Source organism: Meles meles, chromosome 20 (genome assembly GCF_922984935.1).
Source record: "Meles meles chromosome 20, mMelMel3.1 paternal haplotype, whole genome shotgun sequence".
In the NCBI taxonomy this organism is placed as follows: domain Eukaryota; kingdom Metazoa; phylum Chordata; class Mammalia; order Carnivora; family Mustelidae; genus Meles; species Meles meles.
In genome coordinates this window covers 1,103,692-1,232,915 of record NC_060085.1, presented here as the reverse complement: position 1 = coordinate 1,232,915, position 129,224 = coordinate 1,103,692, and the positions used below count along the sequence as shown (strand labels likewise).

Sequence of the window (129,224 nt, the reverse complement as noted above, 5' to 3'; positions counted from 1 at the left end):
CCTTTGGGCTCTTTCTTGGTTCTGGGCCCCTGCTCTCTCTGAAACGTTCCTTTGCAGGACTGAGGGAAGGTCTTTCATAGATCTCAGTCCCCATCCCAGTGGTTCTCTTTCTCTGCCAAGTACAGGGCAACCCCCTGGGGGGCTCCCTGGAGGAGGCAGCTGGGTCTCAAAGTCTTTTGCGGTGCACCAGCAGGACAGCCAGAGCCAGGATCAGGGAGAGGCACCAGGGGGTCATGGCAGCTTGTAGGATCAATCAGGACAGAGCCACAGCACGTTCTGGGATTGGAAAGCTGCAAGACGGAGCCACGTATGTTCTAGGGAAGGAAAGTCGCCCAAAGGAGTCAGTGTATCCCAGGCCCTGGCCGGCTTCCTGGGGGTATTGCCACAGCGCAGAGCGCGGCTCCAGCTCGGCGCCAGGGACCCAGGGGCCTCCCTGGGCCGCAAGCAGCCCCCGCCGGCAACGGTCAGCAACCCTCCCCGATCCTTCCCCCAAGCCCCGCGCACCTCACCGCGCAGGCGCGCGGACACCCCTCACGGCCCGAGTGCGCAGCCGCACTTGGCTCGAAGGGCCCTCCAGCCCCGCCCGCGCTGAGCGCGTGTGGGGGGGCGGGCGGGGGCGGGGCATGCGTGTGGGGCGGGGCGAAGCCTGGCCTATAAAGGCGGCGGCGGGGCGGCGCGCCCGGCTCCTCTCGGCGGCGGCGGTGGCGTCGGCCCAGGCGGAGGAGTCCGCGGTGGTGGCGGCGGTGGCGGCGCTGTTCCCCGCGCGGTCCGCGCAGCGGGCTCCGGGCTGCGTGTCTCGGGCGGCGGCGGCGGCAGTCCGGCCCCGGCCCGAGCCCGACCCCGGTGAGTGCGGCCCAGCGACCCTGGCCGGGCCCCGACCGGGTCTCGGGGATCAGGCCCCGCGGAGCGTCGGCGGCCCGGGCTCCCGGCGCTCTGGCCGCAGCCACTCACGCTCTCCTTTGTCTTCTCCCGCCTGCAGGGTCCCTTCCCCGGCCGCCCCCCGCCCACGGGCCGCCCCCCCGGGCCCGCCGTCCCCTCCCCCGCTGGCGGGGCCCGGACAGAAGATGGTGCAGAAGAAAACAGCCGAACTCCAGGGCTTCCACCGTTCCTTCAAGGTGAGGGCCGGGTGGGCTTGGGGTCGCCTGGGGCTGGACCGGTCCAGTGGCCGGTGGGGGGCGCGTAGCCCACCCACCCCCAGGATCCCCCCAACTCCGGGGCTCGTGCCTGCCCCCCCACCCCCACCCTGCCTCTGGGGCTGCCCCAACCGGGTGTGCACTGGTTGCTGGGGGGCGGTCAGTGGGCCACAGGCCAGGCCCCAGCACCTTGGGGACTGTGGGTCTTTCCTCCAAGAAACCCAAGTGGGGGGGGCCTGCAGCCCCTAGGGCACCGGCTGTTTGTCCCCTGCAAACCCCAGCCAGGGAGCCCAGGAGGCCACAGTCCAGCTCTCTGCGCCCTCAGCCTGTGGGTCTGTGGGGTCTTTCCTCCAGGGATCTGAGGTAGGGCTGCAGGTCCCCAAAAGCCCTCCTAGGTGGTCTACCGAACGGGGGAGTGGATTGGCTGCCCCCCCCAGCCCTGCACCTCCCAGACGCTCCAGGCCCAAGTGCTATTTCCTGTGGGAGCGGGAAGTTTCTGCGGTGGCCCCGCGGCTGCAGCCGAGTCCTGGTCTCAGATGAGCAAGTCTGGGAGGGGGGGCGGGGGGGCGCAGGCAGGTGCTGGGCTGGGGCCCCGCAGGGCTGGCTCAGGGGACGCAGTGATGTCAACGGCCGCCCCACCCCGCCAGCCGCGTTATGTAATGGCTTCCCTGGGCCTCCTTGGGCAGGGACCTGTTGCCCTGTAAAGAAGGCAGGACCTGGGTGTGTGTGTGTGTGTGTGTGTGTGTGTGTGTGTACACACAGGCGTGCGGCGCACGGGGGTGGGAGGAGCAAGCTGAGACTGTGTGGGTTAGAATTCCCAGGCCTGTCCAGCCAGCATCTCAGGCCAGCGTGCCCCACCCCTGCCCACACGCCTGTCATCTGTGCGCTTCCCCCCTACACCCCAGGGCAGCAACAGCCTTGGCACACCCAGGTGTCCGGGGCTGGGTGGAAGTGGGGGCAGATGTCACTGGCAGTGGTCTGTCCCCTCCTGGTGCTGGCCAGTAGCTGAGACAGGGTCAGTGTGAGGGGCCAGCACGGCGGCCAAAGCAAACTGGAACTTTCTGGATGGTTCCAGCTGCCTCCTGCCAAGGCCTGCTGACTGGAGGCCTGAGGCCCGCCCTAGGCCCGGCCCGCCCACATTGCTTGGGACCAGAGGCTTTGCCCAGGTGGGACGGCAGGAGTGCTGAGGGCGTGGGAGGAGCACTGGACGGGGAGCCCCAGCTCTGAGATGGCCTCCCGGCTACTCTGGGACTGTCCTCCCAGCACACTAAGGTTGCTCGCTTGGGCTGGGCCAGCTCCCTGCCCCCCACTGTCCAGCGGCGGCTCAGCAGGGCCAGGCTTCTGCCAGCCATCTCCAACACACTCCTGCCTTGTGAGCTGGGAAATCGCAGGCCGGGAAAGAGCAGGGGTTTGCCCTGGGGCCCCCAGCACATAGTGACGGGGACACGGGAGCTGGCTCTCCCCTGGGGGCGGCCTGGTCACTCCTGCTGTCTCCACGGAAGAGGCCGGGACAGGCACGAGAGGGCGGCCGGGGGACCCAGTAGGCACCCGAGGGTCCTCGCGCTCTCCCTCCCATCTCCCCCACAGATGTTTGTCGGGCCTGGGGCTGAGGTGACTAGCCCAGGGTGAGGTGGCTGGTGGGCGACCGTGTTGGCACACCGTGGGCGTCTCGTCTTATCACCCCTTCGTGTGGTTACCCTGGAGGCCCTCCGCCCAGGTGCGAGGTGTAACCTGGGAGGAGGCTCAGCGGTGAGCGGACTGCGGTGCCTGCTGCCCGCCCGCCTCCCCGCAGGGGTCGGGCAGGTGGACGAGCGCCGAGCAGGCTGGCAGGAGGGCTCCCCTCTCCCCGCTCCCCTGCCCAGCCGCGGCCTCCTAGCAACTATCTGCAGGGCGGGTGGGGAGGCTGGGAGGGCCCCAGAGTGTTTTGCAGCCGCCGCCTCTGACCTCCGCCTGCCCCCTCTGCTGCCCGCCTGGCTTCCGGGCGCCCTGTCGGTGGGAATCTGGCCCAGCTCGGGGCCCCTCGGGGTCTCTCTAGGGCTTTCCTGGAGTTTCTTCTCCGGGTGACCCACCAGCCAGAGCCTGGCCCCGCTTGTCGTGAGGGCCAGGGACTGGGCCCGGGTGGCCCGGCATCAGCAGCGCCACCGCGCACAGAGGCCCCCCACGCCCACCCGAGGCCCTGGCCGCCGAGACTGCTAGGGCTCGGGGAGCCGAATTTGAGGTGGCTCCCGAGGGAACCCGGCCGCGCCGCAGCGCCCCAGCCTCCAAGGCCGCACACCTCATGCCGGGGCTGTCGGTCCTCACCCTGGACCACGTCCTCTGCGGAGCGGTTCACGCGTCCTGCGGGGCACACGGGATGTTCCTCCGACCCCAGCCGCCTGCCTTCCCCGGTCGTGGGGGCCGGTGGGCGGCCTCGAGTGGGCCTCTCTGTCACAGGCCGCTCTCATGGCCGGGCGCCGGGGCCTGTGAGGGTCTCCGTCCGGGGGCGGAACGGGACGGTGTCGGCTGTGGCCTGGGCAGGGCCAGGCTGAGGGCGGCCGGGGTTCACACTCTCCCGAGGCCTCGGAGGCCCATTCTGCGAGCCTGCAGTCTGGGGGAGGGACACTGTGGGACCGATGACAGCGGGACCACAGAGGGAGCAGCATGTGGTCAGGAGGGCAGTGGCTGCCCATTCAGCAGGGGGAACTGACCGGAAAGACCAGGGCTTTACATGGGAGGCCGTGGGAAAGCAGGCAGGGCCGCCCCTGCTGGGAAGCCCGCCTGGAAGCCCGTGACTCAGCCCCTCCCACTGATGGCCTTGCTGCCTTTGATCCCGGGCAGCGCAGGGGGCCAGCCTGGCCACGGAGCTTGTCCCCATTCTGCAGCAGTGAACAGCCAAGGTGTGAGGCGTGGCCTCGGCACCACGGTGACTCACGCCCAGCCCTCTGCCCGCTCACGCGCCCTCCCCACACCGCATCCCCTTCCTGGACGCCCCAAGGGCCCTGGGCTAGGTGGTGGGGGGAGCGGTTTCCTCACTGTGCGGCAAAGCCAGGCTTTGTTCCCCTTGACTTGTGGACACAGGGTGGGCCGGGTCACTGGGGGCGGGGCCCGAGCACTCTCCCCGTCCTTCTCCTACAGGGGCAGAATCCTTTCGAGCTGGCCTTCTCCTTAGACCAGACCCATCACGGGGAGACCGATTTCAGCCTGGAGCGCCCTGCCCGCCCTGGTGAGGCCCCAGGAGGGAGGGGGGCTTCTCCGGGAGCTGCGGGGGGGTCCGCTGCCTGCCGGGCGGGGGGGGCCTCACCTCAGGGTCTCCCAGTACAGATATGCCGGCGAGCCAGCCCATCGACATCCCGGACGCCAAGAAGAGGGGCAAGAAGAAGAAGCGGTGCCGGGCCACCGACAGCTTCTCCGGCAGGTTCGAGGGTGAGTGGGCGCCGGCAGGGGCGGGGCAGGGAGCGAGATGGGGGCGGGCCTGGGGCAGCTCTCACGACCCCCGCCTGCTCCATAGACGTCTACCAGCTACAGGAGGACGTGCTCGGGGAGGGCGCCCACGCCCGAGTGCAGACCTGTGTCAACCTCATTACTAACCAGGAGTATGCGGTCAAGGTGAGCACCAGCGCCCAGGCGGCTCCCCTCACCTCTGCCCGCAGCGCCTGCGACCTGCAGCGGCGGAGGCTGGCGGGAGGAGGGCAGCTGGCACTCAAGCCGCTGGGCCAGCAGCCGGGCAAAACGAGTGTCTAAAAATGGCCGTAGGGCCAGTGAGTCAGGCCACCCCTGGGAATCTAGGTCAGACTGGCCTGAGCCCCCGAGGCCGGGCAGGAAGTGACCACGAGGGCCACAGCTCCCTACCAGGCGGCTGGGGGTTTCGGTCAGAGCTGGCACTTGTCTGCTGGGTGCCCTCGTGCCATTCCTCAGGGGTGACGGGTGGCTCTCCACGCTGGTCATGAGGATGAAAAGGCCACGCTTTACTTGGGGCCCGAGGAGGCTTGGCATATGGGGAAACCAGGGCAGGCCCAGAAGGACCTCTCGGGTATTCCTGTGTGGCCCCGGACCCACGGTGTGGCCAGGTGGTCTGGAAAACTTGGGTTCCTTGGCCAGCTAGTGAGACCCTGTGTTCTGAGAAACCTTCCAGGGTTCCGTGGTGACCCTGCCTCGGGGTGGGGTGGCGTCCGAGGAGGCTGGCGGCCCAGGACGGACCAGGTGCCGCGGCCACTGGATGGTTCGCCTCCAGCACTCTCTGCGCTGGGGGCTTTCTTGCTTGGGACCCTGCTGGGCAGCCTGACTTCCTCACGCTGTTGTGTGACCTCCCGTAAACGTGGGGCCCGCGTTTGCCTCCACGAAGGCGGGGCCCTTGCCAGCCTGCCCAGAGCGGCTCCAGAGGAGGTGGCTGCCGCCGCTGTGTCAGGAGGCCCCGGGCCTGGTGGCTCCGCCTCTCGGCACAGGTGCTTGTCACCAGACAGGCACAGGGCATGGGCTGGGCCCTGGCAGCGAGTGGCCCCACGCTGGCCTGCTGCAGGAATGAGCTGGGGGGACACACCGTGTTCCCCCCCAGGCCGGTGTGCTGGACAGGGAACTCTGGGCCGGGGGGGTGACCTCGCCTGCCTCACCGGCCCAGGGAGAGGGGGCCAAAGATCCAGCCTGGGGAGAGGTCCCGGACCAGTGGGGGCCAGGGCTGCCCAGAAAGAGCCAGCAGGTGCCTTCTGTCCCCACTTCTGGGAGCGAAGATGGCTGGGGCACCCTCCGGTCCTCAGAGCTCCTGGGTGCCTGAGGGGATTGGGGCAGAAGCTGGCTTCCTGCGGCTGAGTCCCAGGGACTGTGCCCGCTCGTTGGCAGGAGGGCCCATCTGGGTGGCCTGAGGGACCCCAGGCAGCTGCCCAGACAGTCGTGAGACGGGAGGTGAGACTTGGCGCTGGGGCAGGCGGGGACAGCATGGCGGGTGGCCGGGCACCCCCAGGCCCCTCCAGTCTCCTGGGTGGGTTGGGAGCCCGTTCAGTGGCCACCAGTGTCCTGGTCAGGGAGGGGAGGCTGCCCAGTTGCAGGGACCCTGACACCCTGACGGGGCATTCTGTAGGAGTCCCAGACCCCAAACCTGCCCCGAGGCCTGTGGAGTCAGGAGTGGAGAAGGCGCAGCTCTTTCTTCTCTCTCTCTGGCTCGTTTGTGCAGCTCGTTTCTCTCCTGGTGCCACTGGGGAAACGTGTTGCCCCCCTCCCCCAAGCTCACGGTGACGCCAGAGTTCTGACTGCTGGCGAATCCTGGGCCCCGGGAGAAGAGCTCAGCTTCTTAGAACTTAAGATTTCAGAGCTAAGGGGGTCCTCGGCATGGCACAGGGTGAATTTCGGGGGAGGGGACCTTGGGGCCTTGGAGGGTCTGCCTGACGCCGCTGCTCCGGCTCCGGCTCCGCCCCTTCCAGATCATCGAGAAGCAGCCGGGCCACATTCGGAGTCGGGTTTTCCGGGAGGTGGAGACGCTGTACCAGTGCCAGGGACACAGGTAATGGGACCCAGCTCGCCACACCGGGCCCAGAGCCGGCTCTCCGTGGATGAATGGGCCTGAATAGCTCGCCGTCCCCTGCAAGCATTTCAGGGGCGTCCAGTGTGTCCCTATGGGCAGGGTCTCCTGTGGGCAGGCGGGGGTGGGGAGGGGTCGGTGCACAGGGGCCTCAGGAAGCCTTTCTCCTCTCCTGCCTCTCCAACCCCCTGTGCCCCAGGAATGTTCTAGAGCTGATAGAGTTCTTTGAGGAGGAGGATCGCTTCTACCTGGTGTTTGAGAAGATGCGGGGCGGTACGTGTGACCCGGGAGACCCTTCCTCTCCCGCTGGGTTGTAACGGGCTGTGGGCTGGGCCACCCGGCAGGACTTCTCAGACCCGCCCCTGCTGTGCGTGGCTTGTGGGGTCTGAACTTGCTGCCCAGGCTTTGGACCCGAGGGCCAGAGTCAGAGTGTCCCTGTGGGGGGGAAGCGGGAGCTGCTGGGCAGTGGCCTGGAGGCGCCCAGGTGACCGTGCGCTCTCCTTCCGCGGCGACCTGGCGGCAGGCTCCATCCTGAGCCACATCCACAAGCGGCGGCACTTCAACGAGCTGGAGGCCAGCGTGGTGGTGCAGGACGTGGCCAGTGCCCTGGACTTCCTGCACAACAAAGGTGTGTGGGGTGGTCCCCGGGGGCGGCCTGCTTGGCGCCCACTCGACCTGCCCCGGGACTCCCGGAAAATGCTCCCGCGGACTCGCCCTGGTTCTCTCTGCAGGCATCGCCCACAGGGACCTAAAGCCGGAAAACATCCTGTGCGAGCACCCCAACCAGGTGAGGGCGCTGGGGAGCGGCCCCCTGCGGCCGGGGCGGGGTGGCCCGGGACCCCCGCCTCAGGGCCTCTGCCCACCCCCCCCCCCAGGTCTCCCCCGTCAAGATCTGCGACTTCGACCTGGGCAGCGGCATCAAACTCAACGGGGACTGCTCCCCCATCTCCACCCCGGAGCTGCTCACCCCGGTGAGCCGCGGGCGCGCCCAGACCCGCTCCGGGGCTGCGGTTGCGTAACCTCGAGGTGCTGCCGGCCCAGCGCCGCCGAGCTGGGGCTTTTTGCTTAGCAACAGCCGCTGATTGGCCCCGCGGAAGGGGGCGGGGCAGGGCTGGCTCCCGGCCGTTGATTGGGTGGTGGGGCGGGGCGAGCACCTGCCACCTGTTGATTGGGTGGAGGGGTGGGGTGGGCGTCGTAGCCCGCCTCTGATTGGCCGGGCGGGGGGGCGGGCGGGGCGTTGGGCGCTGCGGCCCCGGTGACCCTGCGGCGAGGGCCCTCACGTGACGCCGGGAAGTCCAGGCTCGCGGCGCCGCCCCTCCCCCTCGCGGCGCCGCCCCTCCCCCTCGCGGGCTCCTGACGCCCGGTCCCGCCGGCAGTGCGGCTCGGCGGAGTACATGGCCCCCGAGGTCGTGGAGGCCTTCAGTGAGGAAGCCAGCATCTACGACAAGCGCTGCGACCTCTGGAGCCTGGGGGTCATCCTCTACATCCTGCTCAGCGGTTACCCGCCCTTCGTGGGCCACTGCGGCAGCGACTGCGGCTGGGACCGCGGCGAGGCCTGCCCGGCCTGCCAGGTGCGCCCCCTGCGCCCCGCGGGGACCCCGCACCTGCCCTGTGACCCGTGGCGACCCCACACCCACCCCGTGCGGCCCATGTACCTCGTGGGGGCCCCGCACCCACCCTGTGTGCCCCGCGGGGACCCCGCACCCACCCTGTGCACGGCGTGCACCCAGTGGGGGGCCGTACCCGCCGCACCCTGCGGTGTGTCCAGATGGTGGGTTAGGCTGCCTGACCCGGGGCCCCTGGCCGAGCTCACCACTAAGCCGGCGAGCCCAACTCTGGGTCCCGGCTGGTGCGTGTTCCTGTGGGGGCTCTGTTGCCCGCAGCTGACCCTTCGCTCCCTTGCTCCCCTGCTCCGCAGAACATGCTGTTTGAGAGCATCCAGGAGGGCAAGTATGAGTTTCCCGAGAAGGACTGGGCCCACATCTCCTTTGCTGCCAAAGACCTCATCTCAAAGCTGCTTGTCCGCGACGCCAAGCAGAGGCTGAGCGCCGCCCAGGTTCTGCAGCACCCTTGGGTGCAGGGGGTGAGTGAGCCCCATGAGGGCCTCCTGTGCCCCACGGCCTCCCGGGGCGCTGGGGAGTGACTTGGGGGTGGGTGTCCAGGAGACTTGGGGAGGTCGGCGGCGGGGCGATGGAGCAGCTGCCGCCAGCCGGGGCTTGGGATTGCCGGTGCCACTCGGTGAAGCGCTGGGGCCCTTCTGGTCGGGCAGCAGCCCCCAGCCCAGGTCCCTGTCCCCACTCAGCTGTTCTTCTGGTTTTCTGGCCCGTAGTCAGCGAGCCTGGCTGCCAGTCCAGGGCAAGGAGGGCACAAGGGCAAGGGTCTTAACCAGAAATAGAAGTTTCACTGGGACTCCCCAGGGAGCCGAGCCTGGGGCCCTCATCTCGGGGCCAGCCGCTGCAGGGGCACCCGGGCCCTTCTGGGACGTCAGGAGACCCGGGAGTGGACGCGGGAGGGGGCAGGGAGCAGGTCCCGTGGGCCACTGCTGCACCCCCGCCGGCTCCGCTCCCCTTGGCCTGGCTCAGTTCCTGCAGGTGCCTCTTGACCCCGGCCCCAGCCAGCTGGGCGCGGGGGTGCCGCTGGGCGCTGCTCCTGAGCGCTGGCCGCCCTGTCTCCTCACAGTGCGCCCCGGAGAACACTCTGCCCACACCCATGGTCCTGCAGAGGTGAGGCTGCGGGGGCGCCCCGAGTGGGGGCACTGAGTGGGGGGTGGTTGAGGTTGGGCATTCAGGGAGGACAGGAAGTTCTCTGTAAGTGGGTGGGCTGCGAAGCCGTGTAGTGAGTGACGGGTGGAGCCCCGGTGGGGGACTGGTCCCCGTCCCCCAGGGAGGCTGCGGCCCCTCCCCCAGGGTACTGCCCAGGGGATCAGGGCCTGCCTGGCGGCCCCCCGCCAACCTCCACGACCGCCCCCTCCCCAGGAACAGCTGTGCCAAAGAGCTCACGTCGTTTGCGGCCGAGGCCATCGCGGTGAACCGGCAGCTGGCCCAGCGCGAGGAGGACGCGGCGGGGGAGGAGGAGCCGGGGCCCCCCGTGCTCATCCGCGCGGCCTCCCGCTGCCTGCAGCTGTCCCCGCCCGCGCAGAGCAAGCTGGCCCAGCGGCGGCAGCGCGCCAGCCTGTCCGCGGCCCCGGTGGTCCTGGTGGGGGACCACGCGTGACCCCTTGCCCCTGTACATAGGTCACTCCCGCTCCTCCCCCCACCACCCCATCGAATCTGAAGAGGTTTTTTTAAGCTGTTTCCAGCCGGTGACCGGCAGGCTGCCCTCCCCTGTCTGGGCTCTGAGGCGCAGAGCTCAGTCGGGGGTTCTTTTTATATGAGGTTTTTGCTGTTGGGTTTTTTCTCCTTTTTTCTGCCCCACTCCCATTTTTCCCCCCTTTAAAGGTGTTAAAAGCAAAGCAGGCGCCTGGGAGAGGAGAGGGGAGGCCACGTGTGGCTGGGCTTCCCGGTGTCTGCCGCCCGGCCGGCGGCTCACCTGTACTGTGAAAGGTCCCCGCCCGCCTGCCCGCCCGCCCCAATGCGACTCAGGAGAGGAGGGCGACCGTCGTCTTCCAGAGCTGGGGGCCCAGGAACGCGCCCCTCCCCAGCCCGCACAGTATTTCAGGGACGGGCCCGCCCCACACCCCCCCAGTGACCCAACAGCTCCTTACCCTCACCCCGGAGACACCCTGGTGGCTGGGTGGGGCGGGGGTTTCTCAGGTCTCCCTTGTGGCGGGAGGGGCCTGGGTGCGGGCAGGTGGGCTCCATGGCCGCTGGCTGTGCCCCGCCCCCCGCCTTGGACTGACAATCGGGCTCTCTCAAACCTTGACCTTAAGCTGCAGCTGACTCCGGGTGGGCGGTGCACCTGCTGCCCCCCCAGGACGGCGGTGCCGGAGGAAGTGGGAGGGGCTGGACAGGCGCCCGTCAGCCAACGTGGGGGTCCCAGAGACCCCCACCCTGGGCACCCGAGTGCCCCTTCTCAGGGCTCAGTCTGACCATGGCCACGTCCCGCCCCTTGTCGCCCTTGGGGTCTGGTGTGGAAGCTCGTCAGCCCCTTCCTCCTCAGAGTGGGGCCCACCCAGGGGTCCTGTGAAGCTCCTCCACCCCCAAGGGCAGCATTTCGACCCGCCTACCTTCAGGAAAACGGCCGCCTCCCGGGCACCAGGAATCACTGTGCCCGCCTCTGCCCATCTTGGCGCTGGGCTCACATGTCGGGCCTGCCAGGCCTGGGGAGACTGATGCCCCTCCTCGTCCTCGGGAAACACTATGCAATACAGGTCCCCCCTCCTCTACGCACACGTGCTCCTGCCCGCCGGGGAGGGTCCCCTGCGGCCCCCAGCCCGGGCGGCATGGCCCGGCGTCTGGCCTGGTCTCCACAGCGGCCCAGGGCCTGGAAAGCCCTCCGGCGTCTAGTTTGTCCTGTTCTGTTAATTTTTCAAAGACATCAGTTGACTTCCTTCCCTGTTCTTGAATACTTGAATGTTGGGGGGCCCCGTGGGTGAGGGGGGCCCGGATGCCGTTTCTGTGGCAGTCTCCCGTGGCTGGTGGGGACTGCCGCCCCTCCGGCACCCCCGCCCGCCCGGATCTGTGGACTGGCCTTTCCAAAGACCCCGGGGCGCGGGAGGCCGCCCCACCCCGTCTCTTGCCCACCGGTGATCCTACGTTTTGCAACTGGGGATTCTGCCTTTTTGTAAAAAACGAACGGGCCCCCGCCAGCCACAGGCCGTTCTACTCTAGAGCCGAGCCGTGAGGAGCTTTGTTCCTTTTTCCCAAAGGTGGGACAGCCGCTTCTCTGCCCGCCACATGTCACACGGACCGTGGGAGCCGAGGGGCTGTCAGAACCGTTACTGTGAATGCGCCTGGCCCCCAGGCCGCCCCACACTGGGGAAGGGGAACGGCCACGTTCAATGTTAAGATGTGTAAAAAAGACAAAAAAAAAAGTTTTTTAAAAAGTGGGGGAAACATCCGAGCACTTTAACCGCCACAGCAGGTGAACGGACAGATCATGTCCCTGACACCGTCAGGGCCGGAATTTTGTATTGTTTTTAAGGATTTACTAAAAGTCATAAAAACTTGTGTCCTCGTCCTGGTGCTCTGTTCTGTAACAAGTGGCCAACCATTTCTCGCCCCTGGTGAGGCTGTGAGTCGGGGGCGGGAACAGGAGCAGCGGGGTTTGGCTGCTGCTGGGGGGGGGGGGCTGGGCCCCCTGCGGGTGGGAGTGGACCAGGTTTGGTCCTCTGAGGCTGTGACCTGGCCGGGTGTGCCCTGAGCCATCTCCCAGCGTGCTGGATGCCTCCTCCGGCCTCCAGGGAACCGAAGTGGAAGCTCCTGGGGGGGGCCTGGCCTTGGACCCTGGCCCTCACCTCCCCACCTCCCCGGCACTGGGCTGCTACAGATCCGAGCTCGGGGAGGAGGAAGGAGGGCTTCTGGCAGTGCCGCTGACCTGGAAGGCCACAACGAGACAGAAAGTGGGTTTTGAAAAAAGTCCTTCACACCTGGCCAGATTATTGTTCCGTGCGGGCCTCTGTGCGGGAGAGTCCGGGGTTGACTTCATCCTGGCAGGGAGGGAGCAGATCAGGGAGGGCTTCCTGGAGGTGGGAGCCAGCCGGGGGGTGGGGGAGGAGCGGTGAAGTCTGGCCTCCGAGATGGCCTCACCCATCTCACCCGGGAGGCATGAGCAGGTGGTAGGTGCCCGAGCCGCCCAGCGGCCTACGTTCCGTGTGAACGTCTGGGGCTCAAGTCTGTCCCGAGGCAGCAGCATGACAGTGCCTTGCTCCCGCTGCCGGCCGAGGGACGCTCACTCGCGCGTGGCGGACACGTGTATCTGTTCACCCGTCCACGGGTCCTTAGCTTGTCCCCACGTTTTCGGGTGCTGTGAGCGGAGCTGCGGTGAGCAGTCTCCGCTGTCCCTGCGTGGACGGATGCCGCCGACGGGAGCAGGGCACAGGCCCACCTGGATGTCGTTTCTGGAAGGACCATCGTGGCATTCTGTGGAGTGTGGACACAGCCCAAAGGGCCTGGAGAGCTGTTGCCGCCAGCCCAGGGAGAGGCGACAGGCCAGGGCAGGGGGCCGCCAGTAGGCCAGAGAGGGAACCAACAGCGGCCTGTGTCAGTAGGGACCCCGGTGCCCCTGGAGTCCCAGGACGTGGGACAGGGGCGAGAGGGACACTCTCTGGGCTGGTGACAGGCCTACCCAGACAGGCACAGACCGGAGGATCTCCTGGGCAGGAGGGGCCTGCGGTCGCCATGCCATCTTCCCTGGGAAGCAAGGCTCAGCCAGGAGCGCACCCCTACCTGGCACGGGAGGGAAAACCCAACCACCCCCCCAGGCATTTGTCCAGCTGCCCCTAGAGGCGTCTCTGGAGACCCCACAGCCTCCCTGCGCCCTCCAGGGCCCCCACCCCCACCAACAAGTGCCCCCCCCATCCCTCGGGTCCCTCCCTGATCCCTCGCCCAGCCCGGCATGGGCATGCGAGCGCACCGAGCCCTGAGGGCCATGTGCCAAGCTCCCGTCCTCCCGGGTGGCACTGAGCCCCGCCGGGCCCTGCCAGGGCCCACCACTGACCTCTCCCTGTCTCTTCCCGCCCGGCAGGGCCCTACCTCGGGGACGGTTCGGACGCTGCCCCTTCCGCCTCTCCCTCCTCCAGGAGCCGCAGGAAAATCCCGGAGCAGGAGGGACAGGGAGCCTTTCCCAGGCTGGTGACGCCCTGGCCCCGTGGCCACCTGGGTCAATGGAGAGGGTGGCTTGGGGCTCACCCCCTGCCCCGGAGCCGTCCGGCCTTGGGCACCCTGGCTGATGCGGGCCGGTGGGCGCAAGTGGACGGGACTGGGACCGAGCACCCTGGAAATCTCGTCCGTGACACGGGTCTGTGCCCTGCACCCCCTTGGCAAGGCAGGGACCCAAGCTGATGTTCGGGGTTGATGATGGGGAAACGGGCAGGCATACGGAAGCCGTAGTATTGTCACAATTCTGTAGAGCTGAGACTTTTTAAAAATAAATTTTATTAAAAAGTAATAATAGGGGCGCCTGGGTGGCTCAGTGGATTAAGCCTCTGCCTTGGGCTCGGGTCATGATCCCAGGGTCCTGGGATCGAGCCCCGCATCGGGCTCTCTGCTCCGCAGGGAGCCTGCTTCCCTCTCACTCTCTGTCTGCCTCTCTGCCTACTTGTGATCTTTGTCACATAAATAAATAAAATCTTCAAAAAAAAAAAGGTAATAATAAAGTAGGGGCGCCTGGGTGGCTGGGTCCGCTAAGCATGTGACTCTTGATTTTGGCTCAGGTCCTGATCTCAGGGTCGTGAGACGGAGCCCCGGACAGGGGTCCCCGGTCTGCCCCTCCCCCACGCACGCGCACACCCTTGCTCACGCGCTCTCAAATAAATAAAGTAGCAACGCACCCACAGACGGGCAGGGGCCCTGTGGGTGTCGGAGCCCGGCCTGGGGCGCAATGGCTGACGTCCCCTCGTCACCGTAGGACGGCGTTTCCTCTTGGGGTGACGGAACTCTCTGGAGCGAGACGGTTACACAGAACAGTGACGACTACAGGCCGCTGGTGTGAGCTGTGGTCTGCGCCTCGATTAGAGTTACAAGGCGACCAGAGCGCGTCTGTATAGGACCTGCCAGTGTCCAGGTAACGCCCCGAGGGCTAATTTATCAGCCCAAGGCAGGGGACGAGGCTGCGCAGACGTGCACCGCCCCAGGACGGGGGCCTTCTGCGGGGTTGGCTCCTGTCTCTCCCCCGCCCCACGGCAGCTCTCCCGTAGGCCAGCCCAGCCCCACGCCCTCCTCTCCGGCGCTGCCTCCGGAGGGAACGCTGGCCTGCCGCAGCGTCGCACTCACCCCCGACGGAAGGTCGCTGGCGTCCGTGGGGCCGGCATTTCCCTCCTCCCCACGCAGTGTCTGGGATTTGTGGCAACTTCCGGAAGATGCTTCGGGGTTTCTGTGCTGCCCGTTGTTTCCCCATGGAGACTCGGGTTCCCCACGTGGAGTGTGACAACGCCGAGTCCGTTTCCCTCCTGCGACCCCCTGTGAGGCAGCAGGAGGCTGGGACCCAGCAGGGCAGGGGGACAGACGGCTTGCCCGGCCCAGGACACCGAGACACAGAGACACGGGAGGAGCAGGGCGTCCCCAGCGTCGTGTCCACTCGTGCGAGGTGGCCCCTGAAGGTGTCGGGGCCACAGAAGGTTGTGGGACCAAGCCCTGACCCGAGCCCCTCAGCTCAGTGACTCAGCCCTGCCCCGTCTCTGGTCCTGCCATGTCGCTCCCCTTGAGCCTGGTGCCAGGCACGCAGGGCGAGAAACCGGCTCCCGACTGCTGCCGGTGGGAGAGCCAGGACCGAGGGGAGGGGACACGGGCCTCTCCCGGGCTTGGGGTCAGGGGAGTCCACACACTGCGTCCCCGGGGACAGTCCTTGTGCTGGGGATCCGCAGCTGGTTCCCCTCCCCCTCCCCGTTGGTAACATTTTGCAAAACCCTGTTACCAAGTCAGCCCCAGGACACCACATCCCTGCGGTCCAGCCCGGTGGAGAGTGGGGTAGGGGTGTCACGGGCCCAGGAGAGGGCCTCCCTCTCTCCCACACTTTTCCCTCCGCGGGTGCAGTTCATACCCGTGGTGCCCAGTGGCCCCGGGGGGGTGTGTCTCTGGGACCCCCCACCCTGGAGTGAGGCAAGGAGAGAGCCTCGTCCTGCATTTGGGGCCGGAGCGGGGTACTGAGGCCACGGCCAGCGGGGAGGGGGCCGGTGCTCAGACGGGGAAACCGGGCACAGAGCAGCCGCGTGCCCAGCCCACGCACAGAGAAGCGGGGTACGCGGCCTGAGCCATGGGGCTATGAGGAGCGGCCACTTCGTTCCTGGCCTCTCAGAACACTCTCCCGCCTGCCTGTCCGTCTGTCCTTCCCTCCTAACCCCCCTCTCCCTCCCTTCTGCCTTTCTGTCTGGAATTAAAGCGTGTATTTGCTGGAGATCCAGAACAATTTACTTCCCAGAAGGAAAATCCATAAAGGACATTTGTGCTGTGGGTCTTGAAAAATTCACCAGCGAACGAAAGGTTTCCACGCATGGCGTGTGCGCTGGGGGGTGGCGATGACGATGTCGGAGAACTGGGGGGGGCTTCGGCGGGTCCCGTGAGTCCGGCCTCTGGGTCGGGGGGATCCCGGCCCCTCCGTGGGCCCGGATGCAAGGCTCGGGAGTGGGGAGAAATGGAGCTGGAGGCCTGGGTTTCTCTGCGGGGACAGCAGGGACCATCTGGGAGGGGAAGGAGGCAAGGGAGGCCGGGAAGTGGAGGAGGCTGGCGGCCCGCACGGGTCCCCTCTGTCCCCACTTAGCCCAACGGGCACAACCCATCCCCGTGAGGTTTCTCAGGAGAGCTGATGAGGGCTGGGCTTTGCAGCTGGGTCCGTCGGGGGGTGCAGACCAGGCTGGGTGCCCACAGAGGTGCAGCAGCAAGGAGGGGACAGCGTCCCTGCCCATTCCGCTCTGGGGAGCCAAGGGGCGAGCTCCGTGGGGGGTTGCCTGACAAAAAATCCCAAACCCACCAGCTTAATGCCACCTTTGTGTTCTACGCCTGCTTCCGTACACCGGGAATTTGGGGAGGGTTCAGCTGGGTGGTTTGTCCGGGGACAGACCCCAAGCCCAGGATGCGCAGGGAGGGGACCAGACACAGGAGGCCACACGGGGTGTGAGTCCACGCGTGTGACACGCCCAGACCAGGCTCCTCCATGGACGGGAAGGGGCTTGTGGGGGCAGGGATGGGTGGGGCTGGGGAGTCACCTCTCTGGGGAAAGGGATTCCTTGCAGGTGATGGAAGGTTCTGGAATTAGGCCGTAGTGACGGATGCACAACTTGGCGAACATACTGACAACTGAGCGAATGGACCCGAGGACGCGGGGCTCCGCGAAAGCAGCCAGACCCCGAAGGACCCGTCCCGCAGGACCCCACTCCCAGGAGGTCACCGGAGGAGTCCCGTCCGCACAGAGAGGAGGGGTCGGGAGCCGGGGCTGGGGCAGGGCTGGGGAGTCCGTGCTTCGTGGGGACGGAGTCTCCGTGTGGGGGATGGACAGTTCAGGAGACGGAGGGCGGGGGTGTGAGTGCTTCCCGCCCCGGAGCCATGCGCGCAGAGACGGTCCAGGCGGTGAATTCATGTTACGTGCATTTTTATCATAGTAATATTTTTAAAAAGATAAAGCAAAAACCAAAACAAGACAAGGGAACGCACGTGGATGTATTTCTGGCCCTGGGTCTGGGCGGCTGGGCCGCCGCTCATCTCTCCCCACCCCCCGGGCTCGCAGCCACCGTCCCCGTGGGGCAGAAGGGACAGGGACGTCCCTGAGTCCAGCACTCCAGGCCGGCCCAGTCCACGGCTGAGGGGTGACCCGGGCCCCGGCTGTGTCCAGGCCTCTGCCAGGACGGTCCTGGAGCAGGAGTTGGGGCCGGTGCGGGGGGAGCCCTCCAGAGAAGGGGGCTCGGAGGACAAGGGAACCCACCGTGCCTCCTCCGTCACGCTGCACGAGCGGCCAGGGAGGAGTCGGCTCCCCTCTTCGCAGAGGGGACGGGCGAGGCCGCCTTTTGTCCATGACGTTGACTTCACAACCTCGCGCCGGTGTCCCCCCGGCCCCGCTGGAGAGCTGCTCCTCTCAGACACGGCGGAGGACAGAGCGAGACCGACGTCCCTGCCTCCGCAGCAAGGCCGGCTTCCTGCTTGTCCCCGAACCTGGGTCTTGTTCCCTCGCGCAAAGAGACGTTAGGACTCACGGGCCTCGGAGGCCGCCTCCGGGACCAGGGGCAGAGGACGCGAACCTCAAAGCCTGTCTCAGCAATAAAGAAAGGATCTCGTGACTCGGAGGACTTTGGATCCGCCAGGTCCTGGGAGAGATAAGACAAGTGTGAGGAGGGGTGGGTGGAGAGGGGTGGGATTCCAGTCCCTGTGGTTCCTGAGAGCGGCACCAAGTGCTTCCGGAACATTCCAGAATATCCGCGTCTGCTCTAGACTCATCCGTGGATCCTGGAGTAGTCAGGCAGGCTGGGAGCTTGCTGGGCGTTAGACGGCCGGTGTCCGCAGTGGTCTGATGTAGGAACAGAGTTTGCTCTGAGAGTCGAGACACGTCAGTGCGTCAATCTGACCCATCACCCCGAATCCCAGAGGCCCTTCTGCTTCCTCCGGAAACTGGCCCCCGTGGAGTTGTCCCCTTGCTGTCTCTCGGGGACTGGGTCCCCCAGCGGCACACAAGGAGGTTTGTCAGGATTCCCTGGGAAAACCCAGCAGGGCGGGGACTCCCTACGGGGACAACTTCCCCCGGTGGCACGGGCCCACGACTGGGGGTGCCTGGGTTGTCATGCTGCGCTGCCCCTGGCATGGGGGTCTGGGGGTGCTGCTCAGCCCCCACAGCGCCTGGACGCCCCACCGGTGAGGACTACCCGCCTCCGACATCAGAACCCCCCGGGTTGCTGGGGGGGCGCAAAGCCAGACGGCAAGGCAGGTGAGCAAAGGGGGGACGTCACCCAAGGTCCCCTAGGGGCAAGTCTGGAGAGGACAAGGGTCACACATTGGCTGTCCCTCCTGGGGCAGGGGAGCTGGGGGCCCACCCCACACCTGCAAGTCATCAGAGTGGGGCTGCTCCCGTGGGGATGTTACTCCCAGGTCCCCCGGCTCCTTCTGAGTCCTGGCGAAGGGGGCATAGGCTGCCTGAGGGGCCGAGAGCACAAGGTGCTGGCTCGGGTCAGGGGAGCGGCGCCAGCAAAGTCCCGGGACCTGGGGGTGGCCCCTAGGCTCCCGCTAGAAACGGAGGTGCAGGTGCAGCGGACCACGCAGGGGCCCGAGGTCCAGGCCGCCCGCCAGGTGCAGGGCCCGCGGGTCCGCTCCCTTCGCTCCCTGTGGCCACCGCCCCCAGGACGGCTGCCCAGGCTGCACCCGCGGGAGGAGGACGGGCCTGGGGCGCCCCGACAGCTGCGCACACACGCCCGCAGGAGCTGAGACCCCCCGCCCCCCAGCCCTGACTTCCACAGAGACTAAGCCGCTTGTCCTGCGATGGGAGTCCAGGCACCACTTTGGGCTCGAACCCTGGGGCGGTGGCGCCCCCCTGGCCATATCTGGGCATCTGGGGGTCTGGAGGGCTCTGACTCACCCTGGATCGTGGTGCCCGAGCCCCACGGCACAACGAGACCCCAGCACCCTGCGCCCCTCTTCCACTAGTGACCTCGACCCCACGACCGCTCCGACTGGGAGTGAGAGTTTCACGAAGAGATGCTGTTTTTCCCGCAAATGTGTGTCCTTCCTCCCCCCCAAACCTGGTCACGCACTCAGTTTGTGACCTCGGGAGGCCACGTGAACAGTCCGTTCTATGCCCAAACAGATCCTGCCGTCCGGCCGGGCGCAAGACTAAACAAGACTAAAACGTGACCAGATGGGGCCTCCCCTGTTCCGGGTCACTGACCTGCTTGCAGGAGGGGCCTTCCTGGGCCAGGGTGTCAAGGAGAAGGCTGGGCTGGCTGGCTGGAATTATTTCCACCTTCAGCCCAGGCTAATGGAAGCCAAGTGGAACCTGGAAGCCTCGACCCACAGCTGATGTCCCTGGCAAACCTCAGGTGTGTGGGGGAGGGAAGCCTTTTCCTCTACCCTCTTAGGTTCTGTACTGGGGCCTGTCAATTAAACGATGAAAGACATTTTACTAGGAGCCACACAGCTTTGTTTATTTAGAATTTGATATGCTCAGGCATCACAGGAAGAAGTGAAAGTGCAAACGAACGGGGGGGGGGGGGGGGGATCCGACAGCCCGCACACCGTGACGGGGGAAGGGCGGGGAGAAAAGCCACGTATGGGAGAGCAAATGAATTTTGGGAATGATAAACGGCCCTCCGGAGAATAAGTGGGAGCGGTGATAGTTTGTGACAAAGTCTGTCTGGGAGTGGCACCCGCCTCTCTTCCCGGAGAGGAGACCCTGATCCCCGGAAGGGATCTATGACAATTGCATTCTTTTGGGAGGCTCCGTTTTCTGGCAGATAAGGGATTTCAGGAGCTCAGACGCTCGCAGCTCAAAGTCGTTCTCACACCAAAGTGCCATGTTTTCGGGTATCAGGTCCGGGTCCCCGTCAGTTGCTCTCCTGAAATGTTTTTGCCAAACTTTCCTTTTCTTTCCTTGTGTCAGACATTTTTGGTGCGAATGAGTATACCCCTGTGCGACAGCCCCAGGGTCCTAGAGTCGCGCAGTGGCCGGGGCGGGGGAGGGGGGGGAATGACCTCCGACCCTGCCCTCCATCCTCGGTCCCCAGAAACGGCGCCTGTTCCCGGGCTTGGCTGTTTAAGCAGCGCCCTCTAGAGGCGCCGCCAGTGTAGACAGGCCAGGAAGTGGTTCGAAGACCCCCTGCGGCGAAATTCTAGCTCCTTCTCAAGGTCTGGGGCAAGAAGACGAGGCACAGGTGTTGGGTGGGCGCACTGCGCAAAGTGTCAGTCAGACGAGGCGAACGGCCTGCGGACCTTCCCCGGTCACCCCTGGGGCCCGCGTGTCCTCAGCCTCCTGGTTCCGCAGCTCAACTCCGCATCTCCCGGAGGACCGCGGAGCGCGGCAAAAACGTGGCGCGTTAAAAGCCAACACTTACTTCTCACATTTCAGAATATTTCCTTCTGCGTTGCCAAGAGATATATGTACATATTTATATGTATCCTAAATATTTATTTTTATAAATTTTACTTATGTAATATGTGTTTTTATGTATCTATGTGTTACTTATATATATATATTTAACTGCAATAGAGAAGTTACGACAAGGTGAAACATGGTGGGTCAAACATGACCTATTTTATCTTTTTATTTTTATTTTATTAATTTATTTTAGTTTTTTAAAAGATTGTATTTATTATTTGACAGAGAGAGAGACAGCGAGCAAGGGCACACAAGCAGGGGCAGTGGGAGAGGGAGAAGCAGGATTCCCGCGGAGCAGGGAGCCCGATGCGGGGCTCCATCCCAAGACACCGGGATCATGACCTGAGCCGAAGGCAGAGACTTTTTACCCCACTGAGCCACCCAGGCGCCCCAGGATTTTGTTTTTAAGTGATCTCTATACTCAACGTGGGGCTCGAACTCATGACCCTGAAATCGAGAGTCACCCAGTCCATGGACGGAGCAGGCCAGAGACCGCAGCAGTCCCCTGCTTTCATTCCTGCAAAGGTCTGGAGTTTTGCACCCAAACTGAAATGGCTAATACTTTGGAATTCCCTGTATCTGCTTGAATAAAATCTACCAGGGGCACCTGGCCGACTCGGTCCGTGGAGCTTGTGACTACCGATCTCACGGTTGTGAGTTTGAGCCCCAACCTGCGCATACAGATTGTTAAGAATAAAATCTTGAGGAGTGGCTGGGTGGCTCAGTTGTTAAGCGTCTGCCTTCAGCTCAGGTCATGGTCTCAGGGTCCTGGGATGGAGCCCCGGGTATCAGGCTCCCTGCTCAGCGGGCAGCCTGCTTCTCCCTCTCCCACTCCCCCTGCTTGTGCTCCCTCTCTCGCTGTGTCTCTGTCAATTAAATAAGTAAAATCTTTTAAAAAAGATTCTGGCAGGCAGGTGTGGTGCGCTAGACAAGCCTTGGAAGGGAGCTCCCTTGCTCATAAACCCGCCATCTACCCATCGGGAACGGCCCGCCTCTTCCTTCCATTTCTCCTTGTCTGGCATGCACAGGGGCCCGTTGGGAACCGACACTACACCTTGATTTTAGCCCCTGAGGCCACCACAGCCTTCTGACCTCCAGAATTGTCAGACAGAAATGATTTAAGCCGCTGTGGTTGTGGCATGAGTTAACAGCATCCCTGGGAATCTCATACCTACTCACGGACAAGGACTGGTCCTGTGCCCCGTCCCCAAAGCCATCAGCGGGCCCAGTGCTCACGCCCACCCCACAGCTCCTGCCATCTTAGATCTTCATTCCCAACCCTTGGCTGATTGTAGAGACCCTTGATATCACTGCTAGGGGCTGTCCTCGTAGTTTATGCTGACAGGTAAAGTGAACATGAAATCACACAAGCTATGATCAGGACATTCAGAAACTTACATGGTTTGCCAAATGATAAAAGAAAAAGGAAAAATTATATTTTGGGTGAGGGGCTAAAAAATCAAGGTAGGCAGCTACTGAGGACGGTTTGCCAATATTCTCTGTAAAGGGCTTTGTCTGCCCTTTGGTCTCTGTGGTAACTACTCACATCTGCCCTGGAAGCTGGGAAGCAGGCAGAGACAACTTGCAAATGAATGGGCATGTCTCTGTGCCAATAAAACTTTTTTTACAATAAGAAGTGAGGGGCGGGCGCCTGGGTGGCTCAGTGGGTTAAGCCACTGCCTTCGGCTCAGGTCATGATCTCGGGGTCCTGGGATCGAGTCCCGTATCAGGCTCTCTGCTCAGCAGGGAGCCTGCTTCCCTCTCTCTCTCTCTGCCTGCCTCTCTAACTACTTGTGATCTCTCTCTGTCAAATAAATAAAAATAAAATCTTTAAAAAAAAAAAGAAGTGAGGGGCTGGGTCTAGCGCTCAGGCAGGCCATATTCGCTGAGGACACCTGCTTCAGAGGACACCTGCTATCATTGGAGCTAAATTGGAAACAGCAATAGGAACTCACCCTCTTCAAAATCGACCGTTTCTACCTGATCACTTAGGTAGCCATTAAAGGTTCTGCACCAAAAACTAGCGGCAGTCATTGAAGATGTGTCTCCAACACCCACACTGCAGTCACGGATACTCTTCTCCATCCCTAGGGCATGGGGGTGTCTCTGGAGAACAACTGGCCACGTGTTTCGGGGCAGGGAAGATGCACTACGGGCTTGGACTATGTCACTGCAAGAAGGCAGGTGAGCCTCTCCACGGGGCAGTGTTGAAGGCACACAGGAGCCCACACAGACGTATCTGTCATCAATCATGATTACAATGAATTAAAACTACCCGAGTCTGAATGGCACGAATCAAAGGGCAGGAACAAGGATCATACTATATACAGGCCTGATTTATTCCAGTGAAGCATTTCTCAGCACCCCCACATAAAAAATCTGCTATCCTCTTACCACACGGAACAGACTCAGGGGGATCCCAACTATATAAAAATCCTACTCTTTGTAAAAACCAACAAGAAATTTAAAAAAAAAGGGCCAATAAAGAAATACACTAAAAAGCTTACCCTAGTTATTTTCGGATAGTGAGACAATGGGTGATCGTCACATGCTTTTCTGTATTTTTCTGGCATTTCCAAGATTCCCTCCTGTATACTTCTAGAATGATAAATTACCCCCAGGTTGGGACTGCCTGTGTCCATGGTTATAAGCTGGTGCTTTGGCCTTGGGTCAATTTCTCACCCCAAAAGAGCAGAGTGAGCTCGTGCACAGGAGGTGTTTGTTCCATCCCGTGGCCAAGGCCGCGGGCGGCAGCACGGCCGTGAGGGGCTGGCTTCGTCCCCAGGGGCAGGGACTGGCTGTCCGTGGAAGGAAAACCCTGAAGGCTCTGAGCCCCGGATTAAGCTTGGAGGAGACCAGATTCTACAGGGCAAGGAGGGGTACGTGGTGGAGGCTGGGGCTGTCCTGAGAAGCAGGGGCAGGGCAAAGGTAAAGCACGGAGTCCCTCGTTCCGAAATTACTACAAATCTCAAGCCGGTGCAGCATAGCAGTACATCGAGCTTGGGGCCTGGATGACCGCTTGGGCTGGGCGCCGGGGAGCTGGCCGCGCTGGGATCCAGGAACGGGGACCCCATTCAGCGTGTGCTTTGGAGGTAAGGAGCTGATCAAGATTTGGGACTGCGCACTGAGGCGGGGTGTCTTGCCTGTGGCTCTCCTGGGTGTCGCCGGGGCATTCACCCCTGCCCCCAACAAAAATCCCTTCTCCACGGGAACGACCAGGCCGAGACGGGGGTGTGTGTGCGGGGGCGGGGGCGCCCAGACCCTCATCAGACGCTACATTGTCGCAGATGTGCAAGGGTGTCGTGAAGTCCCGTGTTCAGGTAAGGGCCAGAGGAGAGCCTCACGCCCACCTACGGGGATGGGCCTGTGCCGCCGGCCGTGACCCTTCCACCCGGCCTTCTGGCCACCCTGATGTGGCTCCAGGAGCTGGAAGGGAAGACGCTCTTCCTGAGCGCTGGTCAGCGGTCAGCGGCCCTTCCTCCGGGGACCCCGCCCCCAGCGCAGCTCCCGATTTTGCCCCCCCCCGGTGACCCAAGGAGCCCGGACTCATGCTCTCCGACCTCCCCGTGTCCCCTCTGCGGAGCACTGGGGTGCCCGGACGCTACGGCCGCGGCCAGCAGTCCAGGGGGTCAGGCCCCGCCTGCCCTTCCCCTGCGGTGTCCGGCCCCGGGCGCGGCCCGTCTCTCCGCCCCTTCCGCCTGCCCGCCCCTCCTCCCCCTGCCCGCCCCCTCCCCGCCCCTCCGCCAGCCCCTTCCCCTCGCCCCGCCCCTTCATATCCCCTCCCTCTCCCCTCCCCTCCGCTCCCCTCGCCCCGCCCCTCGCCCCGCCCCTCCCTCTCCCCTCCCCTCCCGTCGCCCCGCCCCGCGGCCGCCGCACCGACAAGATGGCGGCGGGTGGGAGCGGCGGGCGCGCGTCGTGCCCGCCGGGGGTCGGCCCGGGCGCGGGGGGCGGCCCCGGGCCCAGCGCCAACGCCGCCCCCGCCCCCGGCAACGCGGCCGCCGCCGCCGCTGCCGCCGCCGCCGCCGCCGCCGCCGCCGCCGCCCCGGCCCCCGCCGCCCCCGGGCCGCCCCCCGCGCCGGGGCCGGGGCCGGGGCCGGGGCCGGGGCCGGGCGCGCAGGCCGCGGCGGGCGCGGAGCGGGCGGCCGAGGAGCCGGGGGCGGCGGCGCTGCTGCGCGAGCCCGCGTACAACTGGCAGGCCACCAAGCCCACGCTGAAGGAGCGCTTCGCCTTCCTCTTCAACAGCGACGTGCTCTGCGACGTGCACTTCCTGGTGGGCAAGGGGCTCGGCGCGCAGCGCATCCCGGCGCACAGGTGGGCCGCCCCGGGCCCGCGCCCGGCCCCGGGATCCCCCCACCGGCCCATCCCCGGGACCCAGCCGCTGCAGGGACCGGCCGCGCCAGCTCCCCTGAGCCCCAGCGCCCCTGGGACCCTGCGGCCCCATCCACCCCTCAGCCCTCCCTGGCCCTGGGACCGCCCCCCCCAGCGGAGTCCTGCCCGCCAGACCCAGCCACCCCCACCGTCCTGCCCCAGGGACTCCTGCACCACGTCCCCCATCCTCCGCCGCTGCGGACCCCCAGGCCCCCCCAGACCCCGCACCTCTTGAACCCGGGAGCCAGATTCCCAAACCGCATAACCCCCTGGGTGATGCCAGTTCTGTGACCGCCCAGCCCATGTCTGCCCCGGCCTCCAGGCCTTGTCTCTGTAAAAGGGGGCATTGTTGGCCCAGGTCCGGCCCCCCTGCCACTCTCCTGGGTGCAGCCCCCAGACCCCCGGCGGGGTGGGCCCGATGTCAGACCCCCGTCCACTCCCGGTCTCGCTGACTCTGCTCCCCTTGGCACTCCAGGGAGCTGGGGCGGGGGTGGGGGGACTTGCTGGGAGGCCTCCATCGGGGGAGGAGGATGGGGGGTGTCTTGCCACTGGCCTGGAATGTTCCACAGCGAGCTTCCTCCCAGCCGTCCTGACATGGGGCCTTTATTGAACCTGTGTCTTTGAGATGTTTCTCTCTGGCTTTCTCTTGGTTATGTACGCGCAGCGGGATTTAGATTTCTGTCTGCAGAAGGTTCCAGGCCTTCCGTTGGGTCCCCGGGACCTCTCTCCCCCGTGTGCGAGCAGCCACATGGGCCTCACCCCTGCCTGGTGTAGGGGGACTGGTGCATGGGCGGGTGCCTCCCAGAACCCCACCCCGCCCCAGGCCTCCCGCATGTCCATCCGATCCGCTCAGCCGTCTGGCCCTTAAAGCTGCTCCCCCCACCCCACCCAGCTTCGGGGAGCTCACCTCATGAGCTCCTGCCCGCCTGACCCACGCCCTTTGGGGATGGGGCCCCGTGGACGCGGCTGGAAACCCCACGGGGTGGGGGGGCCTCGGGGGGAGTGACCGGCCGCCCCGCGTGCCCCTAACCTTAGGACGTGTAGTCGAGGGTGCGTGGCTGTTGGTGGTGGTGAAAGGATGGGGAAGGTGGACATGGGACCCCCAGAGAAGTCCAGGAAGGGTGTGGCACGCTGGGCTCCACAGAAGGGCTGGGAGCGAGGGCTCTGGCAGGAAGGTCAGCCTCGTGTGGTGCTCGGTGAGCTTTTCTGGGAGCAGGAGGGACATGTGGCCCCGGCAGAGGATGGGCGAGGACAGCAGGGATCCTAGCCCTGAGCCAGTGCCAAGCGGGACGTGGGGGCGGGGGGAGGCCTGGGGACCAGAGGGGCTGGGCATGCAGCAGGTGCAGGGGGCACGGTGGGGCAGAGGGACAGCGTCTGCTTTGAAGGGGGGGCCTGGCTGTGGATGCAGCCTGAAGGCGCTTGGTGGGGACCCTAGAGACAGCCGGTGCGGGTCCTCTCCCTGGTGGGCTGGGGTGGCAGCTTGGTGGGGAGGAGAGTGGGGGGCTGCGGTGGTGGGTCCCTGGACCCTGGCTCCAGCATCCTGGGGAAGGACAGGTGTGGCAGGGACGCGTCCAGGGCCGAGACACCTGGCGGGGAGACGGCTGGAGGCCCCGTGGGTCTGGGGTCTGCAGCGCGCGGGGACAGAGCCGTGGGAGGGGACGGGGCGGCCTGGGAGAGGTGTGGGGAGGAGAGTGGGCTGGTGCTGAGGAATGGCTGTGAGGAGCCGCCCGGAGAGTGGGGTCTGGGCACGGGCGGGGCGGCCTCCCGGTGGACATTCACCTCCAGACCAGCCCTCCCGCTGGCCCGTGGCTTCGTGCACCGGCAGCCTCACGAGTCCCGAGTCCCCGGGGAGCCTGGGCCCCCGGCTCGCCTTGCCGGTCCGGGCGGTGTCTGTCGTGCCTGGGCCCCAGAGACTCCGGAGCACGTGAGTTTGATTGCCAGACAGGGTCCGGGTCGGGCTGACGGCACTCTTCTCATCCCCTGTGCCCCGGCATTGGTGCCCCACCCTTTGGCCGCTGCTGATAGAAGGTTCTAGTTCTTTTTCTTTCTTTTCAGCCTCTGGGTTGTGATTTTGGGTGCAGGGTGAAGTTTCCCCGCAGTGATCACGTGGATCACTGCCCGGCGAGTGGCCCGGGGCGTTCTGGGCCTCGGTTTCCCTACCTGTGAACTGGGTCTGACCTCTCAGACGCCTCCAGCCCAGGACTTCCAGGAGGATCGACTTGGTGACCCCACCAAGTGCTTATCGCAAGGGTCCAGGGCGAGCGTAATCCGGGGCATGAGGTCAGCAGGCCAGGGGCACTGTAGGGAGGGGCAGAGGCTCAGTACCCCGGGGCCCCACTGGTGTGTGCCGGTGCTCCCCGCCCGGGCCCAGGTCCTAGGAAGTGATGGTCACCTCACTGTGGGGAAACCCGGCGCACCCCGCTGAGCCAGGGGTCAAGGTCAACTTCAGCGTGATGTTGAGCGCCGTCAGGGGCTCCTGATGGGTCAGGCCGGAAGGGTACCTCGCCTCTGTGTTCTTCCCCAGCGTCGTGGGTTGAATGGTGGCCCCCGGAAAGGCGTGTCCACACCCCGGTGCCTGGTACCTGTGAATGGGGCCATATTTGGAAAAAGGGACTTTGCAGATGGGGTGAAGTTCAGGGTGTCAGAGATCACCCTGGAGTATCTGGTGGGCTTTAAGCCCGGTGACAAGTGTCCTAAGAGACACGGAGGGGAGACAGAGGAGAAGCCCCCGACCACCACAGGAAGCAGGCACGGGAGCGCTGTGGCCACAGGCCAGGGGAGCCCTGGGGCTGTCCTGCGGCTGGAGGAGGCAGGCAGGACCCTCCCCTGCAGCCTCCCAAGGGCCCTGCTGCCCCTGCACCTGGGACTTCTGGCCTCCAGGACTGGGAGAGGGTGGGATTCTGTTGTTGAGAGCCACCCGTGCGTGGGAGACCGGGGTTTCCAGGCTGACCCCAGGATAGCCCCCGACAGACCCAGATCGGGCTCATGCGGCGGGACACCTGGCCAGGCGTCCTGGAGACTGTCAAGGTCACGAGAAGCAAGGAAAGGTGGAGATCTTGCTGTATGCTTGGGGTCCCTAAGGAGGCGGCCAGATGCCGTGTGGGTCCCTGCTGTGTCCTGCCGCAGAGGGGGGTTTGTGCCCCTGCTGAGACCCACGCCAGAAGGCAGATGGGGGGGGGGGGGCTTGTGCGAACGGGAGGAAGTCCCTCGGGCTGGGCCCGCCCCCGCCCCAGGCTCAGGTGGGCATGGGCTGACCTGGGGTGGGGGACAGGAGGGCCCTGGACCCTTGTCCGGAGGCTCTGCTTGGCCTTCACCCTGTCCCCTTCCCCTCACGCGTGTCCTCCTGACCTCGCCACGATGCGTACGGCCTTCGCGCTTGCCAGTGACTCGTTCCTGGCCCTCCCTGCTGCCTTCCAAGCCCCGGGGAAGGCCGGGCGTATAGCAGGTGCTCAGTCACTGCAGGGCCGCTGACCTGCCCGAATCAGAGGTCTCGGCGCTGCGGAAGCCCTGGGTGTCTGACACTCCCGCAGTCGGTGGCTCAGACGCCCGGGTTCCTCCCGTCGCAGAGAACGGAGCCCTGCAGGGAGGGCCCACGGGGAGCGGTGAGAGGGGTCTCGGGTCATCGACTGTTCTGCTCCCAGAACGTGGTGATGACTGGCCGTACCGTCTGTTCGGAGAACTGCCGAGGCCCTAGTTCTTTGTCCAGACTCTGAGCTGGTCGCCCACTGACCCTTCTGTCACTGATCACCTCCCCGCCCCGCCCCTGCCGGCAGACAGTCACGGACACGAAGCGCTGGTGGGATGCACCCCTGGGCCGCCGACACTCCGGCCTGGCGCCGGCAAACTTTGGTAAACGGCCACACAGCCTCCGTCCCAGTGCTTGCTTCTGCCCGGCGGGACAGAGCGGGTGTGGGCAGCGCATCAGTGACCGAGCGCGGCCGTGTTCCGAGAAAACTTTATTTGCAGAAACGAGCGGTGGGCTGGTCTGCCGGCCCCAGGCAGACTCCTGGTTCCTTAGATCTCAGCTGCCGCAGGAGTTTGCCCGGAGGACGGGTCCACCGGTGGTACCAGGCCGGAGAGCGACGGTCGGGGTGGGGAGCGTCTGGCAGCGGGAGCCCTCCGCTTGCTCAGGCCGTTGTCCGGGTTCGCAGGACGGTTGCGGGGTTTTCTACAACGGCTTTTGCACATTTATGGCTGATTTTTGCTCACTTCTTTTTCTCTGTTGTGCATAATCTTCATTATATTTTTCCAGCAGGTTCTTGCTGGGAAGCATGTTTATTTCTGTCTGATTTGAGCGATGTCTGTCCGAGCCCTTGTGCTAGTGATTGTTGGGTGGATTCTGCGGTCCGGCACCGTCCGAAAGGCTTTCCTGTGATGACGGGCACGTTCCAGAGTCACGCTGTCCGGCGCTCGCTGCCCGTGGCCGCTGAGCCTTCGAAATTCAGCTGTTGCGATGGAGGGATTGAATCTTGAATTTCATAGAAAGATGTTATTTGTTTGAGAGAGAGAATGAGCACGAGCAGCAGAAAAGAGAAGCAGGCTCGCCGCCGAGCAGGGAGCCCGACGCGGGGCTGGATCCCAGGACCCCGGGGTCGTGGCCTGAGCTGAAGGCAGAGGCTTCACCCACCAAGCCCGTAGGTGCCCCAGTGAAACCTTCAGATTAAAAAAAAAAAGGTTTTGGGGGGATTTCTCTCTGCTGTTGTTTTCAGTACACTGAACCCTTGAGCCATGGCGGGGCTGGGGCTCTGGCCTCCCCCAGCCAGAAATCCACGTGTAACGGTCCACCCTCCAAACCGCCCCCACTGGTAGCCGAGTGGGGGCCGCAGGCCGTGCAACGCCCGAGCAGACGCTTTGTCTGCCATGAGCCATGTTCTGAGGATCAGGAGGAGAAAGGACGTGGGCAGCCCTGTGCTGGGTTCGCGGAGGAACACCCGCCTGGGTGTGGGCCCCTGTTGGAGGCCCAGCCACTGTTACCTGTTTTCAATTTTAATTTTATTTGTTTATTTATGGACGACAGAGGCAGAGGGAGAGCCCCCAGCAGGCTCCTTACTCCATGTGCAGCCCGAGGCGGGGCCCGATCCCATGACCCGGACGGGAGCCAAAACCAGCCCGAGGCTTAACCGGCGGAGCCCCCCAGTGTCCCCACTCAGTACGGTTATGGCTGGGTAACTCCCGCAGCTGCTGAATTCCGTGCAGGGGCAGACGGCGCTGCGTCCGTGCCGCGGGCTGCGTCCATGCTGCGGGCGTCCAGCTGCCCTGGCTTCTGCGCGGCCGGGCGCGAGTCTGCGGGTGGAGACGCGGGTTCTTTCCTCTGGGGTGGACCTGGGAGCGGACGGCTGGGGTTGGGGGGAGCCCTGACATTAGACGGTTGGAGAAAGCGCTAGCTTGGGGCTCCCCGGAGGTCTCCGTTGTTCCACTCGGGTCATGATCCCCGGGTCCTGGATCCATATCTCCCCCCCCCCCCCCCCCCCCCCCCCCCCCCCCCCCCCCCCCGGTCAGGCTCCCTGCTGGGCGGAGTCTGCTTGTCGGGCTCTCTCTGCCGCTCCCCCTGCTTGTGCGCGCTCTCTCAGATAAATAAAATCTTTTATAAACCGAGAAAGCACCAGCCTGCTTCCCTGCGCGTCTGCACCGTCTGCCCCCGCGATCTTGGCCTCGCGGCTTTGCTGCTCCCTCTGGTCTGCCCAGGGGTCACTGTGCCTTCCCTTCAGGGTGTGCTTCGCAGGGGCTGGTTCCCCTGTGCTTGCGGGTGTCCCCCTCCTCCTCTGTCTGAGCTGCCCTCGCTTGTTGGCGTAAAACCGTTCTGAACTTCTTCATCGTCTTGAGGGTCCGTGGCGACTGCCCACCTGGCCGCTGACCCCGGCGGCTTGCGTCTCCTTCATGGGCGGCTGGCGAGGTCCCGCCGTCCCCTTGCCCGTCTGCTTCTCGCTTGGGGTTGGGTCCGCTCCGTGCTCGCTGGCCGTCGGGATGTGGCTCCCTTCGCCGTGTCCCGGGCTTGGCCTCATGGACTCGTGACACCCGTGGCGGGGGGTGGTCTCCCAGGTGGGCGGGGTTTCCCGTGCTGCTGTTCTCGGCGTCCTGCGGCTCCTTGTTTGCAGAGCGCGCCCTGGCTGCCGTCAGCCCCCGCCGTGGGCCCATCGGGCGACCGTGGCATGTGCGCGTGGAGGCCCCCAGATCTGGTTCGGTCGGGCCAGCCGTCCCGCGGTTTGTGCGCCACTCCGCCAGCCTTCTAGAACGGCCTGAAGGTCCAGCCCTGGTTGTCTGTCCGGTTGTCTCTCCGTCAGCGCTCGGTTTCTGTGTCTGGGGCGCCCGTTGCCAGGGCTGCCGGTCGCCGACGGTGCCCCGTTGCTGGCACCCCTGCCCCCAGAGCCCAGGAAGCGCGGTGTCCGGCGAGAGCCTCATCGGGACAGCTATCGTGCCGGCTTCCCGCCGCTGTGCTTGTGGCCTGTGCCTTCCTCACCCCCGCAGCCGCTCCCGCTGCATCTTTGGACGCACGCCAGTGCCTGCGTCCTTCCCAGGGCTGCTGGCCGGGAGCGCTGTCCCCTCTAGGGGCTCTCCCTGGGGGACACCGAGGCTCCTCACACACCCTGTGTCTTCTCCGTGCTGCCACTGGCTGTCGCGCTGGGGGGCGAGGATGCCCACCGGACGCCGGGCGGTGGTTTTCCGCGTGGGTGAGCTGGACTTCTAAAGGGAGGGCTGCGCCTTCCTCCTGGTACCCGCTCACCGGCTCTGTGCTCGTTCTGCCTTTGTGCAGTGAATACGTATAGTGTCCCACACGCATACTCTGTCGAGGCTCACGGCGCCCCGGCCTTGGCCGTCCCACATCCCCCGTTCTGTGTCCCTGTCCCACCTCCCTCTCCCGCTCGGAGCCTTTCTCTGCTTTGTGTCCCCACGAGACACTCCAAGTGTGTCTCGTGCTTTCCCCGCTCTGGCCCTGGACTCCGCTACGTCCCCAAGGAGCTGGTCCCGTTGGTCCGTGTGGGACGCAGACACTGAGCTCCGGGCGCTGGGCGTCCCCTCGCCGCCAGAGTGTCCGAGCGTGGAGCCCTTCCCAGTGGACGAGCTGCCCCCTGCCCCGCTTTAGTCCTGTGTCTGCGTCCACCTGCCCGAGGCACAGGATGACCCGCTGCCCCCAGGTCAGCACCCCAGAATCCGTCCCCCCACCGCACCTGTTGCCCCTTCGTCCTCGGAGGAGAGCCGGGCGCACCCCTTCCACGACACACCTGCTTTGTGGCACAGCCCCAGGACCCGCGACGCTCCGCTTGGGAGCGAGACAGGACGCGCAGGGGTGCGGCCCCCCGGAGGCGGGCTCCTTGAGCGGCCCCTCGCCTTTGTGCGCGGCTCTCTTGGCCGGCACCCCCTTTCCCAAAACAGTCGGGTGTTCCCGCGCCGTCGGGGGTCTTATCCGTGTTCCGTCGTCTTTAAAGCTTTTCAGTCGGGGTAGAACGTGCACAGGACGAGGGTCACCGCCTCGACCGTCTCTGCGCGCACGGCTCGGCAGCGGGAAGCACTCACACCCCCGCCCTCCGTCTCCAGAACCTTCCATCCCCCACACGGAGACTCCGTCCCCACGAAGCACGGACCCCCCAGCCTTGCCCCAGCCCCGGCCCCCACCCTCTCCTCTCTGTCTGCGTGGACGGGACTCCTCTGGGCCCTCCTGGGAGTGGGGTCCTGCGGGACGGGTCCTTCCGGGTCTGGCCGCGCTCGCTGAGCCCCGTGTCCTCGGGGTCCCTCCGCGTCATGACAGGGGTCAGGGTCCCCCCCTTCCTGAGGCTGGACCGTGTTCCCGCGTGGGGACGGACCACAGCGTGTGTCCTTCACACACTGAGGACACTGGGACGCTTCCCCTTCTGGCCGCGGTGACCCACGCTCTGTGAACACAGGCGTGCGGCGTGTGTGGACACGTGTGCGGCAGGAGTGAGACTGCTGGGTCCCGTGGTAGCTTGTGTCCAGCCCACAGAGGGCCCACCGGACCATCTCCACAGCGACCGTGTGACCCGCGTTCCCGCCAGCTGTGTGGGGGCACGTCCTGCGACAGTATCACATCTCGCCACGGCCCGCGTGGCTCACCCCAGCCGTCTCTGTGGGCCAAGGTGGCGTCCCCCTGGGGGGCGGATTGGCGCTTGGAGAAGGGAGGCCAGCGCGGTGACGAGGGGCTGGAGGCGCGAAGGCGTCTGAGCCCGGGGGCAGGAGACGGGCCGACCCTCCTCAGACCCGGCGACCTCTCTAGGGCGCGGGCTTGGTGGCCCTGCCTGCTGGCGAGGACGCGTGAGGTCCGGGTCCACAGGTGTCTGGCACGCGGCGTGGACACACGAGGTGCCGTCCGTGGCCTCTCGCTGCGGCATCCGACCGTCTCCCGGCCGGGACCGAGGTCCTTGCTCACAGCCGGGACACGGGAGCAGGAAGGCTCTGGTTACAGGACGCAGGAGCGCAGCGAGGGCCGGGGCCACTGCCGTCGTTGGGGACGTGTCCGAGGCCAGCCGCAGCCGAAGCCAAGCCTGCGGGCTGCGGGACCACAGACACGTTTCCTGTCCCCATCCTGGGGGCCAGACATCCGAGGTCAAGGTGTGACGAGGAGGTCCCTCCCGCCTCTCCTCGCTCCCAGAGGCTCCAGGCGCCGCCCGTGTCTGCCTCTCACCACGAGCTTCGCCCAGTGTCTGCGTCCCAAAGTCCCCTCTTACAAGGACACGGGTGTGGGACTAGGGCCACTCTGCCCCCTGTGACCTCACGTGAACCAGTCACATCCACGAAGACGATTTTCAAGGCCCCGTTCTGGCTTTTCGGGGGGATGTGACTTTTAGGGGAGGCTGTTCTCCCCATTAGACTCGGTTTCGTACCTGGTCCTCTGTCTCGGGTCCAGTCTCTGGATGGGCTCAAGCCCCATGCCGCGTGGGGGCCCCTCCAAGGGCCTGGGAGGTATGGCCCAGGATGGAGGGGAAGGTGGGAGCTGGGGAAGGCCGTCCTTCTCCCCGTAAAGAGTCGGGGCTGCCCAGCCTGGGATTCGCGGGGGGGCCGTGGGCAGGCAGAGGCTGGAAGGAGGATGTGGGGGCCACTCTGAGCCCCGCATGCATCACGACGGGGACCCCAGGACTGGGTGTGATGCGGGGGCCTCGTGGACCCGGGGCGGGTGCTCTGCGGCGGATGGGCTGCAGGGTGAGCCCTGGAGGCTGGGGGTGGACAGCACAGAGCGGCGGCCCCGTAGACTGCTCCGGCTGGGGTCACAGCTTGGAGGACGGGGTGGGGGTGCCTCGCTGCTTGTCCTCACCCCCTGGGCCTTCCAGTCTTTATGCTGAGAAGCTGCGGGCAGGTGGGTCCCCCGTGGTCACATCACACTGGATGAACCCTTCAGCCTCACAGCTCCCACCTCCTAACACTGGCCCATGCTCCTGCCGTTCCCTGGGTCCCAATGCTCTTCCCTGCAGCCTCCACTCCACTCCACTCCCATGTCCCTGCAAGCCTTCCTGGACCCTCGCTCCCATCACGGCCTGCGTGCGTCCAGCCCCACAGCCAGGCTGTCTGTGCACCAAACCTGCGTCTGCCTCCCTCCAAGACGGCCGGGACCCTGGTGCCCCCAGCCCGAGAGGGGGCGTGGGGGGGGATGGGGAGACGCCGACAGCCCGAGCGGGGGTGGGGGGACGGGCGCACGGGGACAGGGCCTCAGGGCACCGACTCTTGCCACTGCGTGGCCGCATAGCCTCGCTCCTCCGCTCCTCCCTCCGGGAAGCGTCTGCTCCTGCAGCAGCTCCTGGGGACAGTTGGGCCCCCGACAGCCCCGACTCGGGTGACGGGCAGAGCGTAACTGGGCTCTTCTGTGCCGCCAGGTTCGTGCTGGCCGTGGGCAGCGCCGTGTTCGACGCCATGTTCAACGGCGGCATGGCCACCACGTCGGCCGAGATCGAGCTGCCCGACGTGGAGCCCGCCGCCTTCCTGGCGCTGCTCAAGTAAGACTCCCGGGCCCTTCCCGGCGGGGCGGGGCTGGGACGGCGCGGAGACCCCCGACGACCGCGCCCCCAGGGCCCCCTTCCGTGCGTGGCGGGGGGCCTGGTCTGGGCGTGTCACACGCGTGGCCTCACACCCCGTGGGGCCTCCTGCGTCTGGTCCCCTCCCTGCACGCCGTGGGCTCGGGGGCCGTCCCTGGGGCTGCGTCCACGTCCCTGTTCTCATTGGCGGTCAGCAGGGTTTGTGGAAAAGCAAGATAATGGGAGAACCTTCCATCCCGCCTCTCGTGTTTGCCCCGTGAGCCTGGAAATTCCCTCTCAAGCGCCTTTGCCTCGGAGCGCTGAGTGCCCGGCATGGGGCTGCCCGCCCCCGGCAGGGGTGAAGCGGGGCTGTGGGCTGCCCGGGCTCTTCACCCCCCTCTGAGCACAGGTCTCTCGCTTCTAGAAATGCAGTCGTAGATGACGGTGCAGAACTTTCCAGACTTCCCAGCAGTTAGAGCGCCTTTTTTTTTTCTTTTAAGATTTTATTTATTCAACAGAGATCACAAGCAGGCAGAGAGGCAGACAGAGAGAGGGTGGGGGAGCAGGCTGAGCAGAGAGCCCGATGCGGGGCTCAATCCCAGGACCCCGAGATCATGACCTGAGCCGAAGGCAGAGGCCTCACCCGCTGAGCCTCCAGGCGCCCCTAGAGCGCCTTTTAAAGCGCAGTTCGTTCTCTCTACCAGCGTGAAGATGGTGCAGAGTCACACAGGGAGATGCGGGGTGGGGAAGGAGGGAAGGAAAAGGAAAAAGTGAAAGTTCCAGCAAGCGTGAAGGACAGAGCGAGCGGCCCCCAACTGCTGTGTCCAAGGCCACGCAAGTGCTGGCCGCGCTCCAGCCCGCAGCCCCTCTGCCCCTCGGGGCCAGCCCTCCCGCTGCCCGCCACTCACTGAAGCCCGGTCCCTGGATGCCCCTTAACCTTTGACTCTGAACGGTTGGTCCTTCGCCACTCCCAGCGTCTTCCCCGATGGCAAGTAGCACTTTGGGGAACAGTCTCATGGATTTGTCATCGTGTAACTTCTCAGATTGCTCAGCCCAGGGGCCGATGGGCTCCGTCTGTCCATCTCCACCACTCCCCCCGCCGCTGGGAGTGTAAAAGCAGCCGTGGGGGGTTGCTGTGTCAATAAAACTTTATTTACAAAAACAGGTGACAAAACCATTTTGAGCTATCACTCCGTACCCGGGCAACTATTACGAAACCACAGAAAAACACAAGAGAGCTGACTAGATTAGTGGGGGGTAGGGGCTGGGACCCCGGTGCAGGCCCAGTGGGAATGTGAGACCCGGCTGCGTCGGCGGGGGACGGGCCGGAGCCCCAGGAGGTTTCCGCGCGAAGCCGCTGTGTGGCCCAGCACTTGAGCTGCCGGATGTCTGTGCGGGAGCCGAGAGCGGGGACTCCGACATGACCTGTGCACCCGTGTTCCCCACGCGAGTGTCCACCCGTGGGTGCAGGGGAAACACCACGTGTCTGTCCACACGCTAGAATGTTAACGCGGAGGGACCCCGAGGACACGGGCTCCGCGAGGGCAGCCAGACCCAGAAGGACCCGTCCCGCAGGTGCCCCTCCAGGAGGGCCCAGACGAGTCCCGTCCACACAGAGAGGAGGGGTGGGAGCCGGGGCTGGGACAGGTGTGGGGAGTCCGTGCTTCAGGGGTCAGAGTCTCCGTGTGGGGAGATGGAAGGTTCTGGAGACGGAGGGCAGGCGGTTGCAGGACGGGGTGAGTGTGCCTCTGGCGGCTGAAGCACCTAAAAATCTTACGGTGCTGTGCGTCTGTTTAACGTTTTATCTAAGTAATTTCTTTTTTTAAAAGATTTTATTAGAGAGCAAGAAAGAGCATTGGGGGGGGGGGGGGTGGGGGGAGAAGCAGGCTTCCCACCGAGCAGGGAGCCCGATGCAGGGCTGGATCCCAGGACCCCGGGACCATGATGTGAGCGGAAAGCAGCTGCTCAGCGTCTGAGCCCCCCCCCCCCCCCCCCCCCCCCGTTAAGCCACTTGCAGCTCTGACGTGGGGCTCGAGCTCACGAGCCTGAGATCAGGAGTTGCACGCGCTCTTCTGACTGAGCCCACCAGCCCCGCCTTGCTGGGTGAAGTTTATCGTAATTAGAAAAAAAAACCAGAAAGGGCGCCTGGGTGGCTCGGTTGGTTAAGCGACTGCCTTCGGCTCAGGTCATGATCCCAGCGTCTTGGGATCGAGTCCCGCATCGGGCTCCCAGCTCCATGGGGAGTCTGCTTCTCCCTCTGACTTTCTCCCCTCTCATGCTCTCTCTTTCTCTCAAATAAATAAATAAAAATCTTTAAAAAAAAAAAAAAAACAGAGATGTCCGTGTCCGTGAGAAAACGGGAACAGGTGGTGGGTTGCAGTGTGCGGGACCCTGGCCTCGACGGCGGCGGGGGCGGTGCTGCTCCGCTCACCCTCCCTGCTCGGCTCCGGGTCCGGCTACTGCTGCGGAGCTGCCCCGCTCAGAGGGTCGCCCGGGCCTCGCTGCGGTGCCCGGCGGTCAGGTGCCTGCCCTCCTTGGTCGGGGTCCCGCTGAGCGTGCGGGACCACAGCTGCTCGTGCGTGGGGCTCTTCGGCTTCTGGCACATTCTCGGGGACGGAGGGGGGCCGCGCATGGGCGTAGCCCCCCTGGCCTGGCTCTTGGGGCTGCGTCCCTGTGCATCTGGCGGGCGTCGGCCGGTTCCGACCTCTCCATGCCGCAGGCCGCACGTCCCCGTTCAGAGTGCGGAGGTGGCCGCGAGGCCCGGTGCCCAAAGCTCTGGCCGCCCCCGGGCAGACCCCACCGCGGGGGCCTTGGGCAGAGTTGGGGGCCTTCCGCGCTGGTGCCCCGGCACGGGGCCGCCCCTCGGGGACAGAGGGGCTGGACTGTGGGTGCGGTAGCCCCTGGCTGGTCCGGGCAGGTAAGGGTCTTGGGCAGGTCGTGTGTGCAGGTCACAGGGCGACGCACCCGCTCGTTCCGGAGGGCTCCTGGGGCTGGAGCGCTGCTGCCCGCCCGTCTGACGGTCCTCATGTCCTGTCTTAGGTTTCTGTACTCGGATGAGGTTCAGATCGGACCCGAGACGGTCATGACCACGCTGTACACGGCCAAGAAGTACGCGGTGCCCGCGCTCGAGGCCCACTGCGTGGAGTTCCTCAAGAAGAACCTGCGGGCGGACAACGCGTTCATGCTGCTGACGCAGGTGCGCGGGGCGCGGGGCGGGGGCAGGGGCGGGGCAGGTGAGGGCGAGGTGCCGGAGGGCAGGGGAGGATGATGGGAGCAGGCGAAGAGGAAGGCTCACGGGCCGGCGAGAAGCGGGTGCTCCAGAGAGGGCGCGGGTGAACGGGGGCTGGGGGTGCGAGGCCGGATGAGAAGGCCGGTGCGCGGGTGCTGTCCCGCGAAGGCCTGGGCGGGGGGATCAGGTGAGGACGCGGGTGGGGCTGGGGCGCGGGGTGGAGAGGGCGGTGGGAAGGTAAGGACGCGGGGGCGCAGGGTTAGGCGAGGACGCTGTGCGGGCGGGTTAGGGCGCGGACGCAGCGGGAGGCGGGTGAGAACGCAGGTGCGCGGTACCGGCCGGGACCCTGAGACCGGGCGCAGGTGTGCTGCTGGGGAGGGCAGGTGAGGGCGCTGGGACGGTGCGAGGACCTGGGTGGGCGGGGACGCTGAGACCAGGCGACACTAAGGCGCATGGGGGTGGGGGGGGCAAAGGCCCGGTCGGGGGGAGTCTGAGGAGGGAGGTGCACGGGGGCGGGGGCGGGACGTGGGTGGGCATGGGGGGGGGCGAGGAGGGTGTGTGGGACGCGGGAGGGCCGGGCGAGAAGGCAGGCCTGCGGGGCTTAGGGGAGGACGGCTGGGGGTGGACCTCTGAGTGTTTGACGTCCCTTAAATTTTGTGGCTGAAGGAGAGCTTTCCTAGGCTCTTCCTGGCCTGGACCTTTCCGGCAAGGTGCCTGGCACGGGTTTGGCCAGAGATTTCCCAGCTGCATTCTGATGCCCTTTTTCAGGGTCCGGTGTGGGAGGGGCTGTTACCGTCCTAAGAGTTTCTTGGAGCAGGTCCCTTGCAGGGTCTGTGCTCGCAGGCGTGAGAGTGTGGCTGGCGTGGCCACAGGGACTGGAGGCAGGGAAGGATGGGGACACAGGCGGGTAGGGGACAGGGCCGCCCCCCTCCCTGGCTGGCCCGGGCTCAGCCTCACGTGGGGTGTGGCAGGGCCAGAGCCAGGCCTGTCGGGTGGCACCGAGAGCCGTCGCCCTGTGGGTGGTGCCGACCAGGCCCCAGGCAGGGAGAGCACGTGCCACGTACCAGGTGCAGGGCTCCTGCTGGGCAGAAGGAGCCGGAACGTCTTCGGCTCCGTTTCCGGCATCCCGCGCGCAGGTTCCTGATGGAGCAGTCTTGGCTGGTCCGAAGGGCGAGGCTTCTCTGTCCGCTGGCCGCCTGTGGCCCTCTCCCCGGGCCTTCCTGCCTTCCCAGGGGCCTGGCCCGCCCGCGGGTCCCATGTCTGCCTTGGAGGCGTGGATCTCGCGGAGCTCGAGTCTGTGCGGCCCCCGTGGCCGCGAGACGTGGAATTCAGGACTGCGTCTGGGCCCGAGGGGCGTCCAGGGTTCCCGCGTCGGCCGTGCGCTGACGCCCGCCCTCTCGCCAGGCGCGGCTCTTCGACGAGCCACAGCTGGCCAGCCTGTGCCTGGAGAACATCGACAAGCACACGGCGGACGCCATCACCGCCGAGGGCTTCACGGACATCGACCTGGGTAAGGCCCTGGTCGCTGGGGCGTGTGGCCGCAGTGGCCGGGGAGGGTGGCCCGGCGACCCCCGCAGAGCTGGTCCCCTCCCCGCACAGACACGTTGGTGGCCGTGCTGGAGCGGGACACCCTGGGCATCCGGGAGGTGCGCCTGTTCAGCGCCGTGGTCCGCTGGTCCGAGGCCGAGTGCCAGCGGCAGCAGCTGCCCGTGACGCCCGAGAACAAGCGCGAGGTGCTGGGCAAGGCCCTGGCCCTCATCCGCTTCCCGCTCATGACCATCGAGGAGTTTGCCGCAGGTAATGGGGAGGGGGTGGGGGCCGCTGGGCAGGAGCACGACCCCCCGGGTCGCCAGGTGTGACCCCGAGCCAGCTACGGGAGCCGGGGGCGGGGGCGCTTCTCCACCGAGGACACCCTGGCCGGGTTCACGTGGACAGCGTGGCCCGCGTGCCAATGTGTCAAGACCAACACCCCCTGGGCGGCACCCACCGGGCTCCCTGCCCCCCCCCCCGTCCCGCGTGTCTGTGCGCGTGTCTGTGCGCGGGCTGGGCCGCCGCGGGCCCCCGGCTTGGCTTCACGTCCTGGACAAGCCTGCAGTGGGCGGGAGGAGGCTGGGCTCGCGCCGACGCAGTGGCGGCCCCACCGTGTGGACGTGTGGACACCGAGCTGCCGGCCTCCCCTCCGGGGCCGGCGGGTCCCGGGTGAGGCTCCCGGGCCCAGCCGCGCGGCGCGGCCCCGGGTGTCTGTGCACCCCGCTCCCTGCGTGGCTTGCCAGATGGAGCAGCTGCGGTAAAGAACTGTGAGCCCGCGTGTCGTGCACGCACAAGCCAGGACCGCCGTCTCCTGCGGAGTAGTTGTCTTGAGCGTGGGGTTCGGGGCCGGCTGTGACGTCCGAGCCCACATCGCGCACCACCGAAGGCGTAGTGAGTGCCTCTCCCGTGCCAGGCAGCGGCAGTACGTGGTGACCACGGGGGCCAGGGCGCTCCGGATGGCGCCAGGCTGTGTCGGGCGGGGGCGGCCAGGGGCCCAGACCTTGTTCCATTCCCACACCCGCGGGAGCCTTGTTGGGACCCCTCCCGCTGCAGCTTGGCTCGCACCCCCAAAACTGTTCTCCTGAGGTCCCCCGCCCGCCAGACCATACTCCCCTGGGTGTGGGGTCTCGCTGCTTCCTGTACCCCTCCCCCTTGTGAGGCCCCCCAGGCCGCCCTGCTCTGCCTGATGCCTGCGGTCCCTGGGAACGATCTGTGTGTGCCGCGGGGTCGGGTCCGGCCTTCTGGCCCTTTGTCGCTCCGTGCGTTTTAGAGAAGGACCGCCCCTGCTTCTGTGTCCCCCCGGAAAACGAGACTAGGGACAAGTCGGGAAACACCGCGCCCGGAGGCTCCGCGGCCGACCACACTGCGGCCGAGGCCTGATGTCCTTTTCCTTCTGCATTTCCTACGCAGAGATTAAAAAGAACCGTGTCAACTCTGTTCACGCTGTATCTTCCTTACTCCCCCAGAGCTGTCCCCGCGGGTCCCGGGGCCACGCACAGGCCTGTCACCAGCCCGCGGAGACCAGCTCCCCGGCGAGTCGATGGGCCCGGCCGGCTCACCGCCCCCACCGCGCGCCTCTAGGTTGCCCGGCCCGGACCCCGGCCGGCTGGGGCAGACAGCGGCCCCTCGTGAGCCTGGGCAGGGCGGCCGTGGCTCTGCGAACAAGGGCTGCCCCTCAGGGCCGCTGCTTAATGGGCGACCCCGGGGCGGGAGGGGCCTGTGGCCCCGGGAGCCAGCGGATCGGACGCCCCCGCAGAAGCCAAGGCTGCCCCCCCCCCCCCCGTGTCCTCACCTCCGAGGGCCCCCGCCGCGGCCCGACCTCCGCCCCCTGTGCCCACAGGGCCCGCGCAGTCCGGCATCCTCGTGGACCGCGAGGTGGTCAGCCTCTTCCTGCACTTCACCGTCAACCCCAAGCCGCGCGTGGACTTCATCGACCGGCCGCGCTGCTGCCTCCGCGGGAAGGAGTGCAGCATCAACCGCTTCCAGCAGGTGGAGAGCCGCTGGGGCTACAGCGGGACCAGCGACCGCATCAGGTGGGCCGGCGGGCCGGGGGCGGGGCCGGCGGGCCGGGGCCAGGGGCCGCAGCTTGACACCTGCTCTGTTCACCGCCCAGGTTCTCGGTCAACAAGCGCATCTTCGTGGTTGGCTTTGGGCTCTACGGCTCCATCCACGGGCCCACGGATTACCAAGTGAACATCCAGGTGCCCACCCCGTGGCCTGCCCCCCCCATCAGCCTGCTCGCGGGGGCACGAGCCGACTCGGGGGGCCTCCGTGGGGTCTTGGGAGGGCCACGGGGGGTGCGCCTTGGTGAGCAGCGCCCGCTCCCCCCGCCCCCCCAGATCATCCACACGGACAGCAACACTGTTCTGGGCCAGAACGACACGGGCTTCAGCTGCGACGGCTCCGCCAGCACCTTCCGGGTCATGTTCAAGGAGCCGGTGGAAGTGCTGCCCAACGTCAACTACACGGCCTGCGCCACGCTCAAGGTGCGCCCCTCCCGGACCCCGCCAGGACCCCAGCCCCTGTCGTGGGGCTCTAGGGTGTGGCCATCGCCCCAGGCGCGGGGGGGGGCTGCCACCCCGAGGCCTCCAGGAGGACTCACTGCCTTGGGAGAGGCCCTGCTGGGGCCCCGGGGTGCCTGACTGCCGGAACCCCACCCACCCCCAGGGCCCGGACTCCCACTACGGCACCAAGGGCCTGCGCAAGGTGACCCACGAGTCCCCCACGACGGGGGCCAAGACGTGCTTCACCTTCTGCTACGCGGCCGGGAACAACAACGGCACGTCCGTGGAGGACGGCCAGATCCCCGAGGTCATCTTCTACACCTAGGCCCCCAGGCCCCCGAAGCCACCTGAGGCCAGCAGGCCGCGCCCCCATCCCAGGCCGTGCTCCCCGCGGCCCCCACGCTGTGGGCACGCTCCATGCCACGTTTCTGGGCGTCAGGAGAGGGTCACTCCCTGAGGGGAGCCTGGCGGCCTGCTCAGAGGAGCCGGGCAGGAGCGGGGAGGCCTTCCTGCGGGACTCAGGAGGCAGGGCCGGCCTGGACCCACCCTGAGCGGAGGGGCCGCCGGGTCCTGGGCACAGGAGTCCTGCACGCTGTCCCTGCAGCTCCGGGCCGCCTGACCGACGTCCTTACCACGGGCTTCGGCCGGGACCCCGTCTCGTGTTTGTTCTGTCCCCCCTGCACACGGCAATGCATTCTGGGTTCCCATTCCTCGCATGGGGGGCGTTCGCAGGGGCGCCCCTAGTGCATTGGCTTGGGGTCTCGTGTTCTGGTCTGATCACTGGGGATGCTCAGGCCACCCCGACCCCGGGCCCCAGCACACTGGCCTTGGTCCTCCCTTGAGGCCCTGCAGGCTGGCGCTCTGCCAGGCCACCGCAGCCGTCCCGCCCCTGCAGCCACAGGCATGGACCACAGGCCCCGTCTGCCCGGGTGAAGCCGTGGGTCTGCCGTAGTGGCCAGGTCCCCGGCTGGCCCACCCCCCACCCTGTGCGTACGGCAGCCCTGCCCCCCCCCCCGCAGCTCCCTCCGAGCAGGCGCTGTGCCCAGAGGTGCGGGAGGGCGGAGCCCCGCCCCCAAACCCTGCTGCACCCCACCATGTGTTCCCCCCGTGATTCCTTCTGGAAATTGTCCTCCCCAAAGCCATGGAAGGTGTGCTCTCCTCACACCGTGCCCCCACATGATTTTTTTAAATAAAGGATAGAAACGTAATGGCCCTGACCCGCGGGCTTCTTCCTGCTGGAGGCGGCGGCCCGGGAGCCCCGCTGCTCTGAGAGCGGGCCCTTCCCTGCGGCCGCGTCCCCACCATGAGACTGGGTGGCCCGGGGAAGGTTCTGCCCGTGTCTGGAATCGCGGTCTCCTGACACAGGTGTCCCTGCCCTGGGCACCCTCCCCATGCCCTCTGTCGTCTGCGTAAAGCTCTGGTCTGCCCATCTGGGGACCCCAGGGAGGCTCTGCCGAGCCCACCGCGACCACGCCTTGTTGTCTCTGCCCCTGGCCCGGAGCGTGGCTGGCACACAGGAGGTCCCTAGGCCGTGCCATGCAGCGTGGGTGACCTGCCCTGGTCCCTCGCCTGGCTCTGCCCCATTGGTCAGATGATCCCCGAGAACGGGCAGAGAGAGAAGGGCCCAAGAGCTAAGAATTTTCCAGAATGAATAAATACATCAATCCTTGCATTTAAAAATCTCAGAAACTCAGTGAGATTTAAAAACCACACTTACTCAAACTGCTAGAAACCAAAGGAAAAAAAAAGCAGGAGAGGGGCACCTCAGCTCAGCCGTTTAAGCATCTGACTCTTGGTTTTGGCTCAGGTCATGATCTTGGGGTTGTGCGGTCGAGTCCTGCGTCGGGCTCTGTGCTCAGTGCGGCATCTGCCGGATGTTCCCTCCCTGCCTCTGGCCCGCCCCTAACTCGTCAACACACGCTCTCACTCTACCATAAATAAATCCGTAAAGAAACCACACAGAAGGGGCGCCTGGGTGGCTCAAAGGGTTAAAGCCTCTGCCCTCAGCTCAGGTCATGATCCCAGGGTCCCACGTCAGGCTCTCTGCTCTGCAGGGAGCCTGCTTCCCCCTCTCTCTGCCTGCCTGCCTCTGTCTATAAAATAAATAAAATCTTTAAAAAAAGAAAAGAAACCACAGAGAAGGAGCTACCAAACCAGAAAATGTGCCCTTCGAAACTGAAAGACAAACGAACACGAACAGCAAGACGGGACCGAGACCATGTCAGTCATGTTCCCCACACACACGTCTACACTGCAGTTGAAAGGAAGACGGTCCGACTGGACACGAAACCGAAACTAAACTAGTTCCTGATCACACGAGTCTCACTTTGTTACAAAGAAACAGAAAAACTGAAGATAAAAGGTAGTAAGTTTCACTACGCAGACCCTGACCTTACCAGAAAGACTGCAAAGACCTAAGGGCAGCACGTGGCCCTGGAGGCGAAGCCCATCTTGCAGGGTGGAGGGGTCAGCGCGACAGGAAGGAGCGGCTGTGGTGTGCGCACCGGAGTGCGTGTGCAAAGTAAATGCGGAGACGCAGAGTCGGCAGAACGGAACGGGGAGAGGTTTATTCCGAGCTGGAAACGAACACCAACACGCCCCTCTCCACGAGCAGGACTGCACCCGGTCGGCACCGAGGGACGCTGCCTCCCACGGCAGGGCAGTCAGACTGGAAACCAATCCAGGGGGATCAAAGCATGTTTACATAAACACAGGCTAAAAAGCCATATGGAAATGAGGAAATATTCTGAACTGAACGATACTCTGATCACACTATACCAAAATCGTAAGATCCCGTCAAAGTGGAATTGGGGAAATTGATATTTTATGCACAGGTAGAAAAACCAAAGGTCTAAGTTTTCAATTTAAGAAACCGGAAAATGAGGGGCACCTGGGTGGCTCAGTGGGTTAAGCCGCTGCCTTCGGCTCGGGTCATGATCTCAGGGTCCTGGGATCGAGTCCCACATCGGGCTCTCTGCTCAGCGGAGAGCCTGCTTCCCTTCCTCTCTCTCTGCCTGCCTCTCTGTGGTTTCTCTGTCAAATAAATAAAATCTTAAAAAAAAAAAAAAAAAAAAAAGAAACCGGAAAATGAACAGCAAATTTGATCCCCAAAGTGGGAAACAATATACTGAGACCAAACTTGAAGCAGAAAACAAATGAAATACAAACACAACCATTAGCTGGTTTTTTGCTGGAATCCTAGCAAAAACCAAAAACTTTTTTAAACACAAAATCCAAGAGCGATGTCCGGACTGAGAAGGAGGCAGCACTACACACCCTACGGGTCGTGAGGACACGGCGCGAGGGTTTTCTGGTGAGGGTACAGGCCATCTGCACGCCCGCGTTCGGTGCAGCCTCACCGGTGACAGGGAAACGAAGCGTCGTGCGTGGAAGGAGGAAGGAGACGTGTGCAGCGTGCGGTATCAGCCTCTCCTTCCAAAGGGAAAGTTCCGCCATTTGCAGCAACGCGTGACGTCGCGCGCACGGAGGCTGTGCGCGGTCCTACACGCGGCGTCTCGGCTACAGCCGCTGCCGTGAGATCAGAGAGCATCCTGGTGGCCAGGGCTGGGCGAACCGGGCAGATGCTGAAGATACGCACGCGCTCGGGGTGCCCTGTGCAGCCCAGTGACGACAGCGCAGGCCAGCAGAGCTGCCACAAAGGGCCCCGTGTCCTCACCATGCGCACACCGTCCACCCTGGGAGCTGAGGGGTGTGTCAGTCACCCTGGACCGGGGCGGGGGCGCATCAGCGTCCTCTTGTCCGCACGCCATCGGGCCACAGCGGACAGCCTAAAGTTAACGTTGAAAGAAAACCTATCAAAGGGACATGGATGCCGAGGAACCTAGAGGGGCTGGGTTTCAGGAAGAGCCACTGCCCGGCGGGCAGAGGCCAGCAAGTGGCCCCCCAGAAGCATGTGCCGAGCTGGGCCGTGGTCAGGACACATTCTGCCCGAGAGAAGCCGGCTGGGACTGGCGGCGCCCGTGTGTGCCGGCAGAACCAACCAGAACCTGGAGGAGCTCGGAAAATGGCAGGTTTTCTCCCATGGACTGTGCTTAGTCTGGCCTGCTGGTGCAGCGTGGGTGGGGTGGAAATCTGTGGTCCCTCCGTGCTTGGAAATCAGAGTCCTGCGAGAACTCGGGGCTGGCAATAAAAACAAGCTCAAGACACGAACAAAGTTCAAGACCTGTGAGCTGGAGGCGAGCCAAAGTCCAAGTGGAAACGCAGCCTGATGAGCCTGACTAAGGCCTCATCCAGGCCGGCAGGCTGGGCAGAAGCGCCCTCTGGCTCCGCAGTGTTCAAGCACAGTGTTTGCGACGCAAAACAATTCTGAAACGTGAAGGAGAAAAATGAAATATATAGTCGAGCGAAAAAACCACCACAGCCTCTAGAAGCAGATCTACAGGGGCCCCAGATATTGAAAGTAGAGGTCAGGGGCGCCTGGGGGGCTCAGTGGGTTAAGCCTCTGCCTTCAACTCAGGTCATGGTCTCAGGGTCCTGGGATCGAGCCCCGCATCGGGCTCTCTGCTCAGCGGGGAGCCTGCTTCCCTTCCTCTCTCTCTCTGCCTGCCTCTCTGTCTACTTGTGATCTCTGTCTGTCAAACAAATAAATAAAATCTTAAAAAAACACAAAAAACTAGAGGTCGAGGGCGGTTAAGGCGTTAAGGAACACGGAAGCCAGTGGGGGTGAGGGATGGCGGAATGGACGGTTTCAGTAGAGAGAGAAACTCTACAAACACAAGTGACAATTCTGGCACAAAAAACATCTAAAAGAATATATTGGGGGCGCCTGGGTGGCTCAGTCGGTTGGGCATCTGCCTCCGGCTTGGGTCACTCATGATCCCAGGGTCCTGGGAGGGAGCCCCATGCTGGGCGCTCTGCTCAGCGGGGAGCCCGCATCTCCCTCTGCAGTCAAATGCTCTACCCCTGAGCTATACCCCCGTGCACCTCCCTCTGCCTGCCGCTCCGCCTCCGTGCTGTCATATAAACAAAACCGTAAAACAAAACAATTAATAAATTGGATGCCTTAAGAGCACACAAGGCACGACAAAAAGTCAGGGCTGGTAACTCCAAAGACGTGTCAAAATAAGCCAAACTGGAAGCACAAAAGAGAAATAGGAGGAGGAGGAGGAAACCATAAAACAAACCCGGCAGAGCATCAGAGCCCTCTGGGGTCAGGTCACGTGGTCGGACACAGAACTGGAATCCTGGGGGCGGGGCATCGGGAAAACACGCTTGCTGGGCTACACGGCGGCAGCCGGCTAGAGCTGATGCAAGACACCGACCCCCAGATCCAAGGAGCCAGCAAGTCCTGCAGGACGAAGACAGACAACCACGCGCCACCGCCACACAGCTCCCACGCGGAGTCACGGGCGGCAGACAAAAACGTCCAGGACTTGAAGGGCACAATGATGACTCACACCAGAATCAGCCGAATGACATCTGGAAAATGCTGGCGAGCAAAAAACCCCAAACGCCCCCCAAAAACCCGAACCCACCTGCCCACCTGAAATCCCATCCCCAGCAGCCTGTTCTCAGGCGCCAAATGTTGAGACTTTGTTGCAAAAACCCACACGCCCAGCACCTTTAAAGGCAGCCCCCCAGGCTGGAAGGAGGCCGAGCCCCGAGCCCCTGGCGAGCGGGGAGGCAGCGCGCACACGCGTGCACACGGAGCACACACACGTGAACGGGTGCTCACAATCACGTGACGCAAATATACCAGGGACCAGAACACCACGACTCTGCTCAGACGGAAGCGGCAGGTACGGCACCGAAGCAGGGTGGGCGGGAACGGGCCCCATGGTGCTGCATCCCTGCACCCACCCGGCCGCTCCAGACCCGGGGCCACTGGCTCGACAGCCCGGGGCGCCCGCCGCCGTCCACTCTGGGGCTGGCGTCCGGCTGCGCTACCTGCCTTCTCTCCCCGGTGTCCGTGGCCCCCACGGTCACCGCCCTCCATGCTCCCGCCGGGCCCGCACAAGGCACAGCGCTGCACACGGAGCCCCACCACGGAGCGGGGCCTGGCGGCGCCGACCCTGCACTCATGCATTTTAGAGTCGCCTCCGGCCGGCAGCTCACCCGGACCAGCGGCACCGCCGAAACTGTCGCCTCGCCAGGAGATGCCTTGTCGTGGCTGTTCTCTGCGTCCCGCAGGCGCCCATTCAGTGTGGGGGTTGGCGCTGTCCCTCCACCCGGAATGTTCTCTCCCGCAGAGGCTTTCAGCGCTCCCCAGACTTGCTTCTCCACGGGCTCTGCCGGGGCGGCGCTCCCCGGCGGCCTCTGACTTCCTCCTGCCGCGCCTTGGCTCCCTCTGTCCCCTGCTTCCAGGCCCCTTCGCGGACGCTGGCCCCTGCGGCCTCTCTCTCGTTTCCGCATTCCTCTTCCCCGTCCATTTCCTTCGGAATTCAGGCTGTTTCCGCTTCCGGTTCTGTCCATGTCTTCAGTTTTTGAATTTCTGATCCAAGATGACTTTTCGCACAAGTCTCCGAAGGCGGTCGGAGTCTCGCCACCTTCGCCGGTGTCGAAGTCACTGTCCAGGGAGGCTGGGAGGCCCCTGGCTGAGCTCCCTGGTCTGCAGTGGACAGGGTCACGTTCTGGTTTTGCTAAGAATTCACTCCCTTTGCTTTCGGCCACATCACTCCAAGACCCCTCCCTCACAAGGGCATTAGCCCAGCCGGGGGAGACCCCGTCAACATGACCTCACTGACCCTCACCACGTCCAAAGATCTGTCCCTAACACCGTCCCCTGCCACGGCGGGTGCCAACACGATGAGCGCTGGGAGAACCGGCAGCCCGGCAGCCACCACGACGTTTTTCCTCCGTGCTGCATTCAGGGCACCGCGTGAGGCCGTCCCGGGGTCCCCCACTTTGTCAGGTGCACAGGGACCCAGTGGGGCTGCCCACCCCCGCCACGTCTCCCAGAGGAAGCCACTTTGCCGGGGTTTCTAACGTGTTTGTGTGAAGCCAGGCCCAAGGAGACCCGGCCCGTACCTCCACGCTCATCCTGACCAGGCCACAGCAGCGTCCCCAGCCCCCAAACGCAGCCTCGCCCAGCGCCAGCGTGGACCGGAGCTCTGACGTCCTCGTCTCGGGAGCAGGGGGTCACGCCCCGGGCCTGCCCTTCTTAGGGACGCACACACCCGTGCTGCCCCAGCCAAGCCTCTTGGAAACACCGGACACCACGCTCAGGACTGCTTTCATTTTCCTTTATTTTTTTTAAAAAAGCCCCTAAACTCTATGGCTTCCAGGAAGCGTCAGAGAAACCGAAGTGCCGTTTCTGTACACGGTGTAAAGCAAGGCCTAGACGCACACCCGCCCCAGGCCGGCCCCGCCGCTCCAGCCCCGGGGGCCAGCGCAGGCCCTCCAGGGGACTGAGGGGAACGGCTCCCGCCAGGGCTGCCCGGCCCGGACGCACCCGCGGGGCTGGCACAGGGCTTTAAGGCTCTTGTCTCCCGCTGCTCCGCCAGGGCGAGAAGCCCGCGCACGCCCGGGCACAGACCTCAGCCTGAGCGCCGAGCAGGTGCCGCCCCTGGGGCTCTGGGCCCTGGACTCGGCTCCGAGCAGCGGCGGCCGCAGACCCCGCGGGACACTGCCGCCGGCCCAGGCTCTGCCGCAGCATTTGGTCGGGGTCTCCCCCACCCCGCCTTCCCCTGTGGCGCGGGGAAGCCCAGGACGGGCTCGCCCCCCGCAGCGACGCCCACGGTGCCCCCTCGAGAAAACGGCCTTTGGATCGAGGGAGACAAGCTGGACTTTATGAGACTAACGGGGCGGGCAGCGCGGCGGCCGACTACTCACTCCGGCGGGCGGCGCCCCCGCCGCTCCTCCGCGTTTCATTCAGTTACTGCTCTCGGAGGGAAGCGCTAGACTCGGGTGTAGAAACTTCGGCCAAAGTCTCGTGGGAAGGAAGTGAGCCCGCGAGGGGCAGGCGGGCAGCTGCGGCCAGCCCTGCAGTCTGCGTCCTGGCTGTGGCCGCGCGGGGGGCCGGACTGCCCCGGGGGGCTGCGGCAGGAGGGGTCGGGCGCCTCGGCCCGGGGTCACTTGTGACGCTGCGCTGCTTTTCTCTTCCTCCTCTTGAAGAAGCAGCAGCACCTGCACGGGGAGGGCGAGGGCACACGGACATGTGGCACGGGGTGGGGAGGGGGTCCGAGGGGCCCCCGTGCCCGGCCGCTGCCCGGGGCCTTACTTGGTGTCGTCGGCCACCTCCACCTCCGCGGGCGCTGTGATGGGGGCGTTGGAGTGCCCGGCCGTGGGGTCGTCCGCGTTCAGCTCCCCGTTGGTGGAGTTCAGCGCCTGGGTGGGGGCGCGGCAGGCGGGTCAGGCGGGCCCTGCCCCACCCCCCATGCCGGGGTCGCTGGCCCAGCCCCTCACCTGGTTTTTGCTGTGTGGCTGGGCTTTGTCCCGAGGCTGAGGCTGCGAGGGCAGGTCGGAGTGGACCGTGCCGATGGGCGTGGGCTGCAAGGGGTGCGGGGCGCACTGCTGAGGCCACCCACCACGAGCCCGGGGCCGCGCCCCACCTCCCGGGGCCGCCCACCACTCACCGGACCCCGCCCCAACGGCTGGGTCCCGCCGCCACCGCGGACTTGCCTGGCCGCCCGGGGCCCCGCCCGCCGCCGGACCTGGACTCTAGGACCCGCGGGGGCCCACGTACCAGGGGCTTCCCCGCCCAGTCGTACTCGTAGTCGAACACGAAGCCGCTGCGGTCAAAGAGGTCGGTGAAGAGCTTGCGGAGATAGTCGTAGTCCGGCTTCTCGAAGAAGTCCAGGCGCCGCACGTAGCGCAGGTACGTGGCCATCTCCTCTGTGGGGAGCCGGCGGGGGGCGCGGGGTCAGCGGGGCGGGGGGCGCGGGGTCAGCGGGCCGGGGCCGCGGGGCGGGGTGGCCCTCACCTGGGAAGCTCTCGCAGAGCACCTCGATGGGCGTGGCCCGCTTGGTGTCGCCGATCTTCTGGTAGCGCTCCTTGAGCGTGTCGGCCTGCGGGGACAGCGGTCAGCCGAGCCCGCGCCGCCGGCCCCCCCGCGCCCCCGCCGCCCGCCGCCGCGCCCACCTTGAGCCCCTGCCAGGGCAGGCTGCCGCGCAGGAAGTACATGAACATGTGGCCCAGCGCCTCCAGGTCGTCGCGGCGGCTCTGCTCTGCGGGGGGAGAGCAGGTCAGCGCGGCCCGCGCGCCCCCCCGCCCGGCCCGCGCGCCGCTCACCCTTGCCCAGGTGCGTGTTGATGCTCATGTAGCGCGCCGTGCCCGTGAGGCTCTTGTGCTCCCGGTACGGGATGTGCTTCTTGGTCTCGGGGTCGATGTACTCCTTGGCCAGGCCGAAGTCGATGATGTGGATGGCGTGTTGCCGCTTGCTGCCCGGCCGGCCCACCAGGAAGTTCTCGGGCTTCACGTCGCGGTAGATGAGGCTCTTGGTGTGCACGTACTCCATGCGCGTGATCTGCGGCGGGGGAGGGCGGTCAGGGCTACCCCGCCCCGCGCCCCGGCCCCGCCCCGCCGCAGCGCCCCCGGCCGCACCAGCTGGATGGCGATCATGAGCACCGTCTTGAGCGTGAACGTGCGGTCGCACAGGTCGAACAGGTCCTCCAGGCTCGGCCCGAGCAGCTCCAGCACCATGGCGTTGTACTTCCCACACGGACCGAAGTAGTAGACCTGAGGGACGCCCTCTGCGGGGGCGACACAGACTCGTGGGGGGCCCGCGGAGCGCCCTGGGCACCGCACCCGCACTGCGCCCGCCGTACCTGCCGCGTTGAGCTGCTTGTAGAAGCGGTACTCCAGGTGCAGCTGCGGCGCCCGCGACTTGATGGGCTCCTGGGAAGGGCAGGCGGACATGTGGTCAGGTGACCCCCCACACCCCGTGTGCACACCGCCCCCCCAGGAGACCCTCGGCCGGTCTGAGCCCGGACGCGGCCCGCCGGGCGGCGACACAAAAGCCCCGGACTCACCAGTTTAATAGCCACGTACTCATTTGTGTAGAGATTCTTCCCTGCGGGAGAGACGTGCGTCAGGGCCGCAGTGCCCGGCAGGGGGCCGAGCGCACCCAGGGGCCTCCGGGGGCCGCCTCCTATTCCCCGGCAGACCCCCTTGAGCTTGGCCACGTCCTGGGAAGGAAAAGAACGCCTACGAGGCCCCCTGCCCTGCCGCGGGCGGCCCCATCTGCCCCCACCCTTGTCCTCGAGGCCCCCCTGGCAGGCGGCCCTCTCCTCCCGCCACCAACCAGGCCCGCCCACTCAAGGGGGCGGCTCCCGACTCCTCTCTAGGGACTCCTTCCTGCCAGCACACCAGCTCGCTCCAACTTCTCCCATCTAAAAAGACAAAGAGAGAAACCGTAGACCCATGGCGACCCCAAAGCCCCTCTTCAGCTCCCACGGCAGCAGAGCAGGAGAGGGCGGTGTTCCCCTCGGCCTATGCCATCTGACCTGCAGCAGCCGCGTGGGGCTCCCCAGAAACCCCCGCCCCTTTCCCCTCGAACAGCTGCTCGGCCTCTGCCCAGGACCAGCCCCAGAGCGCAGCCCCTTGTCCGTCCCACCGGCAGACCCCAGCCCTGTGACAGCCCCTGGCAAGCAGCCGCATGGAGAGGCCTGTCCACGTCCTGTCTTGCAGGGACTCACCCAAGGCGCTCCACACCAGGCCATCGGCACGGGAGCTCCCTTGTGGTGTGGAAAGGAAACAGGCCCCAGGGCCCTGCCCCTTGCTGGAACCTGTGTGCAGTGAGACCCCGCCCAGAGCGCCTCTGGCGGCCTTCCCAGCACACCCGGGGCTAGGATCCGTGCGCCTCCCAGGTGAGAAAGAGCCTGGGCCGAGTGGTCTTCCCCAGCCCAGCGCAGACCAGCAGGACCTCCAGGAGCCACAGAGAAAGAGCCCCACACCCAGCCCCAGAGAGCGGCGAGCACGTGAGACCCCGAACCTGCCGCGGCTCAGGTTTCGCCTGCTAGAAACCCCACACGGGGCTCCTGGAGAGCCGGCCCAGCCCAGCAGCTCAGGGCTTCTGCAGCGGGGTCCCGCACCCTGCGGCTTTGAGGTCGGGTGAGCCGCAACACCGCGGAGGGCTGCCCGGGGGCTCGGCCCCGCCCCTGAGCCCCTCCGCGGGTTACTGGGCACTGCGCCGCCTCCCGCAGAGTAGCTCCTCCCAGCCCGACCCTGGCCTGTGCCCTTAGACTGGCCTCACGGGATCCGGAAGGCCACGAGCGTGGCCCCCCACAGTATACCTGCTCCTCCCGGAGGCCACGCGTCCGTCCCACTGTCCCGGAGGAGGACCCGCTGTGGGGAAGAGGCCCCCGCTTACCCCCCACCCCGTCATGGTGTCACCCGCACCCGGCTGTTCCTGTGAACCGGCTGCAGGCTGTCGCGGGGCTCCCCCTGCCCACCGCCCCTCCCCCAAGTCCCCGCCCCATCCCAGGTGTGCTCCGGGTGGTCTGGGGCACCAGCGGCCTCGGCCATCCTAGGGCCTTGTTTCCAGGGGCGGCTCGAGAGTCCACGGGTCCGTTTCCCTGACACGCTGCGCGGGCCCTCAGGACAACGCGAGGAGGGGCCACCTGACCCCCCAGCCGCCAGCCGCCACGTGCGAGGTGACTTCTCACGGGGGTCCGCAGTTGTCGCTGGGGAGCGCGTGACAGCCTGTCAGAGTCCCTCCGCGGGCCCCGGCAGGTTTCGGCACGCTGACAACCGGCAGTGTTTCAAGTTTTCTTTCCCAGCTGTTGCCCAAATAGAAAAGCTTCTGGCGGCGTCCGGAGAGCCCGCGAGCCGCCGCGGGCCGGGCCGTGCCGTGCGGGTGCGCCCAGCCGGCTCTCCCCATGTTTCCCCCTCTTCGCCGTCGCGGGCCACGGTCGCCCCGCGCGCCGGCAGACCCTGTTCGCGCCGTAGACGACCAAGAGGCTTATCGGACGCTCTCCTGAAGCCCCGCTTCCTTGCTTTTGATGAGAAATGGGTTTTACCTCTTACGTTCCTTCTTCAACACCTTATGAGAAAGTCTCGAACACCGAAAAACGGAAACACCACGCGGGGAAGACCCACACCCTCAGGCCGGGGTGATAGCGGTGCCGGTCTGCTCCCTACCCCACTGCCTGGCCGCGCGCCTGTCGCCAGGTCACCTCCTTTATTTACTTATTTTTAGGATTTTATTTATTTATTAAAGAGCGAGCGAGCACAAGCAGGGGGCCAGCAGAGGCAGAGGGAGCAGCAGGCTCCCCACTCCCCGAGCCCGATGCAGGACTCGATCCCAGGACCCTGGGATCATGACCTGAGCCGAAGGCAGAGGCTTCACGGACGGAGCCGGGCAGAGCATGTCAAAGCAGCAGCAGCCTCCGTACTCCAGCCGATGAGCGCGGGCCGGGCTCAGCAGGACTCGCGGTGCCTGTTTTCACTGGAGGCATTTCCCGGGGACGCGCGCACCCGCCGGGCCCACGCGATGAGCTCGGGCAGATGTGGGATGCCGCCGGCTCCACGCCGATGCAGAAGCCAGCCCGAGGCAGCGACCGAGGGGGCACCACCCTGCCCGTCCCCCCCTCCCGGCTCCTGCCGTGTTTCTCCGAGGACGCCGGCTGGCTCCCCGGGCGCTCTCCCACGCAGCGCGGGGCTGGGTGCTCCACGCCGAGCCGCCCTGCCCGGTCCGCTGCTCGCGCTGCACACGTGGCCTGCGACTCACGTGGCCGCCTTCACTCGTGGCCGGCAAGGCCGAGTGCCTTCTGCGCCCCCTGGCGACTCAATGGCTGCTTTTGGGAGCCTCTCTCCACGCCTGCTGCCCGTTTCTAACGTGGTCTCTTTCCGTCCTCCCAGCAGCAGAACGGGGCTCCAGCTCACGACCCCGGCGACCTGGCTGGGCGCCCCTCTCCTGCCCGTCTGGACTCACGGCGTCTTTCTACACCGAGCCGCCCTTCCCGTGCGCGACGCCGGAGCTCTGTCACACAGCGCTCGGCAGCACCACCTGTCTGGGGCCTGCCTGTCCACGCTCCTATCCGGCTTTCTCGTGAAAACACGGGGTGTTTTCCAAAGACAGAGCGAGCCGGCAAGCGCACGAGTGGGGAGAGGGCAGGAGAAAAGCGTGTCCCGCAGCCGCCCGCGGAGCGCAGAGCCGGACGCGGGACTCAATGCCACAGACCCGAGACCGCGCCCCAAGCCGAGATCGAGAGGCAGCCGCTCAACCAACCGGGCCGGCCAGGCGCCCCTCACAGCAGGAAGCCTTAAACTCGGAGGATTCTGACCCTTTACAGTCACTGATCACCGGGTCTGGTTGAAGAAACTGGCGTTCTGACCGCCTGCGTGAGTCCGGGGACAGCCAAAATCCGGGAAGGCCAGCGCGTGGAAGGTGAGTGTGTGCACACGCGCCCACTCGTGTCTGAAGGGAGCAGCACGCAGCTGGAGGCGGGCAGGTCCTTGGGCCTCAGAGGGCCTCCCCCACGTCAGCGGAGTCACTGTGCTCTGGAGGGCGGCGAACAGGAGGAGGATCCTGGGGGCCGCAGGAGGCTGCAGCGGCGGCCGGCCCGGTGCAGAGTCCCCCTGCGCTCCCCCGACCCTTGGCTAAGAAGCCAGGATGCCCTCGCCACGGGACAGAGGTGACTCCAGCCCGAGTGAGGTCTGCCCTCAGCCGAGTGCCCGCCCCCGACGATGTCAAGATGAGCCTCCGGGGCAAAGTGTCACGCAGACGCCCCACGCGGCACCCCCACTCCGGCAGAGAAGGCGGTGCGGGGGTGTGCGAGAGGCGGCGAGCGAGGCGGTAACGAGGAGAACGGAGCCGGAGGTGCTGGATGCTCAGCGTTGACCACAGTCACGAGGACGCGTGGACTCAAAGGATGAGACGGGGGACGAACAGGCAGATGGGAAACTCCGAGGGGGAAACGGGGCGTCCGGAGAAGTGAGAAACGCCGAGTGTGGAAGGAAAGATTCGCCCCCAGCAGCTCCGACAACAGGCCAGCCGCGGCGGAGGGAAGGAGGGTGAACGTGCAGACGAGCAAAACCCAACGGGACCGAAGCAAAGGGAGGCCACGGGCCGAGGGAACACCCCCCGCTGCCTGGGGAACCCGCAGGAGAGCGTCGAGCCCCTCGTGCGCGCCGGCGGGTCGGACGATGCAAAAGGCTGAAGACGAAGGCAGGACAGAGCCGGAGAGAGGACCGAAGGCGCTCCGGTGTAGTGGAAAGGGCTCACACAGGTCTGCAAAGCGCGCGCAGTCCCCCGGGACAGACACAAAGAGATGCGCCCTGAGCCATGCAGACTCGAGGTTTGGAAACCAGAGGCAGAGAGAAAACCTCCGAGTTGCCAGGAAAAAAAGACGCACGACGGACAGGAGGGCAGCAATCCCTGGCAAGTGCGCCTGGAGACCAGCCGGCGTCCCCCAGCGCGCTCCAAGCAGAGAAGTGGGACAAGCCTGAACTCGGGACGGGGCCGCGGGACTCCCGGGCCCTGGGACACTGCCCGTGGGAGTTCAGAAATGTCGCCACCCCTGCGGGGCCCAGTCTGGCCATTTCTCGTCTGCGACCCGGCGCTGTAACAAAACATCTGCGCACGACTTGGGGGCGCACGGAGCACCTGCACCCACGGTGGCGGAAACCTATGCACAGCCACACGTCCCCGAGCAGGAGGACAGATGGGGACAACGGGGCGCGGTCACAAAGACGGACAACCAGCTACCTACACACGCAGCCGCGGGGCCACGCAAAACCATGCGAGCAGAAGCCCAGCAGAAAACACGACGCCCCTCAATTTTTAAAAGGCTTGAAGCCCAAAGCTGCAGCACCCCACAGCCCCATCGCACCCTGTCGTCCGTGCACCCCCAGACTCTGTCGGCTGCTGACCCTGACACCCAGAAGATAGGCCCGCATAGCCCCCGGCTGCAGGCCGGCACCGGGCCCAGTCTGTGTGAGCACGGGTGTGCACTCACGCACACGCTAACAGGGCGGCGGGACAGGGACAGGGTGGCTCCGTCTGGGGTCGGCTGCGGGACTGGCTGCAGGATGTCGGGAGGGCCGGACGCCGCCGCCCTCTGCCGCAAACTCGGCAGCCTCGGTGCCCAAGTGACACCCGCACCCGCCGTTCGAGCCCAGCACCAGCCCCGCCAGCCCCCACACGGGGATCGGACCCCAGCCCCCGACAGTTCGCTCGCTCACAGACCCCGAGCCCAGGGCTTCCTAGAGCCGCAGACGGGCGGTGAGACGCCACGGCCCAAGCCCGGTGCTGGCAGCCTCGAGTGCGCCTCTGGCTCCCGACGGGACCCCCGCAGCCTCCCAGGGCCGCCGGCTGGGGGAGGGCTCAGGCTCTGCCTGCAGCTCCGGGGCTCAGCCAAGGGCTCCGCGGGAGCCGAGCACCCATCTCACCGGCTAGTGCCCCTGTCCCCGCCAGCTAGAAACTTCCACGTGGGTTCTCCCCTGCACGGCGGGGGGCACGCAGATCCCCACCAAGCAGGGAAACACAGGTAGAGGCTAGGGCTCCACCCCTCCGGCAAAACCTCCCCCTCGGGGAGCAGAATCTCACACTGAACTCCCAGTCCCAACATCGGACGTCACGTGGCAGTGGGGCCCGCAGCCCTGCCGGGCAGCCCCCCCGTGCCCCAGAACGTAAGCAAGGGCTCACCTAGCCGGAGCTCCCCGAAGTTGCCGCAGCCGATCTTCTTCCCGACCCGGAAGTTGGGTCCCACCATCAGGACCCCTGAGCTGGTCCCCGAGCTCCGGACGCCATGGCTGGTCCGGCCGCCGGCCTTGGACATTCTCCGACCCTCCTCCGACTCCCCTTTCCCTCCTTTCTTGTCAAAATCCATAAGTTTGTGGTACCCTGGCCTCTCCACGGTGACTCTGCTGCCGTGCAAATCCCGGGTCCGGGCAGACCTGAGGCTGCGGCCGGCTCTTCGGGGCTAGTACACCATGGCGGCCCGGCGGGCTCCCTGCTAGTGAGACGCGGGCGCTTGCCAGGGCCCGGCCGTGGCGCTCATCTCGGTGGCCTCGGGGTCGCATGCAGGGGGAGGACACATTCTGTGGACAGGTTCCGCCGCCTCAAATCTCGTAGCTCCCAGCTGGTAGAGAAACAAAGACGGAGGTTAGGAGGCCACACGTGTCCACGACAGTCCCAGACCGGCGGGGGGACCCTCGGGCAGCACCACGAGAGGCCTGGGCGGCGATCCAGCCCACTGGAAAGACTTCTGAAGGTGCGAGTGCGACCCACGACTCTCTGGGGGACAGAGGGGTGCAGTGACTCAGGCCCCAGTGAATGCCACAGGTCAGGCTGGTGGGGGATGGGCTCTGTTGAGGGACCCCCACCCCATGACTCGAGGACAGAGCCTCCGGCAGAGGGGGTGGCCAGTCATGTGACCGAGGCCTCAGAAACCCGAAGCCAGCTGTGGAGCCCCAAGCCTGGGTGCAGAGAGGGCAGGGAGTGCCCAAGGCTGAGAGACCCTCACCACCGACCTCGGATGCCTTAGGGCCATCCCGCCACCCCCACTGCGTCCCACCCTGAGCTGGGCAGGTGGCCTAACGGGCAAAACTGTGGCCTGTGGTCAGGCGGGGCTGGAGGGAACCTTGACCCTGGCAAGGCTTCGCTCGGTCAGCAGCTGCCCAGGGAAGGCGGGTGGCCCAGGCAGAGCCGGCGAGCTGGGCACAGACTGTGCGCGTCACTGGAGTGGGACCAGCCTTGGCCGGAGCGACGACGCGGGAGCCATGGACGGCTTAGAAGGAAGGGTGGGTGCCGAGCGGCCCCCAGGATACAGGGAGGAAGGGGCCGGCCACCCACACTGGCTATGGCGAGGGGCAGGTACCCACAGAAACAACCCCGGCCAGCGGCCTCCAGCCCAGGTCCCCAGGCCCTCCCAGACCTGCGCCCACCGAGCAGACTCAGCCCGACCAGGCCTCTCTCCCCAACCCCACCAACCGCTCCGGCCAAAGCCAAAGGATCTCCTCAAAGAGCAAGCACCCACGGGCTCCTGTCAGCGCCCACCACCCAACACGCCCTCCTCTAAGTCAGGGCGGGGCGCCCGGGTGCCTCCAGCAGCTGACGGAGTGAGACGGAGGGTTTCGGCCCAGGTCGTGATCCCGAGGTGGTGAGAGTGAGGCCCAGGCCGGCGACTGTGCTGGGCGCGGAGCCCGTTGACATGCTCTCCCTTCCCCGCTCGACCTCTCTCCAAATTAATTAATTAAATAAATCTGAGGGGCGCCTGGGTGGCTCAGTGGGTTAAAGCCTCTGCCTTCCGCTCAGGTCATGATCTCAGGGTCCTGGGATGGAGCCCCGCACCGGGCTCTCTGCTCAGCGGGGAGCCTGCTTCTCCCTCTCTCTTTGCCTGTCACATAAATAAATAAAATCTTAAAAAAAAATTAAAATCAATTAATTAACTAATTAAATCTGAGTGCGCCGCCGGAGGCCGCTACCCAGCTCACGCCCGGCCCGTCCGGTACTCAAGGCCTACCACCCCCGCCCTGAATGTCCACGCGTGGCTGACGGGACGAGGTGACGGGAAACAAGGCAACAGGGGCCCGGTGGGCGCACCGTGGAGGGAGGCGGCGGCGGCTGGCAGCCGGGAACGCCAGAGGGCAGGCTGCTCCCCCACGCCGCCGTCGTCCCCTCCTGGGCGCAGCTGGCTCGGAGCAGGCAGGGGTCCACGGAGGGCATCCCCGGGCCGCGTGCTCAGGGAGGGGTGATGGCCCAGGGCTGTGGCGTGCGCACCACGACGCCCAGAAAGGCGAGCTGCCCTGGGAGTCTGGGCGGGGCCTCGCTCGGTCCCTTGCTCCTGCGGGAAGGCCCAGGCAAGGCCCCGCCTGCTGTGGGAACCATCCCTCCCGCAGGCCCTGGGGGCCAGAGGAGCGAGGCGGTGTGCTGGGCCTGTCAGTCAGGAACAGGGCCCGACGCGAAGAAGGGGGCGTGCGGGGATCCCCAGCCTCCCTGCTCTGTCAGTGACGTCCCACGTGCCCCTGGGCAGAGCCTAGAACACGCAAGGGGCGTGGGGTCTTGGGGACAGTGGCTGGGCTCCCCCCGGAGGGAACAGGGCCATGTGAGACTAGCGGAGCCGGCCCCCTTCCGTCTTGGGTGCCTGGAGACCCTGCAGGAGCCCCCCGAGCGCACCCGGGCTCCACCTGCAGGTGACCCCACAGACACCGTCGCCCCAAGTCTGCTATGAGAGCCGCCCTCGTGCCTGTCCCCAGCGTCCACAGGAGCCAAGCTGCGGGAAGAGCCCGGATGCCCCCGACAGACGAGCGGGCGCACGTGCGGTCCAGGTACACACGGACGTCGCGCCGTCATCGGAGAGGACGAAGTCTTGCCATCCGCAATGACGTGGACGGAACCAGAGCCGGTGCCGCTGAGCACAATCGGTCAGAGGAAGACAACTGCCACAGCACGTCACGGATATGAGGAGAAACCAGACAGGAGCACAGGGGCGACAGGAGAAAATGAAACTAAGATAAAACCCGACAGGGAGACAAACTGTAAGAAACTCCGAGCCTCAGGAAACAGACTGAGAGCTGCTGGAGGGGAGGGGCCGGGGGGCGATGGGTGGCTGGGGGATGGGCACCGGGGAGGGCAGGCCCTGTGCGGGGCGCTGTGGACTGTAGGACCGGTAAGTCACACACCTGTGCCTCTGACACCAGTGATACGTTATATGTTAATAAAAAAGTACTTATTTCCTGTAAAAACAACAACAAAGCCCTCGATGGGCTCCGTCCTCCTGCCGACTGAGCCAGACCCCGCCCCAGGCACACCGTGGGGGCATCGGAACCACACGAGGAGCTGGACAGCACCTCTCTCCCGAGAGGGCAGACGGCACCTCCCATCCCTTTGTCCTTGCTCTACCGTCGTCCGTATCATGGATATGACCCACATCCCATACCGGTCACCCCTGAAAAGCGCACAGCTGGGGGCGCTCAGTGGGCTAAAGGGGGGGGCTCAGTGGGTTAAAGCCTCTGCCTTCGGCTCAGGTCATGAGCTCAGGGTCCTGGGATCGAGCCCCGCATTGGCGCTCTGCTCAGCAAGGAGCCTACTTGTGATCTCTGTCTGTTAAATAAATAAATAAAACCTTTAGAAATAAAAAAAAAGTCTAAAAAAAAAAAAAGCACACAGTTCAGTGGTCTTTAATCCAGAGTTATCCAACCATCACCGTGATCTAATCCCAGAACCTTCTGTCTCCCCAAAAAGCAACCCCAACCCCATCAGTCATCACCCCTGAGCCCCTTCCCATCCGTGGAGGAGCCTGGTCTGGGCACGTCACACGCATGGACTCACACCCCGTGAGGCCTTCTGTGTCTGGTTCCCTCCCCAAGCGTCGTGGGCTTGGGTCCGTGCCAGGGGCCACGGGGCACCGCGCGCGTCCGTCTGTGGGCGCTGCGAGGCGAGCGTCCGCGGACACGTGCGGCTGTTGCCGGCGCCGAGGGACATCGTACCGAAGCCGTCCGAGCAGCAGCGGCTCCGCGGCCCGGAAGCCCCCGGCCCGCGTGCGGGGCCGCCAGCGCTCCTCCGGCTCTAGCCCGGGCTGCCGGCCCGGCGGCGGCGCCTCTGTCCACGTTTCCCCGAACGCCTGCTTCTCTCTAGACACGGTCTCCTCCGCCAACCGAGACAGAGGCAGCCAGACCAGCTCCCCGAGGGTGACGGCGGCTGAATGTAGTCGTGAAAAAGGAACGGAGGAGGGGACGGCGGCAGCTGCCCTCGGGACGGCTTCTGCAGGCTGCGGGGCCCCGGGAGTGGACGGGCACGGCCCGGTCTGGAGCTGCCTGCAGGGCCGGAAGGAGCAGAACGGGACGGAGCAGAACGGGACGGAGCAGAACGGGGCAGGACGCGGTCATCAGCCGGGGCAGGACTTTTGTAACGAACACCTGGTTCTTTGGTGAAAAGCGAAGGACAGACGCCACAGCACCCCCACACACCCCTCACACTCCCGGCGCCCTCCCTGCTCCCCAGGGAGCCTCCTGGGTTCCACACCCACGGGGCGCCAGAGCCCACCTACTGCCCCGCAGGTGCTCAGACTCTCCTTCCCCCAGAGAGCCACCAGGAACGGGCCACCTGCGCACACGCACGCACACACACGCAGGCACACGCGGGCGTGCAGAGACACACACAGACCCAGAGTCCTGCAGATGTAAGAGCCACAGGAGCTTTCAAGCTCATGAGGGACACGGACCATTCTCGCATCTCCTGACGAGGGGTGAGCTCCAGGGGCGAAGGGGGCCAGGGGCTCCCCGCAAAGGCAGCGTGCTGGAAGCTAGCAGGGGACCACCTCAGAGCCATCCGCTGGGGTCGGGACGTGGGGTCCCGAACACAGGCTCCACACAGACAAAGCCAGGACGACTCGGAAAGACAGACATCTGCTCTCTGTCCTGGGGCCTGGCACGGAGCCCCTCAAACCCGGGGCACTTCCCGAGAGACGAGCGGGTCTCGGCTCTTCGGAGGCAACAGCAGTCGCCGGGCAGGTGAGCGGGAAGACCGCGAGGAGCGGAGCCGGGAGGCCGGGCAGGCAGGGACACCTGGCTCTGGACGCCGCTCCCTGCGGACCTCCCAGGACCGCTCTGCCCCAGCCACGCGGGAGGAGCTCCTCTGTGGGCCACACGCTTCAGGACCTCAGCCCCCACTCCTCCTGGGCGCCCCCCGCCGGCGGCACAGGGTCCCCCCAGCAGCTCCCTCCCGAGACGGGCATCTGCCCCGGCCTCAAGACCCAGGTGCAAACCCTCTGGGCCTGCAGAGCTGCCCTCCGGAGACCGGAGAGCCAGGGAGATCCCTGTGCCTGGGGGTGGCTCTCAGGGTTCCCTCCAAGAGACCCATGTGCTCGCCCCCGGCTGCTGCCTGTGACGGTGGGGCCTGACAGCAGACCCCTCCTGCTGCCGCCTTGGAGAACCCTGACCGTGGGGGTGGCACGCTGGGGGCTTGGGGACACCGTCCACACCCCTCACTCTCTCTCCAAACCCTCTACGGGGAGGCGTGCACCAGCTGGCCCACTCAGCAACAGGCTCCCTCTGCGTGAGCCTCCCCAGCGGCCCCTGGCGGCCTCCCCTTCCAGAAGGGGCCTCCGGTGGCTCCGGCAGATGGCGCAGACCAGGCACCTGGGCACGGCACGGGAAGGATGCTCGTGCGCGCACTGCCCCACACAGGCCCCTGGGCACTGTGCCAGCAACCCGCACCTGCAGCCCTCCCGAGCCCCACACTGGCCCCAGCTGGTCGGCGGCGGCCCCCCTGGGGGACAGCAGGCACCGTGGTAGTAGGTGAGAGAAGCCCTTCGGTCTGACCCCTTCCCGGGAAAGCCCTGAGGATACCAGCCCCTCTTCGACCCCACGGGAGAGGGCCACCTCCCCCCAACCCAGCAGACAGCACGGACCTGCAAACGTTCTAGAAGGCAGCCAAACTCAGTGTGTCCTGGGAGGCCACCCCACCCAGCACGGGCCACAGAGGGGCATTCTGGGTCGTGCCTTGGTACACTCTGAAAGCCAGGTGGGACCCACAGGGGACCAGCAAGAGCAAGTCACCTGCCGGCCTGGGGAAGCAAGGACAGGAGCAACGCAGAGGCCCGACACAAGGCCAGGACCGGGCAGGTGCCAGCCGGGCAACCCACCATCCGTCGGCCCCGGCCCCGGCGCCACCGCTAAGAGCAACCGTGTTGGAGGAAGGGGCTTCCCGTCCTTCCCTCAGGCCTAAGATAAACCCAGTCTCTGCCCAACCAACACGGCCCCCAATTCCCGACACAGGGCAGCCCCCCGAGGCCCCCTGACCCGGGGAAGGCCTCAGCCTGCCCCCAGGAAGAGGACCACAGACCGCGTGCCCAGGGGCCCCCGCGTCCACGCCGAGCAGGCCTTGTGGAGACCGCTCTGGGGCAGGGCTGTGCTCCTCCGAGCACCCACCTCAGGTGAGTTACCTGTCGTGGTTTTTTGGGGGTCCTCCATCTTGTCAGGGCCAGGGGCCAGCTCCCCCGGTGGAGGCCCCAAGAACCCCCTTCTCTGACCGCGTCCACTCAGTGATGTCACAGTCCCCGGCTGACATCACCAGCGCAGCCCCAGCCCAGAGCCGGGGCGAGTCTGGGAGCGCAGGCGCGCAGACGGCCTCCCTGCTGGGATGTGGGGCCTCCGAGGCTGCCCTGGGCCTCGGGCCCGACCCACAACACCCACCTCCGTGGGATACAGGCTGCGCCCCACCCCAGCGTCTCTGGCCACGCACGTCCCTCCTGAGCTGGACCCATCCTTGTCTCGCGGGGCCCTGATGACCGGGAGGCCAGGCCTCCTCCCAGGACTCACCTGGGCCCTGGGTCACGAGGACCCCCTGCGCCACATCCCGGTGTCCACACAGCACTGCCAAGTGTGACCTGGACCCCGGACACATGGCCGACCTCGTGGTTGCAGCCCGGAAGTCCGAATGTCAAGTCGTGTCATGACAGAGAAAAAAGTGCCCCAAGGGGGCAGGACCCCGTGACGCAGCCAGTGCAGACGTGTGTTCCGGGGAACAGGTCATACTCTGGGAGTCACAGACGAAGGACCGCAGGTAACCCGTGGGGGCGATCGCGGGACAAGCGTCCTCAGTGGGTGCCACACACAGGCCACTACTCAGTGAGAAGCAGACGACCTCGGACCGCGGTGAGCGCCGGCTCAGTGGCCCCGAAGGCGCACGGAGGCCACGTTGCAAGGACACGGCGTGGAGTCCTGGGGGACCGCGGACGGGGCGGCAGCCACCAGAGTCTGGTCTCCAGCAGCTCGGGCACAGCCCAGGTGTGGGCCCGAGCCCCGGGATTCACAGCACCTGCCTCGCGACCTTCGGGCAGACCCGGGTTTCGCACAATGAACCAAATCACAAAAGGGAGCTGAGGCCCCGATGACAAGCCCCGCAGCGAGCCCACGCACCGGCATCAAGCGGAGACTCCTAAGGGGGCGACCCCAAGACCTGGGCACCGGGATCCCCGGCAGGCACCTCCGGCTCTGTTCACAGGCAGCAGGACAGGACGCCCGGCAGGACACAGATCCCTGGGTGAGCTGCTGGGCCGTGGATCCGGGGCACCTGAAAACCGGTGAAACGGAGACGAAGGGAAGTGGGAGGGCTCCAGGCCGATGAGGGGCCTCACTCCAGTCCTGCGACGGGGGACGGCGCAGATGCCCACGGGGCCTCCCCGGCAGTGGGGGCTCCAAGGGGTGGGGCGGGCCCTGTTGCTCAGGCGGCCGGCACCGCGCCCCGCACGTGGCCCCCAGGGCCATCCGTCCAGCCCGGAAGTCACCAGTCACGTTCACGGAAGATGAACGAGGCGGATGCCAGGGGCTCAGTGGACGCCCGGGGCAGCCACATGCCAGCACTGGCCTCTCCCCCGACCGTTCCCAGGCACCCAGGAGAGCCCTCACCCATAACTTGTCAGAGAGCTAACCCCCTGTCGCGGGGCGGGCAGTCCCACGCCACATGACAGCCCCCAGAGAGCCCTGTCCCAGCAGGCCCAGAGTGACCAAGACACACGCTGGAGCAGTCCCTGGTGTGGCACTTGTGTTCTTGGAGAGGCGCGTCCGAAGCCCCAGATAAGTGACCCTCTGGCAAATCAGGGTAGGTTGTGTCCTTAGACAACTGTCCTCAGGAGGAGAGGACAAAGATGTCCAGGAAGGGCAGCCACAGCCAAGAAACAGCAGGGACAGCCCGCAAGACCAGAATCGGGCAGGGGCAGGCAGGGCCCGTCTGGAGGCCTGCAGGGTGGGTGCGGCCCCGCCACACCCGGATCCCAGACCTCTGGGCTCCAGAGCAGTGAGCAGCCCCGCTGGGGGACACCGCCAGTGGCCACAGGCAGGAGCCGCGTGGGCAGCAGGGACCCCTGGTGGGACGAACGCAGCCTGGGGAAGTCCTGCGGGAACCCCGGCCGGCCCTCCTCCGACCTCCCAGGGTATCCACACAAGGAACAGGGGACTCAGGGTCCCGGCCCGGAGGCTCCGACGCAGAGGGACAAGGGAAATCCCGTGGGGTTGGGATGGGGACCCGGGACAGAGCGAGGATCTCTGGTGAATGAGGGGTCGGGGCCTGCCCTTCACTGTGCGGACGTGCGGCGTGAGCGGAGGGCCGGTGTGTGGGCCCCGGGAGCTCGGTCCCGCGCGGGAACTCCGCACACGGCGGCTCCGGAAGAAGGGCTATTAGCAAAAACCCAAACTGGGGCGCCTGGGGGGCTTAGTTGGTGAAGTGTCTGCCTTTGGCTCAGGTCGTGATCCCAGGGGCCTGGGATCGAGTCCCTCATCGGGCTCCCTGCTCAGGGGAAAGTTCGCTTCTCCCTCTATCTTGCCTCGCCCCTGCTTATACATAAGCTCTCTCGCTCGCTCTCCCTCAAACAACTGAACCACCGAAACCAGGACACTGATTCATGAGGCCCACGTGTCACTCCGAGACACTGTGGGCACCTGCTCAGAGGAGCGTGGATGAGGGAGTCCACGGCCACGGGGCAGCCGGGCGCCCCCACACAGCTGCTGCAGGAACCCCGGGGTTCTAGAAGGGGCGGGTCAGAGGCGAGGAGGCAGAGATGGCCCCACGAGGGGTCAGACCCTAACCCGGAAAGCAGAAACGACGCGAGAAGCCAGGGCGCAGACAGTGACCACGGAGTCGGTGAAGATGGGGAGACCGGGGGCCTCGCCCACAGCGGGTGCAGAACACGGCAGCGGCTGCCGAGGAAAACCGTCCACAGCTCCTCAAACTTACTCACAGAGCCGTCAAGGGACCCAGCGACCTGCTACTCGGGGTCTACCATGGAGAACGGACAACATGCGTCCACACACAACCTGTGTGCCGTGCTCACTGCAGCCGAAAGGCGGACACAACCCCAACCTCAGTGTCCGCCCACGGACAAAGAGACATGCGTCCCCCACCCACAGGCACGGCACTCGGCCAGGAGCAGGAGCGAGGCCCCCACGCACAGCCCCGGGGACGGACCCAAGCCCACGACGCGCAGGGAGGGAACCAGACACAGGAGGCCCCACGGGGTGTGAGTCCACGCGTGTGACACGGCCAGACCAGGCTCCTCCCCGGACGGGAAGGGGGTCGCAGGGGTCGGGGCTGGGGAGGGGGTGATGGCCGATGGGATGGTGTTTCCTTCTGGGGTGACGGGACATTCTGGAATGACATGGAAATGATGGTTCCACAAAACTATGAATGTATTAAAAACCACCAAAGGGCACATTTCAGGGAATTTTTTATGTTTCAGTAAACTACATCTCAACTAAAACCAGACAAGCACAGTGCACGGTGTCTCAATAAAGCTGTTTAAAAAGCCACAGGGCGCCTGGGGGGCTCAGTGAGTGAAGCCTCCGACTCTGGGCTTCGGGTCGGGTCGTGATCTCAGGGTCACGAGACTGAGCCCCACGTCGGGCTCTGCAGTCAGCACGGAGTCTGCCTGGGGTTCTCTCCCCGTCGGCGCCTCCCACTCGCGAAGGCGCACGTGCTCTAAGATGAATCCTCAGAAAGTACTGAAAATAAGCACACACACGTGAACAGGCACAGTGAGGGGGCTGGGAGGGTGCAGACGGAAGGCACACCTGCGAGCCAGCCCGGCGTCGAGGCCCGCGTGCCCACAGGAAGTAAAGGACGCAGAAATCGGCAGCCCGCGGGGAGAGGCAGACAGGCTGACTCGCCCCAGCGTGAGAGGATGCCCCCCGCCACAGCCACCCAGGACAGGCCCAGTCCACGTGGCCCAGACAGCCGAGCTCACAGAACGGGGCGGTGGGGACCAGTCACAGACCCGGAGCAAGCCCGAGCTGCCCAGCCCCTGCCTCTGGCCACACACGTGGCAGCGCCTCCCCCGACCCTGGAACGGCCGCAGCGCCCGGGAGGCCCCTCAGAATGCACATGGAGCACCGCTGACGACCCGGGTTCCCAGCGCTCCCCGAGGGGCTGAGGCCGGTGCCCGCGTGGGTTGGGAGCCGCCGCTGAATTCTGAAGGTCCCATCCCGCAGCCCGCGGGCCCGCCAGCCACCCACCCCAGCCCGCAACAGCCTGGCACTGGCGGCCAGAACAGCAGATAAAAACGCCAGGAGCTCCGTTAACAAGGGACCTGGGACGGCAACACGGAAGCGGGTGCGAGGGCGTCCCGGGAGGACACGGGACACGCTCCCACGAAGCAGCTCTGACTGTCCGAGGCGCAAGTCCTGGGGCCCAGCAGAGCTGACGGACTGCGCACTGGGCCACGAATGTTTTCTGGTCAACTCTGTGTTACTTCTTAAAATCAAGCATTTCCAGTGAAAATTTAGCTCCCAGAGAGGGATGGGCCGCAAGGGTCAAACACACGTGTCAGCAGGAAGGAAGGAACCAGCAGGGTCAACAACGCCTCCCGCACAGGGCGCTGGGGCTCAGCGGGTTAGGCCTCTGCCTCTGGCTCAGGTCAGAGTCTCAGGGTCCTGGGGTCAAGTCCCGCATCGGGCTCTCCGCTCAGCGGGGAGCCTGCTTCCCCAACCCCCACCCCCCGACTTGTGATCTGTTTAACCAAATAAAACGAATTCCACCTGTTGCTTTTTTGCCAAGGCTGCCACCGACGTGGCCCGAGCCCCATCTCCACCCGGGATCTGGAGCACGTGTGCCTCAGAAACCCTTGTCACCCCCCAAAAGCCTAGGACCATCGAGACTACCTCGACGGGGAAGCAGAGGCCCAGGGGGTGAACGGGCCCTGGAGAGCCTGGGCGAGGGCCACGAGGCGCACCGGCAGAGGCGGGGCTGGGCCCCTGCACTGCAGCCCTCTGCTCTCCGCTCTCCCACCGGGCAGCAGAGAAGCTCCGCCGGTAGCTGAAGCCCGACTCCCGGCGCCAGTGCAGCTCCGGACGCCTGGCTGTCCTCTGCACCTCGTGCTGGGACCGTGGTCCCCATGGAGCCACAATGCAGCCCGGCCCGAAGCTCCAGGCCGCCCCCCGATGGCTCCCGGGGGACCAGCCCTGGGGCCCTCTCCCGGCTTGCGTCCTCAGACGTCGGGCTCCAGGACACAATGGAGGGCCCCACCGCACCCGCCCCGGGACCCACGGCCACACAGCCTCATGCTCGGGGAGGCGGCTCTCAGCTCGGTCTGGCAGCGGCTGGCAGCCAATCTCCAGGGCGGGGCTCTCAGCGGGGCCATCCTGCCCCCGGGAACCGCGGGCGACACCTGGGGACAGCCACTCCGTCATGCCTGCAGGGCTCCTGGCACCCAGTGGGTGGGGCCCGGGAAGCCGTTCAGCCCCCACAGCACCCAGGAAGCCCCCCAGGGAGTGCGTCAACCCCAGTGTCCGCAGCGCCGGAGGGAGGGCGCGGGGACGGAATATGTCCTCAGCACAGATTTCCAACGGGCCCGTCAGTGCGGCCCAAGCAAAAAGAAGGCAGCCCCGAGCAGGGGCCGGCAGTGAGTGGCCGTGCCGCGAGCTCCCGCCAGCCTCCCCGCGGGCGTCAAAGCAGAGAGGCAGGAGGGAGGGCGCTGCCGGGGCAGGGAGGTGCACCCAGGGCCCCGGGGCCCACTGCCCAGGCCGATCAGCCCTCCTGGCCCCACTGGCATGCGGAGCTGCTCGGGGGCTGGACTGGGGATGACTCGTGGGACACAGAGCCTCCTGCACCGTGCGGTAAAGGTGCTGTAAAGACATCGGTCTCCGGTCACCGCCCCAGAATTACACCCAAGACGTTTCTAGAAGCAGTGAGAGAGCCCTCAGGTGTCTGTGTCCCAATGAACCACACCCACCCCTCCCGGAAGCCCCCAGCCTTCCTGGAAGTCTCTATCTGGGATTTCTAACCCCTGAGACACACAAGTGAACCTGGGGAGACGCAGAACCTCAGTCCCTCTGCTGGGGAGCCTCGAGAGACGCCGCCCCACCGAGGGGTGCCGTCCGGAGCCCCCATGGCCACAGGTCTGCAGAAGGGCTCTGCTGGGCCCACTCCCTGCCTGGTGGGCCAAGGCTCACTCCTTGAGGCGGCCGCCCTGCTCACTCCCAGCCCACCCGCCGGGTCCTGGGACCACAGCAAGCAGAGACCACGAGAACAGCACAGTCCCGGGGGAGACACTGCCCTCATCCCCGTATCTGCCGGGGAGACAGGTACCTGCGCTCTAAGACAGGAGCTCAGTCTCCAGACCCAAAACCAGGTGAGGCCTCCCCTCACTTAGAGGGTGAAGAGTACCAGATAACTGAAGTCTCCCTTTACACACAATTTCCCTAAGACTCTAAAATATCACATGCTAGTGTGAAACCTGTAACAACGCAGTATGTCTCTTTCCGCCTCTTAAACAGGGACTGGCCGCCCCAGGGCCACCCTGGATCGTGCTGTAACCCAGGATGGCCCAGGACCCACCCAGGAGCCTCCCGGGTCCTGGCAGGAGGCTCTGAGCAGCGTGAGAAACGCAGGCACCTTGCCCACCTGCCAAAAGAGCTGCACCGGACTTGAGCTGCGGGGGGCAGGGGCTGCCGACGAGAGCCTCAGCAGACAGAACCCGAGGTCGACTCTGCGTCCCGGGTCTGGTGCGTCAGTTAACCCGACGCACGCCCAGAGCAACTTCAGGAACAAAACTTCTGGAGCGACGCTTAACTGCAGATGCTGCCGAGCTCCCGGAAGAGAAAGGACCCATTGCGAGGGGGGAGGCTCCCAGAAATGGGCCTCCAGCTGCCCTGAGGGTGAGCAGACCATGCGGGAGGCCTTCCAAGAGAGGGGACGCCAGGTGGGGCCTGGAGAGGTCCGGTGCGACAGCACGGCCCAGACCCACAGCCTGCTCCTGTGAGCAGGAAGACCGGGGGTTTCGGGGGCGCCTGGGTGGCTCAGTGGGTTAAGCCTCTGCCTTCGGCTCAGGTCATGATCTCAGGGTCCTGGGATCGAGTCCCGCATCGGGCTCTCTGCTCGGCAGGGAGCCTGCTTCCTCCTCTCTCTGTCTGCCTCTCTATCCACTTGTGATCTCTGTCTGTCAAATAAATAAATAAAATCTTAAAAACAAAACCAAACCGGGGGTTTCGGCGCAAGGACTTAACCCCCTGTGAGAGTGCCTCCGACCCTGCGGTCGGACCCCCACACCACAAGGGCCCTGTGTGGAAGACGGAGCAAGAGGGAGACACCAAGGCAGGCCAGCACCCGCGGGAAGCTGAGGACAAATGAAAGCTCCCAGCCAGCAGGAGCCCCGGGAACTCCCAGCACACCCACTCCCGCCTGGGCCAGTCCGGCCTGGCACCGTGAGCACCGAGGGGCACAGGCGTGCGTGCCGGCCTCATCAGGGCCCAGGCCTCCACACCCAGCAGGTCACTCAGGACTCTGCCTCCTCAACTGCACAACAGGGACTCAGCAGGCTGCCCAGCATGGCCCCCCGGAAGGGAAGGGGGCAGACTCGAAGCCACGCAAGGTTGGGGCCTTCCAGACTTTGGCTTGGTTCTCCCTTTCCCTAAGGGCCCACTGACTGCACCACGTGGAAAGACTCGACCCGTGGGAACATTCCCGTCGCCGGAGCTCTCCCCAGGGCGCCGGGCGGCCCAGCGCGAGCCAGCTAGGCAGCGATGCGGACCACCACCCCAACCGCATGCCCCCGCTCGCGCACGGGCGCCTGTCTCCCATCGGAGCCGACCATGCTGACCTGCCCGACGTCCCCAGAGGCCGGAAGGCTGGTGGCCCCCAGCGCCCCCTCTCCTGCTCCCCCCAGCCCTCTGCCCGCCACCGGACCTAGGGCCTTGATGGACTTCGACCTCCTCCTAGGAGACAGGGCCCACCTGGAAAGAACCTGCCAAGACAGAGATCCGCCCCACCACAATCAGGACGAGGGACCCCGCAGCTCGTGAGGTGACCTGGGGCAGCTCCATGGGGGCTGGGAGAAAGGGGGAACCTAACAAAGTCAACTATGGGACAAGCAGTGACTGGGCATCCCAGGGGAAAGGCCACCACAGGCCAGGGGGGCCCCCCCAGGCCTGTCCCAGTAAATCCGCATGGACACAAGTGACCCCGTGGGTGTCGGGAATGCCTACTGGGGCATGCTGGCTTCCCCGGAGCTGGGATGAACAGATAGGGAGGCTTTCAACTCAGGGGACAAAAAAACCTCACCTACTTCCTCTCGCAACCCAGAGGTAATTACTATGTAATTAAAAGGAGGAGAAAAATCAGCTGGAACCAGAACCAGCAGTTCAAAGAAGTCTGTCTTCACAGCGGGGACACACCCAGAGCCACGTAATGAGCTACTCGTCCCCAGTCCACTCGAGAAATGAGAAGTCGTCCACATCAGACGCGAAAGCCCTTTATGCAAGAAGATCCAAGCGCCAGCTTCAGACAGAAAGACCTGTGCCCCACAGCCCCGGCAGAGCCCCTGGGGCTCTGTCCACCCCCGGGGTGGGCCAGGTATGTCTGTCCACTCCTTTCGGACCTCCCTCCCCACCCCCGCCACACAGGTCCCACCTCCACTGGCCCAGCAGGCCCAGGACCGCTGCCCCCCAGCACTCGAGCACTCCCGTTTCTGAGGCCAGGCCACAGACCCCCCCAGAGGGTGAAGACAACACCTGGGGGTGCCACGGCCCACCCCACCCCCCAGCCTGCCCATCGGCCTGCAGGGCTCCCTTTCTTGGGGCACAGTTTGGCGGAGACACAAGCAAACAAAAAGCCAACTAGAGCGAAACCGCAAACTTCCCCCTTTCGAACCTGCCGGCCTGGCTCCCAGTCTGTCTTGTCAAGGGCCCACCTCCTCCGTGACCAGATCAAGTCCCCACGGACCTTACCCCCTACACTGACGCCTTTGTGCTCCCACTCATCTCTCACACCCACGAGCCGCAGCAGCCTGTGGGGCTGGAGACGCCAGCGGAGCCCGGCCATGTCCTGCAGGCCAGGACGGAGGCCCCACGCGGCGAAGGGCCGCCCTGCAGACGCCCCGAGTCTGAGAACTGGCCAGAGGGCCCGGGGAAGGCGTGCTGGAGCCCTCCGAGGCCCGCCCACAAACACCACCGCCCAGAGGCCAAGAGCCCCCAGGCCTCCCCAGGACGACAGCTCCAGGAACCCCCACCCCAAAAGCATCCCTGAGAAAGTTGGGGCAGGCGGGGGCAGGGAGGAGATCGGCGCGGCCACCGCCCCCGGCGAGCACACAGCGCACCCCCCCCCATCCAAAGTGTTTCCGGAAAACAAAACCGGGGGCGCGGGCGGAAAGGGGAGGGCACAGCCGCACCGAGGCCGCTCCTAAGCAGGGCCCGGCAACAGGTCACCGCGGACGAGACCCCCTGCCGCATGCCCGGTCCCCGCCGGCCCCGCTGTCCCCTCGGGGCCTTCCAGCCACAAAGCCAGGGACGGCTGGGCTGGGGCAGGGGTCCAGGGTCGAAGGGGGGACGTGCGGGGACACGGGCAGGGCGCAAGGGGCCCGAGCTCCCGGGGCCGCGAGGGGCGAAGTGGCGCGCGGCCAAGTGGACGGCGGGTCCCAAGCCGGGTCCCCGGACGACCGCCGCGCCTGCACGGGGCCGGGGGGCAGCGCGGCCCGGAGCCAGGCGTCGGGGAGGCCGGGAGCGCCGCCGCGGAGACGTCGGCGGGAGCGCGAGGCCGCAGGGCCCGAGTCGGGGGAAGGGGCCGTCCGGGGAGAGCGCGAGGAGCGAGGCGGTGGGGCCGGAACGCGGGGTCAGGGGGCGGGGGGGGGCAGGTGCGGGGGCCCGCGGCCGGGCGCGTGGCCGTGGCGGCGGCGAGGGCGCGCGTCCTTACCTCGGGGACTCCGCCGTGGCCGTGGCCGTGGCCCCCGGCCGGCCGGGCAGCGGCCCGGGCTCCCTCAGCAGCGCGGCGCGGACCCCCGCTCCGGGCCCCGCTCGCGCTGCGGCTCCGGCTCCGGCGCCCGCTCGGGCCCCCGCTCCCGCTCCCGCACCGCCGCCGCCGCCGCCGGCCTCCGCATGTTGGCGCGGGCCGTCCCCGCGGCGCGGGCGCCCGGCTCGCCCCGGTCTCGCAGCGTCGCCCGCGGCCCGCGCTTACGCCCCGGCGTGGGGGGAGGGCCCGCGCGCACTGCGCAGCCGCCGTCGGGCCCGGGCGCGCGGCGCCTCAGCGCGGGGCGGGGCTTGGCGCCTGCGGGCGCCGCCGCACGACGGCCGCCGCGCTTTGCGGCCGCTCGGGGACGGGCAGACAGCGGCCCGCGGGGGGTTCCCGGAGGCGCGCGCCCCGCGGGGCGGGGTGGGGCGGGGCGGGGGTGGGGTGAGGCGCGCGCGCGTGCGAGGAAGGAGCTGGGCAGCGTCCACCCTCCCGGGGGGGCGGGACTCCCGCCGTTCGCCCGGGCCCGCCCGACGTTGCCATGGCGACGCGTGGCCGACCGCCCGCCGTGCTTCTGTGACGTCACGGTCTCGCCACTTGACGTCACGGCCGGGCGGCGGGGCGGGGCTTCGGGTGGGGCGGGGCGCAGCGGGGCGGGGCTGGCGGGAGCACTCGGGGATGCGGCCGGGCGGGCGGGGCTTGGGGCGGGGCTTGGGGCGCTCCCCCGCCCCCGACGCAGGCTCCCCGCAGGGTGGAGCGCGGACCTCCGGGAAGCCGCCGGCGTGCGGGCGCTCCGGGCTGCGACACGGGGCACGGCGGGTTCGGGGGCTACGGGGCCGCGCGGGGCGCAGGGACCCAGAGCTCAGCCCTGCGGGAGGACGACGGCATCGGACGCTCGGGCTGTTGTCCGGCTGCGGTGGGCAGGCGGGCGGCCGAGCCCGGGGTCGCCCGCGGAGCTGGCCGTGGTGACCGAGCACGTGCGCCGCCGCGATCCGCCGCGGTCCCCGCCAGCTGAGGCCGGAGACCCTCGGAGCCGGTCCGTAGCCTTCGCTGGGCCCGGCACGACCCGCGGGCCGTCCTCCCCAGGGGCCGTCGAGACGCCGGGCAGTGCTGTCCCCGCTGGGGAGACCGTGCTGAGCGCCCGTCCGCTGTCGCCCGGTGTCCCCGGAAACCGTGCTCTGCCGCCGCCCCTTTCTCTGCCTTTGGATGTCGCACAAGGCCCAGCCTGGCCCCTTTGGGACTCCCTGAGCCAGGGCTCTTGCAACCCTGCGTCCCGTCCTCTGTCCCACGGGCAACGTCCCCGCCTCCAGGAAGCCCAGGCCACACACGGCCCTGCTGTCCTTGCTGTCGGCATCTGACCCTGCCCGGCCTGAGCCTGCAGCCCACGTCCTCCAAAACGCCGCTCTGGACAGCTGCCCTGCGGAGGGAGGGGGAAGGGGGAACGAACCGTGTCCTGCAGCCACCCAGGCCAGGAACCACATCTGCTTCACTCACTGCTGTCTGCCCGGTGGGCACCCGGTCTGTGTGTGGTCACTGCTGTCTGCCCAGTGGGCACCTGGTCTGTGTGTGGTCACTGTGTGCGGCGAGTGAGTGGGAGAAGGCACCGACCACCATCACCGTCCTCCTAGATTCTGGAGAACCGGGGTTTTCTCTCATCAGACCTCCTGGCCCCACTGTCCTCTCTCACTCCTCAGGGGAAATCTGCTCCCAGGTGCTCGGCCCCCCGGGGGTCCAGGAGGCACCGTGGCGTCTCCTCGATCGGCATCTGGGCTTGATGGGGAGCTGCAGCCCTGCCCCTGTGGGAAGCGGCATCCCAGGCGGCTGAAAGAAGACAGAGAGTGAGGCCGGGGCTGAGGTGGTGCCAGGAAAAGGCTGTGTGACTCCGCGCAGGTCGCCGACCCTCTCTGGCCCTCCACGTCTGCAGGGTAGGACGCGCCATAGCCCCCGGTGCATCATGGGATCCCAAGCTCGTGAATAAAGGACGGTCAGCAGAACATCTCTCTCTCCGCTTGGAGACTTGGAGACGCAAACGGCCTTTTGTGCTTCCTCTTTTCTAACCCACTTTGAAGGTGGCCCGCAGGTGCCTGCCTCCTTTTAGCTTTGATCCTGGGGACACCATCATTAGGGGGAGCTGGTGTTGGAAGGGGCCCCGTCGGAGCTCTCAGGGCAGTGCGAACCTCATGAAGAGGTTAAGCCTGTCACTCCCGTTGCCCATCCCCCCACCAGGGAAAGCCAGTCGAAATCCCAGCCTCCCCATAAGTCCCAGACAGCTGCGGATTTCGGAGAAGACGGGCCGGCAGCGACCCCTTGTGTTCCCTGACCCCTGGAGGAGGCCGGCCCGACTCCCGGAGAGACCCCAGCACAGGAGCGGAGCTGCCTCCTGGGGCCCAGCGCACAGGTTCAAGCAGGCGCCCGGTTCACTTTTGTGGAACTGAGTTGGGTTCCAGCTCCCTGCGGCCAGGCCCCGCCTCCCCCGTGGGGCAGGGACTCGACGGGCACATTCGCATTTTCAGAAGCACACACTGAGTTTTACAAAGGGGAGGTGACTTGCACGTGGTCCCGGTTCCGGCGCCGGCGGCCGTGGCGGGAGCTCTGCAACCCCAGCTGGGGTGAGTCAAAGCTCTCTCTCGGGATGCTGTGAGCTCCAGGCGGGACCCAAGGCCAGAAGACGTGCGAGGGGCAGCCCATGAGCAGACGCCCAACAGAAGGTCCTGGGTGGGACCCCCCACCCAGCGGCCCTGCCCTCGGAGAACAGACCCAGGCACCAGGGCTGTACCAGGTGGCCCGAAGCCGCTTCTGATTGGCCCAGAGCAAGTACATCCGCTGCTCCTCTGGGGTTTCTGAGCAGGAGGGGTCCCTGCCGGCCTGTGTCCATGGGACCCAGACGGTGCTCTCCTGCCCGTGTGCGTCTGCCTCCCACAGTGCTGACACACGCTGGGGTGAGCAGGCGCCCGGGCCTCCAGGGACCCTCTCAGTGCAAACCAGAGCAGGGGACGTGCAAAGTGCCACAGCTGACAAAGATCCCAACTGAGGAGCTCTTTCACTCCTCGGGGCCAAGGCCTGGGCGAGGTAGAGAATTGAGCGGTGTCACCCCCAAAATTCACATCCACCTGGAACCTCAAGATGGGACCTTATTTGGAAACAGGGTCTTTGCGGTGGTGGTGAATTTGGAGGAGGTCATGCCGCATGAGGGTGGGCTCTGTGTCAATGGCCGGTGTCCTTAAAAGAAGACACATGGGGGCCTGGGTAGCTCGCCTGGTGAAGCACGTGACTCAGAGGGGGCTCAGGTCATGATCTCGGAGTCAGAGTCTAGGACAGAGCCCAGCCTGGCGTCCGCGCCCAACACAGAGTGTGCTGGGGATGCGCACCGTCCGCCCCTTCCCACTCACACGTCCTCTAAATATTTTTTTAAAAAATGGAAGAGAGGGGCGCCTGGGTGGCTCGGTGAGTTAGACTCTGCCTTCGGCTCGGGTGGTGATCCCAGGGTCCTGGGATCAGCCCGCTGGACTCTCTGCCTGGCGGGGGGCCCACCCCTGCCTCTCTGCCTTGTGGTCTCTGTCCGTCAAATAAATAAACTCCTTTTTTAAAAAATGGAAGAGAACAAAAAGCGGACACTGGGGGGGTCGGCCACAGACCGAGGCGCTCCTGGAGCCCCAGGAGCTGGGAGAGGCAGGAAGGACCGTCCCCCCGAGCCCCTGGACGGAGCATGGACCTGGTGACACCTTGATTTCAGGCTCAGGGTTCCAGAACTTAGGAGGATGAATTGTTTCGGGCCACACAGTCTGTGACACGAACGTGGCAGTCCCAGGAAACCCCCCAGACGTGGGCCCTGACTGGCCACTGTTAGGGATTGAACTGTGGTTCCCGCAAAGGTCTGTGGATATCCCAGCCCCCCGCGTCTGTCGGAGACAAGGGGTCACAGGGCTGGCTCCTGCCGGCGCAGAACCTGTCCCAGGTGCCCCAGCTTCACGGGGCTTCCCCCCGCCTGTCTGGGCCCACGTCCCCTTCCTACTGTCATACTGGGTTGGGACCACTCTACGCCTTACGGACTCTTTCTCTCATCAGACCTCCTAGAAAAGTACTCCTTCGGTGACCGCTTCTAAAGAAGGTCACCTCCTGGGCTCCCGGGGGCTAGGACTTCAACATAGGAACCGAACCCAGTTCACCTGGTCAGAAAACGCAGAGGCGCACCCCTATGTCCACGCACACAGCGCAGCGCCCACCTCACTCCACCAGAGGGCAGAGCCCGGGCCCTCCGACCCCCGGACTCGGACGGACAGCCAGAGACAGCCAGAGACCGATCTGTGCCTTCGGGAGGGCCCCGGGGGACTGAGCCCCGACGACCCGCGGCTGTGACCTGCCCACTGATGGCCTCCCCACGACCCCCTCGCTCGTCTCCCTGACAAACCTTTTGTCCCCACTCTTCACGGCGGGCCCGAATAGGTCACAACAGAGGACGAGCGGCCCTCTCTGTAAAAATGAAAAGAACGCCACTCATCCTTTCTCTAAAAAAACGTTATTTTTTAATGTTGAAGTATAATGAACATTTTTAGATGACATTAAGAAACATTTTTACATTTTGCCTGGAACGCTAACCTAGTGTTAGTATTCGGCTAGGACAGGCAGGGAGGGCCCTTCCTCGGAGCTTGCCGTGGGGACACCGCCCCATGGACACCGTCCTGTTGCAAGCCAGGCCCCCCAGGACACAGGAGCACTGAGCCCCGGGGGGCTGTGGTCCTTCATGACACCAGCGTCATCCCGCCGCGGATCCCGGGCTCTGCCCTCCAGAAGGCGGGGGGAGACACCCACGATTTAAGCCCTGCCTGTGGTTCTGTGACACGGTCACCCGCACAACGGGTCCCAGTCTCTCAACTCCAGCCCCAGGCTGCGTCCTTCCAGGTCCCCGGGGAGCTGAGGGCGCACTCCCCCCATCTTCCTGCTGTTGTCAGTCCAGTCTCCCTACCCAGCCCAGGGCAACCCGCTCTCTGTCCACCCACGCACTCCGGGTGCCACACGTCGACAGGTGCGTGCCCATGGCACAGCATGCCCGGCTCCCCGTTTCGTTGCTCTAGCAACTGCTGGGCGCCTTCCCCGGGCGGCCTCCCAGCTCGGGAGGGCGTGGCCCCAGGAGAATCGCAGGGGTGGTTCCCGCTGGGGGAGAACCTGTCCCAGGCGCCCAAGCTTCGCCGGGCGGGGCAGGGGGTGAGGGGGTCACTGGTCACCTTGGCATGCCTTGGCCCGTAGAAGCATCTCCCCCATCTCAGCCCCGTCTTCACAAGGTTTCTCTCCTGCATTGTTTTAGGGCCCACCCGACTTCAGGGTGACTTCACCTTAACTAAGTACCCGAGACCACCCCATTTCCAGATAATTTCCCGTTCTGAGCTGCTGGGCACGAGGACACCAACACGTGAATCTGTGGGGAGGGGGGCACAAGGCAGCCCAGGCCATCTGCTTGGGGCCTGGTGGGGTTTCTCCGTGGATCTGGTCTCCTTGCTGTGCTGGCAAAGTGTCCCGTGGAGAAGGACTCCCACGCGGGGTGTCCATGCCAGGAGCCTGGGGAGGCTCTCCCGTTCCTCTTCCTGCCACGCCTACCATTATCTTCCCTTCAAGGTGAGTGACGCTGGGTTCTCATTTTCTGCACAATTCCCTTCTCAAGCTGGAAGCGCTCCGCACAAAAGCAGCAAGCTGACTGAAACGAAGAGCTCAAAGGAAACGCGCCGCGGTGGCTCGCGGACAGCTGCGGGTGCGGCGGTGTGGGGCAGGGCCCATGGGCAGGGGCGGCGTGGGGTGGCTAGGGCAGCAGGCCGTGCACCCAACAGCCCCGCAGAGGCTCCGTGATGCAGGACGACAGGATTTATTTCCAGGATCCTCTCCCATAACACACCCGTCACGGAGTAACAAAGGGGCCTACGCGCCTCCTACCGTGGGCCACACCTGCTCCGCAGGCCACCCGGCCCCACGGGCAGGGCAGTGTGTGCCTGTTGCAGAGGCTGGCTTGGGGACGTGTGGGGATACCCATGGCTTGAGACCCAAGGGAACCCAGGCCCGGGCGCATTTGCAGGGACCACGGCCGCCTTTGGACACCACGTGGTGCTTGGCACAAGGAGCCGAAGCAAGCAGGCATGGGCGTGGAGAGCACAGAACGAGCCTGGCTGGCCGGGGCTGCTGGGGGGCCAGCGTCCGGCGCGGCACTGTGTGATGCAGAGGGCCCCTGTCCGACCCCAGGGCGGTCAGCCAGGGGCCGAGGGGCAGCACTCGGGGTGCCTGGGGAGCCTGGCCAGAAAGGGCCACGGGGCTATGAGGGCCTGTCTGGCCTGTCCGCAAAAAGGGCGCTGCCGAGATGCCCACGGGGTGCTCTGGTCCTTTGTCTCAGAAGCTACAGGGTCAGAGGGCAGAAAAGTGACGTTTCGTTGAGATTCCTCACTAAGGCACAGATTTCGCACAACTTCTTTCCTTCTAAAAGGCCAAGCTCCCGAGAAATTCCGTCTCCTGCTTCCTGCAGCTCGGGACGGGGCCGCGTGGCTGCAGGCTCCAGGCAGCCGGCCCAGGCGGTGGCCCCCCGTCCTCCCCCAGAGGGGTTCCACCCCGGGTTCCGGATCTCGACAGACGTCTGCTCCACGTTCCCAGGAAGAGCCACTGCGGGCGGGCCGGCCAACGGCCCTGCACAGAGCCCGAGGGGCAGATGGACAGACGCACGGAGGCTCAGACCATGGCGCCCAGGCGGCTCATCGGCCTCTGGCTGACTCCGCGGGATTGTCCACAAGAGCTCTCTGGCTGCAGGTGGACAAGGACACAGAGGACAAGAACACGGAGGACCCGGCCAAGCGTCGCCCGCAGGGACAGGAACGAGGGGACGAGAAGGGCCAAGGGGACGCCCCGGCCGAGTCCTGCTCCGCACCGTCAGCCCCAGAAGGCAGGCGGCTGGCCTGCTGCCCTTCCTCCTCGGGGAGGCCTGCAGTGGGCACGGAGACCTCCACGGGAGAGAGCGTCCTCCTGCTGGGCATCGGAGGACAAGCAGCTCCCGGGCGCCGCCCGTAAGGACGGCCGCTCCCGGAGGTGAGAGAAACACAAGTGTGGGTCTCTGAGCGCGCGCGGGCGCCGCCGCCCTGGCTGGGGAGGGGAGAGGGCATGGGGGCGGCCAGGCAGCAGGGCCAGCCAGCCCCTCTAAGGCCACTGGCTGCCGGCCGCCGGGTAGCTGGGCACAGTGGGATACTCGGGCAGGCTGTTCCCCGAGAAGTTGTTGTACTGAGCCTCCCGAGACGGCGGGTTCCGCCACGCGCCTGTGCTCCACTCAGTCTGCGCCTTCTGGAAGCTTCCGCCAGCCCCCCGGTAGATCCTGTGCACCTGCAGGCCAGAGGACGGGGACAGAGAGGAGAGAATCCAAACTGAGCCTGTGGCAGGCGACGAGACCCGCTTGTGTTCGCGGCAGGACCTCTCGCAGGAACCACACAAGCCACAGAAACAGCTCCGCGGACGCGTCACAAAATGCCGAAGCCCACATGGTGGCCTCGGAGGGCGCCAGCCTGACCCACGGCCACGGTCCCCCTGCTGCTGCCGTGCGTGGCCGCCAGCGCTGCTCTCCTGCCCTGCTCTGGCGCCGGGCTCTAGGGCCACCTGACCCTGGCGCCCTGCACGCCACGTCCTGCCTGTGGCCCACGGTCTCCGAGGCAGAGAGCCCCAGGAAGGACTGACTCCCCACGGCAGCGCAAGGAACGTGGGCCAGTGCTGGAAGCTCTAGAAATTCTGGAAAACTCCGCAGGTGAAAACTGGCATTTCAACTGGATGCTTTGCTGACCAGTGAGGCGGACCCCGTCGCACACGGGGGTCTTTCTTCTGCCCTGTGACTCTTAAATATCCCTCTCTGCCCTCTCCACGGGCGTGGGGGGACAGAGAGAGAGAGCTCACTTGGGGGGCCGGAGCCCTCCCTCCCCACCAGTCGGCTCGCCAGGCTGGCCCTCCGCGGCGTCTGGAACCGGATTGCGGGCTCCGGCCAACCTTGCTGCTGCGGGGCTCGGGTCCCTGCACCGTCCATGCAGACGCGAGGCTCAGGCTGAGCACCTGCTCCCCTCCCCCAGTCGGGGTTTCTGGCCCGCGCCGGGCAGACGGACCCGGGAGACCGACCCCGTGGAGAACCCGGTGCTGGGTCTCTGCCAGCCCCTGGAGACCACACCACAAACGCACGGTGCTGTCTCGTTTGGGGGGAACTAAGCGTGTCCTGTGGGACACCCCGGGAGAGGGCTCTGGAAGCTCCTGCCTGGTGTCCCCGCCCCCCACGCCCCTGCCCTGAGCTCATTTTGCTTCCTGTCCTCTGTCTGTATAAACCACGGCCCTGGCGACAACTGCCTGCTGGGCCCTGGGGTCCTCCCGGCACACCCCTGCACCCGGGCCTGGGAGGGACACAGGCGTGGTGTCGTCTAGGAGGAACACACTCTGTTTGAGTCCATAAATCTTTCTTTTCTGGCCCCACGGGCATCTTCAGTTAGTGTCTGCTTTCTAACTCCGGATGTTTGCAGCTGCGCGCAAGTCCCTGGTTGGGAATGTCGCTCCGTGTGGACCACGCTCAGGTTCCCTCGCTGTGCGTCTGCGCGCACACTCGTGGGTCCCGCAGGTCCCTCCGCGCCCCCCGAATGTCCACACAGGGGCTGCGGAACAATGCTTCTGTGTTCGTTCCCAGACAGCCACGTGCAGGGGGGAAGCCTCCGGAAGCCAGGCGACGCGCTTTACCGGCCAGGACCTCACAGCACAAAGGCCAGAGAGACTCCGGTCACGCCCACCACACCACCCGTGCTGGGGCCAGAGTGCCGCCCGCCGCCCTTCACTTTCCCATGGGGACTCCACGCACAGCCATGGGCTACGGCCTCTGACCAACACCTGAGGGCTCAGGCCCGGTGTCCCCCGAGGCCGCGTGCCCGCCAGCTTCCGCGGGGCTGCGCTACGAGCATTCTGCCGCAGTCTCCGAGCGCCCGGAGCCGTCCTGCCCACGGGAACTTCCCGTGGCGGTGGAGACGGCCCACCGAACCCACGCAGCCGGGCAAGTACCCGAGATGAGTGGGTGTGGCAGGTGCCCACAAATTTTTACTTTTACTTAATCTCAATTGAACTGTACTTGGCGGCCAGCACCCAGCGGCAGCCAAATCGGGTAGCATGCAGCACACCCCAGCCACGCACGTGCTGGGGACTCTGGCAGGTGGTGTCCCTGAAGGCAGATGCGGCCATCGACGGCCCACACTACGCTGTTTCCCCAAGCCTGCTTGAGCAGCGGTCAGCTTGTTCCCGGACACTCGGTCTCTCGCTCCTGAAATGGGGATGAGACGAGCTCCCGGGGCTTGGGGGCTAGGGCGATGGGATGCGTGGGAAGATGCTAGAAGTCTCAGGACCCAGAGGACTTACCTTTACGATCGCAATGGCCATCATGGCAGCCGACACGGAGAACATGATGGCCGGGAGCAGCATGACCACAGCAGCCCCGACACTGGTCTGGAAGAACCCGACTGCCGCCAGCCAGCCACTGCAAGGGCCAGAGAGAGCGAGCATGGGTGCCAGCACGTGCCCCAAACAAGGGCCCAGCATCCTCCATATGTAAAGATCACCAACAAATCAACAAGAAAAAAAATGACTAACAGGGAAATGGGTGATGGTATGGGGACTTGCAGGGGCCGGCGAACACAGAAAAAGACGCTCAACCCCAGCAACGAGGAACACACGCTGGAACGGGGTCTTGGCGTTCCCCTGCCACACGGGGAAGTGTGGCGTGTGCAAGGGGCTGCAGAGAGGAGCCCTGCCCTGGAGGGAGCGCGCCCCTCTGCTGGGGCAGCGGCAGTTATCCACGATAAGCCCTACGTGCTCATGGCTGCACCCAGCTCTCCTGCTCCTAAGAATTTACACCACAGAATCACCAGTCGCCATGCAAAGCCGGGGGGGCCCTAAACGTTCACCGGCTGGAAAGACACAGACGCCTGGCGTGCCAGAGCCTCACGACGGCACGCTGAGGAGGTGCGCAGGACGCGAGAGGGAGAAGAGTTAAAGAGCCCTCGGTGCAGCAGGACCGTGTGAGGCATGTTCCGTCCCGGGCGCGCGTGGACACGCATCCGCACCCGCCTCCTGGGCCAAGAGGCAGGAAATAACGTGCGCTTCAGGGACTTAGAAGACCGAGCAGTAGCCGGGAAGTTAGGACTCGTCCACGTGCGCCGTTCAGGCGGTCCGGCTGTTCCGCGGGCAGCCTGGTGTTCCGGAGCCCGCCGCGCGGCCACGTCCGCGGATCAGCCAGCCCGGCCTGCTGGTCCAGGCCCCCACGGCCACACGCGCGCTGCCCCCTACAGCCCTGCAGCAGCGCCCCCGAGAAGCCGAAGGCTGCGTCCCACCGCCCCACGCGAGGCCTGCTGTGCCCCACGCACGAGGCCGAGCCCCGCGTCTCCGGAGGCTGCCTGCACTGGTCCGCGAGTGTCCTCGCGCCTCGGGCGGCAGGGTGAGCGCTGGCGTGCGGTAACCCGCGTGGCTTTCTCGGAAGCATGCTCCGGAGACTGCGTCACGCTCTGAACACAGGGAAGCCACGAGTCCTCCCCACCCAAGTACGTGACACGGGGGCGGCTGAGGAGCCTGAGCCCCAGGCTCACTCTGTGTTGGGCCCTGGGGACAGACCTGCCACCCGGTCCCACTCAGCAGGGGGCTGGGAAAGCCACTGGGGAGGGCACGTCAGCCGGGCAGGGGACGCAGTGTGAGGCCGAGCCAGGCGGCTGGACGGTCCAGGCTGGTGCTGGGTGGTCGGAGGCTCCTGGGAGGGGAAGAAATGCTGGCGCGGCGGCGGGGGACAGTCAGCCTTGGGACCACTGTCCTCCCAGCAGGGCTGCGGCCCGGAGAGAGGGGCCAGGTGGGCGGGGTCCCAGCCTGAGGTCTGCGGTCTCGGGGGGAGGTGAAGGCACACGCAGGCAGGAATGCGGGCCTGGGGACCTGCTCCACAGCCCCAGCCTCCCCGCAGGACCAGGGTGGAGAAACATCTCCCGTACGGGTGACCACTCAGGCTCCAGGGACGGCGGGGGACACACTGGCCTCCACCAGCTACAGCTCGATGGACGACAGAGCCTGCCGCGAGCCGTCCGGGTCAGGAAGCGGCCACGGTGTCCACGGCGGGAGCAGGGAGGATGCAGGGAGGAGCGGGGCCGGAGGGCAGGGCTCAAGGAGGGGACGAGGGACGCCGGGGGCTCCCACGGGGCTGAAACCAGGGAGGGGAGAACACGGCGTGAGAGACGGAGCAGAGACACGAGACCTGCGGAGTCTGGCAACTCCCCAGAAGTGCAGCCCCGCGACCGGCGCACACGCGAGACATGGAGACATGTCACCAACGCGCCAACAAGGGCAGCTTGCAGAGAGCACCCCGGACGCTGGTCGGCTCGGACGGAAACACACGGCACACCCCCCACGCGCGGGAGCGTCCCCGGCCACCAGCAGAATCAAGGCCTCCACGTGCTGCTCCAGGGACCGACCCCGAGCCCACGACACGCAGGGAGGGAACCAGACACAGACGGCCACATGGGTGTGAGACCAGGCTCCTCCATGGATGGGAAGGGGCTCGTGGGGGCCGGGGGCTGGGGAGGGGGTGTCGGCTGCCAGGGACGGGGCTGCTTTAGGGAGATGAAACCTTCCTCAACTAAACAGAAATGATGGGTGCACACTCTTGAGGGTGCACGAAAGCCACCAAGCTGTCCACTGTGAGAGTGGATTTCTGGCCTGTGACGGGGGCTCGCTATAGCCGTTACTCTAAAAACCAAAGCGCGATTGGACAGCCACAGGCAGAACAACGAAAGCGGACCACGTCCTTACTCCACGGGAAAACAAGACTCCGAATGGATGAAAGACCTCAAGTGAGAGCCGTCCAAATCCTTGAGGAGAACACAGCCTTTTCAACCTCAGCCGCCGCAACTTCTTCCTAGGAATGTCGCCAAAGGCCAGGGAAGCAAAGGCAAAAAGGAACTATTGGGACTTCGTCAAGATCAACAGCTTTTGCACAGTGAGGCAAACAGCCAACAAAACCAGAAGACAGCCGAGAATGGGAGAAGTTACTCGCAAACGACATAACAGATAAAGGACTAATGTCCAAATTCTGTAAAGAACTTCGAAAACTCAACACCCAGAGAACAAAGAATCCAACTAAGAAACGGGCCCAGGACATGAACAGACATTTCTGCAAAGACACCCAGATGGCCAACAGACACATGAGAAAGTGCTCCACGTCACTCAGCATCAGGGAAATACAAATCGTAACCACAGTGAGATCCCACCTCACACCGGTCAGAATGGCTAAAATTAACCAGTCAGGAAACGACAGATGCTGGCGAGGACGCGGAGAAAGGGGAGCCTCCTGCCCTGTTGGTGGGAAGGCAAGCTGGTGCGGGCACCCTGGAAAACAGCACGGAGGTTCCTCAAGAAGTTGCAAATAGAGCTGCGCTCCAGCCCAGCAATCGCATTGCTGGGTATTTACCCCAAAGATACAGACGTAGGGATCCGAAGGGGCACGTGCACCCGAATGTTTATAGCAGCAACGTCCACAATAGCCGCACTATGGAAAGAGCCTGGATGTCCATCAACAGATGAATGGATAAAGAAGATGTGGTATAGGAGCACCTGGGTGGCTCAGTGGGTTAAGCCGCTGCCTTCAGCTCAAGTCATGATCTCGGGGTCCTGGGATCGAGTCCCGCATCGGGGTCTCTGCTCAGCAGGGAGCCTGCTTCCCTCTCTCTCTCTGCCTGCCTCTCTATCTACTTTGGATCTCTCTCTGTCAAATAAATAAAATAAAATCTTTAAAAAAAAAAAAAAGATGTGGTATATATACACAATGGAATACTATGCAGCCATCAAAAGAAATGAAATCTTCCCATTTGCAATGACGTGGATGGAACTAGAGGGTATTACGCTGAGTGAAATAGGTCAATCAGAGAAAAACAATTATCATATGATCTCCCTGATCTGAGAAGGATGAGAGGCGACGTGGGGGACTGGGGGGGCAGGGAAGGAAAAAATGAAACAAGATGGGATTGGGAGAGGGTGCCTGAGTGGCTCAGTGGGTTAAGCCGCTGCCTTCGGCTCAGGTCATGGTCTCAGGGTCCTGGGATCGAGCCCCGCATCAGACTCTGCTCGGCAGGGAGCCTGCTTCCTCCTCTCTCTCTGCCTGCCTCTCTGCCTGCTTGTGATCTCTGTCTGTCAAATAAATAAATAAAATCTTCAAAAGAAAAAAAAAATTTTTTTAAATTGAGATAAATACTATAAAAATGAAAAAACAAAACAGCAAACCAAACTCAGGGACATGCAGGGCAAGGAAGCCTCCGGCCCCACAAATGAGCTGGAAAGAAGGGAGGGCACGGGCGCAGGGCAGAGCCTGGGGGGGACCAGTCCATGGAAGCGCGCGCCCCACGGGCACAGGCGGCCGAACCGAACGTAGTTAAATGTCACGTGGGATCCTGAACAGAAGGACACATGGCCACGCGGGGCTGCCGACAACGGCCCTGGGGACAGCAGCACTATACCCGTGCAGGCCTCCAGTAGCGGCAAAGGCCTGTCCGAGGCCCACGGGCACGACGGCCACGGGCATTCCATCCTGTCCCTGCGCCTCCCTGGAAACCCCAAAGCGGCCCAACACAGAAACCCCACTGAGGGGCGCCTGATGGGCTCGGCTGCTCCCGGTCTTCGGGTAGGCAACCCCCGGCTCCGTCCTACCGTCTCCCCGCTGTGGGGAGAGCTCGGTCCCCTCCCCCGGTTCGCCCCAGGGCTCAGCCCAGGCCTCCGGAACAGTCTGAGGGGCTGGAGGCGGGAACAGGGCCCAGTCCAAGGGTGGACCCTGTCTGAACCCTACGCGGCGCCCCGGCCTGGAGCACGTGCCAGAGACCCGAGGGCAACGCGATGCGGTGCACACGATTAGCCTCTTTCAGCTTCCTCTGCTCCTCCGCGGGGACGGTCCCACCTCTCCTGACCTCGGTCAGCTGATGGCCAAGCACACACAGCTGCCGCCCCCGAGGGGTTCCTCCCCAGGCTGCGCGCTGGGAGCGTGATCGCAAACCCCCTCGCCAAAGAGAGCGCTTAGAACGAAAGAAAGAAACTGTACTTTAAAGAGCTTTTTATAAAATTTCTTGAACTTGGAAGTGGGCTCCGCACCCCATGCGGGGCTGGAACCCACAAGGTGAGGTTTAGCATCGCAAACTCCCCCAAGCGAGCCCGCCAGGCGCCCCGAAAACACCGAGCAAGGGAGGAAGAACGTAAGCCAGAGGAGCGCGCGGAGGAGTGGAGGCCGGTTTCCCAGGCACGAAGCGGCACTGGGGTCTCGTACAGACACGTATGCACCAAGGACACTCGTGTGCGACTCAGCGTCCTTTTCCTCTCCGGGCCCCCAGGGAGGCGTTCGCAGAAATGCCCCCTGCGCGGGAGCGACAGATCCTTGAGACACTGGGCGGGCGGGGGCGCCCCGAGGAAAACCACACAGCTGGCCGCTGTGTGTCCCGTCAGAGGGCCAAGACCAGAGACGGCCACAGTTGCGGCCGCATACCCGTCCCCTGGCAGTGGGCCACCAGGGACCAGAGGGGCGCAGTCACCCTGGGCTGGGCTTCCAAAGGCAACGTGGGTTGGCAGACCAGCACCTCGGGGTCCCCATTCCCTGCACCGAGCACCGGGGAGGCCAAGGAGCTCGGTGGGATCCCAGCCACCCCAACGGACGTTCCAAGAAGGCAGAGCCAGGAGGAGCCCCCGCCACCTGAGCAGGCCAGTGCCCAGCGAGAGAACGGGAGCGACGACGCCGGCTGCGAGGGCAGGCAGGCCTGCGGCTGCTCGGCACATGCTGCGTCCCTCCTCCTCCTCCCGCGTCTTCAGGAGAGGAAACGTTTCAGGGCGGCTCTCTGCCCGGCTCCCCAGCTGGTCACCTGTCCCCTGCCCCGTCTGACCTGCACTCCAGCAGGGAAGGAGACTAAAATCCTCCTTACACAGGCCGGCCCCTGGGGAAGATGTGGGAACCGGGGTGGGGTCACACTGCACAGAGGAGAGCTCGCGCGGGGGCCGGAGCCCTCCCTCCCCACCGGCCGGCTCGCCAGGCTGGCCCTCCGCGGCGTCTGCAACCGGACTGCGGGCTCCGGCCAGCCTTGCTGCTGGGGGTTCGGGTCCCTGCACCGTCTGTGCAGACGCGAGGCTCGGGCTGAGCACCTGCTCCCCTTCCCGAGCCGGGGTTCCTGGCCTGCGCCACGAGACCAACCCCATGGAGAACCCGGTGCTGGGTCTCTGCCAGCCCCCGGAGACCACACCACACACGCACGGTGCTGTCTCGTTTGGGGGAACTAAGCGTGTCCTGTGGGACACCCCGGGAGAGGGCTCTGGAAGCTCCTGCCTGGTGTCCCCGCCCCCCACGCCCCTGCCCTGAGGTCACTTTGGTTCCTGTCCTCTGTCTGTATAAACCACGGCCCTGGGAAAACCGTCTGCTCGGCCCTGGGGTCCTCCCGGCACATCCCCGCACCTGGGAGCCCAATGACAACCCTTCACCGGCCCTCCAGACCCAGATCTGGGAGGACATCAGCTGGGAAGGAGCCCGATACCAAGGGTCCACGCAGAGCTCATCTGCTCAGCAGGCTGGAAAGAAACTACACCAGGAAGCCCCAGGGAGGCTTTTCTGGAAACAATCCCAGGTGAGAGCAGAAAGTGACTCGCGGACTTTGTAGCGGGGAGCAGAAGACACAGGAGGGGACGGACAATAGGAAGGCACTGAGGGGCAGGCTCAGGAGGCCATGAACACCCCATAGGATGCCAACCAAGAGGCCAACAGGCGCACCTGAGCAGAGAGAGACTTCCAGACCACCGAGAAGGCCGAGCACACGCACGAGCAGCCTCAAGCGGCCCACGGGACACTCCACGCCAAAGACACGACCTGCGACCGGCCAGCATCCCCACAGGCACCCACATTCCTGTCCTGGGAGCTGGGACATGTCCCCTTCCAGAGCAGAGGGGACCTTGTCAGGGCCCCGAGGTGGGGGTGACCCTGGGTTCCAGGGAGCCCAGCGTCCTCACCAGGTCCTCACGAGAGGGAGGCAGAGGGCAGGGGTCCCATAGACGGGCAGACCCCGCGCTGCCAGCGGGGAGGACGGAGGGGGGCCGCGGGCCAGGGAAGGGCAGGAGCCGGGTCTCCCTGGGGCTCCAGGGGGACCAGCCCTGCCAGCACCGGGGGTTTGGCCTCACGAGGCCCACGTCAGACCCCTGACCCCAGAAGTGTAAAATGAGTCTGTCTAAGTCGCTAAGTCTGTCCTAACTTGCGACGGCGGCCACAGACGTGGGTATAAAGCTTACAATACAAAAAGCCTCGCTCTCTCCGGACAGCACGGTCACAGGCAGCCGCCCGGGGGGCCCCCCTGCTGTCTGCCGAGCCGCTCCTCCCAGACACACCCCGGGGGACACACCTACCAGCCTCTCCGAGGCGCTGGGACTGCGTCTGGGCAGGACACTCGGGGCGGGCATGGGTGGGCACGGGCAGCAGACCCCAGCCCCAGCCCTGCAGGGCCACCGCTGTGCTCACTCGCGTCTCTCTCCCACCCTGGGAGGCTGGAGCGCCCCCCCCCCAGGGAACGTGTGTCACGCCCCCGCGCGGCAGCCCAGGCGCCCGACTCACCACGCGCCCCATCCCGCGAAGCCGATGGCCTGGATGACGGTCAGGACAAACTGGGCTCCGAAGACGAAGAAGAAGGCCATGAAGTTGAAGGAGCTGTCGGCACTGGAGAGGGAGAGAGCACAGCCGTCACGGCGGGCCCGGGAGGAGGTGCCAGCCCCAGCGCCATCAGGCGGGCGCTCCGACGGGCGGGGACTCCGCGGGCCACACGGCCTCTCCGGAAAACACTGCTGTCCCCAGACAGAGTCCCGGCTGCAGAGGGACGCGAGGGGTTCCAGGGTGAGCGACGATGCTCACGAGATCGCTGAACATTGACCCGGGGAGGAAGCGTGTCACAGACTTAAGATCCCCGTACGCTCTGCGGAAGACGTGGACAGTTGCCAAGGGGCTGTGGCGCGGGCGACCTCCAGGTCACTGAAGGAGAACGGGGCCTGCAGGACCCCGAGGGCCGCAGGAGGAGGCAGGGCGCTCCCAGGCCGTCCACCCGCCGCGAGCATTGCGGAGCGAGGCTGCCTGAGCCGGCCCGGAACCCGGGAGAACGGCCCCTTCCGGCTTCGGCCGGGCGGGTTTCTAGTTCTTACCCCCCTGGGGGGCCTCAGGGCGCTGGCAGACTCCCGGGATTCGGGAACCATCGGGGGCAATCACGGCAGGTCCTGAGGAACAGGGCCCTGCTGGGGCGAAGGTCCGCAGAAGCCTAGAACTGCCAACAGCCAGTGCGTTCCCTGCACGCAGGAGCGTCCCTCGGCCCCGGCAGGAGCGAGGCGCCGCCACGCACTGCCCCGGGGACGACCCCGAGCCCACGACGCACAGGGAGGGAACCAGACACAGAAGGCCCCACGGGGTGTGAGCCCACGCGTGTGACACGCCCAGACGAGGCTCCTCCATGGATGGGGAGGGGCGGTGGCTGATGGGACGGGGTTGCCTGGTGGCTGATGGAATGTTCTGGAACTACACGCAGTGATGGTCCCCCAACCCTCTGAAGACACCAGAAATGCTGACACGAGCGGGTGGGCAGCTACGGGAACGGTCTCTCAACTCAATCCCTACAGGACAAACCAGACCACCGTCGCCGAAGTCTAGGCGGCCACCCCCGGACAGAAGCCGTCCCCGACCCCACCGGACGGTCCGGGACACGGACGTCTGACGACAGGTGCCGCGAGGCGCAGGCCCCGAGCACACAGGGTCGCCCGCCCGCAGCCGCACTCACCGGAAGGCCTTGTAGGCGGGCCGGAACCAGCACACGTAGCCGCAGGGAGAGAAGAGCAGCAACCACACCAAGGCCAGGCCGAAGTTGGCTCCCGAGCCGCCGCCGATCCACCAGGCCAGGCAGGCGACGAGGTTCACGGCGAGCGTGGCACAGTAGACTGGGGAGGGGGCGCGGAGGGTGAGTGGGCTCGCAGGGCAGCGGGCCTGGACCCCTCCGCCCCCTGGGAACGCGGGGCCGGGCTCCGGTCAGCACGGGCGTCACAGAGCCAGACGAGGGCTCAGAAGGCATCACTGTCAGAAAGGCGAGGTTCAGCCCCAAATCCGGGCTCCCGCCGCCTGAGGATGGGACCGACTTCATGGTGGGGCTGTCCCAGGCCCGGGTCTGAGGGGCGTGGGAGGCCCCGGCCGTGTCCGCCCCGCCCCGCCCTGCCCCGGCCGCTCACACAGCCACAGCCGGTAGATCCTCTTGACCAGGAGCTGGTGCTCGATGGGGATCTCGTCCGAGAAGTTCTGGTAGAAACAGGGCTTCAGCGGGATAAACCTGGGCAGCGGTGGGAAGTTGTTCTCCTTTCCTGCAGGGACACAAAACACCAAGGAACGATACCAGTTTGGGGCCTCAGTGACGGCCCCAAACACGTCCCCATCCCTGTCAACCTGCGGACGTGTCCCCTTCCGCGACAGAGGGGACCTTGTCAGGGCCGCGAGCTAGGGGTGACCCTGGGTTCCCGGGGGGCCCGGTGTGCTCCCCAGGTCCTCACGAGAGGGCGGCAGAGGGCGAGGGTCCCCGAGACGAGCGGACCCCGCGCTGCCGGCGGGGAGGATGGGGGAGGCCGCGGGCCAGGGAAGGGCAGGAGCGGAGTCTCCATGGGCCCCGGGGGACCAGCCCTGCCCACGCCGGGGTTTAGGACTCCTGATTTCACAATAAGAGATAATAAATGTGGTTTATGTTTTTTTTTTAAGATTTTATTTTATTTGAGAGAGAGAAGCAGAGAGGGAGGGGCAGAGGGAGAAGCAGGCTCCCCAGGGAGCAGGCAGCCCGACGCGGGACTCCATCCCAGCACCCCGGGATCGTGACCTGAGCTGAAGGCAGCTGCTTCACCGACGGAGCTGCCAGGCGCCCCGGTGAACGGTTCAACCCCCTTGGCTGTGGCGATTCGGAAGAGCAGCTGGAGAGACGCGCGGACTCGGGGGCACTCCGAATGCACGCGCTTCCTGGGGCAGCTCGGACACATGCCCACCAGCCACGGGTTCCAACCACAGCACTGTAGCCTCTCTGGGTCCTGGAGCCCAGAAGTCTGAGCTCAGGGTGTGGTGGGGCGGCGCCGCCCCAGGGGCTCCAGGGGAGGGTCCCCCCTGCCCCTCCCAGCTCCTGGGGCTGCAGGCGGCCCTTGGCATGCGGCCACATGGTGCCTGCCTCGGTGGCACACGGCCATCTCCCCGGTGTGTCCTTACGGGAACCTGCCACCGCATCACGGCTACCCTATTCCAGCCTGAGCCCGCTCCACGAGCCACACACAGCGGCTCGGCTTCGCAGGAACGGGGTGAAGACTGGACGTGTCTTCTGGGGACAGGGCTTAGCCTGAGCGCGGCAAGGTCCGTGCTACCGTCAGCCTTTGGAAGACGTCACGGCTGTGGCCGGACAGCCTCCTGAGCACCTGGAGGGCCAGGCGGTAAACCAAAGCCAGAGGGGGTCTGCCCTCTTGGCCGGGGGACAGCGGCAATAATCCCGGTGACTGAGCAAGAGGGGTGAGCCAGAAAATGCGTGTGTGGTGGGGGGTTAGCTGTGCTCCACCAGGAGGGCCTGGTGCCTGGCTGGCTCAGCCCGCCGAGCGTCTGACTCTTTTTTTTTTTTTTCTTTTCTTTTTTTAAAGATTTTATTTATTTATTTGACGGAGAGAGAGATCACAAGCAGGCAGAGAGGCAGGCAGAGAGAGAGGAGGAAGCAGGTTCCCTGTGGAGCAGAGAGCCTGATGCGGGGCTCGATCCCAGAACTCTGAGATCATGACCTGAGCCGAAGGCAGCGGCTTAATCCACTGAGCCACCCAGGCGCCCCGAGCGTCTGACTCTTGATCTCAGCTCGCGATCTCGCGGTCGTGAGTTCGAACCCTCACTGTGCTCTATGCCAGGCGCGGAGCTCACCGATAAAGAGCCGTGAGGTTAGCCCGGCCTGCTAAGTGTCTGCTCTCGGCTCAGGTCATGATCCCGTGTCCTGGGATCGAGCCTCCCTTGGAAGAGCCTGCTTCTCCCTCTCTGCCCCCTCCCCTGCTTGTGTGCCCTAACAAATAAAATCTTAAAAAGAAAAAAAAAGTAGGTACTTAAACAGAGACTCCAGGAAGTGAAAAGTTTGAGGCCGTGGGCTCTGGGGGAGGGCATCAGTGTGAGCCCATGGAGAGGCAGTGGGGAGCCCAGGGACCAGGGAGGGGTGGACAAGTGGAGGCAGAGGCGGACCGCACCTTACTGGCCGCAGAGAGCCCTGAGGCATGACCACGGGAGGCAGGAAGCCACGGGGTCCCCAGCCTGAGCAGAGAGGGAGCCGATCCCACTCAGCGTGCTGGCTCTCAGCCTCTGTGCTCGGATGTGGGAGAAGGCCCCCCGCACGGGCTCACGGCTTCCACGCCACAGCCCCTGGTCACTACCCTTCACGGTTCCTGTCCGAGGCCCCAACAAGGACCCCACCCGGCCCTCCGCCCCACTGCTCCCTGGGCCACCAGCACCTCCCTCCCTCCTGGATGTCTGACACCCTCCCCTCCCGCCACCCACCGCAAGGACAGCGTGACGCCTCCCGCGGTCAGGCCGCGACCCGGAGGTGGAAACCCCCGCCAAATCGCATCCGGAACCTGGGTTCGAGTCCCACTGCCAGCAGCAGCCGCGGACCTCAAGCACCCAGAGCCCCACACCCCCCCACCAGGGACGGGGCGATGCCGGGACTGACTACACACAGCAGGGCGGGTGTGAACGTGGGCGGACAGTGTGCGCTCCGCGGCCTCGCCGTGGCCTTGGGGCCCCAGGCCCCCTCACTTCACCCACACGTTCCACCCCCCCTTCTGAGAGGGACGAGGGGCCGCGCCTGTGACAGAGTGAGAGCGACACATGCAGGCATGAGCCCAGACGCCCAGACCTCACGCCTCACCTCCATGTCCACCACCAAACGGGCCCCAGGGCAGAAAGCCTGGGCCGGGGGACAGCTAGAGAAGCCCACATCGCCCTCCCGTCCGGCTCAGAGCGAGGAACTGACCCCAACACCCTCCACAGGAGGAGAGCGGCGAGCGCCCCCCCGGGGGTTGTCAGGGTGCGTCTGGCACTAGGGGACCCCCCACAGGATCCCCCGGCGCAGGGCCTCTGGGCGAGACTCACCAGACATTTCCGCTGTGACAACTGGGCGGGGCAGAAGCCTACGGCCACCTGGAGGGGAGACAGCCACAGTCAGGAGGTCCTCGAGGCCGCTGGGGGACCCCGACCCCAGCTGCACGCTCAGCGGCAACCGCAGCCAGAGGCCTCAGCTCCAGGCCGCCCCGGAGGTGTCTGTGCTCTGGTCCCAAAGGGCACCCCAAACCGGCAGGCCGGCCCCACGTGCCTCCCGCAGAGCTGGCAGAACGGGGGGCGGCCTGCTGCCCCCACACACACCCGGCCAGAGCCAACATGTTCCCTGTCCCCCCCACCCCCCAAGCTCCCTCTTCTTCCACGAACAGCTCCGAGCACCTGCTCAGCGCCGCCGACACCTGGGTCCACGCTCAGTGCCGTGTGACATCACACGAGTCACACGGCCTCTCTGGTCTGCACCCTTGCCCCTGCAAGCCTGGCGGAGCTAAGGGCCTCGCAGCGACCCAAGCGAGGCAGCTGGGGACGCCGCTGGCCACCGGCGGCCCTTCCTACCGAGAACCAGAGGAGCCGGCATCACGCGGAGCAGGCCGCCACCAACACGTTCGCCTGTGGGGACTCTGTCGGTCCCCGAGGGCCCTGTGGGTGGGCACTGCCGTCACCAGGACAGAAGCTGGACTCACGGGGCCGTGCCCAGCGCCCACCCGGGCCTCACTGTCCCCAGCACTGGGAACCTACGGACAGCTTTCAGACGCACATTCTAGGTGACAAGGTTCCAATGACCCTGAGCTCCCAGGGTCCACGCCCCCACCCCCAGGATGCCCTCTGGTCCGGCCTGGCCCAGCCCTCTGTGCGCACATGCCGGGTGGGCTCCCAGCCCCACTGCACTGCCCATCCACGGCACTGGCCTGCGGGCGGACCCCCTCCCCTGCCCTGTGCCTGTGGGCCGGTGGGGGCTGGGTGCAGACCCCCAGGGCTCCAGGGGAAGCTCAGAGCAGGGATGAACTAGGCCCCGCAGGGATCCCAAATCCACACGTGCTGGGCAAACCGACGTTGGTTCTACTGCTCACGGCTCTGGGGCAGACCCCCAGCTGGCCCCACCTGAAGAACAGGAAACCGGACGAGCAGAAGAAGCCTTTCAGGCAGCGGAGTGCAGGCTGGCAGGCCACCCCCGCCCTGTGTAAACACCCCGCGGCCAGCCCCGCCCTTCCAGAACCAGGACACAGGCCAGAAGGTGCCCCCCAGGCCAGCACGCATCCCCCACTTGGCTCAGAAGCTCCCCTTGCCGTGTATAAACCCCAAACCTTGGCAAGAGTGGTCACCTGACCCAAGGACCCTTGCCTACCACGGTTCCCTGCGGCTGTCAACAGACACCAACCTGGTTCGGGGCTGTTTATTTTCACAAGCAGAGCCGTTTCCAGACACCCGGGACAAAGGGGATCCTGTCCCAGCAGACCCTCGGGCTCGGGGCAAGCCGCGGCTGGAGAAGGAAGTCCGAGGGCCCAGCCCCCCCCAGCTGGACCGCGCGAAGCTCAAGCCCGGGGAAAAGCGCCGTTGGGGCAGAAACGCGTCCCACAGCGGGACAGTGACGGAGGTGAAGGGGGTCTGAGGGGACCGAGCTGTCGGTGCCTACGAGCCGGGGTCCAGCCGGCGGCACTGGGCCTCCAGGACCCCACGGAACACCTGGAAGCGGTGGTTGAGGTCGGGCCGGGCGTGGATGCGGAAGCGGGTGCCCAGGGCGCCGTCGGGCGAGGGCGCGCCGTAGAAGACGCGCTGCACACGCGAGTGCACCAGGGCCATGGCGCACATGGCACAGGGCTCGCGGGTGACGTACAGGTCGTAGCCCGTGCACACGTAGGGGAGGCTGTCCGCGCACACGTCCCCATCCTCGTCCAGCTTGCGCACAGAGCCCACACGGACGCCCTGGGGGGCGCCGGCCCCGGCGAAGGAGCAGGCGGGGAAGGGGCGGAGGTCATAGGCCCCGCGGCCCTGGCCCTGGGCCACCAAGTCAATACACACCATGGTGGCGTGCAGCAGGGGGCGGGCTCTGCTGCTGCAGTCGTGGCCCGTGGCCAGCACGCGGCCAGAGGACGGGTCCACCACCACGGCTCCCACCGCCCTGAGGCCCCTGGCGGCCGCCTGGCGCGCTGCCCACACGGCCCGCTCCATGTGAGCCTGCATGGCCGAGCGCTCCTGCGCCGAGAACAGCCGCCCGGCCAAGGCGCGAGTCACCTGCCTATCCTCGTGGAAGGACGTGGGCCAGTAGGCACGCGCCTCCTCGAACTGGCCTCTGGTCAGGGGCGGCCGGGCTGGCACGGGCACCAGGAAGGGCTGTCCCAGGCCACGAGGGTCGACGGAGGGCTGCGGGAGGAGCTCGGCGAGCGACCTGGCCCCCGCGGCCGGCTCCGCCAGGCACAGCAGCATCTCGAGCGCGTGCGGGCCGGCGCGGCGGCTGGGCCGCACCCTCTTCAGGTGAGGCTGCGCGGGCAGCGGGTGCACGGCGGACACCTCCTTGAGAAGCCGTGACGTCTGGCGCTTGTCCAGGATGGGCGCGGCGTAGGCCAGCACCAGCTCCACGTCCCTGCACTGCTGCTCGGACAGGACCGGGAGGGCTTGCCACGGCACGGGCTCCGGCTCCGGGTTCCCGGTGCTGGCGTCCACGCGCTGCTCCCCGAGGCCCGGGGCTGCCTGCATCCTCGGCACGGCTCCGACTGTGGGAGACAGAGATCGGAGCAGACGTTCATCCGTCAGCTGCAGACGCCCGGCAGAGCGCGGAAGTCCGTCCCAGGTCCCGGGAGCGTGCGGCATCCGAAGGCTCGTCCGAGTCCGCGCACATGGAGCGCGGTGGCCGCACTCGTGCTCACATCCCGCCAAGTCCTGGTCTGCAGAACTCAGCCCCGCACTGACCGTTCTGTCTCCCCGGGACACGGGCCACTGTGGACATGCACGCCAGGTCGCACCCAGTGAGAAACAGAACACGGACGGTCTCAGTACTCGTCTTCACGCCGACCGTCCACCTGGTGACGGCACTCATCTCGCCTGCCTCTCTGCGCTTTGGCAACGGCGGCTTCTAGAACATTTAACATTGCGTCCGTACCTCACATCGTGCCCCTGTTGGTCGGGACCGCCACGGGTAACGTCAGACCCCAATTCCCGGTCATCTCGACGTGATTGTGGGGGATCCTTGCTGCCCCCACGCGCCCACACCCCACAGCTTGCTGGCATCCCGGGCAGACCGGCCCCCTCCTGCCTCCCTCCCTGTGGACAGGGAAGGGCTGGAATCATCTCTGACACCCGTGGGCTTCCACTTCTCATGACACGCCTCCCAGCCCACTCCTCGGCTGCCCCTAACCGTGGGTGTTCATCAGCCAGGCCCGCTGGGAGGTACGGGATGGCCTCACCCTCCAGGGTGTCCTGAGCTCACGATGCACGTCTGGCCAGCGTGGAGCCCGGGTGCCGTTGGCAACCACGAGGACTAGAAGGCGCAGAGGGCCCCCCAGCACACTCACGGCTCCGTGCCAGGCAGGGCCCACAGCAGGGCCCACGGTGCCGACTCTGAATCTGCCCCCAGCACATGCCACGCCCAGGACCCGACAGCACAATACGCGCCCCACCTGCCCCTCCGAGAGTACAACTCCGATGAAAACAGAACAGGCAACAAGTAAAGCCGCCTGCCCTGGGACACTGCCGGCCGGGGTGCCAGCCCCTAGGCAGGATGGGTAAAGCCCCAGCGTCTGTCTGAGCCGCGGCTACTCCACTCCACACCCAGCCACGCGCCCGCAGCTCCGAGAACACACGTTCACCAAGAGACCTGCACGTGTCCTCTCAGCAGAGCCTTCACGGCACCCGGAACGTGGACATGGCCCAAGTGTCCTTCGATGGATAAATGGACACACACAGGAGCATCCCCCGCCGCCAGCAGGTGTGAGGTGTCCCCATGCACCCTGGGGACAGACCCCGACAACACTCAGGGAGGGAACCAGACACAGAAAGCCTGGTCTGGGCGTGTCTCAGATGCGTCAACTCACACCCTGTGTGGCCTTCGGGGTGTGAGTCCATGCGTGTGACACGCCCAGACCAGGCTCCTCCCAGGACAGGAAGGGGGCTCGTGGGGGTTCGGGGTGGGAGGATGAGAAATGACTACTAATGGGAACGGGGCTTTTTTGGGGGTGGGTGGCGTGTTCAGGAACAAGCCGGTGATGACGGTTTCCCAACCCCACAAATGTCCTAAAAACCACAGATCTGTCCGTTTCAAATGGGTGAACTGCCCCTCGGTGAAGCTATTAAAAAAAGCGGGGAGGGGTAAGAACACCAGGCAGCTGCCAAGTCAGCAGACTCCAAACAAGGCCCTCTGCCTTGGATGACAGCTGCTGGACTGTAGCTGCCACGTGTCCTCCCAGTGACCCAGAAGGGAGCTGGGGAACTGTCCCCTTTCTACAAGACAAGATGAGGCTCTGGGAGTGGGAAGGACATCCTGGAGCCACCAGGCAGGGAAGGCAGAGTCGGGATCCGACCAGCTCTCCGGAGCCCATTCCACAGATACGGAGTAAACAGCTTCTGGAGACCATGTCCCCGCCTGAGCTCCCCATCCCAACGTCCAGAGGGCAGTGCCAGTCCAGGATCCACGCACCAGGGTCCACGCACCAGGGCTGTTTCAACCAGCCGGGACGTGCAGCGGGCTGGAGGCCTCTGGGGCACCAGGCTCCTCTCTCATCCCCGAAGCTTGAGATCAACGTCCGGCTCCAGGCACCCAGCTGCCTCCACGCCCCCCACACCATTTGCTATGCTCGCCCAGCTCAGTGCCATCCCTGGCACGGCCGGGGACAGTCCGGGGACAGCCACAGCCGGCTCAGGACCGACCACGCAGGGTTCCAGTGCCTCTGCCTCAGGCACTAAGTCCCGGACCGGGCGGAGGGAGCCACAACTGCATATGGGAGCCCCCACAGCTGGGCCAGGGGCACAGGACTCTAACACAAGTGCCCCGGAAGCTGAGGACTACCTGCCCCCGTGTCGCCCCACCACAGAAGGGGTGCCTGGAAGTCCCAAAGGCTCTGGCACTGGAAGGGAACCAGGAAGTGGCACTGATTCGGGCAGCCGAGGCGCCCTGCAGGCAGCACCCAGTGAACTCAGGCTCGAGGCCCCGTCTCCCCACTGGATTAGGAAGGCAGGCCAGAAGCTGGGTGTGAACCCCGGGGCACCCGGCCTAAGCCCCAGCCTCAGCGTCCCCCTCCGAAAAATGGGAATGCAACACCATCACGCAGGGCTGTCCGAGGCAGAAAAGGACGAAACCCGCAGGAGACCCCACACCGACCCGGGGCCAGTGATGCTCTGGGGTGGGTGGGCAGTCAAGGAGGCCTCCTCGGAGGCAGTGACCCGCAGCAGGCCCTGGAAGGCAGGCCGTCCTGAACAGGACAGCCAGGCTGGATCCCAGGCCCGCTCGCAGCGCGCCAGGTGCTGGTTCGGTGCTGGTTGCGAGGGCGCAACCCGGGCGGCTCCGGGCCCAGCGGGGAGGCAGGGAGCTGCCATCTGCACCCTAACGAGCCCCCCCCCCCCCCGCCGATACGGAGTTCTCCGACGGCGGGGCGTCCTGCGCGGCCCACGCCCTTCGGTGCAAAAGTCCGAGGAGGTCGGGCGCGCCGGGTGCAGGAGGAAAGCCCCCTGCCGGGCCAGGCCAGAAACCCCGGACCACTCACGCTGTCCGTAAGCGTCAGGGCAGCGCCCGTTTAGAGGCCTGCAGGGGCGGGACCCGGAGCAGGGGGGGCCGCGACCACCCCAGGCACGCGCGCGGGGAGGGTGACCGGGCGAGCGGAGCAGCCGGGCGTACGGGGTTTTCACCCCCGCGCCCGCAGGGGCGCGCGCACGCGCACAACGTCAACGGCGGGGGCGGGGGAGCGGCGGCCCGCGGCCCGGCCGCCCCACGCGCACGCGCACACGCACACGCGCCGATGCCCTCCGCAGCCTGGGCGCCGGGCACGGCCGGCGTCCCCCGCCAGCCGAGATACGCTACCCCCCGCGCCCGTCAGCACCCGGCTCGCCGTCCGTGGGAGCCCGGGCCGCGAGAGCCGAGACCCCGGGGCCCCACGCTTACCTGAAGAACCGCACGCGAGCGCAGCGCCTCCCAAGGCTTAGCAACCGACCGCCTGCCCCGCCTCCGCCCGCGCCGCGGGGCACGACGGGAGCGTAGTTCCAGGGGCGGGGTCGGCGCGGCACAGGGGCGGGGGCCGGGACTACAATCCCCACAAGGCTGCGCGCCGGGCCGAGGAGGGCCGCCTATCTCCCGAGCGCCGCTCCCGGGACTCGCGGGAGCGCGGGGAGAGCTGAGTTAAGGGTTCGAGACCGCCCTGGGCGACGGGAAAAGGGGATCGCGAGGACCGTTGGGAGAATCGGACTGGGAGACTGAGGCAGAGGCGGACACGACACCCTGTTTGCTGCTGCCACGTAGCTTCAGAGGGGCTGTCCTCAGAGACCTGGGGGACCAGTGTCTCAAGCGGCCTAGGATTGGGCGATTCTTGGCCTCAGTTTTCCCATCTGTACAGTAGGCGAAGGGGACCTCTTGGCTCTTTTCGCCAAAACGTGCTAATTTCACGTTTCCTTTGTCTCCCTGTTTCCTTCCTGCAGGAACCGTCTGCTCCGGGGGGGCGGCTCCTGCGCGCGTTCCTGCTGCCCCCGCCTGCGTCCCGGGCTCGACCCCGCAGGGCCCCGGGAGTCTCCGTCTGCAAAGCGCCCCCCACGCCCGGTTTATTGGTGGGAAACAGCATGCCCCGAAGCGTCCGCTCCGGCCGGTCACCCGCCTTTCTCCCTTCCAAACGGAAGAGGTCAGAGCGGCGTGTGCCCCGTCCGTTCCCTTCAGCCCCGGGTGTGCCGCGCGCACCGGCCCAGAGCGCCTGTTCCGCTGATTCCTATTATGTTTTCATTCCACGCTGTTCGGTTGGCACGTGAGAGGCAAAGACTGGATTTTCTGCATGTAAAAAAAAAAAAAAAAGGAACCTCCTCAATGTATTTTTCTACCAATATTTTTTAAGATCTTATTTATTGGACAGAGATCACAAGTAGGCAGAGAGGCAGGCAGAGAGAGGAGGCAGCAGGCTTCCCGCTGAGCAGAGAGCCCGATGCGGGCTGGATCCCAGCACCGCGATCATGACCTGAACGGAAGACAGAGGCCCAACCCACTGAGTCACCCAGACACCCCAGAATCTGCCTATTTTTTTAAAGTTACCTTTACACCCAACGTGGGGCTCAGACACATCGGCCCAAGATCAAGAGTCGCAGCGCCACCACCGAGCCAGCCGGGCGCCCCTTGTCCTGCCGGTGTTTGGTCTCTCCGTAGGCGAAAAGACATGCAGGTGGGGATGGGAAAGCCAGTCAGGCAGATCTCCCGAGAGAACAGCCCCGTGGCCCAGCAATTCCAGGTGTAGATACACACACCGGGGAACTGGAAACAGGGACCCAAGTGGATACCAGCCCAGCCATGTTCACAGATCAAGGGCGAGAATTCCAGTAACGGGTAAATGGAGAAACGAAATGTGGTCCATCCAGACACTGGAATATGATTCAGCCTCAAAAAGGGAAGGATCCGGGGTGCCTGGGTGGCTCAGTGGGTTAAGCCTCTGCCTTCAGCTCAGGTCATGATCCCAGGGTCCTGGGATCGAGCCCCGCATCTGGCTCTCTGCTCAGCAGGGAGCCTGCTTCCCCTCCCCCCTCTCTGCTTGCCTCTCTGCCTACTTGTGGTCTCTGTCTGTCAAATAAATAAATAAAAATCTAAAAAAAAAAAATTTAAAAAAAAAAAGGGAAGGATCCTGGAGCGCCTGTGGGGCTCAGTCGGTGACGCATCTGCCTTCGGCTCAGGTCGTGATCCCAGGGTCCTGGATGGAGCCCTGCATCGAGCTCCCTGCTTGGCAGGGAGCCTACTTCTCTCTCTGTCTGCCTCAATCTGTCTCTCTCTCTCTCTGACAAATAAATAAATAAATCTTAAAAATAAAAGCAACGGACTTCTGACTTAATGGAACCAATGAGAGTCAGCCTTGGGATTTTGCTTGAAATACAAGCAGAGTCCTTCTCCTTGTGCTGTAGGGTTGAAGCCCGGAGCTTCCTGCAGTAATTTTTACTACCCAGTGGTGGAGTTTGTCCGGGAATTAAGCCCAAGCAGAAGAGAGCAGATCCCAAAAGGCTGAGCACCTGGATCTAGCCCTGCGCCCATCCGGAGCCCCTGGGCTTTCTGCGTTTTGTTTTGTTGGGTGCGGTTTTTAGGACTTAAGCTAATGGGAGTTGATTTCAGTCCTTTATAAACCCAGAGCTTCCGTCAATAGGGTCCCTTCTGTGCATCACGTTGCACCTTCACAAGTCCCACGACCTCAAAACACGGAGACGGGCAACTTGGGTCCAGAACCAACAAGTTGGGAAAACCTGGGGACTGGTTCCCCACTTGAAAGCGGAGTGGCCGCAGAAAGTGGCCTGGAGTGTGGGGAACCTGGGTCAGCTGCGCAGGCTCGGTGCCCGGAAGCTCTTCCTTTCCACAAGGCAGTCAACAATCAGTCTATGGGGAAGGGAAGGGCTTCCCACAGGCCTGCCCCTCCCTCCGCGGGGCTGGGGCGAAAATCAACGTTCCTCACGCCAAACGGTGCGATATTCACTTCTGTTGCTCATCACCCTGTTGATGTCCGAGAATGCCCGTGACGTTGGTGTGGGCCAGGTGCTTCCCACTCTGGGGGTGTCCCAGACCAGACTCTTCCTGGAAATGTGCGGCGGGTGGGGGGAGCGTGTCCTTCAATGCACAGGGAAGCCAGATCAAAGCCACCGGGGTTCCGCAAGGAGGGAAAGTCGCCACGTCCTGCTTCCTGAATGTTATAGGACATTCCACTGCCCCTAGCAGGTCTCTTGACAAGTGAATCCCAGCGTTCTTAGCCAGACCGGGAGAGTTCCAGGCCCCGAGGACGCTCCTGCAGCTGCGGGACTGATCACACGCCAACCATCTGTCACTTCCCCCGGGGCCAGAAAACGTTTGTTTCTGAAAAACAAACCCAGGCCCCAGGGCTGAGACTAACAACAATTAGTCCTGATGCACACTTCAGGGGGCAACCCCCCACACACCCAACACACCGTTCTAGGCACTTGACATCATCTCCTTTCTCCTATCATCCCCTTTGTCCTCATGGCAATCCTACACAGCAGGGCAGAAGTATCCTCATTCATTTTATTTTATTTTTTAAAGATTTTATTTATTTATTTGACAGAGGGCGAGAGACAGCGAGAGAGGGAACACAAGCAGGGGGAGTGGGAGAGGGAGAAGCAGGCTTCCCGCTGAGCAGGGACCCCCCCCCAATGCGGGACTCAATCCCAGGACCCTGGGACCGTGACCTGAGCCAAAGGCAGACGCTTAATAACTGAGCCACCCAGGCGCCCCAAGTATCCTTGTTTTATGGATGAGAAAACACCGCAGCCGCCGTCCTTTTGGTTATTTGACGCTTATGATCAGGTTTATGCGTGTGCCTTCCCCGCTCACACCCCAAGGCAGGGTTTGCTGGCATGGAGAAGGTAACCTGCCCAAACAGGGCCTAAGTTCCACAACCTTGAAATGACCCCTAAATGATTCTTGGAGCTGGACATGCACCCCGGGGGTACACAGTCCCAATGGACCTCGCCCAAAGCCTGGCCACGTGGGACTGGGATGTCAGGAGAAGCCCTATTTCGAGGAGCCTTTGGTCTGATAGTCTTCCCAGCACTCGTTATTCCCTGGCGATAGCTTTTTTATCGAGAATGTCCACAAAACACAGCACGGTGGTGTCTACCTTCTCTGGCCCAGAGCAAGTGCTCAATATAGACGACCACCCAATATCAGGATTTTTTTTAAAAAAGATTTTATTTATTTATTTGACAGATCACAAGTAGGCAGGGAGGCAGGCAAAGGGGGGAAGCAGGCTCCCCGCTGAGCAGAGAGCCCGACGCGACGCGGGGCTCAATCCCAGGACCCTGAGATCATGACCTGAGCGGAAGGCAGAGGCTCAACCCACTGAGCCACCCAGGTGCCCCGAGTGTCAGGATTATTGTTATTATTATTTTAACAAGGCAGACGGGACGGTCCACCCATTCCCAAGGAGCCCCGTGCAGCTGGCCCAGCCGCTAAGGATTCCCCAGACACTGTAGTCACTCACCTACCAAAGGCAGCGTGTCCCAACCCCTGGCTTCAGTCCTGATCAGCAGGAGTGACCTGGGGGAGTCCCAAAACATCCACACCCATAGTCTTGCCCCCCCACCCCATCAAGGGACCCGGCGCCTGCTTCACGTCACTCAGAGAAGCAGGGGTGCCCTCCCAAGGGACCACTACGCCGCGCACTCCTTCAGAAATGCAGATTCTCGGGCTGCACCCTGCACCAGCTGAATCGGAAGCTCTGGGCTGGGCTTCAGCCATCTGTGTTTCAACCCACCTCCCCTGGGGGTTCCAGGGCCGCCCCCCGCCCCTCAACTTCAACAACCAGGCCCTTTGCTCCCCCACATTTGCAGTGTCTGGAGACGTCTGTGGTCGGCAGGACTGGGGTGCTCCTGCCACTGAGGGGGTGGGGGCCAGGCATGCTGCTGACCACCCGGCACACAGCGCCGGGGACACTCCCACAGAGAGTGACCTGCCCAGAATGTCAGCGGGGCCAAGGGGGACAAACCCTGCATTAATTATTTGGAAAAAAGATTGAGTCTGGTCCCTGTTCACACTGGACACCGGAGTAAATCCCCGGGGTCAGAGGGTACGAACCAGGGCTACCCCAGCGTCTGTGAGTCGCCCCCACTCAGCGTGTGTCGTGAAGCGTGTGAGCTGTCCCAGGACCTCATGGCTGCAGAACGCAGTCTCCTGGGGGTCAGTGGGACCTCCTGACCCGGGGTCTCACCTGGGAGCGCGTCTGCTCCCCAGGGGACACAGGTGACGCCTGGGGACATTTTTGGTCGTTTCAGCTCCAGCCAGTGCTCCTGGCGTGGAGTGGGTGGGGCCAGGGATGCCGCACGGGACCTCCCTGAGCTCAGGACACCCCACAACCAAGAAACATCCGTTCCAGGTGTCAGTCCCGCAGAGGCCGACGAAGACTGCCCAGGAGCCGAGCAGATACACCAGCCATGGTGGGGGACCCTGGACAAGGGTCTTGGGCCCCGAGCCTCAGTTTCCCCACCTGTAAGTTGGGAATGGGGACAAGACCTACTCGTTTTACGTTGTTGCAAGGACAGGGACGCGCGCGGCCAAGGACAGTCCCGATCCTTGGGTCCGGGGTGGGGTGTCTATTTGGGGGCAGACACCCCCCCCAAAACGGAGCCCTTGTCCGACTCGGCGATATCTACCTAGGGAGATGGGGACTCTCCTTCAGGAGAGGACTGCGCCCTGTGTCAGGGCCTAGAGGAATCCCCACGCCCCTCTAGCCCCCGGCTCTGTCCTCTAGGTCCCCCGCCCTGTGTGGGCCCAGAGCCGCGGGGAGGTACCGGAGCCTCGTCCCGCCCCTCTCGGGAAGACCAATTCCTATTGGCCAGAGGGGAGCGGCGGCGAGTTCTGATTGGCCGAGGGGAGCGTAGCGGCGAGTGATGGACGGGCTGGGGTGGGGCGGGGCCGGGGGCGGGGCCGGAGCTGGGGAGGAGGACAGCGCGCCCCGCCCCCCGCGGGAAGGGGACTGCGAGGGCGGTGAGGTTGCACGTCCTGCTCCCGCCCCGTCTTTTCCTTTCTCTCCGCGGGAAACTGAGTCTCTGCTTCCGGCCTTTATCCAAAATGTTATTTCCGATACCGTGGGTGGTGGTGTTTTGTGGGTTTTTGGCATTACTTTTGATTTTTATTTGAATAAAATAGTATTTACCTCCGCGACTGTTGTTTTTTGGGGTGTTTGGGTTGTTTGGGGGTTTTTTGCCCTTTCGTGAATTTTGGGCCCAACGTGAGTGCCTCACTCCCTTGACCCAGGTACCAGTTCTACAGAAAAGGACGGAGCCAGTAAGCTCAGTGGGTCCACAATGTTGGGCCCCTGATGCCGAGGTCAGTCCCTACCCCTAGATCCAACCTCCAGGGGATGGAGAGGGAGGGGACCTCGTCCTTACATTTAAAAATCGAATAATTGGGGCGCCTGAGTGCCTCAGTTGGTTAAGCGGGAGGCTTGGGCTCAGGTCCCAGCTGTCTCCCTCTCTCCCTCTGTCAGATAAACAAGTAAATAAATGAATGAAATCTTTTTAAAAATTAAAAAAATAAAAATTGAGGAAACCAATTAGGCACAGTTGTCCATTTCTACAATTAGGGATAGAATGGTATTATACGATATGATCTGAATGATAGATACAATTCACCCATTTGAAACATATAATTCAATGGTTTTTATTTATTTTTAAAGATATTTTTAGGGGCACCTGGATGGCTCAGTGGGCTAAAGCCTCTGCCTTCGGCTCAGATCATGGTCCCAGGGTCGTGGGATCGAGCCCCGCATCGGGCTCTCTGCTCAATGGGAACCCTGCTTCCTCCCTCTCTCTGCCTGCCTCTCTGCCTACTTGTGATCTCTGTCAAATAAATAAATAAAATCTTTTTTTAAAAAAAAGATGCTTTTAAACTTATTTGGCAGAGAGACCGAGCTGGCGCACAAGCAGGAGAATGGGCAGGCAGAGGAAGAGGAAGGCTCCTCACAGAGCAGGGAGCCCGAAGCCGGACTCGATCCCAGGTCCCTGAGATCATGACTCCAGCCAAAGGCAGACGCTTCACCAACAGAGCTAGCCAGGCGTCCCTATTTTAGGACATTTTAATCACCCCATAAAGAAACCTTATAGACTACTGTTACGCTGAAAAAATAAATAAATAAATTTAGAATTAAAAAAAAAAGAAAAAAGAAACCTTATAGGCATTAGCAGCCACTCCCCCCACGAGCCCCGGACCCTCACTAATTCACCTGCCTCTACGGAATTGCTTATTCTGAACTTTCATGTGAGTGGGTCATGCGCTAGCTTGTCCCTCTGCAGCTCCCGTCTTTCCCTAATGGTGACGGTTTCAAGGCTCCCCCACATAGCGCGTTCGCTGGTCCCTCACCCCTGCTTATGGCTGAATAATACTCCAGTGCGGCGGGGCCATGTTTGCTTTCTGCTGGTCAAGCCGTGAATGTTTGGACGGTTCCCACTCCTTGGCCATGATAAGTAACGCTGCTTTGAACGTGCGTGGACAGGTCTGCAGGTGGACATGAGCCTTCCTCTGCTACATCAAATGGTAACTGGGCGTCTGACCTCCGGAGGAGCTGCCCGCCTGTTTTGCAGGGCGGCTGCCCCATGCCGAACTCCCGGGTCTGTGCAGGAGCGTCCGACGGTTCCACATGCTCCCCCACGTTCGGTATCGCCTGTCCTTTTGGAGACAGCGGCGGGCGCAGCTGAGAAATGCCATCTCACGGTGGTTTGGGCTGGCATCTCCCCGATGACTGCAGACGTCGAGCTGACCGTAACTACAGAACACCTACTATGCGCCAGGCCCTTTCCTGGGAAGACAGATTCACACCTACTATGCGCCAGGCCCTTTCCTGGGAAGACAGATTCACACCTACTATGCGCCAGGCCCTTTCCTGGGAAGACAGAGTCACACCTACTATGCGCCAGGCCCTTTCCTGGGAAGACAGAGTCACACCTACAATGCGCCAGGCCCTTTCCTGGGAAGACAGATTCACACCTACTATGCGCCAGGCCCTTTCCTGGGAAGACAGATTCACACCTACTATGCGCCAGGCCCTTTCCTGGGAAGACAGATTCACACCTACTATGCGCCAGGCCCTTTCCTGGGAAGACAGATTCACACCTACTATGCGCCAGGCCCTTTCCTGGGAAGACAGATTCACACCTACTATGCGCCAGGCCCTTTCCTGGGAAGACAGATTCACACCTACTATGCGCCAGGCCCTTTCCTGGGAAGACAGATTCACACCTACTATGCGCCAGGCCCTTTCCTGGGAAGACAGATTCACACCTACTATGCGCCAGGCCCTTTCCTGGGAAGACAGATTCACACCTACTATGCGCCAGGCCCTTTCCTGGGAAGACAGAGTCACCTTTTGGCTGTCAGGTGACAGCCAAGGAAAACAGAGCAAGGGCGACCGGCTCTGCGGAGGGCTGGAGCCAGTGTGGTCTTCATGGGGGCTGAAGTGGTCAGGGAAGTCCTCTCCACGGAGGTCACGCTTTCCCCAAGCCCCCAGCAGTGACATATTTTCTGTGGGGAGAGAGCAGGCAGCCAGTGCAGAGGTCCCACGGCAGGGCTGAGAGCCCCTGCCTGCGGTTTGGTGAACACAGGGGCTCCCGGAGGAGAGACAGAGAGAGTCAGAGAGCGCTGCCACTTTGCAAAACCATCTGGCAGTTCCTCTCTCTTTCTTCCCTTCTTTCTCTCTTTCTTCCTAAGATTTATTTGAGGGAGAGAGAGAGAGCACGTGCAAGCGAGGGTAAAGTCAGAGGGAGAGGGAGAGAGCGGATGCCAAGCTGACTCCCTGCTGAGTCACAGAGCCCAACACCGGGCTCGATCCCAGGACCCCAACACCATGACCTGAGCCAAAGCCGAGAGTCAGTCACTCATCTGACGGAGCCACTGGGGCGCCCTGGCAGCTTCCATTAAAGCTAAACTCATGTAGGGGGGCACCTGGTTAGCTCAGTGCCTTCAGCTCAGGTCGTGATCTCAGGGTCCTGGGATGGAGCCCCGCATCGGGCTCTCTGCTCAGCGGGGAGCCTGCTCCCCACCCCTGATTGCCTCTCTGCCTACTTGTGATCCCTGTCTGTCAAATAAATAAATAAAGTCTTAAAAAAAAAAAAAAGCGAAACTCGTGTATATTCTATGAGCATCCTGAGTAGATAGGCAGCTGTTGGGGACTGAATTGTGTCCCCTCCGAATTTACACCCTGAGCCCCTAACTGCCAGGAGCTCAGAATGTGGCTGTATTAAACACAGGGTCTTTAAAGGGGGCTTAAGTTCAAAGGAGGTCATGAGGGTGTCCCTGACTCAGTGTGACCACTGTCCTTGTAAGAAGAGATGGGGGGTGGGGCGCCTGGGGGGCTCAGTGGTTAAAGCCTCTGCCTTCGGCTCAGCAGGCCATGATCTCAGGGTCCCGGGATGGAGCCCCGCATCGGGCTCTCTGCTCGGCGGGGAGCCTGCTTCCTCCTCTCTCTCTGCCTGCCTCTCTGCCTGCTCGTGATTTCTGTCTGTCAAATAAATAAATAAAATCTTTGAGAAGAGATCGGGACACAGACGCAGTCCGAGGGCTGTGAGGACGAGGGGAGAAGATGGTTTAGGCAGACCGAGGAGAGCCCCCCGCCCCAGGAGGCCCCGACTGACACCCTCAGATGTGTTCTCAGACCTCAGACCTCATGCCTCAAGGCGGAAACAAATGTCCTTCAGGCCACCCCACTCCGCCCCCACCCCGTGTCACCCCAAGTCGGCAGCCCCAGCCAACTGACACCTGGCCCAGTAAAAGGACTGCATGTGTCCGGAAAAGGCAAATGAGCGTTTGTACTTGACTCATAATAGCCTCAGAGTGGAAACAACCCCGGCCGGCTGGGAGGGGATGCGCATGGCCCGCGGAGTGGAAGGAGTGGAAGGGGCGAGCACCTGCTGCATGAGGCCGCCGCGGGCTCTTACCGCACAGCGCGCCCGGATCGTTGAGGCTCCCACCCTCGGGAAGTTCAAAGCCCTGGGGAGCAGATTCGCAGTAATTGAAATCACCCTGCATACCTCTGTGCGGGAGGGGGCCAGGCCAGAGCAGGAGGGACCCTCCGGGGCCAGCGGGAGGGACCGGACTCAGCCACCTCTGCATATGCACAGGCGTGTGGACATGAAAGCAAGTCGTTATTTTTTTAAGGATTTTATTTGTTTATTATGAGACAGAGACAACTAAAGAAGGAACACAAGCAGGGGCGGAGGGAGAGGGAGAAGCAGGCTCCCCGCGGAGCAGGCGGGACTTGATCTCAGGACCCCAGGATTATGACCGGAGCGGAAGGCAGGCACTTAACCCACTGACCACCCAGGCGCCCCTATTGCGGACCTGAATTTTAACAAATGGGAAGGAAGGGAGAATTTGCCTTCTGCCTCAGCGGGGACCTGGGACTGGGACTCTAGCTTGCAGATCGGATTATGGGACTCAGCGTCTGAAACTGTGGGCCAACTCCTCTTAAGGGGCGCCTGGGTGGTTAGGTGGGTTAAAGCCTCTGCCTTCGGCTCAGGTCATGATCCCAGGTCCTGGGATCGAGCCCCACATCCGGCTCTCTGCTCAGCGGGGAGCCTGCTTCCCTTCCTCTCTCTCTGCCTGCCTCTCTGCCTACTTATGCTCTCTGTGAAATAAATAAATAAAATCTTAAAAAAGAAAGAAAGAAATCTGTCTGTATATCCGTGCTCCGATTCTCAGATGTCCTGTGGTTCTCTTTCTCAGGGGAAACCTGACTAACGCAAGCTCCCAGCTGAGCCTCCCGGCACCCTCTTTTCTGCTTCTAAGCCCCACTCCTGCGGTGGGACCGGAGAGGTAGGCGGGGGCAGGAAGGCTAGGCTGAGGGGTCTGGCTGAGCAGAGAGAGGAAGGAGAGGGCTGGGTTCCCAGGAAGGGCTTCCTGGGTGAAAGTCCCAAGCCTCCAGGGCCTGCCTCCCTCCAGGGCCATCCTCCCCCCACCCCCCCTGCGGGCCAGCTGAGCTATTTTCAGACGCCCCCTACTTCCTTCCTCACCCAGTCAGGAGCCCACTTCCTTACTGGGTCTCACTCTCTCCTCTCGGGGTGGAGTAAAGACAGACTTGCAAGTTGGGGTGTTTCTCCACCAACCCCAGGGGCCCAGACCCTGAATTCGGGGTTCCCTGTCCGTCCTGCAAATCAGGAGGGGCCATATAATTGGCAGATCCCAGTTGAAAGTGAAAATATGGGGCCCCTTGTTCAGAACTTCTTAGGAATTTCAACACGACAGCCACAGGGCAACAACCCATGGGAGGGGCTCTTTGAAGCGCGAGGCTCTGGGTGACTGCACAGGTCCCAGCCCCTTGAAGCTGGTGCTGCCCTGAGCCCTGGAGCTGTCCCCACACCTCGTGGTTTCATAGACGTGTATTTATCTATTTTATTGCGGTGAAATACACATAACATAAAATTTACTGCTTAGCCATTTCTAAGCGCAGGGCTCATCAGTATGAAGTACGGACCCCCCAGCCCTGCCCCAGCCCCGGCCCCCACCCTCTCCTCTCTGTCCGTGCGGACGGGACTCCTCTGGGGACCTCTTGGGAGTGGGGTCCTGCGGGATGTGTCCTTCTGGGTCTGGCTGCTCTCGCTGAGCCCCGTGTCCTCGGGGTCCCTCCGCGTCATGGCAGGGGTCAGGGGTCTTAGTTTTGTATCGAGTGCACCTGTTCGAGTCCCTCTCACTCTCAGGCAGACACTAAGAAGCAGAAACATTAATTTCTTGTTGTTGTTTCGCTCTTAACAATTTTATTTATTTATTTAATAGAGAGAGAGAGACAGTGAGAGAGGGAACCCAAGTGGGGGGAGAGGGAGAAGCAGGCTTCCCGCCGAGCACGGAGCCCAATGTGGGACTCGATCCCGGGATGCCGGGATCATGACCTGAGCCGAAGGCAGCTGCTTAGCCAACTGAGCCACCCAGCCGTCCCCCAGCCTGTCTTCTTTAAGCCATTTGGTTTTATTCCAGCTTCTGCCTGATCGTAACAGCGAAACAAGTCCCGTTGCCACCAAGCCCCAGACAAACTTGGAAGACACATCAAAGGTGAGGAGCCGTGAACAGTCCCCAGCGATCTCGTCTCCCTGCACAGCTGGGCCCCGGGCAGAAGTGACCACTTGTGCAGGGTTGTTAAAAGCCCAGCTGCATGGGGCGCCTGGAGGGCTCTGTGGGTTAAGCCTCTGCCTTGGGCTCCGGTCATGATCCCAGGGTCCTGGGATCGAGCCCCGCATCGCATCGGGCTCTCTGCTCAGCGGGGAGCCTGCTTCCTCCTCTCTCTCTCTCTGCCTGCCTCTCTGCCTGCTTGTGATCTCTGTCTTTCAGATAAATAAATAATCTTAAAAAGATAATAATGTTAAAAATAGAGTCTTAAAACCAACAACAACAAACAAACAAGCAAACAAACCAAAACCGAAACCCAAAGGGCTTTGCCCTGGTCTCCGGGCCCCAGGGCTGCGGTGCCGCTGTCTGTCTGGTTTCTGTCAGGACTCCACAGCGGTCTCTGTACTCCGCTTCCTGCCGCTGCACTTTGAGGGTGTTTTCCCCGTTTTCACAGTTGGAGACAACATGGGGAGAGACGGCTACGGACAGAACTCTTGCTCTCCTCATTCCACATTGTTCGCTTCGATCCTGAGAAGGAGAATTTCTTTTCCTCCCTCTCCCTCCCTCCCTCCCACCTTTTTCTCTCTCCATCCACACTTATTGAGCACCTACTGGATATTAAGCCCTGACCTAGAAACACTGGAAGCACAATAGGGAACGAAACAGGTGCAGGTGCCTTTTCTCTTGGAGCTCACTGTCTAGGCCGATGCTTCTAGAACTTTCTGGGTGATGGACACATTCTTCTATCTGTGTCATCCAGGAGCTACCAGCCCCCACGTGCCTCTTGGACACCTAAAATGGGCCCTTGCAACTGAGGAACTGAATTCTAACTTTTATTTACTTTTAATCAATTCATTTAAATTCAAGTAGCCATGTGTCACGTGTAGCTTTCACAGTGGACAGCACATGCTAGAATTCATGGCTCCAGGATGGGAGCATTTTTAAGGCCATACATTCCTGTGACCTGTTATCTTCCACACAGGCTGGGTGTCTCAGGTCAGGAGAGAGGGAGAAACGCAGGGTCAGGACGGCCTGAGGTCACAGTGATGCCATCCACCGTCCCAAACGCTGTCCTGTGGATTGGGGAATCATTGTCGTGCTGTGTCAGGCATCCATCCATTGGTCAGACATCGTGGGGGACAGCTGGGAACATGGTGGACGAAAGCCAGGGTCGCTGCCCCAAGGAGCTCATGGAATGTGGGGAAGACAGAAGATAAACAAGGGAACAACCCAGTACAATGATTGGAAATAGAAGTCCTATTATGCGAATGCCTGAGTGGCTCAGTCGTTAAGCATCTGCCTTGGGCTCAGGTCATGATCCCAGGGTCCTGCTCAGTGTGGAGTCTGCTTCTCCCTCTCCCACTCCCCCTGCTTGTATTCCCTCTCTCGCTGTCTCTCTCTCTGCTAAATAAATAAATGAAATCTTAAAAAAAAAAAGAAGTCCTGTGATGGCCATAAAGAGGATGATGGGAGAGGAGAGCCTGTGACAGGGTCTCTGGCTGGGGGTGTTTGGAGGTGGGGGCTCTCCGAGGAGGAGGGACGTTTCAGCAGGGGACTGAAGATGAGGAAGTGCCGGCCCTGGGGCTACCTGGGGATAGGGCAAGGCGGACAGGAGGCACAGCTGGTGCAAAGGCCCTGAGGTAGGAACAGACTGGAGAAGGCCGACATGGCTGGGATGGAGAGAGAAAGGAGGGAAGGTGTTGGAAGTGGCCCGGCAGCTGGACCGCCAGGGCCTTTGGGAAGGAAAGGAAACACAGTGACTGTCCTGAAACATGGGGAGCCTCACAACAGTGCTTTTATCTTGGCAGAGTTTGCTCTGGTCAGTGGAGGGAGCTCAGTGAGTGGGGATCGAGGCTTGTGCCCATCTCCTGGGCCCAGCCCCCTTTCACTGGTATTTGCCAGTGTTGTCCTAGGGGGGTACAGCGGTCCAGCCCGGAGGGAATGGGGCTGGAGAGGAAGGAGGGCTGCGGAAGGAGGCTGTGGACAGGCCCCTTCCTGCTCGAAGAAGTCATGAGGAAATCAAGAAAATTGGCAGGAGCCTGGCATGGTTGTGACCTTTGGAGCTCGGAAGCACTTCAGCTGACGTTGGGAGCCTTGGGGGAGGCATTCGGGCAGAGGGAGCCCCCCCTGGACAGCTCTCTGGCATGCAGCTGGGGCAGGTGGCCAGATGAAACCATGGAAAACCACCCCTGGGCAGTCTCCACTCCCGGGCCCGGGCCTCCCCAGGCCCCCATTAGGAGGACTGGGGCCCTGGGGGAGGGCTGGCTGGGAAGCCCAGAGCTTATCTCTGTCAACAAAACTGAAGGTTAGAGTTGGGGGGGGAGGCTTGGGGGCTGGGGCTGCGGGCATGGGGTGGAAAAGGCAAATGCAGGGGGCCTGGAAGGGCAAGGCTGTTCCGCTACTTTGCAGTCCTGCCTGCAGCCTGGGGCCCGTGGGCCTCTGCAGACTCTGTCCCCGTCACCTCTTCCGCAGGCAGGTCCGACCACCGTCAGCGGAGGTTCATCCGCAAATGGCGACCGGCCCACATCCTTATCTGTCTCTTGTTCCTTCCTCCGCTCCCTCCTCGCAGCGGGAGTTGAGGCCGACCCAGGGTGAGGAGTGTGGGGCACAGACTCAAGGGACACCGGAAAGCGCAGGTGCAAAGATTCGTAGTATTTTAATGCAACATTTAAAAAGCCGAAATTAGGGGCGCCTGGGTGGCTCAGTGGTTTAAGCCGCTGCCTTCGGCTCAGGACATGATCTCGGGGTCCTGGGATCGAGTCCCCCATCGGGCTCTCTGCTCGGCGGGGAGCCTGCTTCCCTCTCACTCTCTCTGCCTGCCTCTCTGCCTACTTGTGATCTCTCTGTCAAATAAATAAATAAAATCTTAAAAAAAAATAAAAAAAAAAAGCCGAAATTAACGCAAAATAAGCCATGGTGAGCAAAACCTCAGGATCTGGAAAAGGTCGGACCCGGCCCTGCACTTGCATGACCTTGCCTCCCTCCTCATTGGGTCAGGGCCGGTTCCGGGAAAATTTCGTTCTTTTTTGATAGCGCACGAACATTCTATCCCAACGACGGAGCTTTTCGGCGCCTCTGTAAATTCTGCTTCCGCAGCGAGTGCCCCGCTCGCCTCTCCCCAGCCCTGGCCCTGGAAGGAGCGAAAGAACGAATGAATGGCTGGGACTCTGCGGAAAACCGCGGCCGCAACCCGGGGCTCGGCCCCCCGCACGCCGCCACGCCCGCCCACGGAGCCGGCCCCGCCCACCCCGCCATGCCCCGCCCCACCAGCGAGTCAGCTCCTCCCCCAATCCCGGCTCCGCCAACCACGATCCGGCCCCCGCCCACCCCGCGTTCGCCCCCGCCCCAACTCCGCCCCCTGGCCCCCGGAAGCACGCAGCGCCGGCGCCTGTCCGCAGCTCCTGGGCCCCCGCGCGCGTATCGCGTCACTTCCGGGGCGGCGGCGGGATCTAGGCTCATTTCCGCCCGTGGGGGTGCGGCGGCGGCGGTGGCGGCGCAGGAGGCTGGGCCGGGGCGCCGAGGGATCGACGGACGCACGGGCGGGCGGCCGGGAGCCATGGAGCGCGGCCCCGGGGCCGGGGGGCGCGGGCCGCGGCGGTGAGTGCCCAGCAGGGGCGAGCGCGGCGGCGCGGGGCGACCGCAGTGCCGCCCGCGGCCGTTTGGGGAGCGGCGCCTGCCCGCGAGGCCGGGACAGCCAGGTGGGACGTCCCCGACCCCTCACTCCCGGGGAGGCCGCGGGCCGGGCTGTGGGACCCGCGGAGCAGCGTTCCGACCCCGGCAGAGTGTGCCGCCGGCCGCCAGCCGCCGACCACCGCCCGACCCCGCAGCCCGACCCCGCAGCCGACCCCGGGCCCACCGCAGCAGCCCGCGGCGGAGCCCTGCTTTCTGAACGTCTGCCGGGCCCCTTCGCCTGCCCCTTCGCAGGCGCCTTCCGGCCGCCTGGAGCACCTGGTGGCCTTCCCGGCCTCCGCTTGCCGCCAGGGTCACCCCGCAGCCCCTCACCCTGGTGGGTGCTCGGCCCAGGTCTCCTCCGGGTTGGAGTGCGAGCTCGCCGCAGGGCTCACGGGCGCCGCCCGACCCAACCCTGGCGCCCCCGGGACCCCCGGGCCTCTTCTGACCGGTGTGCACTTAGGCGGGAGACCTTGGGTTCCTGGGACCCGCCCTCAGCCCTGGGGTGTTGCGCTGCCCTGCTCCCTCTCCGCCAGCCGCTCAGTCTGCCCTTTCAGACGCGCCTTCTCCCAGGCGGCTTTCCCACCCCGACTGGCCGGGCCAGGTGCGGTCGGCGTCGCGCCTATGTAGGTCATGGTAGATGCTGCAGTTGCTGGGTTCCTTGTGGGTCCTCAGAACACCAGCCCCCGCGGGGCCCTAGTGGGGCGGGGCGGCGGCAGAGCGCCCAGTGGTGCACCTGTAGACGAGCTGCGGGGCCAGGGGCCTGCGCCCAGTGAGTGAAGCAGTGGGTGTGCACCGCCCGCCGAGACCCCGCTCCCGGGACTCACTCGGCAACACTCCTGAGTGGCGCCCGGGAGGTCCCAGGTATGCCTGGCCCGAGAAGAGACTGTCCTACCTCCCTGTCAAGCTGGCAGACTCCGCAGCTTCCCCCTTTCGTCTTTCCCTCCTGTCACTCGCCCAGTAGGGCAGATAGCTGTCCTGCCCTCTGATTGCCCTGGCGGCGTTGGCCAAACGCGTCAATACAACTTCTGGTGAGTGCTGTGGAGGCAGACCTGCACCGGCAGAGCGCGGGGCGCCTTGACCTGCTTTGGAAGGCCTCTCCAAGGGCGCTGGAAGGGGGCTCCAAAGGGTGGACAGGACAAGGGGCAAAGACCATCTAGTGAGATCGGGGGAGGGCGTTCCCGGCAGGGCAACCGCATGGACTCTGGCTTGTCTGGGCAGAGCGAAGGGAGTGGGGAACACGGTGGGGGAGGCTGCAGGGGTCGGCCTTTGGCAGGCTGGGCCAGGGATTCGATTTCTGTCCTGAAAGTAGGGGAGAAGCCGTGTGCTTGGGTGTGTGCTGGGCGAGCGCTGGGGCTGCGGGCGAGCGGTGTGGGGGTGGGGAGCAAGCAGCCGGGGTGAAAGGTGGCGGCTTGTGGACCAGGAACTGGTTGAAGCACCCATCAGACCCCAGTGGAGGGAGGAGTCGAGGACGACACGGTGTTTCTGGCGTGGGCAGTGGGTGAATGCAGGTGTGCCCCTTCATTTCCTTAGTGGCCGGGGGGCTCCTGCGTGCCCACCTGGCTCTCAGCCAGGCCTTCCCCTGGACACCCCTCTTCACTGAGCCGTGCAAAGTCCAGCCCTGCTCTTCCTCCCCGGCCCCAGCGCAGCGGCCGAGTCTGGGTCTGGATCTCCGAGAGTACATCGGAGCAGACTGGCTTGGTGGACTGGCGACATCTGGGGACAGATCATTCCTTTTTGGGCAAAGGGAGGGGTGCTCTGTAGCGTGTGTCTGTCAGCATCCCTGGCCTCCCCCATTCAGTGCTGGGAGTGCCCTTCCCGTGCTGTCACAACCCAGGTTTCTCCCCGTTGGCTAGTGTCCTGGGGGCAAACTCTCCCCCTCTGGGAGTGAGAACCACAGCGCCTTGCTTCTGAAGCGCACTCGCAGGTGCGGGGCTCCAGCGCCCACCCACCGCTCCCGTGTGCCCCGAATCTGGGCAGTCTCCAGCCCGTGGTGGCAGGTCACACAGGTCTGCGGAGAGCAGGTGTGTCTGAGGGCCGCGGCCTGCTCTGCGTCTGAGTGTCTCAAGTGCCGGGACCCCAGAACGGCACGCGCCGCGGTGCTCTGCCTCTACGGCGGACTCGTGAGTGCCACTCTCTCGTCCCAGTCTGGAGGGAAAGGCCTACTGGGCGGTGAGGTCTTCCTCGAGCCTCTGGGTTTCTTCCCGTGCCTGCGTTGGCGGCTCGGTGTGGGACTGTCTGCCCTCGCGGCGTAGCGCGGTGGGTGTCTCTGCGACTGGGTTCTCTCCTGTACTCCTCTGGGAGCTGAGAGGCGTCTTTGCTGGTCAGCGAGGGCACAGAGGCCCAGGGAGGGAGAGAGCCTTGCCTGAGGCCACACAGCCCTGTGCTGCCAGAGCTGGGCTGGTGGGGCCGAGCCGGACTCCTTCAGGCCCCAGGACCCCTCCCCCCAGCCTGGCCCCAGCACCGGGAGAGCCATTGTCCCCACTCAGCCTCTGGATGTATCCTGCTTTTGTTCGCGGAGCCTTTGTTTGTTGTGTGTCTCCTGCCTCTGGACAGTGCAGGCCTGCCCCGGCCCGGCCCTCTGGAGCACACTCCCAGGGCCCTCCAGGCAGCAGGCTGTCGTCCCCTTGGCCGCCTTGTGTCACCGGGGGGTGGCAGATGAATCCTCGAGAGCACAGAGTTGGGCTCGGGGGAGAGTCTGGGCCGGCTGTGAGGACAGAGGGGTAGGGAGGGTGACGGCGTCTGTGTGGGCCCAGAGCAGGGGCTGTGTGGGGACAGCTGGGGAAGCCAGGGCTCTGAAGGCCCCGCGCAGCCTGCGGGCCGACCCTGGGCTGACAGGTGGGGGCTCACATGGCGAGCGCCGGCGGCTGGACGCTGAGGAAGGGTGTAGCAGGCGCTGGTCTCGTCGGCTTTGGGTCCCGCCAAGCCCCCTGGGAGGTACCTGGTCCCTGTGGAGGACGAGCTGGGCCCCCGGCCCGCGCGGTGCAGGGTGGAGCAGTTTGGGCGGAAGAGGGTGGACTGGACTGGGAGGAAGCCGAGAGGCCTGGTATGGATAAGACTGGGTCCCGCGCCTCCCGGCGCAACCCCAAGGGAACCCCGTTTCTCACTTCTCCCCTGCAGGGTTTCCCTCTGCACGACATGGAGACGCAAGTCTGCGAGGCTCCCAGGGGCTCGGCTTGGACCACGATGGGGCTGGGCCGCGGCCTCCTAAGGGGGCTCTTGTCTGGGGCGGTGGCCGGGGGTTGCCCTCCCCCCTGCCCGCGTCTCAGAGCACCCCCACCCCTCCCCTGCCACGCGAGGCCCACCCTGGGGCCCGGCGCCCGCCATGAACGGCCTGTCAGTGAGCGAGCTCTGCTGCCTTTTCTGCTGCCCACCCTGCCCCGGCCGCATTGCTGCCAAGCTCGCCTTCTTGCCGCCAGAGCCCACCTACTCGCTGGTGCCCGAGCCCGAGCCAGGGCCCGCTGGAGCAGGGGCCGCCCCTTCGGCGACCCTGCGGGCCTCTGCCGGCAGCCCCGGGCGCTGGAAGCTCCACCTGACGGAGCGGGCTGACTTCCAGTACAGCCAGCGCGAGCTGGACGCCGTCGAGGTCTTCCTGACCAAGAGCAGCCGGGGCAACCGCATCTCCTGCATGTATGTGCGCTGTGTGCCCGGCGCCAGGTGAGCCTCGCGGTCGCCACGTGTTGCGGGCGTTCGGTGCCACGTTGGGGGGCGGGGAAGGAGCTGGGAGGGGGACCCGGAGGCTCCTGGTGCAGGGTGTGCTCTGTCCTCGGGCCTCTCGTTTCCTGCCGGGGGTCGTGCCCCACGGCCAGAGCCCAGATGAGAGCCCGTCTGGCGGTGCAGGCGCCCTGGGGACTCTTCTTGCCAGACGGTGGCGGCTGACCTCCACTGAGGGCAGGCCTCTCTCCACCCAAGGCCACCGGGACCGTCAGGCCTCCCGTCCTCTGGGTGCAGCCCCTGTTTTGCAGATGAGTGCCCGGAGGCCCGGGGAGGCGGTTCTGAGTGACCGCAGTGTCGCCTGCTTGACCAGGGTCCGCCTGCTTCAGGGTCTCGGTGCACACCCGCTCTGGGAAGGGCTCCTGGTGCTGGGTCCTCAGTGAGGCCTTGGCATTTGCTTTGGGGCCAGGGCACTCGAAGCCTGGCAGGTGGCTCTGGCCAAGTCTGACTCCTCATTACCGGGGTGTCCCTGGGGCCTGAAGTACCGTAGTGGGAGAGAGGTGGGGCCTTCCAGGTGTTTCTGCCTTTAGGGCAGGCAGGGTTCTGACTCGGATCTGAGTTCAAAGGGCAAGTGTTTACCTTTTAGCTAGGCTGGGGGCCAGGGGTGCTGGAGGAAGAAGGCTCGAGGAGTGCACTGGCCAGGAGCCAGCCTGTGGGTGACCTGGGGCAGGGCCTGCTCCGCCAGCAGCCTCCCAGGGCGGAGACGGGTGCCGGGGTCACGTTCTGTGGGAGTGGGGAGAGGTGCTGTGAGTAGCGATCGGCTTTATTCCTTTGTGGGGGCCAGGGCGGGGGCCAGCCACCGGGAGGAGAAGCCGCCGTCTCACTCTCCGGACGGGTCTGGGCAGCGGGCATGTGTGCGTGCCGTCCTGGGGCTGTGGAAGGCGCTCTGAAAGGAGGGCTTCCAGGAGAGACAGCCGCCGCCCAGAGGGAGGACACGCCGCAGTCACTGTGCCTGCTGGGCCCGTGCCGTGGTCCACCCTATGCCGAGACTGTGATTGGTGGTCCCCGCGGTTCCCTTGCACAGAGGGCACGTCTGTGGCCCTGCCGTCTGTCCCCTGCCCAAGACCACAGAGCCAGGAGGAGCCGGAAGGGGCGGCCTGCCTCCCTCATTGACACTCTCGGCTGTGGTGGGGGGCGGGGTGTGTCCTGTCCCTTTCCCTCTGACCTGCCCCGCCCCCTCCCCGCCACAGGTACACGGTTCTCTTCTCGCACGGCAACGCGGTGGACCTGGGCCAGATGAGCAGCTTCTACATCGGCCTGGGCACACGCATCAGCTGCAACGTGTTCTCCTACGACTACTCGGGCTACGGCGCCAGCTCGGGCAAGCCCTCCGAGAAGAACCTGTACGCCGACATCGACGCCGCCTGGCAGGCGCTGCGCACGCGGTGAGCTTCGTGCTGGGCTGGGGGTGGCCGCCTGGGGACTCGGGCCTGGCGGGGGAGCCCTCATGAGATGGAGCCGTCCGCGGCCGTGCTGGGCGACAGGGCGAGGCCTGACCTGTGTCCCCATGGTGTGACAGGCTTGATGTGTGGGGACTTGGGGTGGGCGCTCCTCTCCTCCTGGGACCCCCTTGCCCGGAGGGGGTGTAGATGGGCTGGGGCTGTCCCTGGGGGAGTGGAGGCTTCGCCTGCAGAGCGTGGCTGGGGGCGGCGGGGAGGGCGCCTGCAGGCTGCGCAAGGACTCGGGACAGTCCGGCCGCCCAGGGAGATGTGGTTTTTTTTTTTTTTTTTTTTTAAAGATTTTTATTTATTTATTTGACAGAGAGAGAGAGATCACAAGTAGGCAGAGAGGCGCAGAGAGAGAGGAGGAAGCAGGCTCCCCGCGGAGCAGAGAGCCCGATGCGGGGCTCAATCCCAGGACCCTGAGATCATGACCTGAGCCGAAGGCAGAGGCTTAATCCACTGAGCTACCCAGGCGCCCCAAGGGAGATGTGGTTTTCAGGGTAGAGTGGGGCTGCTCTGTCATGTTCCCAGGGCTGGCCCATGAGGCATGAGTGGCCAGTGGCTGTGCTCTCTTGGGGGTAGGGCTCTTCCGGACCTGGAGGGTTCTAAAGTTCTAGAGGGTTCTGTCAGTTCTGTGTCTAGCACAGCCCTGGGGGCCAGTGGGAAGGTAGCAGGCAGAGGCTAGGCCCTCCCTGGGTATGGGCCCCCAGCTTGTACCTGTGTGCTTGCCTAAGGCCCCTGAAGCTGGGGCCACACCTCCGTCCCTGGAGCCCCACCACACGGCTCATCCAGTTCCCGGGCAGCCCCCTTCCCACTTACTTACCTGGTGTCTGAGGATCCAAAGAATCCTGCCGAAGGAGGCCGCCCTGACTACCTCTGGTCCTCCTGGAGGCGCTGCCCTGCCTATTGCCTTCTCAGGCTCCCCGTCTCAGTCCTGCCGGCCCCCCTGCACCCCCTCCTTCCCGCAGGGACCAAAGTCAGCCTGCCCTGGGGAGGTTGGGGACCCTGGTTGCCGAAGTGATGCACCAGGCAGTCTGGGCTTCAGGCCCCAGGAGTGGGGTCCCCTGGTACCACCCTGGCACAGGGGACCCATCCTGGGCGGCGCGGTGCAGGGACGTGCTGCCCTCGGCTTCCTCAGCCCTTCCTGCTGTGGTTCCTGCCGGCTGGGTGGGGGCTGGCAGATCACAGCCTGCTCTGCGGCGAGGGCTCTGAGCCGTGTCCGTCCCACCGTCTGTCCTGCTGCCGGCACTGTCCTCAGAGACCCAATCCCTCAGGGAAAGAGTCAGCGGGAGGGCAGGAGGCTCGACCCCGGCGGTGACCAGGGGCCTGGGATGGCTGCGGAGGACCCGCCGCTGCCCCTGGCGCCTATCGTGTTTGTGCAGCGGGCGGCGTCTGAGGGTTGGGAGCGACTGCTGCTCAGGGCAGTGGTGCCTTCCGTGGTGCGGGGAGCTGGCTGCGGAGCGGCGGTCAGGGTGGTGGGCCGAAGGCCCGATGGGGTCCCTGAAGCCCGGGGCCAGGCAGCTGTGACCTGGAGTGCTGCCTCCCAGGACAGAGACAGATGGGGTGGCCCCTGGGTAGACAGGTGGAGTCTTGCCACCTGGGGGGTTGCACAGGGGAGATGCAGAAGGGCGTTCTCTTGGGGTATCAGGGTCCAGGTCTGTGGGAGAATCATGGAGGCCTCTTCCCCGGGGAGGGTGGCTGGTGGGTCCCATGCAGATGGGAATGGGCGCTTGGAGGCTGTGGAGCTGGCTTGGGGCCGGGTCAGCTGTGCTGGGGGTAAGGTGGGGGGCTAGGGGAGTCGGGGGCAGTGGGTGCAGGCTACGGGGAAGGGCTGGGACCCAGATGCAGGATGTGGTGCCCACCTCCACACAGGAGCCACCACTCCCCCTCGCCTGGGTTGTACTGAGCCCCCAACTGGGCCGCGCAGCGAGGGGCTGGAGACTGGCTGGTGAAATCAGGATTCACAGCTGCCATGATTTCTCTTGGCGAAGGGCATGGATGGGTGCGGGATGGTGGGAGGAAGACAGGTACCCTACCTGTGCTCTCAGGAACTGGGTGTGTCCTTGGTCAAGGGGGTGGGGGAGCTGGTGCGGCGGGAGCAGGAGAGGCCTCAGCGCCTGCCTTGTCCCCCCCAACCCCAAGCATGGCGTGGGGGCCCTCACCAGGGGCACCCCACACCCGTGATGCAGGTTGACGCTGTTGCTGAAACAGGTTGGTGCTGGGCAGGGCTGCAGCTGCCTCAGCCTCTGCGCATCTGCCCAGGCCCTGCCTCCTTACTGAGTGCTCTTGTTCGCTGTTGGGGACAGTGCTGGCGAGTATGGGGGATTGTCTCTGCGTCCAACGCCCTTGCCCAGAGCCACGCAGGGAGAGTGGGGGGCTGCCCTGGGAGGGCAGGGCGGAGGAGGGGGGTGTGCTGCTTGCTGCGGCTGCTGCTGGCTGTGGCTGATCCTGCCGTCTCCCCCGCCCCTCCCCGCCCCTCCCGGCCAGGTACGGCATCAGCCCGGACAGCATCGTCCTGTACGGGCAGAGCATCGGCACGGTGCCCACCGTGGACCTGGCCTCCCGCTACGAGTGCGCTGCCGTGGTGCTGCACTCGCCGCTCACCTCGGGCATGCGCGTTGCCTTCCCTGACACCAAGAAGACCTACTGCTTCGATGCATTCCCCAAGTGAGGGGGGGGGATGGGGATGGCGGTGGCCGGGTGGGGATCAGGGGAGGGGCTTCTGCGGGGTGGGGGGGGGGGCGCTGCTCAGAGCCTGGCGGTGCCCTTCCCTACAGCATCGAGAAGGTGTCCAAGATCACGTCACCGGTGCTCATCATCCACGGCACGGAGGACGAAGTAATCGACTTCTCCCACGGGCTGGCGCTCTATGAACGCTGCCCCAAGGCCGTGGAGCCGCTGTGGGTGGAGGGCGCCGGGCACAACGACATCGAGCTCTACAGCCAGTACTTGGAGCGTCTGCGCCGCTTCATCTCCCAGGAGCTGCCCAGCCAGCGCGTGTAGCCGGGCCCTGAGCCGAGCCGGGACTTCAGCAATAAGGCGGCGCCTGGGCCTCGCCCCCGCCCCGGCCCGGGGGCTGCATGTGAAACCCCCCCACCCCCCTGGGCACCCCAGTCCTCCAAGACAGCTGGGGATCGGGCGTCGGGGGGGCCGGGCCGGGACCTGCCCCAGCCCAGGGCCGTGGACGATGTACAGGCGCGGAGCTACGCTCTCCTTTCCTTTTGGAAGCAAAAAGAAGGAAAAACGTGAAAACAAATTAAAGATTTAAAATTTTAGGGTTCCTCTTCCTTTGTGGCTCAGGCATGCTTTTCAGGGCCCAGTGAGTGGGACAAATGCAGGGTCTGGTCACTGTCCTTGTGGAAGAGGAGATGGGTTTGGGTCCCATCCAGAGTCCCACCCCTCGAGGCTACTGGGTGGGTGGGGATGGAGGGGTAGGGGCATGCGGCCCCAGGTGCCTGAGGGCCTGTGCCTCCTGGGAGGGTGTTAGTCCGCTCCCACGTGGTAAATACGGACACGAGGTCTGGGAGGTGCTGTCCCGCCCGTCCTCACCCCCCTCCCCTGCACGAAGAGCCAGGAGAGCCCACCGTGACCCTGCCAGGTCCAGAGGCCCAGCGGGGTCCCCCTAGGAAAGGGAGCAGGGACTGGGATGGGGGGGCACTTCCGTCCTGGGGCCATCAGAGCGTGTCCTCCCGGGGTGCCATGGAAAGCAGGGCTGAGCCAGGGTCTCCCTGGACCTCACCACCAGGCCCTGGGGGGTCCCCTGCGCCTCCGCAGAGCGAGAACGGTCCGGGGCGACTCAGCCCGCGCGGCGGCGGCGGTGACGGGGCTCAGGGTTCGTTCCACCGCCGCAGTCCGAGGCCTCCTGGGTTCCGCGGCCCCTTTAAGGGCGGGGCGGTACTTCGTCCTGGGGGCGGGGATGGCGCCGTGGGGGCGCGGCCCGGGCGGAAGCGGAAGTGGCGGTACCGCGCGCCGAGGCGGCGGCGGCCCGCGGGACCGGGAGGGGGGGTGAGTGGCCGCCGCTCGCACCCCGCAGCCCTGCCGGCGCCCGCTCCTTTGCGCGCCCCGACCTCCCCGCCCGCAGGACGGGCTGCCGTGGGGCGGGCCCGCGCGGACGTCGGCGTCGGAGTGGACGCAGAGCCGGGCTCGCGGCGGGGAATCGGGCCGGGTGCTCGGGGGCCTGCGTGCTCGCCTCGCGTCCGTGCCGCCCTGACACCGTGACGGGGCGGGGGCGCGCGAGGACGCCCCTCCCTCGAGGCTTGCGTCCGGACTCAGCGCGCCGCCGGCCGGGGTCCCGTCCCGCCCTTCTCCGACGCGGCAGAGTGCCCTTGCCTGGGGAGGGGCCGAGGCGCCGGCTGCTGGTGCCCCGGCCCTCCCGGGCCCCACGGGCCCCGCTTGCCGGGCATTCAGGGCCGTTTCTGATACGACCCGACGCTAAGGAGCAGCACTGGACACGAGATGCGCTCCGGAGAGACCGCCTGTGGGCCTAAGCCTCACCTGCCCTGCCCACCACAGGGCCTTTGCATGCCACAGGTCGGCCGTTGTTGCTGACATGCCCTGCGTCCTGGCCTGGTGCAGATGACCCCAGCGTGGCTGGTGTTTCTCAACAGGCCTGACTTTCTCTGCTGCTACAGTGTTTCTTCCCCGAAGCACACCCCACCCCCTCCCCGCTGCCCTTGGACCCCATCCGAGGGCAGGTGGCCCGGGAGCCGGAGTTCCACAAATCCAGTAAGCCGAAATCAACTTGTTTAGAATTGGAGCAGAAATGTTCTTGGATACACAGAGTCAACAGTTCGGGAGTTTGGAAGGGCGTTGGGGGAAAACTTGGCATCCCTCCAACCTCTGACCTCCAGGGCCTGGCTCCCCTGTCCTGGGCACTTTCTCATGCGTCGAGGAAGAAAGTCTGTGCATGTACATCTGATGTGTTGATGCAAAACTTCTCTCCCTTCACATGTAACCCTTTCGGCCAACATAGCTGGGGGCGAGGGGGGGGGTGCTCTCCCTGTCCTGGGCCATTCATTTCAGTTGTGGCACCCTATGGTGTTAGTGCTGGGTTTCTTGTTTCCTGTTGGTAGAAATTTCGGTTCTTTCTGGGCTTTTTGTAACCAGCAATGCTAGATTGATTAAGCTTGTACAAGTGTCTTTGTAACCCAGCAGGAACGTTTCTTCAGGTTGGCCTGAGGCTACGTTCTTTAGCGCAGGAGTGCTGGGTCAAAGGGCTTTTCACCCTCTCTGAATGTGTGCACCAACTCTCTAACAGGCCGCGGGATTGCTTTCCACCAAGCAAGCACCCAGGAAGGATGGCCTAGCGCCCATCCCTGTTGCTTGCCTTTGCACATCTGGTTGGGGTAAAATAGTATTTCATTATAGCTTTACTTGTGTTTCCTAGAGGGAAATGAAACGTAGCAACAGTTTTGTCCAATTTATTTATTTATTTTTAAAGATTTTATTTACCTATCTGAACAGAGATCACAAGCAGGCAGAGAGAGAGAGGAGGAAGCAGGCTCCCTGCTGAGCAGAGAGCCCGATGCGGGACTCGATCCCGGGACCCTGAGATCATGACCTGAGCCGAAGGCAGAGGCTTTAACCCACTGAGCTACCCAGGTGCCCCTTGTTGAACTTATTTTTTGCCACTTATATAATCACTTCAAAATGGGAAAGTCTGTATCTGTTATTAATGTGTACATATGTAAACGCCGTTTGTATTTCATATTCTTCAACCATTTTTCCATTGGGTTGTTGGTGTTATTGTTTTCTAGGAGCACTTTACATATGAAGGAAATTAGCCCATTTCCTGTTAAAATCGTTTCTCCCCCCAATCTATAATTTCTTTTTGACTTGGACTGTGTCTTTTTCCTCTGATTTCTAAAAAATTCATATTATTTTTGGTAAGCATTTAAAAATCATTATTATTCATTGTTAGTTGTTTTCATGTATGGTTTCTGCATTTTGTGTCATGCTCAGAAGTATTTTCTCTACTCCAAGATTATAAAACATTTGATGTGTTTTTCTGGAAATGTAATGGTTTCTTTTTTACATATATATTTAAATTTTTGGTCTAATTTTGGAAAGTGCTTCTGGGAAGGACTGTGGTGGGAGCCCAAACTGCTTTTCCAAATAGGTTTCCCTGACGCCGTTTCCCACAGAAGCCACTCCTGCCCCTGTTGACAGTCTGTCCTTACTGCATGCTGGGCTCCGAGTGGGTCCGTTTCCAGCCCTTGCATTGTCCCCCCTCACCCGGACGCCACTGTCTTCTTTACTGAATGCGCCAAGACCTCGTGTCCCCTTGTTGAAGTCAGACGGAAATTGTCCTGTCAGAATCCACAGCTGAGGACGCGGACATACTTTGTGTGATACCAGTTCTGCATGACGCTCAGTGACAGAAAGCATTCCGAAAGTGTCACTGCGTGTCCCCCTCCCTGGCCCTTGGATAGTCACAGTGCCAGGGGTCACCTGGGTTGAGACTGAGTGCTGGTTGCTCCAAGGGTAGCGCAAGCCCATTGCATGGAAGGGATAAACTGAGGCAGGCTGCTGTGGACCAAGGGCTCACCAGGCTGACCTGGCCCCCAGGCCCTGTGCCCGGAGGATCACCTTTTTCTGCATGGAGTGCCCCCCGGAGGGCTCACCCTCAGCCTCTGGGGTGGGGGTGGGACCATGCGCAGCAGTGATGGGGGAAGCCGGTGGTACATTCCAGGATGCGCCCCCCTTTCCTTTCTGCTTGGTATGGCCCATGGGCCAGGCTGCCTGCCTGGGAGAAGGGCCAACTTTCGGTTCTCCATTTTGTGGATTTTCCACAGCACATGTGTTCACACCCGGCAGCAGCGTTCTCCTGCTGCCCAGCAGGCCCCTGAGCACCTGTACCCTGGGCAGGGCGCCCCCCGGCTCCCCGTGCCCCCTGACCTGCCACAGCTTAGACCCCCGGCTCCTGTGGTCTGGGCGTGTCCCAGTACCCAGAGAGCCCCCGGGGGACAGCTGAGCATGGGCCCCTCCCTGGGGGTCAGGCCTGGGGCGGTGAGGACGCTGCTCACCCCGGGGCCGTGGAGCCCAGACTGGACTTCGCGTGGGGTCCCCCGCACCCAAGGCCAGGCCGTCCAGCCTCCTCTCCTTCCTTCTGGGGTCCCAGCTCCCCGTAGACGGAGCCGGTGGGACCCGCTCTGCTGTCTGCCTTCTCCACCTGAGCCGCAGGGCCGCCCAGATTCTGGAAGAGGCCGGGGTTCGGGTTCTGTTCCGTCCAGCACGGTGGCCGCGGCTGTGCGCGGAGCCCTTGCCCGGCAGGGCCCAGATGTGAGATGGAGCCTCGGGTGGGTGCCCGCCCTGAGGCCCCTGAGCTAAGGTGTGGGCGCTCCCGCGGGGCAGGGTCCCGGTTGGGGTGCGGGACCTGCCTGGGAGCTGCGGGACTGCACTGGACGGGTGCCAACCTGGCATCAGGGTCCCCTTCCCTTCCATTTCAGAGCTCCTATCTCCAGCCCGGTCAATGTTTGTGACAACCCTGGGTCACCGGTTGCTGTCCCCAGTGTCCCCACTTACAAGGGAAATGGCTCAGGCCAAGTTGCTCCCAGAGAAGAAGTCCCACACCCCAGCCAGGCTTAGGCCCTGCGCTCCCCTGGGGCTCAGACACCCTCCAGACACGGGGGTGCCCCTGCTGACAGCGAGCTCCATGCTGCGGGACCCCCGTGCCTGGCACCAGGCCACACACAGACCAGAGCCACCTGTGTGTCCAGAACCCATGCTATGCTGGTGAGACCTGGGGGGTCAGGGCCTGGCTGCCCTCCTAGCTCAGAGGGGCTGAGCCAGGCCCCTCCGTATGGCGACCACCGGGCCCCGTGGAGTGCCGCTTGCCCCGTGCGAGAGAAGACCATCTAGAAGAAGGGTCTTCCTCTCCCTCGGCAGGGCGGGCGGAGACCAGGGGAGTGGGGGCCTGCGGGAGGCTCTGCACCCCGGTCCTCCCATGCGGCCTCCTGACCTAGCAAGCCATGTGCCGGGGTCCTTCTTTGTCCCCATTGGAAACCATGCGATGATACACAGACAGGCTGGGGCTCTTTTGGGGTCCCTTTTCAGGAGTAGCATTGGTGGG

General features: G+C 64.6%; 8 protein-coding genes across 13 annotated transcripts; 5 read left to right on the top strand and 3 right to left on the bottom strand.

Moving 5' to 3' along the window:
• The first annotated feature begins 675 nt into the window (after positions 1-675).
• On the top strand, positions 676-11,729 carry MKNK2 (MAPK interacting serine/threonine kinase 2). Its single transcript, XM_045990936.1, has 14 exons — positions 676-843; positions 980-1,115; positions 4,248-4,335; positions 4,434-4,535; positions 4,621-4,718; positions 6,524-6,603; positions 6,821-6,894; positions 7,145-7,249; positions 7,353-7,408; positions 7,497-7,592; positions 7,998-8,192; positions 8,540-8,704; positions 9,301-9,344; positions 9,597-11,729. The coding sequence occupies exons 2-14, from the start codon at positions 1,065-1,067 to the stop codon at positions 9,832-9,834; spliced, it is 1,392 nt and encodes a 463-aa protein (XP_045846892.1). The 5' UTR covers positions 676-843; positions 980-1,064; the 3' UTR covers positions 9,835-11,729.
• Positions 11,730-14,578: 2,849 nt separating this feature from the next.
• On the top strand, positions 14,579-22,847 carry LOC123932784. Its single transcript, XM_045991387.1, has 4 exons — positions 14,579-14,836; positions 17,044-17,304; positions 17,661-19,231; positions 22,378-22,847. Exons 1-3 carry the CDS (start codon positions 14,579-14,581, stop codon positions 18,618-18,620), a joined length of 1,479 nt encoding a protein of 492 aa, XP_045847343.1. The 3' UTR covers positions 18,621-19,231; positions 22,378-22,847.
• Positions 22,848-24,154: 1,307 nt separating this feature from the next.
• BTBD2 (BTB domain containing 2) lies at positions 24,155-43,081 on the top strand. Its single transcript, XM_045990764.1, has 9 exons — positions 24,155-24,597; positions 34,473-34,592; positions 37,650-37,806; positions 39,244-39,349; positions 39,439-39,636; positions 41,210-41,402; positions 41,483-41,570; positions 41,709-41,855; positions 42,037-43,081. Exons 1-9 carry the CDS (start codon positions 24,170-24,172, stop codon positions 42,196-42,198), a joined length of 1,599 nt encoding a protein of 532 aa, XP_045846720.1. The 5' UTR covers positions 24,155-24,169; the 3' UTR covers positions 42,199-43,081.
• Positions 43,082-49,061: 5,980 nt separating this feature from the next.
• On the bottom strand, positions 49,062-73,622 carry CSNK1G2 (casein kinase 1 gamma 2). Of its 4 annotated transcripts, none has more exons than XM_045990496.1 (12): positions 73,393-73,621; positions 57,421-57,856; positions 51,803-51,843; positions 51,599-51,668; positions 51,375-51,523; positions 51,063-51,297; positions 50,913-50,998; positions 50,755-50,839; positions 50,518-50,666; positions 50,238-50,321; positions 50,053-50,159; positions 49,062-49,958 (listed from the first exon to the last, which is right to left on the bottom strand). In XM_045990496.1, the coding sequence occupies exons 2-12, from the start codon at positions 57,602-57,604 to the stop codon at positions 49,904-49,906; spliced, it is 1,245 nt and encodes a 414-aa protein (XP_045846452.1). In that variant the 5' UTR covers positions 57,605-57,856; positions 73,393-73,621; the 3' UTR covers positions 49,062-49,903. The 4 variants fall into 4 exon arrangements, with proteins under 4 accessions (XP_045846452.1, XP_045846455.1, XP_045846451.1 ...); XM_045990499.1 differs by lacking the exon at positions 73,393-73,621 and adding an exon at positions 52,075-52,162 and having other exon boundaries at positions 57,421-57,559; XM_045990495.1 differs by having other exon boundaries at positions 51,375-51,668; positions 73,393-73,622.
• LOC123932386 lies at positions 54,019-56,225 on the top strand. Its single transcript, XM_045990500.1, has 2 exons — positions 54,019-54,081; positions 54,167-56,225. The coding sequence occupies exon 2, from the start codon at positions 54,175-54,177 to the stop codon at positions 55,054-55,056; it is 882 nt and encodes a 293-aa protein (XP_045846456.1). The 5' UTR covers positions 54,019-54,081; positions 54,167-54,174; the 3' UTR covers positions 55,057-56,225.
• Positions 73,623-79,263: 5,641 nt separating the features above from the next.
• On the bottom strand, positions 79,264-100,744 carry SCAMP4 (secretory carrier membrane protein 4). Of its 2 annotated transcripts, none has more exons than XM_045990333.1 (7): positions 100,662-100,744; positions 94,610-94,657; positions 91,699-91,827; positions 91,257-91,413; positions 90,053-90,154; positions 82,816-82,933; positions 79,264-80,769 (listed from the first exon to the last, which is right to left on the bottom strand). In XM_045990333.1, exons 2-7 carry the CDS (start codon positions 94,614-94,616, stop codon positions 80,590-80,592), a joined length of 693 nt encoding a protein of 230 aa, XP_045846289.1. In that variant the 5' UTR covers positions 94,617-94,657; positions 100,662-100,744; the 3' UTR covers positions 79,264-80,589. The 2 variants fall into 2 exon arrangements, with proteins under 2 accessions (XP_045846289.1, XP_045846288.1); XM_045990332.1 differs by lacking the exon at positions 100,662-100,744 and adding an exon at positions 99,204-99,361.
• Positions 96,197-100,714, bottom strand: ADAT3 (adenosine deaminase tRNA specific 3). The gene is made up of 2 exons (XM_045990331.1): positions 100,662-100,714; positions 96,197-97,284 (listed from the first exon to the last, which is right to left on the bottom strand). The coding sequence occupies exon 2, from the start codon at positions 97,265-97,267 to the stop codon at positions 96,203-96,205; it is 1,065 nt and encodes a 354-aa protein (XP_045846287.1). The 5' UTR covers positions 97,268-97,284; positions 100,662-100,714; the 3' UTR covers positions 96,197-96,202.
• A 15,024-nt stretch (positions 100,745-115,768) lies between the features above and the next one.
• ABHD17A (abhydrolase domain containing 17A, depalmitoylase) lies at positions 115,769-124,428 on the top strand. 2 transcript variants are annotated; one of them, XM_045990988.1, is made up of 5 exons: positions 115,769-115,925; positions 119,118-119,654; positions 120,902-121,096; positions 123,641-123,820; positions 123,931-124,428. In XM_045990988.1, exons 2-5 carry the CDS (start codon positions 119,323-119,325, stop codon positions 124,154-124,156), a joined length of 933 nt encoding a protein of 310 aa, XP_045846944.1. In that variant the 5' UTR covers positions 115,769-115,925; positions 119,118-119,322; the 3' UTR covers positions 124,157-124,428. The 2 variants fall into 2 exon arrangements, with proteins under 2 accessions (XP_045846944.1, XP_045846946.1); XM_045990990.1 differs by lacking the exons at positions 115,769-115,925; positions 119,118-119,654 and adding an exon at positions 120,273-120,737.
• Positions 124,429-129,224: the final 4,796 nt, after the last annotated feature.

Coding starts and splice junctions, on each gene's coding strand:
- MKNK2 (XM_045990936.1), top strand. CDS start 1,065: ATGGTGCAGAAGAAAACAGCCGAACTCCAGGGCTTCCACCGTTCCTTC. Junction 4,719..6,523: donor ACCAGGAGTATGCGGTCAAG/GTGAGCACCAGC, acceptor CGCCCCTTCCAG/ATCATCGAGAAGCAGCCGGG. Junction 9,345..9,596: donor ACACCCATGGTCCTGCAGAG/GTGAGGCTGCGG, acceptor CCCCCTCCCCAG/GAACAGCTGTGCCAAAGAGC.
- LOC123932784 (XM_045991387.1), top strand. CDS start 14,579: ATGCTTCGGGGTTTCTGTGCTGCCCGTTGTTTCCCCATGGAGACTCGG. Junction 14,837..17,043: donor AGGTGTCGGGGCCACAGAAG/GTTGTGGGACCA, acceptor GGCTGTGTCCAG/GCCTCTGCCAGGACGGTCCT. Junction 17,305..17,660: donor CAGACACGGCGGAGGACAGA/GCGAGACCGACG, acceptor ATCCTGGAGTAG/TCAGGCAGGCTGGGAGCTTG.
- BTBD2 (XM_045990764.1), top strand. CDS start 24,170: ATGGCGGCGGGTGGGAGCGGCGGGCGCGCGTCGTGCCCGCCGGGGGTC. Junction 24,598..34,472: donor CAGCGCATCCCGGCGCACAG/GTGGGCCGCCCC, acceptor CTGTGCCGCCAG/GTTCGTGCTGGCCGTGGGCA. Junction 39,350..39,438: donor CTTCACGGACATCGACCTGG/GTAAGGCCCTGG, acceptor CTCCCCGCACAG/ACACGTTGGTGGCCGTGCTG.
- LOC123932386 (XM_045990500.1), top strand. CDS start 54,175: ATGAGCGCGGGCCGGGCTCAGCAGGACTCGCGGTGCCTGTTTTCACTG.
- CSNK1G2 (XM_045990495.1), bottom strand. CDS start 57,604: ATGGATTTTGACAAGAAAGGAGGGAAAGGGGAGTCGGAGGAGGGTCGG. Junction 50,322..50,517: donor ACTGGGCGGGGAAGCCCCTG/GTACGTGGGCCC, acceptor CACCCCTTGCAG/CCCACGCCCATCGGCACGGT. Junction 49,959..50,052: donor GAGGTGGCCGACGACACCAA/GTAAGGCCCCGG, acceptor CTCCCCGTGCAG/GTGCTGCTGCTTCTTCAAGA.
- ADAT3 (XM_045990331.1), bottom strand. CDS start 97,267: ATGCAGGCAGCCCCGGGCCTCGGGGAGCAGCGCGTGGACGCCAGCACC.
- SCAMP4 (XM_045990332.1), bottom strand. CDS start 99,351: ATGGTGTGGGGGGCGTGGAGGCAGCTGGGTGCCTGGAGCCGGACGTTG. Junction 91,828..94,609: donor TGTCACAGCGGAAATGTCTG/GTGAGTCTCGCC, acceptor GTGTCCCTGCAG/GAAAGGAGAACAACTTCCCA. Junction 91,414..91,698: donor GATCTACCGGCTGTGGCTGT/GTGAGCGGCCGG, acceptor CCCCCTCCCCAG/TCTACTGTGCCACGCTCGCC.
- ABHD17A (XM_045990988.1), top strand. CDS start 119,323: ATGAACGGCCTGTCAGTGAGCGAGCTCTGCTGCCTTTTCTGCTGCCCA. Junction 119,655..120,901: donor CGCTGTGTGCCCGGCGCCAG/GTGAGCCTCGCG, acceptor TCCCCGCCACAG/GTACACGGTTCTCTTCTCGC. Junction 121,097..123,640: donor TGGCAGGCGCTGCGCACGCG/GTGAGCTTCGTG, acceptor CCTCCCGGCCAG/GTACGGCATCAGCCCGGACA.